Genomic DNA, 144,179 nt, shown 5'->3' with positions numbered 1-144,179 from the left:
TTATATTAAAAGGAGGTTTCAGAGTCAAGTAGATCTAAATTCAAACACTAATTTACACACTGTTAGCAGTAGGATCTCAGTTGTTGCCTAGGGAAACAACAATAAAAGCAAATCTTTTATTTTAAGAGCTTTCCATGTGCCCTTTTATGTATTGGAGCTTCAAATGAATGCTTGTAATTTATTTGAAATTTCTGTGAGATGGATGTCATATATTTTTCAGATAAAAATATGGATTTGAAATAGTCTGTCACTTATGTAAGTCACACAGTTAGAATATCATTTCATAAGAAGTTTTAACTAATAAAAGTGTCCTATATACCTCGATGCATTTCATTGAGAATATAGAGAGCCCTAACTTGCTGCATCCAAACTGTAGAAAGTGTGTGTAATAGTATATTCTCTAGACAATGACAAGCTCTAGTAAGACACCAAAGGATAAAGAAGTCACAGAGAGTCTATATCATTGACAATCTAGGACCATATTTACCAAAAGCAACCTTAAAAATGCATTTCTTTTCTTTTAGACATTATAATATGATATTAATTGACTTTTGTTAAATATGCTGACCTAAAAGATCCTAAGTGATATACAATACCAGCAAATAGATCATGTTTCTGTGTCAGAGCTTCATGCAAGGGCAAAATTGAAAAGAAGTTGATTAAATAGTTTTTAACTGAAGCCATAGAATGCAAGAATCCACCTAGAAGTCAAGAATTGCTGGAAATTGTTAAGTAATAGATTGTGGTAAAATTGATGACCGACTTAATAAAAATAAACAAACAAATACATAAAATAAATGCATGAACAGACATATACAGAAGATGTTTTGAAAGTTCTGAGGAAATGCATGTTTTTCTATTGAGGAATGGGAACAACAGGTGTCTTTCATACTGAAAAAAATGCAGAAATAATCTAGGCACAAAAATAATAGGAAAATTTAACAAAATATGCAAGATGTTCAAATGTACAGATATGAAAGCATGAGGCATTGGGGCTGTCACAAACACAAAAGGAAAGCATACAGTAAATGTATACTAAACAGACAGCCAAAGAGTCTAATAAAGGAGATAATGTCTATTCTCAAAACTTTTTCTTGACCCCTAAAATAATCAACTATGTTTTCAAAGAGCAGTCTGATGACAGTATATAGATGAATTACAGTATAGATTTAAGATGAAAGACACTTTTGGATTACTAAGAAAAAATGGGAAAAATCTATCAATATTGACAACCTAGAGATGACCTATGTGAAAATATAATAAAAATGTCCAGACTGTACAAAAAAGTAGAATGGAATAAGCAACGAGGTAAAACTAAGTCTGGACACTGCAGTTCATTTTCTGTTAAAAAAAAAAAAAAAGGCTGATTAAATTAGGACTGTTTATGGGAAAGTATATGCGAGATAAGAGAATAAAAGAAGTGTTGCTGGTTTTTAAAACTAGAAAGAACTCAGAAGGTCTCTCTTCTTGGGGATAAGAGAGGGATAAGACTAATGACTGAGAAATCAAGAGCCGCATGAAATACATATTAATATGACCTAGGGGCTTAGGGATTCAGAGAAAAGAACACCTGTGCAAGAAGCAGTGCTCAGGTGGAAAGAAAGTAAAAATATCTTTCCCAGTTTGCATGGCCAACACAAGAACAACACCAACAATAGAAAATAAATGATCAAACAAACACAACATAATCTTTGAGCAGCACACTATGAAGTGTTTTGTATGTAAGCCAAAAGGTGTGTATTGTTTTTGTCAAGCATCTATCTTTAAGTCTTTATGTTCATTCTTCCCTTGATGAACAGAGACTAAGAAGAAATTAATGACGTTTTATTTATCCATAGATGAATTAAGTGAAATAAAAACATATCCGGTGTTGAATTTTTACAATTAACAGCAAAGTGCAATGAGTTGCTTTTTTACCTCATCTCTGTCTTGTGCTGTCTCTGGTCATTTGAACCATACAACATCCTCTGTGGACTAAGGCAATGTCCAATTATATATTTGATTCTCATTTGCCTGACACACAGTGAAGCTGAACTTTTTTTATTTCTATATTCATATATCCTCTTTTGAGAAATCTCTATTTAATTATATTGTCAACTTTTACTGATTTCCTTATTTATTTTCCTACTGAGTCATTTAGATTTCTTATATGTTCTGGTTATTATCTTGGTGGCAGGTGCCTTGACCCTCAGAGCTTTTGAGTAGTTCTATATGTACTCTAATGCTGATGATTTTTATCTGTTGATATTTCTATGTATGTTGGTTTATACTGTCAACTGATTGATTTATTGACTAACAGGTTTTTCTTGAATCTTCCAAGCATTTCTGAGTTAATTTTTTTCTATACATGAGAACACTGTAAATTCTTTATTTTCAATTTATGTGCTTCTGGTTTCTATGTCCTAAGTGCTTTCACTAAGATTTTCAGTACTACACTGACTAGAGAATATGAGAGTGAACATTTTCATCCTCCTGCTCTTGATCAACTTTCCATCATAAACCTTTATGTTTTCTGCATGTTTGTTACATACAGTCTTTAACAGAATGAGATATATTTCTTTTACTTTTTTTTTTTGAGACAGAATATCATGTAGCTCGTGTTTGCCACTGAACTCACTATGTAGCTAAGAATAATTTGAACACAGTCTACAGTACAGAATGGTCTTGAATTAGTCATCTTTCCATGTCCACAATCTAAGGCCTGAGTCATAGGTAGTCATAATGACACTTGGCTGACGTACATTAACTTCATACCTACTTCATTGAGTATTATTATTGTGAAACAATGTTGAGTATGGTGAAATGTTGTTTGTGTATGTAGTTAGATGAGCATAAAGATTTGTCCTTCATTTTATAAACATGATGTTACATTTATAATTGGTATAATTTGAACCAATTTGGCATTCCCAGTCTAACTCATAGTATTACCTGTTAAATTTAGTTTGCTAATATTGGTATTATCCATGTTAATCAAAAATATTGTCTTTACTTCCTTGTCTTATAGTGACATTCTCTGGCATTGGTATAAAGATAGGAACCACATTGTAAAATGAAGATGGACTAAGTATTGGTAATACCCCTTTAAAAGTTCAGTGTAATGAACATGGACTAAGTATTGGTAATACCCCTTTAAAAGTTCAGTGTAATGAACATTGTCTAAGTATTGGTAATACCCCTTTAAAAGTTCAGTGTAATGAACATGGACTAAGTATTGGTAATACCCCTTTAAAAGTTCAGTGTAATGAACATGGACTAAGTATTGGTAATAACCCTTTAAAAGTTCAGTGTAATGAACATGGACTAAGTATTGGTAATACCCCTTTAAAAGTTCAGTGTAATGAACATGGTCTAAGTATTGGTAATACCCCTTTAAAAGTTCAGTGTAATGAACATGGACTAAGTATTGGTAATACCCTTTTACAAGTTCAGTGTAATTCAATAGTTACAGCATCATATTTCAGAGTTCTTTTATATTTATTTAATATTTTTACCCTCTACTGATTTGTTTATATTCTACCTCTTAGTAATTCAATAATTATAGGTTGTATATGTCTAAGAATTTATTCCACTCTAGAGATCCTGTAAGACTGAGACCTCTAGAGAGATCTCTAGTCTATCTTCGGAGTCTCTACTAAGAGACGGAGTCCATTGTTGATGTAAATGCATAGGAATAGGAATTTATTGAGCCATTGCGATGGGGTCTGTTCAGATCTTTTAAGCTGCAGACCCCGAGAAGCAGAGGCACAGGCCTTTTATAGGTTTTAGACAAAGAAATGAGTTTTACAGTATGTGATTGGTTGGCATTTGGGCAGAAAAGCTGCAAGCAGGGAGTTACAAGCCTTGACATTTGGTGGTTGGATAATGGGTAGGGGGGTAAGCTGACCTATGGGAAAGATTGGTTGAAGCAGTCACAGAGGGAGTCTAGGAACTTTTTTAGTTGGGGAGGGGTAGTGGAAATTTTAAACATACCTGGTTGTCCTTGAGTCCAGCTGGGCTCTGAGCACAGACTGAGGCCTTGAGTCAAGTTGGACTCTTCAAAGTTTTTCCTGTCCCTGCCACACACATGCAGTGATCCGATATCTGTCTGTCCTTGGTTCAAGCTGGACCCCCTAGAAATTTACATGCTTTGGCCCTAATGGGAGTCTTTAAGGGAGGACTGAGTAGGCTGACTTTTACATCTTCCCAGACTTTGGCTTTAATGGGGGTCCTTAAGGGAGCTGGTTCCTTCATTTCCCCCTTCTTCTTGTAACTGCTTTAATCTTGAAGCAGGTCTAGAGATTGTTTACATGATCTGAGAGTCTTTTATATTTTGCACCATAGAATGTAGGGACCAAAATTCAGTAGACATTAGGGTAGCCAGTCAAGGAGAACAATTGAACGAACATAACATAAAGTCTATTATATAAGGGGTACAAGCCTGACTTGGAGAAACAGAACTAAAGGCTCAAGTTTGTCTCTTATGTCAGAGAGTTGCCCTTGACTTAGCATTTCAGCCTATAAAGTGGGAAACTGGGTGGAGTCACTTTTTTTGTAGCTTTTTTTTTTCTGACATAGGGGCACTGTTATTAGGTCCTAGAAAGGCTGAAAAGCTACTTATCAAGAGCATCTATTTAGCTGATCTAGTTGAAGAGACAAGGAGCAGTCATCTCTGTGGGACTGGTTTATATCAGCTTTTGTAGGTCTAGATCTCAGCAGGTTGTAATTTACAGGTGATCTCTGGATGGAGTCTGTTAGTCAGGTAAAAATCTGTTGAGACAAACATAAACTTGAAACAGGATTGAAATTTTTTAGTAAGTGGGGAAGCAGAAGACTCTCAAGACCAGGGAAAGTTTTATTTTACTTATCTGGAGTTTATTTGATCTGTGGCAGGTGGATCCAGTTTTTATAACCTTTTGATTTTTTTGAAGCTTATAAAAAGTATATTAATTTTATAATTGTAGATGACAGTAACAGCAGACTCATACCTTTGAGACCCAGTACAAGCATGAACAATTTTTAGTCCAGAAGACTTGATATACAGATTGGACAGACTCATTTTAGCATGATGAGAAGCATCCTTAAATTTATATTCAGAATACAACAAAAGAAAATTAAACTCTTGATCTTGGGACTGATTTATAAGCAGCCAGTACTTTACCAGTTTATTATAACCATTGATCTTACTTTAAATCTGCAACTTGCATTTACCAACATTTAAGCACTTTTTTAGACCCTCAAATATTAAACATTTTTTCAGACCTTTAAACACTTGCATTTATCAACTTGAAACACTTTTTTATACACAACCTTAAAACACTTTTTTGCATCAGGTTTTTTTATCTTGCATGTATCAAACTTTAAATGCTTTTTCAAACCCTCAAATATTTTAGACTTGCCTAACTCAAGCTTTTAGATATTCAGAACTTATATAAACTATATCTTTTTTATCTAGTTATATACCAAGAAACACAGGCAGTTGAGTTACACTAAAAACTGCTTATCATTTAATATGAAGCCTGTGAGTAAGGCAAGCCTGTTTGTCTTTTTAAATAAGAGATCTAGTACCTAGTAGTTTTAACTAGCTAATGAACTGACTAGTGTATTAACAGTAGATTTAATTGTCTTTTAGCTATTAAGCTACCATTAGCTCAGCCATCAATATAATCAGAGATCTGAGAAGGAAAGAATGTAACCTAGATGAATCTATATATTAATTAAAATGACAGAGATGACTAGCAAGTCTACTACCTAGACAGTTGTTTCACCCAGGCTCCTGTTGTTTCCTGGTATCATGGGCAAAAGCAGTCTGGACATCAGGCACAGAAGACGAGAGGCTGTTTCTGTGGAAGATGAACATGAGAGACCAGCCTCACCTCGTTTTCAGCAACGTGAGACAATAACTCTCCAGATGTCCAGCTTGTTGTCTACAGTCCATGTTGGCCTTGCACCAGGTGAAGCATTGGGGCAGTTTTTCCCAGTGGTAGTCATCTGTCATGCCAAAACTCACTGGTAATTAATATCTCTCAAAATCAATGGTCTCAATTCTCCAATAAAAAGACACAGACTAACTGAATGGGTGCATAAACAAGATCCAACAATCTTCTGCATTCAAGAAATGCATCTCACCCATAATGATAGGCAATACCTCTGGGTAAAAGGTTGGAAAAAAATATTCCAAGCAAATGGTCACAAAAAGCAAGCAGGCATAGCCATTTTAATATCGAACAAAATAGACTTTCAACCAAAATTAATCAAAAGAGATGCAGAAGGACACTTCATACTCATCAAAGATAAAGTCAACCAAGATGACATCACAATTCTGAACATCTATGCTCGCAAGACAAGGGCACCGACATTTGTAAAAGATCTGCTAAAAAAGCTTAAACCACACATATATCCCCACACAACAATAGTGGGAGACTTCAGCACCCCACTCTCACTGAAGGATAAGTCACTGAAACAGAAACTAAGCAGAGAAATAACATCATTAACCAATGCCTTGGGTCAAATGGATCTAACAGATATCTATAGAATCTTTCACCCAAACAAGAAAGAATATACCTTCTTCTCTGCACCCCATGGAACCTTCTCCAAAATTGATCACATCGTAGGTCACAAAGCAAGCCTCAACAGATACAAGAGGATTGAAATAATACCTTGTATCCTATCAGATCACCATGGACTTAGGCTGCAATACAACAACAACAGAAATAACAAAAAGCCTACACATACATGGAAACCAAACAACTCTCTGCTAAATGACACCTGGGTCAGGGAAGAAATAAAGAAAGAAATCAAGGAGTTTCTGAAATTCAATGAAAACGAAGGAACAACATACCCAAATTTGTGGGATACATTGAAAGCAGTGCTAAGAGGAAAATTCATAGCACTAAGTGCCTTTAAAAAGAAATTGGAAACATCGCACATAAGAATCTTAACGACACAACTGGAAGCCCTAGAAAAAAAAGAAGCAGAAACACCCAAGAGGAGTAAACATCTGGAAATAATCTAACTCAGGGCTGAAATTAACAAATTAGAAACTAAGAAAACAGTCCAAAGAATCAACAAAACCAAGAGCTGGTTTTTTGAGAAAATCAACAAGATAGACAGACCCATTTCCCCTACAAAATTGAACAAATCATTGGTAGTCTCCCAACCAAAAAAAGCTCAGGGCCAGATGGTTTCAGTGCAGAATTCTACCAGACCTTCAAAGGTGACCTAATACCGATACTATTCAAGCTACTCCAAAAGATAGAAATGGATGGAACATTACCAAATTCATTCTATGAGGCCATAGTCTCATTGATACCTAAACCTCACAGAGACTCAACAAAGAAAGAGAATTTCAGACCAATTTCTCTTATGAACATAGATGCAAAAATACTAAATAAAATACTTGAAAAACGAATACAAGAACACATCAAAGATATCATTCTTCATGACCAAGTAGGCTTCATTCCAGGCATGCAAGGATGGTTTAATATACGGAAATCCATGAATGTAATCCACCATATAAACAAACTGAAAATAAAAAAAACCACATGATCATCTCTTTAGATGCAGAGAAAGCATTTGATAAAATCCAACACCCATCCATGTTTAAAATTTTAGAGAGATCGGGGATACAAGGCATTTTCCTCAACATAATAAAGGCTATATACAGCAAGCCAATAGCCAAAATCAAAGTAAATGGTGAGATACGCAAGGAGATTCCTCTAAAATTGGGAACAAGGCAAGGCTGCCCACTCTCTCCATATCTCTTCAATATAGTACTCGAAGTTCTAGCCAGAGCAATAAGACAACAAAAGGAGATCAAGGGTATGCAAATGGGAAAGGAGGAAGTCAAATTATCCCTATTTGCAGATGATATGATAGTATACCTAAGTGACCCTCAAAATTCCACCAGAGAACTCCTAAAGCTGATAAACACCTTCAGCAAATTGGCTGGATACAAAATTAACTCAAAAAAGTCTGTAACCTTCCTATACACAAATGACAAGTTTGCAGAGGAAGAAATTAGGAAAATCACACCCTTCACCTTAGCCACAAGCAATATAAAATATCTAGGAGTTACCCTAACTAAGCAAGTGAAGGATTTGTTTAAAAAAATTTCAAAACTCTGAAGAAAGAGATTGAAGATGACCTGAGAAGATGGAATGATCTTCCTTGCTCATGGATTAACATAGTAAAAATGGCCATCCTACCAAAAGCAATCTATATATTCAATGCAATCCCTATCAAAATACCTACACAATATTTTAAAAACATTGAAAGTTCAATTCTGAAATTCATATGGAAAAACAAAAAACCCAGAATAGCTAAAACAATCTTGTACAATAAAATATGCTCTGGAGGAAACTCCATACCTGATCTCAAACTGTACTATAAACCAATAGTAATTAAAACAGCATGGTACTGGCACAGCAACAGGCTGGTTGATCAGTGGAATCGAATCGAAGACCCAGCTATGAATCCACACACATATGGTCACTTGATTTTTGACAAAGAAGCCAAATCCATTCAATGGAAAAAGGATAGCATCTTCAACAAATGGTGCTGGTCTAACTGGAGGTCTATGTGTAAAAAAAAAATGCAACTGGACCCATATTTGTCACCTTGCACAAAACTCAAATCCAAGTGGATTAAAGACCTCAACATAAAACCAGAGACACTTAGAAGAAAAAGTGGGGAAGAGCCTGGAACATATTGGAATAGGAGACAACTTCCTGACACCAACGGCCCAGGCCTTAATGTCAACTATTAATAAATGGGACCTCATGAGGCTGAGAAGCTTCTGTAAGGCAGGAGACACTGTCAAGAGAACAAAGCGACAGCCTACAACTGGGAAAAGATCTTCACCAACCCTACATCTTAAAAACATCTAATATCCAAAAAATATAAAGAACTCAAGAAATTAAACACCACCAAACCAAATAACCCAATTGAGAAATGGGGCTTGGAACTAAACAGAGAATTCTCAACAGAGGAATATCAAATGGCTGAGAAACACTTAAAGAAATGCTCAACCTCCTTAGTCATCAGGGAAATGCAAATCAAAACAACTCTGAGATTCCATCTTACACCCATCAGAATGGCTAAGACCAAAAATTCAAGCAACACCACATGCTGGCGAGGATGTGGGGAGAGAGGAACACTCCTTCATTGCCGGTGGGAATGCAAACTATTACAGCCACTTTGGAAATCTATCTGGTGCTATCTCAGAAAACTGGGAATAGGGCTTCCTCAAGACCCAGCTATTCCACTCCTTGGAATATACCCAGAAGATGCTCCAGCACACAACAAGAAAATTTGCTCAACCATGTTCATAGCAGCCTTATTCATAATAGCCAGATCATGGAAACAGTCTAAATGTCCCTCAGTAGAGGAATGGATAAAGAAACTGTGGTACATTTACACTATGGAATACTACTCAGCTATTAAAAACAAGGAAATTCAGAAATTTGTGGATAAATGGATTGAGCTAGAAATTATCATAATGAGTGAGTTAACCCAGAAACAGAAAGAATCAAATGGTATATACTCACTTATATCTGGACACTAACCCAAGGGGCATGTCCCACAAAAGCCTTCACTTACTAGGAAACTGAGACAGAGTGGAGGACATCCTATTGGGACTCTAGATGAGAGAAGCATGGGAGAATAGCAAAGTAGAAGGATCCAGAGAGTCCGAGAAACCTACAAGTAGAACATTATGAAAGGCAGATTTGGGCCCAGGGGTCCTGATCAAACTAAGGCACCAGCCAAGGACAATACAGGCAGTAAACTTCAAACCCCTACCCAGATCTAGCCAATGGACAGGATATTCTCCACAGTTGAGTGGAGAGTGGAGTATGACTTTCACACGAACTCTGGTGCCTCATATTTGACCATGTCCCCTGGAGGGGGAGACCTGGTGGCACTCAGAGGAAGGATACCAGGTTACCAAGAAGAGACTCGATACCCTATGAGCATATACAGGGGCAGGAAATCCCCCTCAGGAACCGTCATAGGGGAAGTGAGTAAGGGGAAAATGGGAGGAAGGGAGGAATGGGAGGATACAAGGGATGGGATAACCATTGAGATGTAACAAGAATTAATTAATAAAAAATTTTAAAAAAAGAATTTATTCAACTCTAAATAATACAGTGTGATCATCATTTTTTTCAAAATATCCTCATGATCTTTTGTACTTCTGTGTTTTCTGAGCATGTCATCGATAAACAGAACACTTCTCCAAGAAAATCACATCTATCCACTAATCCATTCATTCACTAAAGAGTCGTTTGACGATCTCTACCATATATTAGAAATAATTTTTTAAAAAAGAAAGAATTTCTAGTTGGAAATGTAAAATGCCATCAAGATGTAATGGTGAATGTCTTTCTAGAACCTTTCTGAGAGGACTATACCGGCTGTGACTCAGAAGCATGAAACAATTTCTCTGAAGTGCCAGCAATCAAGGGGATTCTCAAATAATAACTTCTTCACAGCGGGTTTAAAAATGTCAACCTGTATATTCTTAAACAGTTTCTTATAATTTTGACTGATTCGGCAGGTGTAGGAGGGTTTCTGATTCTTCATTTTAAACTCACTCCTGGATGACTCTGATTCCTCTACTTTATGAACCATATTTTGAGCATCAAGAATTCATGGGGATTTAATGTAGATGATGTGAACTGTGTTGAATATCTGAAGTTAATTTCTAAAACATTTACTATATTCAACCTTTGTGTTATATTTGTTTTTAATGTTATATGTTTTCTGTTGCAACGGCTACATGCTGTCTCACAACAGTTAGACTTTGTGATATTCTTTCAACCAAAGTATAACACAGATCGCTGATCAGTATAAACACGTTTTTCTTCCTTCCTTCCTTCCTTCCTTCCTTCCTTCCTTCCTTCCTTCCTTCCTTCCTCTCTCCCTCCGTCCCTCCCTCTGTTCCCCTCTCTCTCTCTCTCTCTCTCTCTCTCTCTCTCTCTCTCTCTCTCTCTCTCTCTTTCTCTCTCTCTCTCTCTCTGTCTCTTTCTTCTTTTTATTTTAGCTGGACAGGATCTATGCACTGTCTGCCTTAGTTTCTTCAAGAATTCTTAACAATTCATTTTCTGCCATGATTAAGGCCTCATTTCACTAGGATTTTTAAGAGCACATAAATGCTTCTTATTTCCTCTGACAAATAAATTGTTCTACATTTTTCAATAGCTAATTTCAATGATCTCAATAATCACTGGAATAACAAATTAGCTACTGGCATTCTGTAAAAATTACGAGAAAAAAATTTATATGTGAGTACAATTTGAAAAAATAAAAATAAGAAAACTATGAAGGATTCCTCTGAGACTCGGCCTTCTGGGAGTTGGCATGTTTTTTAAAATGAAAGCAAAACAAAAATTTAGACTCCACCATTGCTCAATCACAGATAACCAAAATGACATGACCTTTATTCTTTACATAATGGCATAATCATCTTCTAAATTCCCTCTACTTTTCAAGCTATACTAGATTTCTCACTCCCCACAAATTGTTTTATTCCCATCTATTAAAATATAGTATGTATTATAATTCCCAAGTTGATATAAATAGCACATCCTCTTGATAGCTAGAATATCTCAATATACATTACAGCTTTCTGTTTGCCAGGTGTCTTAGTCATTGTATGTTATTCTAAAACACTAGAATTTTGTTTTCTAAGCTTACATTCAAATATCCATTGGACCTTATTCATAACACCTATTCTTAGATAAATATCAAACTTAAACAGATCTTGGATCAAAGTTCAGCACATTCTACTCTCAACTACTAAGGCACTCTTTATTTGAACTTGAATGAGAGTATTCCAACAGTTCTCAGATCCTGCATATATTTTCCACCATTTGACTTAGCTTATTAATTTGAATTCAACTTTAATAAATACCAGTGTCTTAAATGTGCATATTGGTGGCACAAATTATTTCTTTGATATAACAAGTATTCAGTGTTTATGGTGGTTTTCTTGCTTATTGACTTCTCATAATTATGTTTATGGAGTTCCTGTTACTTCACACTTGAGTTGTACTATAAGATGATACTTCGTTCAGAGAATGAAATATATTAGGAATCTACTGTGCCCTAGGAACCATCCTATATTCAGAGATACAAAGAACAATCTCTATCAGTAAACAAGATCATCAGCTGGCTATGTAAAGAGCATCTCACATTCCTCCGACACAGATTGTCCAAATGTTCAGTCTTGAGTTCAGAATAAGCTCATAGGAACAGTCTTAGTGACATAGCCTTTAAGCTGGTTACCTTTACTTGGAACTAAATTGACCAGTTGTTTTTGCCTAAATGAAAAGAATTATGCTAATGTTTGTCTTTTTCTGATGTTAGTTTCACACAAATATATTACTTCTGGTGAGACTGACATTTGACTCAATCAGCTATGTTATTAACTATCCCTCCCAACTTTTTCTCAGCCTGAACTATGATAAGCTTGTCATAAATGACTTCACCCAAGTAATTGATAACATATTTCAAAAGTACGAAGGCAGAAGACAGGGCCTTGTGGCACTCCCATATGGCAGCAAGCCATTAATCTTTTTTTTTTCCCCAAATTTTACTGTTAGAATTCTTTTAGAAAACATAAGCCTCCTGCCTAACACTTAAAGAATACAGACAATGATAATATGGAAACATAAATGTATGTAACACCATCACTCTATGCTTGGTTAACAACTCTTGATATTTAAATAGAGTTATATACCTCAGTAGATGAGTATAGCTAATATTCCTGTCTCTGGCTTATATGTTTTATAAAAGAGATAATTTTTTCATTTTTTCAATTAAATTGTTCTATTTTCCTTCAAAATACCGTAAGCAACATTTTTTTTGTATGAGACACATGGCCTAATATTTATTATTCAGTCACAGCAAGCACTGAAATCATAGCAATTCTCCTGCCTCAGACTCTGGTGCTAGAATAAAAAGTGTACACTACAGCACCAGTCTAAACTTATTATTTTAAAGTATCACACTATGAATGTCTTTATTCACTTGGTCTTTTAAAAATAAATATACTTTATTTAAAATTCCTGCCTATAAAAGTATAATACAATATATGTTCCCTATAAAATATGTTTATCGAACAGTAATATTACATCTTAGTAAAATTCATTACTTAAGGTAAAATTAGTAAGAAGACTCATGGACATTTTTGGATTAAATTTATAGCTTCAAAGTAAACTATAAAAAATAAATTATACAAATATATGAATTATAAATAAACATTAAGTATGTCCACTTGCTCTCAAATTTACATTGTTAAATAAACATTATTTTAGTCTTCACTAACCAGGAAACTGGGACAGAGGGGAGGACATCCTATTGGGACTCTAAATAAGAGAAGCATGGAAAAATAGCAAAGTAGAAGGATCCAGAGGGTCCTAGAAACCTACAAGAAGAACATTATGATAGGCAGATTTGGGCCCAAGAGTCCCGCTCAAACTAAGGCACCAGCCAAGAACAATACAGGCTGTAAACTTCAAACCCCTACCCAGATCTAGCCAATGGTCAGAACATTCTCCACAGTTGAGTGGAGACTGGGATATGACTTTCTCACTTACTCTGGTGCCTCACATTTGACCATGTCCCCTGCAGGCTTCCAAGAAGAGACTTGATACCCTATGAGCATATAAAGGGGGAGGAAGTCCCCCTCAGGCACAGTCATAGGGGAAGGGAGTAAGGGGATAATGGGAGGGAGAGAAGAATGGGGAGATACAAGGGATGGGATAACCATTGAGACATAATAAGAATAAATTTTTAAAAATGTGTTCATACCTCCAAAGTTATAAAATACAAAACAATGAAAAATAAATAAATAAATAAATAAATAAATAAATAAATAAAATATTATTTTAATATTTTTTAAATCTTATCTTGTTGTTAAAAATAATTGTGTTCAATTTGGTGAAAATTTGTTTTTATGCTTGACAGTGATTTAAGTTTCTTCTATTGTCAGTTTCTGATTTTTTCATGACTTTTTATAGGGACTTAAAACTAATTTTTGCAGATCTTTGAATTATACATGTTTTGTTCATATTATAGATTATCTCAAGTCTCAATATCTGTTCTTTTATGTGTTTTCCTTGCATATAAATTTTAATGTTAAACATTTACTTTTAAATTTTTTTAAAGAATAACTTCTGAATTTTCAATTACATTATGTTGTATGAGAATTGGGAAATAATTTCTTACAGCATTTTGCTAGATACAAATAAGAGCTACCTGAAAGACATTTGCATTAAGAACTTAGGTGTTCATGCTTTTTACTCTCAAGAAATAGTCAACTATTCCACCTTCATTTATTGTGTTGATTTCACATTAATTTAAGGAAAAACCTATTTTCCTGCAAATTCACATATTCACTTCCATATAAAGATTTCATTAATTTGACTTGGATGAGGCAACATGCTGTTTTAAATGCAGAATGGAGCAATTGATATGTTTCTCATTTCTCAGGTGACTCTGAATTTATGTCAGATTGACAACACAAAGTAACTACAACATCCCATCTCTTTTAAACTTTAACACAAACATTATTTTAAGCGATAGCTATTCTTTTCTTGTTGGTCCCCAAGAGATCATGCTAGTTTATTAATGCTGAATAGTGGATTACAGGTAAAACAAAAGTAGAGAGGAAGAATGGGCACACAGGAGGACTGTAAGGAAGGGTATGGGAAATGGGTTTGAAGTGGAGTTAACACTAAGAAGGCGCATATGGAACTCATATGAAACTAGTTATATCATAACTTAATTTAAAAATCAGTTCAAGAGTAGTATAACCCATGTGCAATTAAAACAGAGATTAAGTAGGAGGGGTATGTATGGGGTAGGGGATATAGTTAAAACTTTAAAAGTCCCAGTCTGAAAACTCCAACAGTTTAAAATTCAATGCCTCTTTACAAGTTCAAAATCATTAATTTATAGCACCGTGAAATAGAATACAAACAAACAAAAACAAATTATGTACTTTTTTATCCCAAGAAAGAAGAACTGGGCCACAGTTAACAATCAGATCCAAGGAAACCCCAAATCCAAAAGTCTATGAGTCCAATGTCCAACATCTGGGATGCACTCATGACCTTTCTAATCCAAAGTGCTCTGGCATTGTCAACACACACAGCTTGTCTAGTAGGTTCAGGCCATCCTCACCTCATATTTGCTGCTGTCTTAGTTTTATAAGCCTGGAATATTCAATATACTGTAATCTTCACTACAGCTGAGGCTGAACCTTTCCCAATGGTCTCTTTTGGTCTCTCCAAAGAGATCAACCCTACCACAGGTGCCTTGCCTCAGCTTCTTTCTTTCTTTTGCTTTCTTTTTTGTTTCTTTTAAAAATTCTTCTTTCATTCATTACATCAGGACCATGGTTTCCCTTTCTTCTCCTCCAAGTTCCTCCTACCTGTTCTCCCCTGCAGACCTACCCTTCTTCAGTTTTTCTCAGAAAAGAATGGGTCTCTCAGGGATATCAACCAAATACAGCTGAACACATTACAATAAGACTAGGCACAAACTCTTATATCAAGGCTGTACTAGAACACACAGTAGGAGAAAAAGTGTCCCAAGCATTGGCAGAAGAGTCAGAGACTCCCTCATTCCCACTATTAGGAGTCCCACAAGGACACTAAGCAATCAAACAACCACAACCTATATGCAGAGGACCTTCTTTAGACTTATGCAGGCTCTGTGATTTTTGCTTCAGTCTCTGTGAGGCCCTGTGAGCTGTGCTTAGTTGATTCTGTGGGCTGTGTTCTCATGGTGTCTTCGACCCCGCTGGCTTCTACAATCCTTCCTTCTCCTCTTCGGAAGAGTTCCCTGAGTTCTGCCCACTGTTTGATTGGGCGTCTTCATCTGCTTCCATCAGTTACTGCATGAATCCAGCAATTGGGTGAGGCACAAATCTAGGAGTATGGCAGAATATCAATAGGAATCATTTCATTGACTTTTTCCAGTCCTGTTTCATTCTATCCTAGGACTTTGAGCTATCCAGCCTCTGTTTCTTGACCATCCAGGCAATGTCAGATGTGGAATCCCTCTCATGGCATGGATCTCAAGTTGGACAACTCATTGGTTTGTTATTCCCACAAGTTCTATACCACTACTTACCCAGCACAAATTACAGGTAGAACAAATTGTAGGTCAAAGTTTTTGTAGCTGGGATGCTGTCCCAGTCCCACCACTAGAAAGTTTGCCTAAATAGGGGAGAAGGCCAGTTCAGCCTCCAATTTTCCCATTACTAAGAGTCTTCACTAGGGTAGCATTAATAGATTCCAGGGAGTTTCCACTGCAATAAGTTTCTACATTGCCCTTCAAATGCTCCCAATTTCAGCCACCTCTTCCTCTACTCTACCTGTCACCTGATTCTTCCTTTTGCCATTTCCACCTTACCTAGTCCATATACAAAATTTATTCTATTTTTTCCTTCCCAGGGAGATCCATGAGTTCCTCTACTCCTGATACCTCATTGTTACTGAGTCTGTCTGTGGGTTCTACCATGAGTATCAGACAACTTAACAACTACTAACAACTTATAAGTGAGTACATTCCATATTTGTCTTTCTGAGTCTGAGTATCTCACTCAGGATGATTTTTTTCAAGTTACACCCATTTGCCTGCAAATTTCATAATGTCATTTTTTAAATAGCTGAGTAATAATTTATTGTGTAAATCTACAACATTTTCTTTGTGGTGTGCTACAACATCCTTTGACTATATGTCCAGCAGTGGTCTTGGCATAGACCAATTCCCGTTTTTTTATTTCATGTTTCATAATGATTTTCATAGTGGCTTTAAAAGTTTGCACTCCTACCAAAAATGGAGAAGTGCTCCCCTTGCTCCACATCCTCATGTGCATAAGCTATCACTTCTGATTTTGATCTAAGCCATTTTGACAGGTGTAAGTTGGAATCTCAAAGTTTTAATTTTCATTTAAATCTAATATTTCTTTAAGTGCTTCTCAGCCATTTGAGAAATAAATCCATATCAATCACCCTGCACAAAACTCAAGTCCAAGTGCATTGTACACCTAAACATAAAACCAGAGACATTAAATTTATTAGATGGAAAAGTGGGGAAGAATCATGACCTCATTGTGACAGGAGACCACTTCCTGAGCAGAAAGAACATCAACAGCTCAGGTACTAACATCAACAGTCAATAAATCTAACCTCATAAAATTGAAAAGCTTCTGTAATGCAAAGGATACCTTCAATAGGACAAAATGGCAGCCTACAGAATAAGAAAAGATTTTCACCATCTCCACTTCTGACAGAGGGCTAATATCCAAAATGGATAAAGAACTCAAGAAACTAGACATAAACAAGCCAAACAATCCAATTAAAATTGGATAAAGATATGAACAGTTTCTTTCATTAACACCTTTAATCCTGTGGACTAGTCAGTCTCTACAACATTGGATCAATCTCTACAACAATGGAAACTCCATTTCCACCAATGACCACTTCAAGATGTTCTGAGAGAGTCTAATCCTGCCACACAGTGCTAAATCTCAGCTTCTGTCTTTGACCACTTCATGCCTTCAAAGCCTGTATCAAGTTGAAGAATGTTACACATTACTAAATTTAGATTCTAGCTTGAGATTTACCTTTGAGTTCCATGGACCATAGCCTTGACTATGAGGAAATACTTCCCAGAAGACCTCTTCTCTATTATATTGATCTCTTACTACTCACAGCTGAATTTTCAGCCCCAGCAAACAGACAGAGATTGTCTCAGTAAAGCAAAACCTCTCCTTCCAGTGATTCTTAGTTAAAAATATCACACAAACAGTACTGATGGAGTCTTTATTTCCCCTGAAACTTCAGTCAGGCCTTCTTTATTCATTATCTTCATTTCCTTCAGAATTCTTATCTCTCAAATTTCCATACAATACCCGATTAAGCTCTAAGAATTCAAGGATTTTCAGCCCAAATTCCAAAATCCTTCCTGAAATTAGCATAGTCACGTTCGTCAGAGTAATACCAGATTTTCTGTCCAGGTTGTCACAGCTTACTTTAGGTTTATGTCAAGTTGATACCTGAAACAAAGTATGACAGCCCCTTGAATTACCAATTTTACAATTACCAATTTTTAGCTATTAGCATCACTATTAACAGTAGAAGATATATATTTCAGGAAAACTATGCAGTAAAGAAAAAAGAACTTCGAAAAGAAAAAAATTTACTATTTTGTGACTACTCTTAGTTTCAATAACCAAACACAGAGTCATTACCATAACTTAGTAATAACTAAAGGCACTTCACATATCTAGCCAAATGCAGCTGAACTTCCAGGAAAAAAACTTTAATGAAGAATATTTAACTTGAATTTATGAGATATTTGCAACCAATAATTGAAAGTAAAATCCAAATCTTAGAAGGCATACAGACTAGTGATGTATAAAAGTTTAATGTAGCAAAGAACTGATTAATTTGTTGGACTGAGGTGTCGAGCATCGATTCCATTTTATCCTGAATAACTACATACACCTGAAGTGTAGAATAACAATTAAAAGATATAAGCAAAAGAAATCTGTTTGTCCTTAATGCTCCCAAGATTTGTAGTCTGAACATTTAATATATATAATGAGATATGGAAAAATATATTTTGCAAAGTATAAAAACAGTATTTTCCATGATTTTGATGTGATTTAATTTATTCCCATGTACAGCCATAATATGGTTTCTATTTAAATAAGTAAATATATGATAAGCTGCTTTTATATAACAGATCAAGTTTGTCTGTTAAACTAGTATTATGTAACATTCCCACTTAATATGTAATGAAAATATTTGGCTACTCAAATATCCACAGTGATCTCAAGCAACAATTTTCACTGCCTACTACCTGGCAAATTCATAAATGAACTGAAGAGAATAGAAACTACTCATTCTCAAGTCCCATTGAAGCCAGCACCTTTTGAAGAAGTTCAAAACAGCACGTATTAGAGGAAGGTCAGCAATGGAGATTCTGATGAGGTAGAACTGGCAAGTGGCATTGATTCAATATTTTAAAGGAATATTTTCAGGTTATCAGGTGTGTGTGTGTGTGTGTGTGTGTGTGTGTTTGTGTTTGTGTGTGTGTGTGTGTGTGTGTGTGTGTGTGTTTTCTATTCCATTAGAATATAAACTATAGTCTTAATAGACTATATGTCTTAATGGACAACATTAAATTAATTGAAGTATTTGTGAGGTGAACTTTAAATGCACACGACTAAATTATAGTGCAAATATAATGACTCAGAGCATTTAACAAGGACCTGCAAATTCTAGGCTTGATTACCAACCCACTAAATGTCAGAAATACTCTGCTATATCAAGCAATCTCTAAAATAGCATCTCTAAAGAAAGGTGAAGAAATGGAACTTATATTTCCCGGCACTACAGTGTAAAATTGATTGAGCTAACAGTTCTGGAGACTGGGAAGCCCAGAGTTGAGAGGTCAACTTGGTGAGGACATCTGTGCTGAGTCATTGCACTAAAGAAGAGGCAAAAGCAAGCAACTTTCAGAAAGCCAAGAAACAGAAGAGAGAAGGTGTGCTTGATGGCAACCTGTTCTCACTTCTGAGTAACTAGCCATCCCACACACTCCATCCCTAGTACCATGTCCTGACCCTGGTGCTTCATCTCAATAGGTGTCAATTTTAAGCTTCAGCATGCACTCTAAAAAAGAAGGACATGGCAGAAATACCAAATTTTAAGACTATTTGTCATACAGGAAACTAAGTCAAAAAGAGAATGTAAAAAAGAATATAAAAAGGAAAATAAAATTCAAGATAAATCCTAGGAACTAAAAACATAGATGGCATGCTCTTCTGGCACAAAATTTCATATATCTTTATTGCCTTTGTCTCATGATCACTTTTTATTTAGTATTTAGCTTACTTATGATTTGTCACTGGCATGAGGACAAGACATAGAGGATTTGCTTGACAAAGTTCCAAAGACCTCCATCTGCCCAGCATGATCATTAGACATCCAGAACAGCTGTTGAAGCTTTGCTTTACAAAGTTTCAAAGATGTCTGGCTGATCACCACTGCCCTTAAATATTGTTTATGATGGAGTTGTAATTTTGCCTTAAAACTACTTTGAAATCTGCTTTTTCTCCTAAAACTGATTTTCTCTTTATATCTCATCCCTAAAGAAAATTCACTGGAAAGCTTTTTCCCACAGAGAATGTTGAATGAAAGCATCTGGACAAAGGCTCTAAACAATCAAAGAGTGTTGTCTCTGACTATTGTGAGCAGAAACTGCTTAAAAAGGAAGTTAGGACTTTGACATAATAGTATCTTAGTTAGATATTGTTAGCTGTAGAAAAGTAAAATTTGTTTTTGTTTTATTTGTTGTTGTTGTTTTGTTTTGTTTTTAGAATCTGATTTGAAATTAATTGAAAGTGGGCTTGAAAGGTCATGCTTTACAGATATTTTACAATAGAGGACCCCTTGACAGTTAGCCCAGGCTTGGATGTCACAAGTGTTTGTTTGAGACTGGGAGTAAGTCATGTGTTTTTTCTGTGCTAAGTACATTTAGTTTCAAGCATTACTGCTATAATAATCACATAAACACAATGGCTTAAAGGTTGGGGAAATTTATGATTAAACTTTCATGTGTATTGTTTAAGAGATAATAATCAGGTCATGCATACCATTGCTTGAAATTGGATTTATTTTTGTTATAAGCCTTATTTTAGGTTATGTGGAACTGTTTATATTTCTTTTTAAATTTTAATTTATTATAATTTATTCAGATTATATCCTGAATCTTTGTTGGGGACAGGCTATATGGCCAATGTTCAGCCATCTTGTCAGAGCCTAGGTTCCTATTTCTTCAGCAGTTTGTCATTTACCAGAAACCAGCTGACCTTGCCATGGTTCGGCAGTTAGACTAAAGATAAGGTTTAAATGGAGCCACCCTGTTGTAGTTTAGCAGTCAGATTAGATAAATATAGCAAAATATTCAGTGTGGCAGAACGTTGTAACCTGTTTGGAATTCCTCACATCTTGAGATAGCCTACAGCTGGGTTGCCATAGCAATATGCTTCCCTGCCCCTTGCCTTATAACACCTTCTACCTGAACAATAAAGTTTGAGAGCTTGATCAAAGACTTGCTCTTCTTCTTCATGTCTTGTGTTCTGTCCCTATACAGGAGAATTCTCCTCCAGAGCATTAGTCGAACCCCAGCAGGCCAGAATAAATCTTATCCCCTTGCTTCTATCTTCCAATTCCCACCCTCCTTTCCTTTTCTGCCCTTCCCCTAGACCTCTGACAGAAGAGGACCTCTTCACCTAACATATGGCCACAACATATCAGGTCTCATCTGGATAGCCTGGTTCTTTTTCTTCTATACACCACCTGGCCTCTTCACCAAGGAGAAGTGATCAAATTGGGGTCACCAGAGTTCATGTTGGAGGCAGTCCTCGCTTTCCTCACAACCATGGAGAACAACCTGTCCATTGGCTAGATCTGGACAGATAGTCAGGGTTCATTCCACGTATTGTTCTTGGTTGGTGGAACAATTTGTGCATGCCCCTCTTGATCCAGATCCACCAGCCTTGATGGTCTCCTTGTGGGGATCCTGAACTCATTGGGTCCTTCCATCACCCCATCCTTCCATACCTCTTTGGGCACTCCAGCCAGACTCCAGCAGCAAGACCCAGCATCGGTCCTGGTCTCTTGCTTTGTGGAGTCTCTAAGAGGACATCTATGTTGAGCTAATGTCCACTTATAAGTGAGTATATACCATCTGTGTCTTTCTGGATCTAGGTTACTTCATTTAGAATATTTGTATTTTCTTTGTTAGATTGTTTTCTTGCTCTCTTGATATTTAAATGTTCTATTGACTGTAAAAGATCAAAACTATCATAATGTAATCCATAATGAAAAAACTAAACTTCACTTAATAAAGTACTAGGGTTGGCCCAAAAGAGATAGAAGAAAAATGAAATTCTCATAGGCTAGAAGATCTTTCAATGCGCACCTCAATTTATGCCTAGGCCTCAATATTTCTTTTCTCCTTAATCTCTCCTCAACAATTAGTTATTCTAGCTAATTGTTCACCAACAGTTGCTCTCTTTGAACAGCTGTTCCCTGCCAGCTCAACTCTTTGTACTCTGGAACCACCAAGACTTTCTCTCCTCTGGTCCCAAAGCTGGTCTGCAGGAATGATTCATTGCTATGAACAGTTGTGCAACATGTATCCTTTCACATAGATTCTCCCACTCTTATTTGACTTTTTAATTAATTCCTAGAAAGATTCAAAGCTCTATTAAAAATCATTCCATGGTCAGTCATTTGCATATATTTGCAGGCTTTTCTCTAAGAAGTTTTCACTACTCAATGGCATTGGATATTGTTCATCATTTTAATAATTCCCATTACAATCAGAAAGATGTAAAGATCCTGTGTGTGTTTGTGTGTGTGTGTGTGTGTGTGTGTGTGAGAGAGAGAGAGAGAGAGAGAGAGAGAGAGAGAGAGAGAGAGAGAGAGAGAGAATATCAGGTAAATGGATCAACCATTTTTCACATGTTTAATTGGCATTTTCACTTTTATTTGAATAGCGTCCATTTTCTTGAAAATTTTGAATTGGGATAAGTTCATTAATATTTTGTTGGTCATATTTGATGCAGATGATTGAGATTTTCATCTAACTTTGATTTGCTTTTTGCAAGATGAAGTATTGAGGAAAATGGTGGACTTGTATATCGCTTATTTGTGTTTGTTCTTATTTTGCAGTTTTATTTGATGGGCTAATTTAATAAAATTACAAAAGGAGTCAAAGAAGATGATAATCCAGTGACAGTGGCAGATTCTGGGTTGTCTTTTCTTTTTGATACACACAAATCCAGTAGGGCAGGCAATGTCCCCCATCACCTCAGTATGGGAAAAATGCCTGTCTAAATAACATTCAGCATATCTAGGTATGTGATCCAAGATAGCCAACATATGCCTACTTTCCAGGGAAATGAGCAATGTGAGATTTATATAAAGATAGTGGGTCAGTTAGGCAATATGTAAAATATCTACTAGCAGTGCATAGCCTCCATCTATGACCTAAGGCAGATATATACCTTTTATGGAGTCCAACGGTTTGTCAACTTATTGTTTATTGGTATCAGGAGCAAAGTGGCACATGCTCAATGACATCTTTTCAGCAGTGATGCCCTAATCAAATACTTCCCATGGTATAATCTTTCCCATATAGACTTCCTTGGATCCCTACTCTGTCCTGGTTCTCATTACTCTCCTTTTTAATGGTAAGCATTAATATTCAATCCCAGATCCTCAAATGAAATGAAATGAAAGTGGTTCTCATTGTTATTGACCACATGACCAGATAATTCAATGGAAATATTTTCATAGTAATAAAAACATACTCTTCATCCTCTTTAATAATTGAAGTAAAATTTCAAATATTCTTTTCAAAAATTATGTCAAATTTTGTCGGCAAAATTCCATTTAAATAAACAGTGAGTGAAATGAAGATTTATATAACTAACAGATTTGTAATATGCATAGAACCTTTTCACCTTAAATGAAAAATATGGTAAGCTAAGTATGGAAATTTTATGTGTTTCACCTTTTGATAAGCTGTGTGAAAGTTTCCTATGACTTAGGCATAATACACCATGATGCAAGTGACAAGATCATGATCACACAACAATGACAAATTTATACATTTATTATAATAATTTTAACTGCATCAGAGTGTCAACTACCAAGTGTTAGAAAGAAAATGAGTGGTCCATCAACAGAAATACCCACAAGAAACAAAATAACTTGCAAGATGAAATGGTGCTCTCCTACATCTACAGCAGCCAAGTTTCATTGACAGAATTTTCAAGGAATGTTCCAGAGCTCCTAGCTGCATTTCTCATTAAAATTGGAAGCCAGACATTATTTAAAATGACATCATTCTCCTTTGAGTAACTAAAACTAAAATTCAATTATTAATAACCTCTTCCTGTACTTCACTTTTAAAATGGTCATTTTCTCGTAGTACGTACAAAACCCAGAAAGTTACTGCATCTTTAAATGAAAATTAACCTAGCCATTAGCACCATAATCACATGGACCAGTTAATCTTGGGTTTAGTTGTGTTATTTGTGATTGTTGTTGTTGTTATTGTTGTTAAGGAATGATAAGAAGATACAAAGCTTGTTGTGACAGAGCTTGGAGTACAATTAGGTGGTCCAGACACAGTCTGCTTCTTCTGCTAGGATCTCTGAATGAAAAAACACATATGGGCAAAGAGCAAAGCTATCCCTGACCAGCAACGGCTTCTATCTGACATGAAATGAGAAAGAAACATGTATTTGTTGCCATAAGCAATTGAGATTTGAAAGATGCATGTTTTATGTCATAGTTCGAGTGCTAGGAGTTGCCACTGTGGCCTTGTGAATCTTCAGGTCAGATAACTCAGGAAGTTCTGCATTACATGTTGTGAAAGACTAAAAATCTCAGGAGAGCATTTCAATAGAATTCCTATTTCTTATGCAAATAAAAATAGCTTAAATTACATGCTGCATTTGATTTAAGCCACAAGTATAAAATGATAGGCTTATTTTAGCCTGTATATGCCACTAGTGTCTAGGATGCAGGCAGTAAGTGTAAAACTGGAAAAAATTACTGAATAAAAATTGACAAGTTTGGGAAACTTAAAGACAAAGTAAGTGAAAAGAAAAGAGTGAAATAATATGTGTTTTTGCTGCCCTCATAGACATGATTAAAACCTTGCTGGAAACTCTATGCCTAATTTGTATTTTCAAAATCATTTAGAGAATGGATAGAATTGTAACTTAAACTGTTGATTATTACATAATACACTTGTCCATTTTCATATGACTGTAGTAGATCAACAAAATATAAAGAAGCTCCCTGTTCAGGCAGTACCAAAATTTTAAGGAATACTGGACAAACAAAAATGCTAACAATTTTGAAAACTGGATTTATTTCTTCTGTATATTTGCCACTACTACATTATACATGTTAAATAGTCAGTTTAAGATAGAAGTTATTGAAATAATTATTGAACAGTAAGAGGTTACATAGGAAATCTAAATGTGTGTGTGTGTGTGTGTGTGTGTGTGTTTGAATTTCTGGTGTATATTAGAGTAATTAGTCAGTTAGCAGAGGGTATTCCATCACTTTCATCATTAAATGATATGTTGACTTATCCAGAATTCAATTTCTACATCATACAGCATGTCTTTTTACTTTATTTGCCAATATTAGACTGAAATAGAGTGAGGGTGCTTTTTCTCTCTTTATTTTTCCTAAGAGTTAAATGCAATTTTAGCTATACTGAGCTATTCAAACAATACATGGAAAAGCATAGGATTAGAAGAGGAGGGTTGAAAATGTGATCTATAAGAATGGAAGGAATGTAAGAAGTCTTAAGAACAGATAAGTGATTGATAAGATGGAATACCATTAAACACAGAGTATAGACATAGATGTAACGCTGTGACCAGTAGAAAGGGGAAGCCTCAGACCCCTGAAAGTGTGGAAAGCTAAGAACAATAACTGGTTGGAAGAGTTTGAAGATTACTTCTTACTTATAAAAAATAATATTAAATTATTTCTCAAGCTTGAGTTGTAGCTTCTTAATAGAGTATTTGTACAGCACATGCAAGGTTATGGGCTCATTCCTCAATATACATTCTCTTCTCTGTCTCTCTGTTTCTGTCTCTGTCTCTCCTGTATTTTTTTTTTAAAGATTACTTATTTTTATTTATGTGTATCTCTCTTTGTGTGTCTATGTGCTCATGTATATGGATACTTATGTGAGCTAGAAGAGGGTGTAATATCCCCATGGAACTGGAGTTGCAGGGAGTTGTTAGCCACCAATATGGGTTCTGGAAAGCAAACTTCAATCATATGTAACAACAGCAAGCCCTCTTCATGGCTGATCAATCTCTCTAGCCAGCCTTGCCCTCTTATCATAGAGATAGTGTCTTTTTTTTAAAAGGATACATGCACTTTATATGGCCTATATATTTCCACAAGTCCACAGTCGTGAAATCTGTGTGTAGAAAGATGGTGACATTAAGATAGCCCTTCAGGATGTCTGTTATCCTACTGGGACCAGAATTAAAACACAATTTGATTGTGAACTATCTGTGCATCATGCACTGATGACACAGCTATACCAATACTGATCTTTAGGCAATAGGTTGAAGGAGTGAGGCAAATAACTTAGTATTATTTTCTCCCTTTGAGAATTTGTCTGGTGCACTTTAAAAATCGAAATCCAAATGCAGCACATAGTATCTGACCAGTGTTCTGGATGATACTATAATGATTTCAAAGGTTTACTATGCTACCTAGCTAAATCTGTACATTAAGATTCTCTTGTTCCCTTTCAGAACATGAAATAAAATTGGGAGTCAGGTCTTTTCGGGCTCTTTCATGCTGCCCGATTTTTATTCTTTGTACCCTGTAAATTTTGTTTCTTTAGGGCTCTGTGGCAACCCCTGATGATCAGACAGCCACAGACAGATCATGCAGTGCAGTTCTTCCACTGAGGTATCACAGGGAAGACTGAACTAAATGCTTTTGAATATATTAGGTGCCTGGTCAATAGAGTTCCTTTAAAACCTTACAAAGTGGGCACTCTCAACATCAGAGAGACTTTCTTTGGTCTCCACTCCACATTACACAGGTTCCAGGAAAATTCTACTCTAATTCTAATTGTTCTTTAAACAGTTTCAGATTTTTTTTAACCTGTATATTAAAGCTACAGAATAAAATATTTTTGTTTGTTTTTCTTTTTCTTTTTATTATTAATTTATTTATTAAATTGACTTTACATTCTGATTGTATGCCTCTCCCTCCTAACCTCTCAGTCCCACCCTTCCTTCCTCTTTCTCCATTGCCCCCGCTTTACTCCTTAGAAAAAAGGAATTACCCCAGCTCATCAAGTTGCATCAGGGCTTAGCATGCTCTTTTCCCCTGTGGCCTGGCAAAGCAGTCCTGCCAGAAGGGAGTGGTCAACAAGCAGGTAACATAGCCCATGTCATGGACAGCCCCTGATACCCTTACTAGAGGAGCAGTGTGAAGTCTGAGCTGCCTATCTAAAGCATCTGTGTAGGGTGCCTAGGTCCAGTCCATGTGTGGCCCTTGGTTGGTCCTTCAGTCTACACAAGTCTCTTTGCATCCTGGATAATTGGCATTGTTCTTTTATGGAGCCCCTGTCACCTGCAAATCCTCTTCTCCTCCCTCTCCCTTTCCCACGAGACCCCTTACACATAGCCCCTCTTCCATGAGGTGGGTCTTGGGTTGGGGCGTGCATTGGTTGGACACTCCCTCAATTTCTGTCCTATCTTTATTACTGCACATCTTGTAGGCAGGGTAATTTGGGGGTCAAAGGTTTTGTTTGTGGGTTGGTGTTCCCTTCCCTCCATTAGGAGTCTTGTGTAGTTAGACAGTGTCCTCTTCAGTCTCATTGGCCCCTGCTATTAGTAGTCTCAACCAAGTTCCCCTCATATCTTCCCAGAAACCAACCCTGGCTGAGATCTCCAGCTTGTTGAAGAGAACACACACGCACACGCACACGCACACACACACGCACACACACACACACACAAGATTTCTTTTTTCTCTGCAGGACTTCTGTCCTCCAGCCCCCACACTCCCCAGGGCTAATCTCTACCTTCATTTCTCTCTGTGCACCCTCTCCTACCTTGTTCCCTCTCTTCATCCACTACCACTGTCTATTTTATTTCACCTTCTGAATGAGACTAAAGCTTCCTTCTTTGATCCCTCCTTGTTACTTATCATCTGAGTTTGTGTGTTATAGTATGCTTCTCCTGGACTATATGACTAAACTGCACTTATAAGTCAATACATCTCTTGTGTGTCTGTCTGAGTCTCTGTTACTTCACACAGGATGATCTTTTCTAGTTCCATCCATTTGCCTGCAAATTTCATGATTTCTTTGCTTTTCATAACTGAGTAGCATTCCATTGTGTAAATGTACCACAATTTCTTTATCAAATGGTCTAACTGCATGTCTACATGTAGAAAAATGAAAATAGAGCTATATTTATCACCCTGCACAAAACTCAAGTCCAAGTGGTCAAAATTCTCAAAAAAAAAAAAAAAAATGAGATACACTAAGTCTAATTAGAAGAGAAAGTGGTGAAAAGCTTTGAACTCATTGGCACAGGAGGCAGCTTTTAGAATAGAACACCAACAGCTCAGACTCTAAGAACAGCAACTAATGATTAGGATGTGTTGAAAGAGAAAACCTTCTATAAGGCAAAGAAATTGTCGATACAATGAAATACCAGTCTATAGACTGGGAAAAGATCTTCACCAACCATATATCTCACAAAGAGCTAATATCTAAAATATATAAAGAACTCAAGAAATTAAAGACCTCTGAACCAAATAATGCAATTAAAAATGGGAAAAAAACTAAACAGAGAATTCTCAGCAGTGGAATATTGAATGCCTGAAAAACACTTAAATAAATGCTTAACATCCTTAGTCATCACAGAAAGGAATATCAAAATGACTCTGAGATTCCATCTTTCACCTGTCAGAATGGCTAATATCAAAAACTCAAGTGACAGCACATGCTGGGGAGGATGTGGAGAACACTCCTACATTGCTGGTGGGACTGCAAGCTTGCACAACCACTTTTGAAATCAATCTGGTGCTTTCTTAGAAAACTGGCAATAGCTCTACCTAAAGACCCAGCTATACCACTTCTGGGCATATATGCAAAATATAATCTCCCACACAAGAACATTTGCTCAACTATATTCATAGCAGTTTTACTCATAGTAGCCAGAATCTGGAAACAACCTAGATGTCCAGAAAATAATATTTTAATCTACAATGCTGTAGTGACTTCACTAATTATCTATTATATCTTCATTCTGTTCATTTGCATACTACTGTCATTATCCATAAGAATAAAAACTGGATGCTTTTTAAATATTCTTCACTTAGAGGTCCTTTATCACTGTTATTCCCAGAGCAATACTCATAAGGAAATAGAACAACAATAAAAAAAATTGTCATATTAAGCGTGAAAGAATACGGGCTAATTCTCCAATACACAGTCTCTCCTCTGACTGTCTTCTAACTCTGCCTCTGTCACTGTCAGTTTCTCTGTCTCCTGTACTTTTTAAGATTACTTCTCTTTATTTATGTTTATCTGTGTGTGTATGCAATCATGTGTGTGGATACCCATGGAAGCTAAAAGAGGATGTAAGATCCCATGGAACAGACGTTACAGACAGTTGTTAGCCACCATTATTGTATTTGGGAAGAGTAACCATGTGAGGTTTCTCCATTGATATTATTATGTATCCCAGATTATTGGTACATTTAGAAAAGAGGTAAAAATGAAGTAAGTGTAACACTCTTATATTTCACTGGGACCCAACATTTTGAAGGACTTCTACAGCATTTCACAAACAGTTAAAGTATGGCCCTTATGAAGAGCCTTCATGCATTTTTCTATGTGGATATTATAGTAGGTCCAGGACTCAAATCCACATATTAGATTTTGCTATAGTTTTAATTATCATCACTGAATATGTAATATATTAGAAAACAGAAAATTCTTCCCCAAGGAGAAATCCTTACAAAATATTTTCTCTTTTGGAGAAGCAATACAGTCTTTGTCAATGATAAATGACAAATCAGATATTTCTAAGCCACTCTCCATCAAATTTAATTCAAGACCAAGACTGCATAGCTTGGTATCAGTGAAGACTCTGTCTCTAAGTTAAGCATTATGTCGTATGCTTCTAATGTGTCACATGCTTCTCAGCTTCTCAGAACACAGAAGGATGAGGATGAAATGTTTTAAGCTACCATGTTGAACTCAGCCAAGTTCTGTATGTGTTTATCTGTATTTTTCAGATGTAGCAATATCTTGCTAATAGCCAAAGTGTTATGCTGGTGTATTCCAAGCCTCTTTATGGTCGTGGGGGTGACGTCTTGCTCCTGGTGTCCCTGTGTTTTAGTGGCTAAGAATCACAAGTATAGCTACCGACATAAAACCATCAGCAATTGTTCTTATTTACTAGGAGGCATGCAGCCCCTTGACCTATGTAATCAGTGATAAATCTGACTTTGTAAAAGAATCCATTATCATGGCCCATAACAACACTGCCACCTTGAAGACAGTAGATAGCTCTTCCAGGAAAGGTACATAAAGGCCATAGGGCTAGCAATGATATACAGTCTATACAACTATCACCAGGGTATGAGCCATGTGATCCTTCAGTTTAATAGAAAGAAAGAACCTTAATATGCCCACCTGCAGTTTGTTGTTGTTGTTGTTGCTGTTATTTTTGCCTCTATAATTATTTTGTTTGTTTGTTTATTGTTAATTATTCATCTTACATCTCAATTGTTATCCACTAGCTTGAATCTTCTCGTTCCCAACCTCTGTCCCTTTTCCAACCTATTCCTCTCCCATAGACCTCTAAAAGGGGTGGGGTTGCTTCTCCCCCACTGTCTGATCGCAGCCAGTCAGGTCTCACTTGGATAGCCTGCATCCCCTTCCTTTGTGTACCTACAGGGCCTCCCCACCAAGGTGAAGTGATCAAATCCCAGGAACCACAGTTCACGACAGAGGCATTCCCTTTCCCTACTCTCCCCACAACTGTAGAGAATGAGCTGTCCATTGGCTACATCTGATCAGGGAGTCTAAGTTCTCTACATGCATTGTCCTTGGTTGGTGCAACAGTTGAGCAGACCCGCCTGGGTCCATATCTACTGGCCTTGATGGTCTCCATGTGGGGCTGCTGAACTTTCTGGGTCCTTCCGTACTCCAATTCTTCCACACCACTCTCAGTGCTCCCAGTTTTGAATCCCCCAAATAGGTAAGAAACCCATAGCAGAAAGAGAAATTCTAGAGGCATCACCACACCTCAATTCAAATTCTACAACACAGCCATAGTAACTGAAACAAGACATTAACAAAAACCAGCACACAAACCAATGTTATAGAACTAAAGACTTGTAAGGAAACCCATGACACTGCAGAACCTTATTTTTAATCACAGATTTCAAAAAACATCTATTGGATAAATACCAGAAATTTCAAAAATGATGCTGGGAAAAAAGGAATGTCCATACATGGATGACTTAAATTAGATCCCTTTCACTTAAAGTAAACACACAGCCAATAACTTTGTGAAAATCCTCAAACAGTTCAGCAGAGAATACTGAGAATTGTCAAATTGGTTTCTGTGTAATTTAAAAGCTTCTAAACAGCAAAAACAACCAAGTGTATTGGCAACCTATAGAGGAGATAAATGCTTCTAGCTACATAAATAAAAAGGAACTGATATATAGATTATAATATATAAAGAAATCAAAGAGTAAAAATGAAACACAAAAAAATGTGACCCATGAAGTATAGAACCAGTTCTCTAGAGATGAAATAAATGTAAATGAATATATAAAATAATCTTCAACATCCTTAATCATCAAGGAAATGCAAATCAAAACTCCACTGAGATTTCATTGACTCACTCAGAGAGTTTATTACTAAGAAAATAAACAACAGTTTTGGCAAAGATTCAGAAGAAAATAAGTTTATTCAGCTTCTGTGGAAATAAGTGTGGTCAGTCACCCAAAACTAAACGTACCACTACCATATGACCCTGCAAACGGAAAAGGGAATGGAACGAAATGGTCTTTTGTGTTTCTAAATGTGATGTTATGAGCTTATATGGCTACTTGATCAATCTGTTGCACTATCCACTTGTGACCTTGATGTGATCATACAACCTTTATCCAGTGACCACACCTATTCTACTTTCATTTGTTCTGTATGGATAAAAAAAAGTCCTTACAAAAGTTAACTTAGAGAGGAATGGTCTATTTGGCCTTTTGTCCCAGGTTATAATCTGTCACATAGGGCAGTCACAATGACAGAAGCTTGAGGCAGCTGATGACAGAACATCCACAATCAAGCGCACAGGAAAAACAAATTTACTCATGCACCCTGCTTCTGCTTACCCTCAGCAGGCTTTCTTCACTCTTATGTGATTCAGTGTCCCACTCATGGACTAGTGTCACTTCCAGTAAGCTGGCCTTCCTCTCTTCATGAATTTATAAAGCAATTAACAAACATGACAGTTCCGTAAGACAGGCCCACAGACCAACCCAAAATATAGATATAGATAACTGCTCATTAAGATTCTCTTCCCAGGTGACTTTAGGTTGTGCTAAGTTGACAATTTAAACAAACGACCACAGCACAATTTCCCCTTCTTGTACCCTGAAAGTGTAGTTAGACCACCTCTCTCACATTTAACATTAGTGTTACTATATAAAGTAACACCAAGCCAGATTTATCACAAATGCATGTTGCATTTTTATTTCTGTCATATTTTTAAAATAACCAATGGCCCCCTTTACGTGTTTCATCATTCTTCATTACTTTTTAATGTTGCACAAAAGGGATTTTTTTATTAGAATTTAAATAAGGAGATGAGTAAATTTAATACTAAATATTTAATAGCTGTAGTAGTTACTTTTCCTGTTGCTATGAAAAAGTTCCTTCACAAAACAACTTAAGGTATAAAAGGTTTATTTTGACTTACAGTTCAAGATTATCACCCATAGTAGTGTAGAGGTCACATCAGCAAGAGTTTGAAGAATCTGGCCGTATCACATCTGCAGTCATGAAATCTGCAGATAAATGCTTGTTCTCAGGTCATATTTTCCGGTTTAGACATTCCAGAATCCTATCCCCAGGGATAGTGCCACCTACAGTGGGCAGGTCTTCCTCCCTCTATTTACTTAATCAATATACTACTTCACATGTATATCCAGATCCATACCTGATGTGATTCTAAATTACAACAAATTGACAACTGAATTTCAGAAAAAAATTAGTCAATAACATATATCCTGTAGTCATTGCCAACAAACAACCTGTATAGTCATCCCAGGGCAACTCCACTGAATATCAGCCTTAGGAAATCTGATTACAAAGAAAAATCATGATGGGAGTCTGTTACTTCTCCTTGTTTCTTAGTCTTTTGGCTAAGGTCACATGTAGGGAACTGTTCTTTTATAAGTGTGATCAAATCCATTCAACATTAAATTGGGTCAATTCTGAAAACTCATAATAAGGACTTATTTAAGAGCACATGTATTTTGTTAGGATTAGCCCCATAACCTTAATAGTATATGTGATATTAAGTAACTCACATATGAAAATTCATACAAAATTCTAAGCTATGTGTTTGAAGCAAAAGTCTATAAGAGGAATATATTTCTGCCGTGTAAAGATTTTCCAAGCAACCAAGGTTCTTATTCTCTAATGAATAAATATTTTTACCTCTGTTTAGAGCTAGACACTGAATATACATCAAAGACCTTGCAGCAAAGTGAATTGCATTAAAGAGATAAGGCAGAGCTCCTTTTGAGTAAACTGCTAAGTAATTGCACCCATTAGCTGTGAATTTTCAACAGGTGCTGCTTAAATGTTATGTAGTGTCCAGCTTGTGTTTAATAATGTATCTTGGTTGTGAGTCACTGTGGCAAATTGTGTACCAATCATTTACATTGGGTGAAATTACTGCACCTCTCTCCAAACAAATAGAGATAAGCATGTCATTTGCTAAGTGTTAAGGGGGACTGCATTAGTTATCATCGGAAATTTGCCTCCAGAAATCACTTTTGTCAATAATCCTATTTGGACTGAGAGGAACAGGAGGTGAGGGCATTCAATTTAGGTGGCAAGTTGCTGAAAACGAGTTTTGGAGATGACAGAGACTAGATCCAGAAGCTACCAAATTGCCTTCTTCACTGTGGTGTACACAAATCAGCAGGTAAGGAAGGCCAGCTCTGTGTCCTCACACTGAATCTTTTTAAAGTGTCAAGTGTGCATGGATATCAAGACATTTGTAATCACCTAGGAAAGTAATTTAAAATATGTTTTCAGTGGACACTGAATACTTCACGGGGAAAAATATTTGAACACCTTTTTAACAGCTGCAATGCAATAAAGTAATTAGCAAAATGTGTGCATTACACAGTAATTCAAATCATTAAATATGAACATTTTATCCTGAAAACATTTAAAGATTTAGAAATATAAAGTGATGTGTAGTCTTGGATTGCTGTATACTATGATATAAAAGAGAAAATAAGCATAAGAAAATCATTGTATAATGAACAACAGTGATAGCTTTGTGGTTAATTTTTGCCTGAGGCTGGATAGGACATGACTTTGTTTAAAATACATGTAATTAACGTCTAAACTAAGAAAGATGGAAGATCAAGAAAAAAAAAAAAAAAAAAAACACAAAGCACACCGAAGACAAGATAAATAGTGTGATGTGTTCAGAGTTCAGACAGCCTGTTGTGAGTGGTAATGATCACACATTATATGAATATATATATATATATGTATGTATATGCATATATTTATATTTTCTTAGTATTTAATTAAGCACTTAAACAGATAGCTTGTCTTATCAAAGTTATGGTTTAAGTTCATGTTGTTCTGAGCTCTCTGATGACAGGTCATCATTATTTGTAGCCAAATAAAAACTTCACTATTAGATACATGGTGTCACATTCATTGATGACCAGGATTAGACACACCAATGTGAGATAGAGCACCACCAGAAGTCTTTATTGTGTTGGGCACATATTGTCTTTCTGTTTATGTCTCTATCCACTTTATCATATTATCAAATTATGGTCATGAACCAAACACAAATCTGAAACATTTTTTCACCACTTCAGCTGAGAAACTATTATTGTCTACAGCATAGTGAATCATTTTTTCAAAGAGCTGTAGATAGTTAATGCATTATAATTATTTGTGAGAAGGTTCAAGACGCTCATCAGAAGAAATAAAATAAAACTCATGTTCTCCATAATTCTCATTCCCTTACAATTTTTTACAAGTGAATGAAAATACATAACTATTTTGTAGACTAACTGTTTACCTTTATGGTCAATGACATCTTGTCACTACCAAGACACTTCAGCCTATACAGAATAGCAAATGTTTGCCTCTTCACACATTAATTATTTCATACTTTATTTACATTGCCAATAAATGAAATGCTAATAAAAACTTAAAGTAGCTTCTTCAGGTTATATAATATAACTATTTTCTAAGTAGAGAGGATGTATTTGACACACATTTTATAGTTGAATTTTAATTCTTTTGAGTTTCTTCTGAGAAATATGGCCGTATGTGTGTATGTATGTTTGTGTGTCTGTGTGTGTGTGTGTGTGTGTGTGCTTTTATATAATTACATCATAAAAGTCAAATTTGGTTAAGTTGGGGTTGTGATTTTTGTCCTGTAGAAATTATTGCTCCCTCAGAATTTACAATTCTACATTTTTCTTTTTGTAATGTGTTATAATTTATTCACAGCATATCCCAATTGTTTTCCTCTCACTTGTATCTTCCCTTTCCCACCCTCCCTCCCTCTTCTGCCCTATTTCCTTCTGACAGGGTCGGGCACTTCCTCCCCAACTGATCCCACAGCCTATCAGGTCTTATCAGGATAGCCAGCATCCTCTTCTTCTGTGTGTCAGCAGGGCCTCCCTGCCAAGGGAAAATGATCAAATCCCTGGCACCAGAGTTCATTTAAGAAACAATACCGCTCCCTCCTACTGCCACCATGTAGAGTGAGCTGTCCATTGACTCTATCTGAACAGAGGGGTCTATGTTCTCTGCATGCATTGCCCTTGGTTGGTAGGTCAATTTATTCAGTTCACCCAAGTCCAGAACTGCAGGCCTTGATGGTTTCCCTGTGGGGCTCCCTACCTCTTCCTGACACCTCAGGTCCTTTCCATCTCCCAAATCTTCCATGCAACTCTCAGTGCTCAGCCCAGAGTACAGCTGTCCTGATCCCCTACTGGTTGGAGTCTCTCAGAGGATATCTATGATGGGTTAATGTCCACTTGTAAGTGAGACTATACCATGCCTGTCTTTCTGAGTTACCTCATTCAGAATAATCTTTTTGGCTGGCAAGTTTCAAGATTTCCTTTTTTTCAATAGCCCAGTAGTATTCTATTGTGTAAATGTACCACAGTTTCTTTATACATTCTTCTGTTGAGGGACGTATAGGTTGTTTTCAGATTCTGGCTGTTATGACTAAAGCTGCTATGAACATAGCTGAGTAAATGTCCTTGTTGTATGGAGGAGTAGCTTAGGGTATATGCCCAGGAGTGGTATAGCTGGGTCTTAAGGTAGAACTATTCTCGATTATCTGAGAAAATGCCAGTTTGATTTCCAAAGTGGTTGTACAAGTTTGCACTTCAACAGCAATAGAGGAGTGTTCCCTTTTCTTCCCACCTTCCCCAGCATGTGCTGCCACTTGGGTTTTTCATCATAGCCATTCTGATAGGAGGAAGGTAGAATCTCAGAGTCACTTTTATTTGCATTTCCTTGATAACTAAGGATATTGAGGATTTCTTGAAATGTTTTCAGGCCACTCAATGTTCCTCTGTTGAGAAGTCCCTGTTTAGCTCTGTACCCCATACTTAACTAGATAATTTGATTGGGTGGTGTTTAATTTATTGAGTTCTTTATATATTTGTATATTTTGGAATAGTAACTTAGAATTGTAAGCGAAATAAACTCATTCTTCTTCAAGGTGGTTTTAATCAACTTCTCATAGCTCAACAGCAACAACAAAGAAACTAGAATAGTACCTAATTAGATCACAAGATTCTAAAGGCATGAAGGAACTTTGCTTCTTTCAACAATTATGTACCAATTGTTTTCTATTTAAAACTGAAATATTGTCAAGTATCAATAAATGATGTGAAAATAGCAAGTTTTATTTTATAAGTTATGGTAAAGCATCAAAAGGACATTATGTGTGATAGAGATTTTCCAATTTTACAGTAATTTACTTCATTATTTTACTTCAACATTTTTCTGACAAACTTCTATTGTATAGAAACCATTTTTCTTTTTTTCTTTTTTATAAAACTTAGTTCAAAAATGTTAACTTAATACCACATTATAGCAAGAAGTTTGCAATTGTTTGAGAGAAGAAGGCTGATGGTAGAGAGGTTCTCTGTTTTCAGGGAGCTTGCTGTAAGCCAGGACAGATTTATATAGAAAGACATTTCAAAACAGCTAGAGTAGTCTGAAGTCAATATCAGAATCTTGGAAAGAACATGAAAGGGTGAGTATATTACCTCAGTTTGGTATAACATAAATCACTCCCTAGGGAAATAATGCCTGTGATAATAAGATTAGATTGAGTAGAATTGTAGACAGCTGGAAAAGACGTTGTTCTGTGCTGGGAGGAGAGTGTGTAGGATGAAAAGGATAACAGCCTCTAGAAAGTACTGAACCACACCTGTAGGCAAGATATGTGTTGTATTGTGCATAGTTCTACTTAGTGGAATTGGATTGTATGATCATAAGTGTAAATTTTATGATCTTTGAGTTTTCGGCATTTCTCTAGATGAGTTACAACATTTGAGGCCAGAGCTTCAGAAATTTAAAAAAAAAAAAATGTCAATGTTGGGTTTGACATTCTGTACATGGTATATTAGAAACCTTGGCATTTGGCCAGCGTTCTTTGAGTTTTTCAAATAGGGTAGTATATCAAAAATGAATATACTGCATTCAGTGTCTTCCTTATCCATTGAGTCAAACATAAAATCCCATTATTGAACAGGTCAGTCCAGATTAACCTGCTTTTCATTAAGTAAATATTCAATAGGAGAGGGAAGACACAAAAAAGAAATTAAAATGTGCATATGAATGTTCAAGAATTTTATATACAAAACTACTTTAATACTAGTGAGGAAGGTGGAATCATGGATATTGTACTGAGGAAGACACCGAAGACTGAGAAGTTTAAATTACTTGCTTAATTAAATGTAAAATTTTTGTGTATACTACATTAAAATTTTACTACATTGGAATATGAATGACATTTTCTGTAGCCATGTTGAACTATCTGTCATCAAACCTTCACAATAGACTGTGTATTTCAAGATTTTATGATAAAGTCATTGGTTAGTTGGGATGAGGTATGCATTTGCATATTTTATACACATTATAATTTGTATACAATTCACACATACATTGAATAGTAAGGCTTTTATAAGCAACACATAATATATGTCCACACAGTGACATCCTTCATCCTTTGTGTTTCACCACCAAGTGCTTCAGTTGCTGTTCTTCATCAGATCAGGACAGCTCCCAAAACAGCTTCGAAGAAAGCTTCCAATCCCAATTGTCCAGCATTTTAGACTGTTTCAGACAGAACTCTAATTAAGCCTGGAATTTCTCAACATTTAGACACTAGAACACAAATGCTTGTTTAACTATTTTCCCAAATTTTATTCGGACCCCTACCAAGGTATTTTTCATCCTAAATCAGCCAGTGAAACCTTAAAAGAATGATACCCTATTTCCCTTAACAGGGGGTTGGGTTGGGTAGGTTTTTGGTCACTCTCTTGAGTGATAGATGTTTATTTTCATCGGGAGTTGGTTATAAGTATTGTTGGTCTTATCTAGAGTGAAAACAAGGTTGGACTCAGGCGTGTCTCTCTTTTCCTTTATCTTTCATTCTTAGATTTGGAGATAAAGGTTGAAAAGAAAGAAGAAGAAATATAGAAATATATAGGGATAACAGGACAAAAAGTAGATTATTGAATCTACTCAGATTAATGCCTTAATTGTTAATCACAAGGTTCCTTTTAATTCACTGGTATAGAATTTTGTATATAGAGGCAATAATTTTGGATATATTGGTATATAATTCAAATTTAAGATTATTCTTCACACATTATATGTCTTTCTACTCTACTATGAGGTATTGTATCCATACAACTCAATTATAATACAAGGTTTACTATTGTTATTGCAGGGTGTTTAGGATAAGTATGTCATACAAGTTAATTGTTAGTTGATCAAATCATGGTTATATCAATTAATAGTCTATTTTTATCACAAAAATATACATCCTAAATTTAACAGATAGATAGAATTCTATAGAAAGATAAGGTAAAATAATTTGATAAGGTCTTCAAACACCTCAGAGACATACAGAATATGGCATTTAAAGATGTTTTTATGGCTGGGCATGGTGGCACATGCCTTTAATCCCAGCACTCAGGAGGCAGAGGTAGGCAGATTACTGTGAGTTCGAGACCACCCTGGTCTACAGAGTGAGTTCAGGAGGCCATGTGTACAGAGACACTCTGTCTCAAAAACAAACACAAAAATATTTTTATTATTTTTAACAGCTCATTGCAATGAGACAGACTAAATCCTGGCAACACCCAGCCTAGCTCAAAGATGAAGAACATCAAAAAGCCTCTTTATGGAGACAGCTTCAAATGTGGCAAACCAGCCATTGGGAAAAAATGTCCTCTTTTCAGCCACTGGCATAATTCTGCCTAAAAATAGGTAAACTTGGATAAAGACAGTTGACAGCCAAACTCTGCCAGGACAGTGTAAGCAAGTCCTCACAAAAAATATCAGGTATATATTTATGGCCTCAGATATACTGGGCGAGAAGGCTGAAGATGATGCCCCAATGTTATAGAGAAATTTGACTGACTGTTCAGGCAACAAACTCTCTCTGTCATCTTCTCATTTAGAAAGCTACCAACAGGCACTCCCTGTATACTCAGGTACCTAATTTTAGTCCTTCTCAAGTCTCTGATGGGACTGAAGACCAAATAGTTTAGTTTTACAACTAAACTTAGTTGTGTAGAGGTTAAGATGTTTTTAGGTTTAGATAGATATTTTAAGTTGATAGAGATAAAATACAATAGATATTGATTTACATTCAGAATTTTAGACTCACCAAGATAGGAAAATGTTTTCTTCAAAGCTGCCAAATACAAAAAGCCAAAACACTATAAATGTAACATTTATATAATTCCTGATTGTTTGTGGTTCTTCTTGGTGGCCTATTCTATAAATGTCTAATATTATAAATGCATGTAAAAAATAGAAAAATTTTAAAAATTAAAAAAGTCCACACAATGAACATGTGTGTGCATTTCTATGATACAGGCTCTTCATAAAACAAACTATCAAATGTAGAATAAATAAACATATAGCCCGTGAACCCATGAGAAAATCTTACCAGGACATAGACTATGATATGCTTCTATGAAAATTCATTTCACTTGTAGATTTTATTGTCATGACAAAGACGCCAAGCATTCTAAGATGCTTCTTTCCTTTCTTAAAATAGCTTGTAAGTGGATATGAAAACAATGTTGAAAATGTCATCCTTTTAGACATGACTTGAGAGGTCAATAAATTTATATACCATTGTAAGTTTTCATAAAGATGATTCCATTATATAGACTACTATGTCAGTTAAATGTTTGCCCTGTTTGTTTATCTTTAATAATTTAGTATCTTTCATCATCAGTTTCATTATTCTTTAAAATATATGTTATCATTATTTTTTCTATTTGACTTACAACAATTGTATTTAAATTTTTATAAAATTCATGAGAAATGTTTGTTAATTCACTTTTTGAAAATATAAACTGATAGAGCAGGAATACTCCTAGTAGTTATAGAACTCATTCTGAAATGTTATATAGCTTTTTTTCCCCTTTAGAGAAATGAAAATTCTTATTACTTGTGAAAATCACTGGGTGTTGCAACATACCTAAGAAAAAATGTTCTGAATTATTGAAATATGGTCTCAAGAAAGGAAGAAGACTTGGCTGAATAATCAGAGCCCCGCTTCTCAAAATGAATGTGCTGAATTTTTCCTTTCACATTTAAGAATGTTCTGGAATGTTGGCCTTACTTGGATGAGCATCTTTACAAACAAAGATTAGGCCCAGAACAAAAAGGCTCCCACTAGGATTCCACAAGTGTATTGCCCATCAAATTACTTCATTCAATAAGGTTCAGTTTTGGTGTGTTTTTTTAGTATTTTAAAATAAAATTTTCCGTTGCATTTTCTTTATTTTCATAAAACACACCTGAAAGATTAGCTCTGAAGAGTAATTCATGACCATCATGAATGTGATATGTTTATCCATTTTTCTAATCACTATTATTGGGGTATAAAAATGATACTGCATTTCCTATTCCTGTGGGTCATCTTCCTTCTGACATACCTCAAACCTTTGCCTCTTTCCTGCCCTTCCCCCATAGACTCATAAGAAAAGGATATTGGATTTTATCCTCAGAGACAACTGTTTTAGGAGTTTTGTTTCTTATCCCCACTCCCACCCCCCTACAACTGGTGCTAGTGTAGAATCCAGGGCTAAGCAAGCATTCTAATTTGAAAGTATATTTCCCACCAGTCAGCACTTCTTGACCAAACCTGTATGATAAGTTAACTATATGCCCAATTCCACCTTGTCAATGTGACCACAAAACTTCACACGAGTCCCTTGTTTAGAGCAATTGTTCATGTAACAATGAAGTATATGGAAGATGTTGCTTCAATCACCTGTTTCCAAGGTAGGAGGTACTATTGTGAAATAAGACATACCACAGCAGTAGTCACAAGCCTCAAGTGACATTTCCAATATGCCACTTAGGATCCACTATGTCAGAAACAAAAGTTATGCTCCATTTAAATTGCCAAAATTCAACCACTCTTACAATAAGATGAAGCAAGTTTCAAAATAAAAACAGCAGTCTATACAACCAGCCACACCTAACATTTTTAATGTAATAATGTATTTGTCTAAAGTTAAATTCAAGCAGGTATGAAAGGTCATTTCAAACTCTAGGTCTTCTGTGGAGACAATGTAAGGAAGATAGTCTTTGTCCACTGTTTCTTCTCAAGCCCAGCTGCGCACTCCTCCTCTGTCTGCTATTCATTAGACAACAACAGCCAAACTAGTATTGTGCTGCCTTTTTCATTAAGTCAAATCATACTTTAATCTATCGAAAAAAACATAAGAAAATAACATTTTTTAAAATGATGGAAATGTCTTCTAATGGCAAATTTACCTAGTGAAACAAAATCTGTGATTATTACAATAATTATTACTCAAAAAAGATATCTATGCCACTGTTATTGTCACTTTTGCATTAAAGCATCACTATCTCTCCCAATAGCAGCACAGTAACACTAAATAGTGTCAGTGCTGGCAATCATTTAACATGTGTAAGATCATAAATACTTATGCAAATTCTGGAACTTAAATCTCATCCCAGAATGTGATTTTACATGCTTTCGTTATTAAAATAAAACCACAAATTTAACATTTCTAAACGTTAATCATTGACTGAGGTTTCATGTTCAAACCATGGTCTAAGGAACACCGACCTGCACTCTGGTGAGGACAAAGGGGGTGAGCTGCACAGATGGTCTGCTCTGAGAATGGGCTAGGTATAGACATGCTGTAGCTGAGATACCAGTAAAGCAGATACTGTTTAAATGTCTCATTTTTTTTGAGTGCCATCAGGCCTCCCCACCAAGGGGAGATGCTCAAGTATGGAGCACCAGAGTTCATGTCAGACTCAAAGAAAGAATAAGCACCCTACCAAGATGAGACTTGATAGCCTATGACCATAGTTGGGGAGGAGGTCCCCCTTTTCTTAGACCTAGGGGAGGGGAATAGGGTGAAAGTGGGAGGGAGTGCGGGATGGTAGGATACAAGTGATGGAATAACAATTTAATTGTAATCTGAATAAATCAATTAAATAAAAAATATATTAAAAAAAAAAAAAGAAGTCTCATTTTCCTGAAAGCCGCATACTGACGATCACGGATGCAGCAATGACGGAAGCTGCTTTTCTGGATTTAACTTTGTCCGTAAAGAATCAGTTCATGAAATTCATGTGACAGGAACCTTGAGAGAAAGTCAGCTTGTCATCTCACTGCTTGATATTGCCAAGAAAGGAAACACTCAGCACAATCTGACAGGTTCCACAGACATTAAAGAGCAGATTTCAAAAATCTTGGAGAGCAGATCTGAGTAATTTCAAAACATCTGTCTTTTAAGAGGGTCGGAGGTCTTGAACACAAACCTGGCAAGAAAATTACAAATGTGCCCAATGTGGGAGAAGCCAAGTGAAAATGTGTATAAAAGAAGCTCGCATGCAACATGTATTTTCTTGAACAGTCCTGGTAGAAAACAAGGAAGGATACTTATATTTTGAACATATTTTATGTAAAAATAAGATGCTAGGTTGTTCAACAGGTGCTGTTGAGAAAAGTACTTCTTAATCTGTTTGTCCATGGGGGAACTGAGATTTAAAGACTTAAAGAAAATTCAAAACCAAAATCCAAGACATACGGAATAGCATATCTAAAGACAACTTAAGTATCTGTCAGCTATGTAAGGCATCTTTGCTAAAAGTAACATAGCAGTGGTACTTGAGACTATGCGTTCCATAATCACCAATAAGAGTAAATGGGCACACTTACTCTTTTCTTTCTCTATGCTTAAAACATTTCAAATAAAAGATTACTAGATGAAGGTAGCTATAATAGGAGATAATGGATGTTTTATATAGAATGTTCTTCATAAGTGAAACTATCCATCAGTGTGCTCATCTTGTCTTGTCCAAATGTGGGAATTTAACACAAACTCCGGTCTGTCTGGTTAACTAGGAGCTAATGAGATTGTATTTCTCTACAAACTAAATGAAGAGAGGGACAGCTACAAAGATGTGATAACAAACAGAAGTGCAGAGGCAAGTCTTTCCAAGAGAGAACCTGCGTTGAAAGTGATATGATGGAAGCCCAAGAATCATGATAGCCAAAGAACGCAAACAGGAAAGCCATGTTAGTATAACATCATTTTACATTCTGATGATTTTGGTTATCCCAGTCATCGAAATCTTAACCAAGTGAAACAGATGTCTTTCATCCTTGAATGTAGATTTGGAGGTTTTAACCTAAATCTAGGCCCCTTCTGAAATTAAAAAAAAAAAAAAAAAAAAGAATATACTTTTATGAGTTTCTGATATTAGCCGTTATCTTTTTGAGGAGAAAATACAGGTATATTCTGCAAAAAGAAAAAAAGAATAAATAAATAATGCAAAAAGCTGAAGAGGAAAGGAGAGATCCCAGGAAGCAATCTTCCTCCCTTCCCCTCAGGTGGACTAATAATAGAGTTGATTTCTGAAAGAGTCCTATCTCTGCCTTTGTGTTCCAACAGGCAGCTCCTCATATAATTACCACACTGATCTGAACAGTATCTAGATAATCACAGAGACTAGGGAGAGCTGTGGAAAATGATATAAAGGTCAAATTTTTCTGATTTCCATGTAAAATTAGGATGCATGTAGAAAATTACACATCATGAAGCATCCCATCAATTCTCAGCAAAATCCCAAGACCTATAATTAGGCAGATGGCTCAGAAACACCTAGAACAGGAAGAGGCAATCACCAAGAGCCACTTAAGTTTACTAAGAATAAATTATGCCAGATTAATTAAATTATATAAACAGTGAATCTGCATCTCAATGAGGCATTTAATGCAGAGTTTTGCTAATGCCTTTCTGGACAAGATAGATGTGGAGGGAATTTTTGCAAGTTATGTAGATATGTGTTAAACAATCATTCACAAACTGGGATAACTATATGGCTCACTGCTGAATCTATTACAAGCTTTCCTCACAAATTTAGATTAAAAGGTAGCAGTAGAAAAGGTGTGTGCCAATACAGATAGATAGTCAAACATTTAATGACAAAACTGTGATTAAAGAGTCAACATTATTTTAATTATGAGGGTTGGCACAATGGATCAAACTGAGCAAAAAGGAGTTTTAGAAGATCAACACAAAATGTAATACTTCAGTTGAAAAAGCCAGACTCACATCTAGAGAATGGAGGAGAGACTGACTAGAAATAATAGTCACACACATTGATGAAGTTGTAATTGTACATTACGCTTTGATAGTGATAGTTTCTAACACAAAACATACAAGGTACAAAATATTTTATGAAAATAATTTAATGGCTCAATAAATATGGTGCAAATATACAGTACATTTCCTTAGGGCCGGGCGTGGTGGCACACGCCTTTAATCCCAGCACTCGGGAGGCAGAGGCAGGTGGATCACTGTGAGTTCGAGGCCAGCCTGCTCTACAAGGTGAGTCCAGGATGGCCAAGGCTACACAGAGAAACCCTGTCTCAAAAAAACCAAAAAAAAAAAAAAAGTCATACTTTAGAAAGGGAGTTAACAAGTGAATATACTGTGCATTAATAAAACCATATTTGGTTAGGCTTCTCCAAAGAAAGATCTCCTCTCTCTCTCTCTCTCTCTCTCTCTCTCTCTCTCTCTCTCTCTCTCTCTCTCTCTCTCTCTCTCTCTCTCTCTCTCTCTCTCTCTCTTCCTCTCTCTCTCTCCCTCTGTGTGTGTGTCTGTGTGTCTGTGAAGAGACAAAGAAGAGTTGAAGACATTGACTGGAGTGACTGGAAAATAGCACGCAGAAATTCTGCAGAGCTCACTGGCAGACTATAAATACAGGTCAGAGCTGAAGTTGAAGTTCAAATCTGCTGAGATCTGCTGAAGACAAAAAGCTGAAGAAGAAAGTCAAATCTACAATCAGTCAAAAGAAAGTCAAATCTACAATCAGTCAAACTTTATAATGCCTTTTTGCCTTCTTCCTGGAGGAGACAGTGCTTTCCTCTAGACCTTCACATGATAGGATAAGACCAAACCTGTTAAGAAGAGCAAGGTGAGGCATTTGAAATGTACTGGTTATGTGGTTATTGTTTCTTAAAAGATTCATCCTCAGAGGAATCTATAATAATATTTGACCAATTATCTTGCTACAGTGACCTAAGCAAGTTAACAAACAAAATTTATCACAACTCCACTGTTATAAAAACAATTGAGGAGGAGACAGGAAGAAGGAAACAGGAAGATAGGAAGACAGAAGACAGGAAACAGGAAGATCTAGTGAAATATATGGCAATTTTGATTTCAAAATTCAAATTTTAAACTAAGGAAGTTTCAAAACCATTTAAACATATTATGAAAATGCACTACAGCTTTTCATTATCTTTTTAACTCATTAAAATCTTGTATTTATGGAAATATTTGTGTCATGTGTGTTTTATAGCAGAATTTGTGTTAAGAGCTGTGAATATCAAATAAAGTCCAGTTCCCATTGTATCAAAGTATATAACTGTCTAGTTTCTAGTTACGGTCTCTCCCATTCTGTATGTGTGAGGTTGACTTTTGAAACTGAAATATTAGATTTTGTACTTACCTTCTAAAATTCCTTTTTGTTCAGTTTGAGTCACTGTGTCAGCAAATGTTTTTGTTTTAAAATCATTAGATTTAACCACTACTTTCTAAAATATCCAAATGATACAAGGTAAAAATTACAAATAAGTCTGAGGAAGTTTTTTAACCATTGAATTATGCTAACTCAAAAAATAGGATAGACACAGAAAGAATTATGTCACAAGATCAATACTCAAAGAAGTTTATCCTTCAAATGCAAAGTCATTCAGAATTTTAGACACACTTAGATAGGAAAAGATTGCCAAATACAAATAGTCAAAACACTAAGCATATAATATTTATATAATTCCTCAGTGTTTCATGGTTCTTCTTGCTGTAGGTAGTTTAGTATGTATATGCATAATAAAAGTATATGTAAAAAATAAAAAATATTTAATAAAACAAAATTAGCAATTTTGAAAAATGCAAAGATGAGAGTGTATATGCAAAAAACAGGCAGTGGAAATGGCCAGGTAATTGGGGCAGGGACCTCAAAAACAACAGTTCTAAGTCTTGTTTTGGGTCAGAATCTAAAACTGACCTTGGTAACTCTGTGTCTTCACTAGCTTCTTGGTTTCTTTCTTCCCTTTTCCCTCAATCTAAGAGAGTATGCTTCCCTAAAACTGTGAAAATGGAGATATGACCAAAGTTGGAAGCCACCAGACATCTCATTGGTGGGCTGACTGCACTGACCAGCTCATTTCCCAGGCCTCATCACAGTCTGCCCTTTAGTCCTATAAAGGGCTTGAAGCTTTAACAATGTCTTATTGATGGGACCTGTTCCTGATTTATAAAGGCAAACATGTCCCCTCCTTTTGACCTCCTAGCAATAATCCTATGATAAAATCCCTTTCTATGCCTCCCCTTCTCTTGTCCATGGACTTAAGGTGACAAGGATCCAGAGCCAGAGTCAGTAGAAGTAACTAGAAAGTTTCTGTTGCAGATCCAGCTATTGCTCTCCTTGGAATATACCCAGAAGATGGTCCAGCACACAACAAGAAAATTTGTTCAACCATGTTCATAGCAGCCTTATTCATAATAGCCAGAACATGGAAACAGCCTAAGTGTCCATCAGTAGAAGAATGGATAAAGAAACTGTGGTACATATACACTATGGAATACTACTCAGCTATTAAAAACAAGGAATTCCCGAAATTTGTGGACAAATGGATTGAACTAGAAATGATCATAATGAGTGAGCTAACCCAGAAGCAGAAAGACTCAAATGGTATATACTCACTTATAACTGGACACTAGCCCAAGGGGCAGGTCCCATCAAAATCTGCACCTACCAGGAAAGTGGGATAGAGGTGAGAACATCCTATTGAGACTCTAGGTGAGAAAAATATAGGGGATAGGGAAGTAAGTGGATCCAGAGGGTCCTAGAAACCTACAAGAGGAACATTATGATGGGTGGATCTGAGCCCAGGGGTTCTGCTTGATCAAAGGCACCAACCAAGGACAAAACATGCAACCATCATCAAACCCCTACCCAGATCTAACCAAGGGACAGAACATTCTCCACAGTTAAGAGGAGACTGGGGACTGACTTTCACAGGATCTCTGGTGCCCCGTATTTGGCCATGTCCCTTTGTTGGGGAGGCCCAGTGGCACTCGGAGGAAGGATAGCAGACTACCAAGAAGAGACTTGATACCCTAGCACCATATTCAGGGGGAGGAGGTCCCCCTTGGTCACAGTCATAGGGAAGGGGGGTTGGGGTGAAAGTGGGAGGGAGGGAGGAATGGGAGGATGTATGGGATGGGATAGAAAATGAGATGTAATATGAATTATTTTATCTTTCAATAAAAATGTGTTAATAAAATAAAATAAAATAAAATATGAAAAAAAAGAAAGTTTCTGTTGCATTCAAGGAATCCCTTTTTTCTCATTGCAGTACACAATAACACTCAAAAAATGAAATAAAAATGTTGATTGCCTACTTGTTTTTGCACCAGCCATAATTTTATGCCTTAGTGATAAAACAACAAACTTCCCTGCCATTTCAAAACACATTTCTGGTAAAAAACAAAAACAAAAAACAAAAAACAAATAATAATTGTAACAAATGGTATGTGAAACTGATAACTGTAAAGGAGATTGGGGATCCTGAGTTCTAGACAAAAACCCATGTGGAATTTCTCTGGTTCAGCCATAAGCAGTTATAAAGGTCTTACTTCCTCAACACCATATGTAGTTTGGCCAGTGTTCTGCAGAGTGAGGAGAGTTAGCAAAGATCTCGCATCCTTCCTTGGCCAGACATGCTTCATGGACATCCTAACCTAACCTAGCAAGCCTAGTAATAATTTTATTCTTTAATTTCCTCTTTACATAGTCTCCAGATGCATACAACTTATTGAGTGTTCTCTCTACAGTGAGACAATTCACACATCAACACTGACACTCAATTCACATAAGCTTCCATAGAGGAAAATGAGATGAGATGGAGGAGGCAAGACTTGGAAATACAAGCCATGGCTTTCTCAGCCTCTAGCTTATCTTAGGCATTAACAGATTAAATGTTCAACATTTTCTTTTTCTCTTTTGCTTTGTATAAGCTCATTTCAAAACTGATATCTCAGTTGTTTGCAGCTAGCATGAGCTAGAACAGAGTAAAAATAAAACAGGATACGAAGTCAGGTATAGAATGGAGGTTCAGTACTAAAAAGTGCAGGAAATAAAAATGTAGTGCTTGAGTCAGTGTCCAAAGAACATGAAGGAGGGAGCCTTGTGAGTATTTGGGAAACAATCTTGTGGAATAGAGGAACAGCAGATATAATGGCCTATAGGATAAAGGTCCTGCTAGACACTGGGCTTAACAAATGAGAAAGAAAAGATTTCTTTTCACAATGCTTAAAGTCCATTGAAGTAAACGAAATAAAAAACTGAGATATGTTATGACAAAATTTGCTTGGAGAGCATTAAGTATAAGTACTTAAAAGCTATGGAGGGGTTATATACCTTCAAACCAGAAACAAAGAATAAATGAGAATAAAGAGAAATGCTGAAGGATATTTGATCACACTGTAAACCCCTGAGATCCTGTAATAGGAAAAAAAAACTCTTTCTAGTTGTGGTTTACATCTTTAACCCAAGAGCTTTCTGTAACCAGGGTTAAATAAAGTAAATCATAGGTCAAGAAGTAAAGCAAGCAACCAGTTGACAGAAGTGAACCTGGGGGGGGGGGAAACATTGAGAGTGAGAGGAAGTCTGGAGGGCAGAAAGAGAGATACACAGGAAGTAGAAAGGAGGGACATTCAGTTTGAGGGTTTTTAAATACAGTGTGGAGAAAGGGCTTTTTTCCTTCTGGGACATCCAATGAGCAGGATGGTCACCTGGGTGCTTTCTCTGCCTCTTTGAGCTAGCAGGCTTTCACCCCAATATCTGGCTCTAAAATCTTTATTGGTGAAATCTAATGTTTGGCATTTTATTTAAAAAAAAAAACAGAGTCAGGAAGTCTTCTATGATGGAAAATTTTAAGAGAAATGAGTGAGGCAATGGAGGTGTTGTATCTGCATAACTCCATGGGACACTGTTCACATCACAGGCTTGGAGCCATGCTGCTCTCAGTAAAGAGGGCCTGAATGCTAGCCTTGAAATCAGACCAAGGCCATGATGACTTGGGGAAACCAAAGAGTGACTCTGGAAATGCAACAGTGAAATGAAAGCTAAGGAGAGATCTACCTGAATATCTTAAAGTCCAAATTTTAAATAAGAAATAACACTGTTAAATAGGAAAGTTGAGGTTCCCTTTTAGAGTTCTTAATCTTTGTAATAAAATAATTTAAAACTGACTCAAAACAAAAGCAATTTTATTATATAAATTTTTTATTAATTTATTCATATTATATCTCATTTGTTATCCCATCCCTTGTATCTTCCCATTCCTCCCTCCCTCTCACTTTCCTTCTACCCCTCTCCCCTATGACTGTGACTGAGGGGGATCTCTTCCCCCTGTATATGCTTATAGGGTATCAAGTCTCTTCATGGTAGCCTGTTATCCTTCCTCTGAGTGCCACCAGGCCTTCCCATCCAGGGGTGTGGTCAAATATGGGGCACCAAAATTTGTGAGGAAGTCAGACACCACTCTCCACTCAACTATGGAGAATATCCTGTCCATTGGATAGATCTGGGTAGAAGTTCGAAGTTTACTGCACATACTGTCCTTGACTGGTGCCACAGTTTGAGCAAGACCCCTGGGCCCAGATCTGCCCATCATAATGTTCTTCTTGTAGGTTTCTAGGACCCTCTGGATCCTTCTATTTCCCCATTCTCCCATGCTTCTCTCACCTAGAATCCCAAAAGGATGTCCTCTCCTCTGTCTCACTTTCCTGGTAAGTGAAGACTTTCATGGGACATGCCCCTTAGGCTAGTGTCCAGATATAAGTGAGTATATACCATTTGAGTCTTTCTGCTTCTGGGTTAGCTCACTCATTATGATCATTTCTAGTTCAATCCATTTGTCTACAATTTTCAGGAATTCCTTGTTTTTAATAGCTGAGTAGTATTCCATAGTGTAAATGTACCACAGTTTCTTTATCCATTCTTCTACCAAGGGACACTTAGGCTGTTTCCATGTTCTGGTTATTATGAATAAGGCTGCTATAAACATGGGTTTATAGCAGCCTTATTGCTGCTATATGTCCTTGTGTGCTGGAGCAACTTATGGGTATGTTCTAAGGAGTGGAATGGCTGGGTCTTGAGAAAGCTTTATTCCCAGTTTTCTGAGATAGCACCAGATGGATTTCCAAGGTGGCTGTTCTAGTTTGCATTCCCACCAGCAATGAAGGAGCATTCCTCTACCTCCACATCCTTGCCAGCATGGGTGTCACTTGAATTTTTGATCTTAGCCTTTCTGATGGATGTAAGATGGAATCTCAGAGTTGTTTTGATTTGCATTTTCCTGATGATTAAGGAGATTGAGCATTTCTTTAAGTGTTTCTCAGCCACTTGATATTCCTCTGTTGAGAATTCTCTGTTTAGTTCTGAGCACCATTTCTTGATTGGGTTATTTGGTTTGGTGGTGTTTAATTTCTAGAGTTCCTTATATATTTTGCGTATTAGGCTTTTGTCCGCTGTAGGGTTGGTGAAGATCTTTTCCAATCTGTAAGTTGTTGAAGACTGATAAATGAGTCCACACACATATGGTCACTTGATTTTTGACAAAGAAACCAAATCTATGCAATAAAAAAGGGATAACATCTTCAACAAATGGTGCTGGTCTAATTGGATGTCTAAGTGTAAAAAAATGCAGTTAGACCCATATTTGTCAGCATGTGCAAAACTCAAGTCCTAGTGAATCAAAGACCTCAACATAAAACCAGAGTTACTAAATTGGTTGGAAGAAATATTGGGGAAGAACCTGGAACATATTGGCACAGGAGACAATTCCCTGAACAGAATACCAACAGCCCAGGCTTTAAGGACAACAATTAATAAATGGCACCTCATGAGGCTGAGAAGCTTCTGTAAGGCAGGAAACACTGTCAACAGAAGGACAGTTTTATTAAACATGAGATCACATAAACTATACATTTTTACAGCTTCTAGGAAGAAGGTAGTAGAGAAAACAGAAAGAAAGCTACACATTTTTTAAGTGGGCAGGGGCTGGAGATAGCAGTCGTACTCCATTATTTTAATAGGAGGAAGTAGATTCACCTAAATGGGCCTCAATGGAGCTAGATATCATTGCCTTTACACATATATCCTGGCAAGGTGGTACACACCTGTAATCCCAGCACTCAAGAGGCAGAGGCAGGCAGATCTCTGTGAGTTCAAGGCCAGCCTTGTCTACAAATTGAGTCTAGGATGGCAAAGGCTGCACAAAGGAATCATGCCTCAACTCCTCCCTGCTGCCCAAAATATCATAAGGAGGTACTTTTCTTTCTAGAGTGCCTAGAAACAGGGGAAGTAGAAGCCAAATTCTATGAGAGAAGGGTCATGCCCAAAACTCTCTCAACTTGCTGATGTCTGTCTCATTATCTAACAATATGACCCAACTTCCAATGTGCTAAGTGATTCTGTACCAGGAAGGTAAAGCAGAAAAGAGAATATTGTATGAGATATATCTTTGAACTCTGATCTTGAAAGGCATGAAAAGAACAGCCCATCAAAGGAAGTAGATGTAAAAAGGGGTGAAAATAAGGGCATTTAAGGGTAACCCCTAAATTTTTATTTTTGCAGTATCACCAGCACACTCTGCCAGAAACACAGACAGACACACTTGTCTCTTTCCACAGTGGAAGCATTTACCGAATAACAATAAATTCACAAAGTATAGCAGTTTTAATAATTCACTTACTTTGGTAGCTTAGCCAAGGCAAAGATAGCTTCTTTAATTCCGACCTTAAATTTTGTATCACATAACACCCAGCATAAAGTGTGTGTGTGTGTGTGTGTGTGTGTGTGTGTCTGTGTGTGTGTGTGTGTGTGTGTGTTATAGTGTGCATATATCTGGTTTTACAGTTTTAGAGGATAGATATGAACTAAAGGGCTATGGCAGAATTCAAACCAATTCAGAAGTGTGTTGAGAAAAAATCTATGGAGCTCCCGAGGTCATGTTGGAGAGTAAATCTGCTAAGTTCAGCTACAAGGTGAATGATCAAGCCGGGTCCACAGCAGGAAACAAGTCAGAAGCAAGAAATAACTTGTCAGACCCAATCCCAGACAGGCTAACTGGTGGTTAGGCAGGCAGGGATCTGAGCCAAAGCTCCAGAAAATGTAGTGGATCCCTTACTCATTGATGCTCACATCAGGTATCCAATGATAGCTTGATGTCTGGCCATGCAATTGCAGGGTTAGTTGTCCATCATTCTATGGAACCCAGGTAAGAGACTTATATAATATTCTTAGTCTATCATATCTGATAAGCCCTTAGGCTGTGTTCTCTTGATATGAGTTGATGGTTCTAGCTCATTTCCACTGTGCAACTCTCTTATATCCCTGGTATGATTATGATGAGACTGAGTCCTCCCATAGTTGAATTTCATCTCAATAAACTTATAAAAATGACTCCTTTGCTATTCCAGGGAATGTCATCATCAGTCTGTGCTGGGTGGGTAATGCCTGACAAGGATGGTTTCTGTGTCCATCCAGAGCTGCAATAGCACTTCTACCTTGAAATCAAGTCAAGTGTTGCTTGTACAATGGAGTCTCCTAGGGCAGTGAACAGCCTAAAAAAAATAACACTGCTTTATACAATACAAAGTCCTTAGAGTAGGTCATACACTGAATACATTGTGCACCTACTGATCACATTCAAAAAAATATATAGGGAACGAACATAAACATGAGATGATTTGCTGGGATAAAAATAATATAATTAATTTTGTCTTCACTTACTTGAAGTACTTGCTGTAGATCCAAGTAAACAATAAGAATGATGATTATTAGCAGATATGCACTACACATTATCCTTTCCTGCTTATGACATCCACTCTATTATTTATTCATGCAAAGCATTATTTTTCTCATAAACTGTGTTTCACTCTGGAATACATAAGTTAATAAACAAAACTTAATTCCTGCCCTCAGGGAGCATAAACTTTATTATGATATATAAGCAAGTGATTACGTTGATATTGCCAGTGATTGGACAAAGCACCAAGTAGGACAAAACACCAAGGATAAGCCCTTGTTCTCCTCATATTAGTGTTTGAATTCTAATAAAACTTCCTAAGTGTTGCCAGAGGTTTTAACATGTTTTAAGTGTGAATGTCTTTCTTATATCCAGCACATGCAAGAAACAAACCTCCAAATGTGGTTTTCAAAGCCACCAGGAAAAGACATAAACATTGACCAAATTTTGTGTGCAGGTCTTCACCATCTGCAAAAAAGAAGATAGCCAGACAAGAGAGGAAGCAGACCAAGACAAAGCAATTCTGATAAATTGGGTGTCCAAAGAGAAACTGCAGAAATTCCTTGGATTGAAATATTGGGCCACTCACATTTCCTCCATTTCTTACTGCACAGACTGGAAAATTTACTCATTTTTCTCCTTCCTTTCTATCCTAGTGACAGAGCATGGCTGTCATATCTGTGTTTAATTAATGAGATAATTAATGAACTCTGATCTCTTCGGCATGTGCAATTAATAAAATATTATTTGTATTAATAATGAAATACAGTTATTTAACATTTAAATGGCACAGATTGAGATTTCATTTCTGATGTCTGGAACTATGCTTTGAGTCATCAAAAGAGTTTAAATCAGTTGGAGGTTCAGGCTGAATACATATGTTTTTTTTTTTTTTCTTTTAGTATTATAACTGTGAGTCAGGAATTCTGGAACTAGAAAAATGTTCTGGGAGGACACGGAACTTTCATGCCCACTCAAATCATCCTGTCCCCCTATGCTTTCATCCTCCCAAGAACATTCTATTAAATACTTTTTCAAATAAAGTCTAAGACAATTTATATGGAAGTGAATTTTAATACTGAACACTTATGGATTAATTAAACTAGAATAAATCACTGCATTTAGATAATGTGCCATGACTAGAAATATTGCCTTTAATAGCACAGAAAGTGATCCCAGTATATTATAGCTAAAAAAACAAATTAGATTTACCATCCTAGTTTTCACTAAAATAGAACACACATTTGTTGGCTCTGTTTCTTAACAATTAAACTTTATTATAAAACCCAACTAGCTTACACAAGAAGGAAAAAAGGTTAATGGGACAAAAGAGTGAACCTTCCGGTATCCGTTCCATGGGACGGGTCCTTAGGTGTCTCTCTGGCCCGCGTGCTGGTCCAGCCTGTTCGCTGCTCCACATGCGCCCAAGCCCGGGATGAACCTGTTGTTCTCTCCTCCCCACCTGCCTGAGTCACATGGGAAGGGCGGTCTCCTTCTCCCATTGAGGGTCAATTAGAAAAACAATAGCCCAATTGGGGTTCCCAGGTCTGCTTCCTGAATTCCAGGCCCAGGATGGCTCCACTCAGTCTGTCACAAGGTATTTATGGGGTGCCCCAAGGGTAAAGCTCACCAAGACTGCCTCCACCTGTGACAAAGCTTAATTTTTCCCACACATGAACACTTATGGATTAATTAAATTAGAATAAATCACTGCATTTAGATAATGTGCCATGACTAGAAATATTGCATTTGATAGCATAGAAAATGATCCCAATATATTATAGCAAAAAGAACAAATTAGGTTTACCATCCTAGTTTTTATTAAAATAGAACACACATTTTTTGACATAAAGATTGTTGCTTTTCCTTCACTTACCAGGAAACTGGGACAGAGGGGAAGGCATCCTATTGGGACTCTAAATGAGAGACGCATGGGAGAATAGCAAAATAAAAGGATACATAGGGTCCTAGAAATCTACAAGTAGAACAATATGATAGGCAGATTTGGGCCCAGGGGTCCTGCTCAAACTAAGGCACCAGCCAAGGACAATACAGGAGGTAAACTTTAAACCCCTTCCCAGATCTAGCCAATGGTCAGAATATTCTCCACAGTTGAGTGGAGAGTGGGATACGACTTTCTCATGTACTCTGGTGCCTCACATTTGACCATGTCCCCTGGAGGGGGAGACCTGGTGGCACTCAGAGGAAGGACAGCAAGTAGCCAAGAAGAGACTTGATACCCTATGAGAATATATAGGGGGACGTAATCCCCCTCAGGAACAGTCATAGGGGAGGGGAATAATGGGAAAATGGGAGGATACAAGGGATGGGATAAACATTGAGATGTAACAAGAATAAATTAATAAAAAAAAAGATGTTACATAAAAAAAAAAATAGAAAAAAAAGATTGTTGCTTTCTGAATGGTTTAAAATAATGTTAACTGAAATATCTTTGTTATTGTTTACTACTAATTACTTGAATTAAATGATTGAATATTAAGCCCAAAATTTTAAAGGTAATATTTATGAGTTTCTGTTAATATGTTGAATTTACGAGCAAGTTTAAGTTTTGTTCATTAGGGGATACACACACACACACGCACACACACTCACACACATACACACATGCATATATATATGTATATATATATATATACACATATATATACACATACATATATACATAAACATATTTGTGTGTGTTTGTGTGTGTTAAATATTCTGTTGACTAATCTTTCCATGATTATTTTTCTATACATAAAATTAAAAGCATTTCAAGGACTACATGAGTTTCAATAGTTCATGTAAGTAATATTTCAGGAGGAATTATGGGTTATAGCTATTGATTACGAAAGAAATAGAATTTGTGAAGGATCTGGGTAAAGAAGTGAGGGGCAAAGGTAAGTGAAGACACTTTCTATGGGAGTTCCATTCATTTTATACAAGGTCTTAAAGAGAAGACTGGTCAATATAATATTATTAATGACACTTACTTCATAACTAAATTCTGTTTTGTATAAAAATAATTTCTTTATGAGAAAAATGACAATCTTGCTTTCATGGATTTATGAAGTCTTAAAACTTTATAATAATATTCCAAAAAAATCTTAACTCCCTGTGGTCTCTGCAATGTAGAGAGAGGTCTGAACAGGGATGTTAGAGATGAAGTAAAGATAACAATTAAAATAAACTGATTTCTTTATTAGAATTATCTATGACGTAGAAAGTGCTTACATTCCATGAGTTACATTCAAGGAAGTATAAATAACTTTAAGGTGTTAAGGATCAATGAGTTTTAATTTAATCATTTCCCCTTGCCGGGGAGGCCCTGTGGCACACAGAAGAAGGGGAAGCAGGCTATCTGGATGGGACCTGATTGGCTGTGACCATATGGTAGGGGAGGAGGTCTACTTCTATCACAGGTCTAGGGGAGAGAAATAGGGTGAAAGAAGGAAGGAGGCAAGAACAGAAAGACACAAGTGAGGGGATAACAGTCAGGATGTAATCTGAATAAATTATAATGAAAAAATGTTAAGACCAATGTGCTTATATGAACAGAGAGAAAGTTTGTAAAAGATTCATCAGAACACAAATAAGAAAGCAAGAAAATATATTAAGCATTGAATAAAATGGCTAAAATATTAGAATTTACAATGAGAGGCAGTCTGAATATGAAGAATGAAATCAGTTTATCAGTTTTAATAATCTATAATTTTGTGCTTGGATATTTGGACTTCACTTTACAGGCCTTGGGCAATTATTTTAGCTCTTAAAGTCATAGGCATTATGATTCACACTTTAAAAAGCTAAATATGAAGACAATGTGGAAGGCAAAACAGTGTACTAGCAAGCTGGTAACAGTGTCTCTAATTAGAAACCACTTATGATTGTGTGGGTGAAGCAACGGTGTCATTTAGTACCTACTCATTTTGAGATACAACACAGATAAATGAGAAAATGATAAAGGACTACTAGGCAGGTAGAATTAATAGCACTTAATGGCTCAGCAGTGGAGGAAGTGAAGGCTAGTGTAGACTGAAAAGTAAATGAAGTATGTTTTATGAGTAAATAGAAAGATTAAACTAATGATATACTCATCTCTACTGGATAAAGTTTTGGGAGCTTGAGATATCATAAAAATGATTGGGAATTGGGATTAAAATGTTAGAGAAGGGAAAAGGCATGTAAATTAACCAGTCAGTGCTCAGAAGACAAGCTAGACTGTTTCCTAGGAAAAAGGGAAAAGGATGGTCAATTGAAACTAAAAGTATAATAATAAATGATCTATTTGAAAGGCACATGAAGAAAGCTAAAAACAGTGATAAAAATTAAGCAATGAGATGAAGAATACAAATTAAAATCCCACCATATATATGCCAAGAATGATGCATGATTTTTATACTTTTTATCAAAACAGAAGAAAAATGGAAGAATTAACTAAGGAACAATATCAAGAAACTGGTATAAGAGAAAAATTAAACAATGAAGAATGAGCAGTGAGGCTTACATTTGGGGGAGATAATGACTAACTAGGAACAGCAAAGAGTACAAGTGTTAGTTATCAGGCAGCAATACAGGCATCCAGAAAAGGCCCTGATGATGGTGGGAAAATAGGCACACCAAAGCCACTCCAGAAGCATGTCAGCAGAAAAACATCACCACGTGCCTGCTGGACTCAGGCCAAGCCATGTGTGCACCTGCTGTGCATGCGTATATACTTCCTGCACATATACTTCCTGCACATGTACTAGGTAGCTTATAAAGGGAACTCCTCCCATTCCTCTGTCTTCCCTCATATGTCTCCAGAGAATGTCTCTGTAATCTCTAATAAGACTCTTAAGTGGGTCAGCTGCTTGGCATGATTTCCATTCTTCCATACAGCTTTGCCATTTATATCCTAACAGTGAGCCCTGAATAGCAGTTTCAGTGACCTGAGAAAGACAGAAAACATGAAGATGTGACCTGTTGCCTGCTAAAGAAACTGAGGCAGGAGTCAATGTATCCTCTAAAAAAAAAATAATTAACTTAAAGGAGATATATGAGAAGCATCTTCAACGTCTACAGGGTATAGAGACAGAGCTAAAAGACAGCTACAGCCCAGAAGATCTGATCTGTCTGAGGTCCTGGCTACATAGCGAGAGGTTGGATAGGCAGATCGGATCACCTTATACAACAAGAGCGCTTGTGTGCTGACCTTATTCTAGGTCCCAAAACTGCTGATCTGAATTACAGCAGTAAGGTGAAAGAGTCCAAACAGAAACCTACTTTGGCTAACTCAGCCTGGAGCCTAAGGTATAGAGAAAAATCTCCAGGAGTGGAAACAGGATCACCTGCCTGTTCCAGGGAAATACTTCCTGATCCCCACAGGCAAGAGCACCTGACTATAATCAGTCATCAACTATCCACCCTCAACCAGCGAAGGTCACTACAAACTACCTTCACACATCAGAGTCACCAAAATGACAAGAGGACAGCGAAAGAATGCTAACAAAAACCAAAACAGTTTGGCATCTCCAGATCACAGCAATCCCAATGAAAACAACCTGGAGAACCTAACAGCAATTGATAGTCAAGAAAATTACCTCAAGTCCTTAGTAAAGAGGATGATAATGGAAGAAACAAATACAATCTGCAAACAAATGCAGGAGGAGGCAAAAAGAGGGCTGAAGATTTAAGAGTCATATAAAGAGGCACTTGAAAAATTTCAGAAAAATATAAATAACCAGATGAAGGAAATAATTAAAACAGTTCAAGACCTGATGATAAAAATGGAAACTGTGGCAAAAGAACACACAGAAGAAAAACATGATCGAGAGGCATTAGAGAAGAAAGCAAGCATCTCAGAGGTGGCCTTATCTAACAGATTGCAAGAAATGGAAGAATGAATACCGGGACTTGAAGATACAATCGCAGAACTGAAAACAACTATCAAGGGAAATGCTAAATCTGAAAAATTCCTGACACAGAATATTCAAGATATAAAAGACACCATGAAAGATGAAATTTGAGAATAATAGGGATTGAGGAAAGAGAAGGCAACCAACTCCACAGCGCAGAAAATATCTTTAATAAAATAATAGAAGAAAATTTTCCCAATTTGAAGAAGGAGATGCATATGAGCATACAAGAGGCCTACAGAACACCAAATAAAATAGACCTAAAGAGAAAATTCTCCCACCACATAATAATAACTACACAAAATATACAGAACAAAGAAAAAATATTAAAAGCTGCAAGAGAAAAAGGCCAAGTAACATATGAAGACAAACCTATCAGAATTACTCCTGACTTCTTAGCAGAGACCATGAAAGCTAGAAGGGCCTGCAAACCCTAAGAGAACACAGATACCAGGCAAGATTACTTTATCCAGCAAAATTATCAATAACCATTGACGGAGAAAACAAGATATTCCATGACAAAAACAAACTCAAACAGTACCTTGCCACAAATCCGGCTTTACAGAAGTTACTAGAAGGAAAACTCCACCCCAAAGGGTCAAACTACAACCAAAACTACATAGGAAATAGATAACTATACCATTGCAAAATCACAACCTCACAAAATCTAGACTGTTACAAATACCAAAAATGAAGGGACTTAGCAATCACTGGTCATTAATATCTCTCAATGTCAATGGCCTCAATTTTCCAATAAAAAGACACAGACTAACTGAGTGGATGCATAAACATGACCCAACATTCTTCTGCATTCAAGAAACACACCTCAACCACAAGGACAGACATTGCCTCAGAGTAAAAGTTCGGGGAAAAATATTCCAAGCAAATGGTCACAAGAAACAAGCTGGGATAGCCATTCTAATATCTAATAAAATAGACTTTCAACCAAAATTAATCAAAAGGGATGAGGATGGACACTTCATACTCGTCAAAGGTAAAGTCAACCAAGAACACATCATGATTTTGAACATCTATGCTCCTAATACAAGGCTCCCACATTTGTAAAAAAGTTATTAACAAAGCTTGAACGGCTCATCAATACCCACACATTAATAGTGGGAGACTTCAACACCCCACTTTCACTCAAGGATAGGTCTTTGAAACAAAAACTAAGCTGGGAAATAACTTCATTAACCAATGTCATGAATCAAATGGATCTAACAAATATCTACAGAACTTTCCACCCAAACACAAAGGATTATACCTTTTTCTCAGCACCCCATGGAACGTTCTCTAAAATTGATCACATAGTTGGTCACAAAGCAAACATCAACAGATACAAGAAGATTGAAACAACACCTTGTATCTTATCAGATCATCATGGTCTAAGGCTGGACTTCAACAACAACAGAAATAACAAAAAGCATACTAACACGTGGAAACTAAACAACTTTCTATTTAATGACACATGGGTCATGGAAGAAATAAAGAAAGAAATAAAAGACTTCCTGAAATTCAATGAAAAGGATGGAACAACATACCCACATTTGTGGGATACATTGAAAGCACTGCTAAGAGGAAAATTCACAGCACTAAGTGCCTTTAAAAAGAAAATGGAAACATCCCACATAAACAACTTAACAACACATCTGGAAGCTCTAGAAAAAAAAGAAGCAGAAACACCCAAAGGGAGTAGACACCTAGAAATAATCAAATTCGGGGCTGAAATCAATGAATTAGAAACAAAGAAAACAGTCCAAAGAATCAACAACACCAGAGCTGGTTCTTTGAGAAAATCAACAAGATAGACAGACCATTAGCCAAACTAACTAAAAGGCAGAGAGACAGTATTGAAATCAACAAAATCAGAAATAAAAAGGGAGACATAACAACAGACACTGAAGAAATACAAAGAATCATAAGAACTTACTTTAAAGGCATTTATACCACAAAATTTGAAAACCTAAGGGAAATGGACAATTTTCTCGACCGATTCCATTTGCCAAAATTGAATCAAGACCAGATAAACAAATTAAATAACCCTGTTTTGCCTATAGAAATGGAAGCAACCATTGATAGTCTCCCAACTAAAAAAAGCCAGGGCCAGATGGCTTCAGCACAGAATTCTACCAGTCCTTGAAAGAGGAGCTAATACCAATACTATTCAAGCTACTCCAAAAGATAGAAATGGACGGAATATTACCAAATTCCATCTATGAGGCATAGTCACATTGATACCTAAACCCCACCAAGACCCAACAAAAAAAGAGAATTTCAGACCAATTTCTCTTATGAACATTAATGCAAAAATACTCAATAAAATACTCGCAAAACGAATACAACAGCATATCAAAGACATCATTCACCATGACCAGGTAGGCTTCATTCCAGGCATCCAGGGATGGTTTAACATATGGAAATCCATCAACGTAATCCACCATATAAACAAACTGAAAGAGAAAAACCACATGATCATCTCCTTAGATATAGAAAAAGCATTTGACAAAATCCAACACCCATTCATGTTTAAAGTTCTGGAGAGATCAGGAATACAAGGCACTCATCTAAACATAATAAAAGCTATATACAGCAAACCAATAGCCAACATTAAATTAAATGGAGAGATACTCAAGGAAATCCCTCTAAAATCGGGGACCAGACAAGGCTGCCCTCTGTCCCCATATCCCTTCAATATAGTTCTTGAAGTTCTAGCCAGAGCAATAAGGCACCAAAAGGAGATCGAGGGGATCCAAATGGGAAAGGAAGAAGTCAAATTATCCCTATTTGCAGATGATATGATAGTGTATATAAGTGACCCCCAAAATTCCACCAGAGAACTCCTACAGCTGATAAACACCTTCAGCAAATTGGCAGGATACAAAATTTACTCAAAAAAGTCAGTAGCTTTCCTATATACAAATGACAAACAGGCAGAGGAATAAATTAGGAAAACTACTCCCTTCACGATAGCCACAAACAATATAAAATATCTAGGAGTAACTCTAACCAAGCAAGTGAAGGACTTATTTCAAAAAACTTTAAACCTCTGAAGAAAGAGATTGAAGATGACATCAGAAGATGGAGGGATTTACCTTGTTCATGGATCGGAAGAATTAACATAGTAAAAATGGCCATCTTACCAAAAGCAATTTACAGATTCAATGCAATCCCTATCTAAATACCTACAAAATATTTTGAAGATATTGAAAGATCAATTCTCAAATTCATATGGAGAAATAAAAAGCCCAGAATAGCAAAATCAATCTTATACAATAAAAGATCCTCCAGAGGAATCTCCATACCTGATCTCAAGCTGTACTACAGAGCAACAGTAATTAAAACAGCATGGTACTGGCAAAGCAATAGGCTGGTGGATCAATGGAATCGAATTGAAGACCCAGAGATGAATCCACACACATTTGCTCACTTGATTTTTGACAAAGAAGCCAAACCTATTCAATGGAAAAATGATAGTATCTTCAACAAATGGTGCTGGTCTAACTGGATGTCTGCATGTAGAAAAATGCAATTAGACCCCTATTTGTCACCATGCACAAAACTCAAGTCCAAGTGGATTAAAGACCTCAACTTAAAACCAGAGACATTAATTCAGTTAGAGGAAAAAGTGGGGAAGAGCCTGGGACACATAGGCACAGGAGACAACTTCCTGAACAGTATACCAATAGCCCAGGCCTTAATGCCAACAATTATTAAATGGGACCTCATGAGGCTGAGAAGCTTCTGTAAGGCAGGAGACACTGTCAGTAGAATAAAACGACAGCCTACAAACTGGGAAAAGATCTTCACCAACCCCTCATATGACAAAGGTCTAATATTCAAAATATATAAAGAACTCAAGAAATTAAACACCACAAAACCAAACAACCCAATTTTGAAATGGGGCTTGGAACTTAACAGAGAATTCTCAATAGAGGAATATCAAATGGCCGAGAAACACTTAAAGAAATGCTCGTCCTCATTAGTCATCAGAGAAATGCAAATCAAAACGACACTGATATTCCATCTTATGCCCATCAGAATGGCTAAGATCAAAAACTCAAATGACACCACATGTTGGCGGGGATGGGGAGAGAGAGGAACACTCCTTCATTGCTGGTGGGAATGCAAACTAATACAACCACTTTGGAAAGCTATCTGGTGCTTTCTCAGAAAAATGGAAATAGGGCTTTCTCAAGACCCAGCTGTCCCACTCCTTGGGATATACCCAGAAAATGCCCTACCATACAACAGGGACATATGCTCAACCATGTTCATAGCTGCTTTATACATAATAGCCAGAACATGGAAATAACCTAAGTGTCCCTTAGTAGAAGAATGGACTAAGAAACTGTGGTACATTTACACTATGGAATACTACTCAGCTATTAAAAACAAGAAATTCCTGTAATTTGTGTACAAATGGATTGACCTAGAAATTATCATAATGAGTGAGTTCACCCAGAAGCAAAAAGAGACAAATGGTATATACTCACTTATATCAAGACACTAGTCCAAGGATACATACCATGAAAAAATTTACTTAGCAGGAAAATGGGTCAAAGAAGAGGACATCGTATTGAGACTTTAGGTGAGACTAGCATGGAAGAATGGGGAAATAGTAGGATCCACAGGGTCCTGGAAACCTACAAGAAGAACTTTATGACAGGCAGATCTGGGGCCTGGGGTTCTCAAACTAAGGCACCATCCAAGGAGAATATGGGCAGTAAACTTCAAACCCCTACCAAGACCTAGCCGATGGAGAGTGAGATCCGACTCTCACATGAACTCTGGTGTCCCTTTTCTGGCCACATCCCCTGGATGGGGAGGCCTCGCAGCATTCAGAGGAAGGATAGCAAGTTACCAAGTAGAAACTCAGTACTCTAAGAGCATATATAAGGGGAGGAGGTCTCCCTCAATCACAGACATAGGGGAGGGGAGAAGGAGGGAAGTGGGAGGGAGGGAGGAATAGGAGGAAACAAGGGAAGGGCTAACAATCGATATGTAATATGAATACATTAATTTAAAAAATAAATAAAGACAAAAAATAAGCTTCCTAGAAGAGAAAGATGTTGATGTTGTTTACCTGTGACTTGACTTCTACAGCTTGAGGACACCATAAACCTAAGGCAATGTATGGATCTTATCAGTGATAAACAAAAGCTTAAGGGGTCCTTGAATAGAATGTAGCTGCCAACCCTGAGCAGTGCAGATACAACCCAGGGGCAGAAGAATGATGCACCCCCAAGGAAAGCAATCCTTGACTTTGCAACTAGGTTTCCTGAAGAAATAACTTTCCATAAAACAACAAAGTTATACATGTATTTCCTTAAGAACCCAGTTTCTTCCAGTGACTTAGTGAACTGAGTATCAATGAATTTTTGTAAGCTGACTTTTATAAACCCTGATTACCTTAGAAAATGATGTCATCAATAAAGTTAACAGTTTGGAAAACCATCATAACCTTTCAACTCACAACAAAGCACAGCAGCAGTTTGAAGGAATACTGTCAGCTTTCAGGTTTCAGATCTACCATTTAGACTCAATAATAAACAAATTGTGTGTGCTTTTCTTTCCTGTAGGACCTATTTAGGAGGTTTGTGAAGGCCACAAACCCAGCACAAGGCTGAAAAGATAGAGTAATCTATAAAGTGCTTGTTGTGCTAACAAGAGGACCTAAGTTCAATTCCCAGAAGCTACATAAATATCCTGCATGGTAATTTCATACAATCCAAGCTCTGTGGACCTGGAGACAGGCAGATTTCCAGGGCTTGCTCACCAACTGGTCTGTCCTACTTTGGTAAACACTTAGGATGCTCAGAGACACCATCTCAAATGCAGATCAAAATAAAGCTAAAAAAAAAAAAAATCAAGGTAGACGGACTGTGATTGCAAAGGGTGAAATTTGTAGTTGAAGTTGATGTCCTCTGGTCTTAAACACTCACAAACATGTACACACACACACACACACACACACACACACACACACACATAAAGCAAGCACATAAGAATACACAAAAAAGCCATCCCTACTCTTCTCCTCTTCCCCTGTCAGTTCATCTTATTCTTCATCCTTATTCACTACAATTATTAATTCTTTAAACATAATTAAACACTCACTAGACGCCTGGTAGTACACTACTCTACTTGTTCATGATTAACACTGATGAACAAAATACCAAATCTTTCTGAGTTGTCCAATAAGTTCCAAAACAAATACTAAATGAATAAAGTTACATTTAAATAAGTGTGATTAAAAATTATGATAATTTCATTGGAAAAAAATGAAAAGCAAGAAGAGTGAGCAACAATATAAAAAAATTATATTGTGGGGTTAAATGAAACTCTTTCTGTAGAACTGAGAGGTAAAATATAAAAACTTTAACCCATAAGTATTACTGGATGTTTCAAAACTGTCAACCAAAATTCATTTACTGCCAGTCAAATAACCATATTTAAATGCCCATCAAACATCGTAACTAAAAACAATATGTTTTGTTTGAAATTTACTATTATTTATATGAGAAAACAAATCAATAAATAAAAGGAAGTAGATTCTACTTAAAATGCCAGCAAAATAATTAGTTCTTTATTAATTTTGTTTCAGTTATATTTATTTTTAATATTTTTATTACTTCTTTGAGATTTTATATACCATATTTTTATTATATTCATCTCTTCCCTCAATTCCCCTCACACACACCCCTATTCAGTAAACACCCAAATTTGTGTTCTCATTTTTTTTAAAAAATCCACTCAGTTCAATTTATACTGCCTATATACTCTTGAGTATGTAGCCATCCACTGGGGGCAAGTTAACTGACCAATGGTCAACACAATTAAATAAAACTATCTTTCCTATAATCTACCAATCACCAATAGCTCCTCAGGTAGGGATTTGAGTTAGTGTTCACTGCTCTATGGAGGTATTTTGTGTGGCTTGATTTTGCACAGCTATTATTGTGCTAAAATAGCCACTGTGGGTCCATATATGCATTAGCTCTGTTGTATGAAGAATACCCTGCTATGTTGTAGTCATCCATTGTCTCTGGCACTAACCTTCTTTCCACCTTTTCTTTCTCAACTAACCATAGGCTTTGGGAAAAGGAAAGTGAGCTAGATGTTCTATTTAGAGCTAAGTACTTTATAATCTCTCTTTTTTTAAGCACACTTGTTTAATTTATTTAAGTTATTCATATTACATCCCAATTCTAATCCTCTTGCTCTTATCTTCCAGTTCCCAACATCCTCGCTCTTCTACCCTGTTCCGCTCCCCTAATCCTCTGATAAGTAGGTTCCTTCCCCTCTGCCTTCTGACCACAGCCTATCAAGACTCATCAGGATAGTCTCCATCCCCTTATTCTGTGTTCCCATAGGGCCTCTCTCCCAAAGGCAGTTACCCATTCTCCCCTACCCTATTCCCATGTGGAGACTGAGCAGTACATCAGCTACAGCTGAACAGAAGTCTAAGTTCTCTGCTTGCAAAGTCCTTGGTTGGTGCTTCAGTTTGTGACTCCCCTGCTGCGTCCAGATCCACCAGTCTTGATAGTCTCCTTTTGGAGTTCCTGACATCCACCCTCAACCATGGTTCTTCCATCCCCCAACTCTTTCTTACAACTCTTAGTGCTCAGCCCAGATTTCAGCTGTGATTCTGAGTATCTGTCACAATCCTCCACTGGATGGAGTCTCTCAGAAGACATCTATGTTGGCCTATTATCCACTTATAAGTGAGATTATACCATGACTGTCTTTCTGGGTCTTGGTTATCTCACTCAGGATGATCTTTCTTACTTCCAACCATTTGCCTGCAAGTTTCAAATTTTTCTTGTTTTTGATAGCTGAATAGTATTCAATTGTGTAAATGTACCATACTTTCTTTATCTATTCTTCAGTTGAGGGATGGCTAGGTTGTTTCCAGATTCTGACTACTACAAATAAGGCTGCTGTGAACATAATTAAGCAAATGTCCTCGTTGCATGCTGAAGCATCATTTGGGTATATGCCCAGGAGTGGAATAGCTGGGTGTTGAGGTAGCACTATTCCTAATTTTCTGAGAAAGCTAAAGATTGATTTCCAAAGTTGTTGTATAAGTTTGCACTCATGCCAGCAATTGAGGAGTGTTAACCTTTCTCCACATCCTTACCAGCTTGTGCTGTCACTTGAGTTTTTTATCTTATCTATTCTGATAGGTATAAGATGGAATCTCAGAGTCATTTCAATTTGCACTTCCTTGATTACAAAGGGCATTGAGCATTTCTTTAATTGTTTCTAAGCCATTCTGTGTTCCCCTGTTGAGTAATCTCTGTTTAGCTCTGTATTCCATTTTTTAAATAGTTTATTTGGTTTGGTGGTATTTAATTTATTGAGTTTTTTATTTTTGATATTAGCCTTTTGTTGGATGTAGGGTTGGTAAAGATCATATCCTAGTCTATAGGCTGTCATCTTGTTCTGTTGACATTATCCTTTGCCTTACAGAGGATCTTCAGTTTCATGGTGTCTGATTTATTAATTGTTGACCTTAGAGCTGGAGCTGTTGGTGTTCTGTTCAGGAAGTTGTCTCCAGTGACAATGAGTTCAAGACTCTTCTCTACTTTTTCTCCTAAGAGATTTAATATGTCTGATCTTATACTGAGGGCTTTAATCCACTTGCATTTTAGTTTTGTACGGAGTGTTAAATACTAATCTATTTGCATTTTTCTACATGTAAACCTCCAGTTAGACCAGCACCATTTTGAAAGCTCCAGAACAAATAAAAACAGAAGCATCTAAGAGGAGTAGAAAGCTGGAAATCATCAAACTCATGCCAGAAATCAATAAATTAGAAACAAAGAGAACAATTAAAAGAAAAAATGAAACCATGAGCTGGTTCTTTGAGAAAATCAACAAGATAGACAAAAACCTTAACCAAACTAACTAAAAGGCAGAGCAAGAATATCCAAATCAACAAAATTGCAAATGAAAAAGAAGACATAATGACAGACACTAAGTAGATCCAAAGACTCATTAAGGCTTACTTCAAAAGACTATATACCACAATTTTTGAAAATTTAAGCAAAATAGACAATTTTCTTGATAGCTACCAGTTACAGAAATTGAATCAAGGTCAGGCAAACAAATTAAATAGTCTTATATATCATAAGGGAATAAAGGCAATTATCAAAAGTCTCCTCACCAAATCAGTACAAGGCCACTTGGAGTCAGCACAGAATTCTGCCAGACTTTCAAAGAAGAGCTGATATCAATTCTTTTCAAAGTATTCCACAAAATAGAATAAGAAAGAACATTACCAAAATCATTCTGAGGCCAGTCACCTTAATACCTAAACCACAGAAAGATTCAAGAGATAAAGAGAATTTCAGACCAATTTTAATTATGAACAATGATGCAAAAATACTCAATAAAATACTTGCAAACTAAATCTAAGAACACATCAGAAATATCATTGATTATGACCAAGTAGGCTTCATCCCAGGCATTCAGGAGTGGCCCAATGTAAATAAATCCATCAATGTAATCCATCCTATAAACAAACTAAAAGAAAAAACCCACATGATCATTTCTCTACATGCTGAAAAAGCATTTGACAAAATTTAACACCCATTCATGTTTAAAGTATTAGATCAAGGACATAAGGCACATACCTAAACATAATAAAGGTAATACACAGCAAGTCTATAGCTAACATCGAATTAAATGGAGAGTAGATTAAATCAATTCCACTGAAATCAAGGATAAGACAAGGCTGTCCACTCTCTCCATATCTCTTCAATATAGGACTTAATAGGACACAATAGGACTTGAAGTTCTAGCTAGAGCAATAAGATAATGAAAGGTTATCAAGGGGATACAAATTAGAAAAGAAGAAATCAAATTATCACTATTTGTGGGTGATATGATAATATACATAAGGGACCCCAAGAATTCTACCAAAAACAATCCTACAGCTGATAAACACCTTTAGCAAAGTGGCTGGATACAAAATCAACTCAAATGAGTCAGTATCTCTCCTATTTACAAATGACAAAGGGGCTGAAAAAGAAATTAGAGAGAGAGATCCAAGATGGCAGTGCACGCACAGTATCTGACCTGCAAGGCAGAGACTAGGGACCTAGCTGAGAGCTACAGACTGCAAGACCTGAAGAGCCCTAGGTGAGAGGGATCCACACAGCTGGGCACAGGTTATCCAACTGGCCCATAGAGGATGGGTGCCCAGTCCCTAGAGTCTGGACCCATACCTGCCTGTGAGCTGCAGCCCTGCTCTATATCACAGACTCGATATCTGGGGCTGAAGTGTGGGCAGTGAGCACCAGAACATGGATCTGCTGGCCTGGGAATAACCCAGGGAAATGAGTGGATCTTACCTCAGACTGCCCTGCCAGTCCCCAGAAAGACCCAGGGGCCAGCGGCCACTCGGGCACAGTATTCAAAACCCATTCAGCCTATCCTGCCCTGCAGTACCTGCATTCTTTCTCTTTTCCTCTCTGACTGATTGGTGGGCTACAAAGAAACAGCTTCAGTGTTGGCTGGCCCATGGGGAGCAGAGAGTATGGAACTGGGATAGATCTGAGCTCAGATCATCCTGGCAGTCCATGGAGAGACCCAGACCCCACACTGGTGCCCAGACAGCTGTGGACACATTCTCTAGCTACAGCTCCATAGGCATACTCTCAGGTTGACTGATCTAAGGTAGCATGGCCTGAACCTAGCCAGCCACCCCAGGGACTGTGATTGCACACTTGGGTGGGAATGAACTGGGCCTAAGCAGATTGGCAGGCAGAAGTATAGCCAGATGCCACAACCCAGGGAGTCATTCAGCACCTTTTGGGCAGGACTGAACCAGCCTGAACCCATTGGGCAGAAACCTAGCCAACTGCTTCATGCCAGAGGGCAGTACCTACATTCTCAGGCAGGACTGAACCTAGGCCCCAGGGCCTCAGTGGATCAGGTGGAAGCCTAGCTAACCACCACAAGTTAGCAGGGGTTCCAGGACTCTTTGGTAGACTGAGCCTAGGGCCCCAAAACCCCAGTACCCAAGGGCAGGGTTTCTAAAGCCCAGCCAAAGGCAGGATAATCAACTATACCTACACTGCCTAAAACTGATCCTTGGACTGCAGAGCACCAGAATTGGCCTCTGCTGACCCAGTGGGGAACCCAGGGTTTGGAGCAAGGACTCCGGGAGCTGAAACCAGACCAACTGCCTCATCCAAGGAAGGGTTCCATGATATACATATGTGATACTCATGTGTACTATACACCTATAGATACTCCTAATTGAACTGCTCTCAATGACCAGTGAAGGACACCAGAAACTACCTCCCAACATCAGAGACAGCAAGATGACTAAGGCCATTGTAAAAACCACAAACAACAAAAACAAAAACAATATGGCATCTCCAGAACACAGCTATGCCAAAGAATTCAACCCTGGAAAGTCAAACACACTGAAGCACAAGAAAATGACCTCAAATCCATAGTAATGAAGAAGATAATGGAGGAAATAAATAATATCTGTAACAAATGCAGGAAGATGCACCCAAACAGATTGAGGACATTAAAAAGGCCTATAGAGAGGAAGACTCACTGGAAGAAATTCAGGAAAATACAAACAATCAAATAAAGCAAATCAATAAAACACTTCAAGATCTGAAGATGAAAATGGAAAACAATGATAAAAGCACAGACAAAAGAAAGCTAGAATGAGAGAACTTAGAGAAGAAACCAGGAAATGCAGAGGTAAATTTCTCTACCAAAATTCAAGAAATGAGGGAAAGAATCTCAGGCGTAGAAGATACAATTGAAGAACTTGATGCAACCAACAAAGAAAATGTTAAATCTGAAAAAATCCTGACACAAAACATCCAAGAAATCAAGGACACCATGGAAACATAAAACCTGAAAATAACAGGAATTTAGGAAAGAAAAGATGCCTGGCTCCGAGGCCCAGAAAATGTTTTCAACTAAATCATAAAAGAAAATTTCGTCTTAAAGAAGGAGGTACATATAAACATATAAGAGGCCTACAGAACACCAAATAGAATAGATGAGAAAAGAAACTCTTCCTGCTACATAATAATCAAAACACAAAATATACAGAACAAAGAAAAAATATTAAAAGCAACAAAGAAAAGGGGCCAACTAACATATAATGGCAAACTATCAGAATTACACGTGACTTCTCAGCATAGACCATAAAACCCAGAAGGGTCTCAGCAGAGGTCCTGCAAACCCTAGGAGACCACAAATGCCAGTCCACAATACTATATGCAGTGAAACTTTCAATAACCATTGATGGAGAAAACAAGATATTTCATGACAAAAACAAATTCAAACAGTACCTATCCACAAATCTGGCCCTACAGAAGTTGCCAGAAGGAAAACTCTAATCCAAAGTGGCAAACTACAGCCAAAATAACAAAAGAAATAGATAACTTCACTGTTGCAGAACATAACCACACAAACACTCTACTGCAACAAACATCAAAATCAAGGGACTTAACAGTCACAGGTCATTAATATCCCTCAACATCAGTAGTATCAATTGTCCAATAAAAGGAACAGACTAACTGAATGGATACATAAACAATACCCAATATTCTTCTGCATTTAAGAAACATATCTCAGCCACAATGATAGATATTACCTCAGGGTAAAAGGCTGGAAAAAGATATTCCAAGCAAACAGACACAAAAGCAAGCTGGTGTAGCCATTTTAATATCTAATCATATAAACTTTCAACCAAAATTAATTGAAATAAATGAGGAAGGACACTTTATACTCATCAAAGGCAAATTCAACCAAGATGACATCACAATTCTGAACAACTATGCCACAATATTAGGACACGCACATTTGTAAAAGGAATATTAACAAAGATTAAACCACACATCGATCCCCACATATTAATAGTGGGAGACATCAACATCCCACTTTCACCAAAGGATAGGTCAATGAAACAGAAACTAAGCCAAGAAGTAATGACACTAACCAATGTCAAGAATCAAATGGATCTAACAGATATCTACAGAACTTTCCAGCCAAACACAAAAGATTATACTTTCTTTTCAGCACCTTATGGAACCTTCTCCAAAATTGATCATTTAGTAGGTCAAAGAGCAAGCCTCAACAGACACAAGAGGATTAAAGCAATACGTTGTATCCTATCAGATCACCACGGACTAAAGCTGGACTTCAACAACAACAGAAGTCACAAAAAGCCTACATATACATGGAAACTAAACAACTTTCTACTTCCAAAAATTGGATAAAAATGAAGGAACTATATACCAAAATTTATAGGACATATTGAAGCAGTGCTAAGAGGAAAACATAAAATACCTTGGTGTAACTCTAACCAAGCAGGTGAAAGACTTATATGAAAAAAACTTCAAGTCTCTAAAGAAAGAAAATATCAGAAGATGGAAAGATTTCCCATGCTAATGGATCAGGAAAATCAACATAGTAAAAATGTCTATCTTATCAAAAGCAATCTACAGAGTCAATGCAATTCTCATCAAAATACCTACAAAATTATTTACAGACATTGAAAGATCAATTCTGAACTTCATATAAAAAACCAGAATAGCTAAAATTATACTGTATAATAAAAGATCTTTCAGAGGAATCGCCATCCTGAATCTTAAGTGGTACTATCGGTACTATAGAACTACAGTAATAAAAACAGCATGGTATGGGCATAGAAATAGGCTGGTTGATCAATGGAATAGAATCAAAGATCCACAAATAAACACACATACATATGGACACTTGATTTTCAACAAAGAAGCTAAAATTCATAATCTTTTATTCTCTGTACCTTAATCAATTTTGGGTCTATGTGTTATTCTCTATCTGTGGCAGCCGTTATCTAGTAAGGGTTGAGAAATATATTAATCTATGAGTATAGGGACAAATCATTAGGAGTCAGTTTAAAATGCCCATTTATCATAGTAATAGTAATAGATTCCCTTTTAAGACCCATATGACCTGTTTAGCCACAGGTCCTGAGTTCTGATAATGTTACAAGATGTGGGTTCTATTTCATGGATCATGACTTATATCCAATTAGAAAATGGTTGGTTACTCTCATAATGTTCATATCACTATTGCATCAGTGAGCATGTCTTCCCAGTATATTCATTACTGCAGCTCACAGAGTTCATAGTCAATAAGGTTGATGACTACTTTTCTCTTCCAGTGCTATACATAGCACCTTCTCATTCCATAAACTCTAGTCAAAAGGGATGAAGCTTCCATCTGAGTACCAGGTTGGTTTCTCCATCTTTTATGACTAAGAATGATCTGTTTTCACCTATAGATTCTTACTTTCACATATAGAAGAGTAACCAGGATCATTGTACTAATTCAGATAGAAAATGCAATTTAAAAAAAACTGATTAAAAATGAGCAACATAATTTTTACAGACATTGCTGTCACAACTGAGATGATAAAACATAAATCCTATACTTCCTATAGATATATTATATGAATGCTAATCTTAACTAGAAAACAGGAGCAATGAGATCACATGAAAAGAAATTATTATAAAATTAGTAGGTGTTATTATAGTTTCAGGAGCTTCAGAGAAACATAAACAAAAAAAAAATGTAAGCCAAATTAGTGGCCAAAACCAATAAATAAGAGCAATATGAATTAAGTGTATGTCAAAAGGATTGATTGCCTTTTCATTTGTTTCTATAATATTGCCACCAAGCAAGAGATATGAGGAGGCTGAAGCTATACATTAATTAGAGAAGAGCAAAGATGACAAACTCGAGCAGCTTACTCTACAGGGATGTATACACTTAATATGATATGAAATCTTCAGGCAAAAACAAAAGCTGTTAGACATGTCTAAAGGTTGTGTGATGTTTGTGAGCAATAGAATAGCAAGATATTTTAACAGCAAGTTAACCTTTATTAATCTCTATTTTAATTTCTAGCAATTGAAACTGTTCAACATAGAAGAATAGAATGATTAAATTTTGGAGGTATGTTACATTTAATAATTGATAGAATACACTATTCCCAGAATGATTTAAACATGATTGTGATAGTCATGTATTAACTATCATAAATGCATTCAACACATATCTAATTCTGAAGAAAAATGTATTAAAACATTCACCAAACTTGGATCTCTCTTCCATAAAGAAAAGTCCACAAAACTTAAGTATACTAGAGAAAATAAAGTAAATATATTTGAAGACATGCACAAATTTTGTAAAGAAGGGAGGTATGTGTTCTAAGGAGGTACAGTTAGTCCCACAGCAGAACTATGAAATGGATGAACTCCTGATTTTCTTTCTTTTGTTAGATTGTGACAATAATTTGAATTCTAGATTCAAATGTGATGTATCCTTTTCAATATTTTTTCAATTAATTAGCTGATGACTACAACAAAGTAAAATTTTAGGAACTTTTATATCTAGTGACCACAGTTCTTAGCATGTGCTGGTTTAAAAATCATAGTGCCATTTTGATGAGATTAAATCTATAATTTCAATTCATAGCAATAAATGTTTTCTATGTACCTTACCAAAAGTTAAGTATGAGAAATTATGGAGACTATAGTGTTAGCTTGTTTTAGACCTTGTCCATTTTATACCATGTGGAAATTTTGTTTTTTCAATTGCTATGTTGTATTTTAAAAAACCAACTATCTAAAATATCCAAGTGATTTCAATTACTTTCTATTGGTCCCGCTTTGCATTATTTAAAATCAAGAGGGATAAATTACTTTTCTCTGGGAAGCAAAACTGATGTCTTGATTAAAAAGTTTCAGTGTTGAAATTCTGTTCATAGTGTTATTATACACACACACACTGAACTCTCATTGAGATGAATATCAATAAATTGATTGACCTGAGAGATACATATTGATTTTAGCAAGCCCAAGGTCTGCATTCACATTAAACAATTCTTCTTGATATTTTCTAAGATGCAAAGTCAATAAATGAATTGTTATATTTATATTCTGAGTAATTTTGGCAGTTGGTATGCAAGTTAGATTTCTCAGTCCATTATAAAGAACCATTTATATTCCATGTATGCTCCCTAAAAATGTCCAAATGAAGCACCATTTTTACACTTTAATTGTTAGAGTGTAATTTGTTTTACTTGCTATAAAAATTATATTTGTGATATATATAAAGTTATATTTGTTTCACTAATAATTGAAATTTTGATAACATTGAATAATATTACACTTCACCATTAAGTTGATGTTCAACATCTTTCCATTTGGAGGATTTCCTTTTATATGTTACCATTTTAGTATTTTATGCTATATAAAGCTAGCATATATGGTTACTGTGGACAATCAACAAAAACAAAGTTTAATTATTTATAAAATGTTCTCTTTTGATTCTTCACTAGTAATCAAAATGATATGTAGATATTTCCATAAACTGCCCTGTTCTGACTGAGAGAGGACTCTTGTATTCCACCCAGAAACACTAGTCTCCTCTCTCCAATCATAACATGTTAATATGTCCCTAATAATTTACAGTTCTTGGCTTCAGTCTCATCTATAGAGGCAGAAAACTACCATTGATTCATGCTCCTGAGCTTGAAGCAGGCATCAAGGCATTGGTTTGGGACTGATTCAGAGTCCTGGGGGTGATAGCTCTGGTTTCTAAAAAAATTTCTTTTACATCTATTGCTGTGAAAAAATATTCTAGCAAGAAGCAAGTTAGTGGTATCAGAGTTTATTTGAGCTGATATTTCCATGCAACAATCCAGAACTCTGAGGAAATCAAACAATAAGTTCAAATAACTAATTACCTTCTTATTACAGGAAAAAGCTGAGAGAAGAGGGTGCAAACATGGTCACTTGTTCACTTATTTATACCCAGCTCAGTCTCTCTACTTATTTAATTTAAGAACCCCTGCCTACAGTATACCAACAGTAGATTGGGTCTTCCAACGTGAATTAATATAATCAAATCAATTCCTTACAGGCAACCCAATGTAGATAATCCTTCATCAAGATTCTCTTTCAAGGTGATCTTAAGCTATGCTGAGTTGACAATTAATGGTAATCATTCCAAGAATTAATGGGCATCTTCAGCAGTGTCTCAAAATACCACTGGTAATTTTACAATGAGAACTGGATATAATAAAAGCTGCAGGCACAATAAACTCCACTTTTCAAGAATATAGTGTTATACTGAGAATATATGATGCCAGGAAACATATAGCACTTCTTTCTTGACTGTCATCCTCACCGGGTAGATAGAATTCTCAGCATGCTAAGACTGTCAAAACTAAATACCGTAACTAAATGCCATAGCTAACTATTGCCATAACTAAACAACATTATGCCACACAACTTTATTTTCAAGGGTCTGGAAGTTCTACAGAGCTCACCAAAGCTGGTGTCTTTGAGGGCCTCCTTCCCTAGCTCAGAGCAGGTAAACTTCAGTATTGCTTTGTCTTCTCTATGGCTATGGATACATCTTACAATTCCTCTTAAAGGTATATCATGCACACTGAACAATGCCCTACCCTAATGATCTCATTTTCCCTCAGTTCTCATTTTCAATACCCTATTTTCTTTCTTTTTTTTTCTTGAATCCCTATTTTTATTTTTATTTTTTTGAACACATTTTTATTGAAAAATAAAATAATTCATATTACATCTCATTTTCTATCGCATCCCCTACATCCTCCCATTCCTCCCTCCCTCCCACTTTCACTCCAATCCCCTTCCCTATGACTGTGACCAAGTGGGACCTCCTACCCCTGAATATGGTGCTAGGGTATCAAATCTCTTCTTGGTAGTCCGCTATCCTTCCTCCGAGTGCCATTGGGCCTCCCTCACAAAGGGACATTCAATACCATATTTTCAAATATGCTCACATTCTAAGATCCTGATGTAGAAGCCTACTGTATTATCATAGAATTAGGGATCGAGTCCTAGTGAATCCCTACAAGAATGTGAAAACAGCCACATTAACATGGAAATACTACAGGTGGAATGAAAATTTTACATAATTTAAAGCTATATAAAACAAATATCTACATAGTAAAACAGCCTAGCCAAGAAAAAAAAAGACAAGGGTACATCAGAGGTACTACAAAAGTTCTGTCCCCTACCTACTTCTTCAGAGTGTTCTCCTCCAACCTCAAGGTACTACTCCACTTAGGAAAGTTTTGAGTAGATCTGTAGGTGCAAAAAATTTTAAAACCTACTTTATTTAGGATTCTTTAAAGCTTCTACCTCCTTTCCCACATACAGGCCAGAGGTAGAGAAAAAAGAAGGTTAGTAGGAAAAGGGGGTTGTTGGCCTTTTTAGATGTAGTTCCTCAGGGGCAATTCCATTCTTCATTGTCAGGATACCAGCAGTCTAGTCAAATAGCAAACACAAAACAGCAAGAGAAACCAGTAGCAGTGGCAAAATCCAGCAGAAACAGCATGAGTCAGCAGAAGTGGCAAGTTCTCTGGAGTGTTTCTCTCTGCAAAGTGAAGTGAAGAAAAATGAAGACCAGGGAAGATGTGACCTGTTACAAAGTGCAGCAATGCAAAAGCTTTGCCTCACTGCCTGTGGGCTTCTCTTTATCCTTTCTCAGAATCCACCCAAGAATGTTTTGTAGCTGGCAAAAACCACACCCCTCACACAAGACAGCTTCCAGCAAAACATCACATGCCCTTTCAGCAGTGAAAAAACACTCCCACATTCCACACTTAGGACCAAAACAAAAACACATCATTCACCTGACACAAATGGGCCAAGAAGAAGAAGAAGAAGAAGAAGAAGAAGAAGAAGAAAGAAGAAGAAGAAGAAGAAGAAGAAGAAGAAGAAGAAGAAGAAGAAGAAGAAGAAGAAGCTTTCATTTCATAGATCACTGAGAGAAAAATCACAACATTGTCCAGGTGTTGTCCAGGTGTTTCTGACTGTTATCCCAAGCCTCCATAAGAGAGGCAGGAAATTGCCATGAGTTAGAAGTTAGCTTGGTCTACATTCAGAGTAAAGACCTACTCAGCGAAGACTACTCAGTGAGCCCCTTTAAAAACTAATAGTAAAAGTAACCAAAATAATGACATTTAAATTTTGATGTAACTATTTACCTAATTTGATATAAAAACCAAATTTTTGTGATATGTAAATTTTGGCTTTGTCTTCTTAAGAATATGAATAATAAAATTACTCAGTTTATAAAAGTGATAGGATTAAAGATGATGACCAAAAATAATTTACACAGTATTTCTACAAATTTTAGAACTGCTTCCAAGAGCACTTCTCTCTTCATTTCAAAGTGAAATCATGAAATATAATTTTAACCCAAAAAAAAATCAAGAATGCATTGATAATATAGTAACAAGTATATCTAAATGATAGTTGTCAATCTGTATTATTATATAGATATTTAATACTACAAAAAGTCATTAAGTAGAGATGAATACACTAAGGAATATATACAGGATAATCTTCATGTTGGAACTTCTGCTCCTCCTTGTTTTTACTTTTCTGTCAATATACACATAGGTACATGCATACATGTACTTATATGTTTGATTAACATACACATTTTATTGCATATGTGTGTATATATTTCATGTGTGTATACATATGGTGGTCTGGAAAGATATGTAATAAATGTTATTTTGACATGGATAAGCATTAGAAGACCAACCTCAAATGAGGTATAAGTATGTGGAAAGGCTGGCATAGCTAAGTGAGCAGAGACTGGACAATTTGGTGTTTGTAATGTTGGTTACAAGGCTAAGCATTTGACATATGTGGATTTGCAATTAACCTTGTGAAATATGAAATGGGCACTGGTTTTGTCCTCAGCTGCAGGTGAAGATGCTGATGTTCAGAAAGGTCAGCTCACCTACAAATGGGTGAGCCATGTTTCCAAACAAGTTCTTTCCAAATTCAGAAGGAAAACTCTTTAAGTATTTATTCCCTCTGTACTTCCTTCCTGCACTTCATCACCAGTGCTGACATGATCAGAAAACCTGCCTCAACTTTGGTTTCAAATCATTTCAGCCTTATTCCCTGCTCCCATTTCACTTTCTTAGTTGATTATCATGATTTCAAAAGATTTGAGATGTCCAGAACACATTAATTAGTGGCAGCATAAACAAAGAGGATCCTGCATCTATCCATCATCTCATTGCTATTCTCTTTTGCTTCAAATTTAATATGACTTGTTAGTCACTGGAAGACATGTGATTATATATGCAAATTTAACTGACAAGTGTGATTGCCTTCTCTTATCAAAATGGTACAACCCCAATTAAAAGGACAGGGAAGTACCAGAGAGAGGATGATGAGTATCACAGAGTGTCAGTTCTGCAAGACACAATGTGGATGAACAATGAGTTGCAGTATCTTCCTGCCACTCAGTTGACTATCTTCCATAGTAGCAAGGTGCTTAGAGAATCTGAATAAACAATTTTGCAGGTGAGAATGTCAGTGTTCCTCACCTGTAAGCTTTGTTATGCCACAGAGAATTCTGAAGTAGCACCTGTAAAGATGCTTAACTCTTGCTCTTGAAGTCAATATTTAGCACCATGAGTTCTATCCAATGGTCTTTTGAGCCTTTCCTGTGTTGTTCTTGACTATGCCACTTGTTTCAGTAGGTATATGTGAATATTTCTGAACTTTAAAGACCATATAAAAGATTTCTGGAAAATCTTGAGAATGTCAAGGTTTGTAGAGAAGACATTAATGAAATATAGAATGTTATTTTAATATAATTTGTCACTATTTACTCCAAATCCTCCCTGATAGATTCTAATGAATCTGTCTTGGCACATTTACACAAGTTTTGTTTAATCTGATCACCTAACCTTTCAAGAACTTAATTAAGTACTTCCAAAAATACTAGCATACACTTCATAGAAATTGAACTTTCCATTTCCAAAACAAATGGATAATAGCTTGCATGGTTATAAACAAAGACAAAGTGAAAATGTAAAGTAAAGATAGATAAAAGATGGAAAGAAAATTGCTGTGCCATTAAAAAGATAATAAAGCTTAAAAGAAATAAAAAATGATAAGACATTTTCTAGGTGTATAAAACAACTTGACTAAAGCCAATGAAAAAGATATAACTTTCATTGAAGGACATGTCACTAATTGGATATTGTTTAAAACTGAAAGCAACATTTTATCTTTGCCTTGATAGTAACAGAAAAGGAGATCATCTTAAACAAGCAATATCTGTTTTCCCCCCACCATAGATCATGGTACAAACTGTATGACATTATCTCAATAGGTTGTAGCCTAACAATATGACACTGTGACACCATGAAATAATATTGAAAATATATTTTGGAAAATACATTGTAATTTGGTGCTATGTGAAGAAGTAAACAAAGGCAATTTTGAGTTGCTAGAAAGCATGCAGCTGCATGGACATTATTAGTGTCCTATAAAGTCATATATAAATAAGTCTATAATTATAACACAGCCATGGGAGTCTCAGATTAGTCTCAGTAATAGTGGTAAATATAAATTGTCAGTTTTATCTTATAGTTTCAAAATGTTATTGTATGAAATATTCACACATCAAACTTATGCAGTAACCACTAATAATGAAATACTATCAGATTGACAATGTTGAAATTATTTACAGTACCAATTATAGACAAAAGGATGAAGAATCAGGTATCCTAAGTCATACTTGATATTAACCAAACTATTAATAGCTGTAAGTATTATTTAAACAGCAAATTCCATGCCTAGGAGTTTATCTACATAGAGGGTTACAATAAGATACAGTGGAAGCAGCAATTAAGGCATTTATTGTTTTCTGTTACTGTTACCAAATATATGACAAAAAGCAACTCAGAGAAGAAAGAAAGCCTTACATAAGAGCACACAGAAACATTCTCAGTTTAAACAGAAAGAATCAGGTTATAGGAAGGAAATATTGGACCTAAATCAGACCAAAACCCAGTAGGGTAAACAAGAAATTAACTCACAATTTGGATATGTATCCCATCATGGTGGGAAAGCCATAAAGTATGAGCAGGAGGCAGCTGCAGCGCCTCGTCTGTAGTTGGGAAGCAAAAAGAAATTAATACTGACACTCAGCTCATGTTTTCTATTACTTGTAGTTTGGTTTGTTGGTTAGTGGACTGGGTGGATTTTGAGGTGTTTTGTTTTAATTCAGTCTGAGAGTCCAACCCATGAGATAGTGCCATTTACAGGCACAAACAAGGTGAGTCATCCCTCATCAGTTAAACTTCTCTGGGAAAGCCCTCACAGACATAAAAAAAAAAAAAATAGCTGTAACTTCCAGATGATTCTAAATTCAGTCATGTTAATGAAGACTTGCTATGACAAGTCTAGCTTTTAACTTGATACCTTTACACATCACTGTTAAATCAAAACATTCCACCCTAGTTCCTTAAAGACTCATGGACATCTCATAATGAAAAAAAAAAAAAAAGCACTTAGTTCAACAGTAAGGATTTCCCAAATCTTAATTCTATCATAGTTTATAAGCTCAATTTTTAAAGGTTTTTCTATGGCTCTATACAAGTCATTAACAGTGAATCCTTTCAATATACAGCAACACAGAGTAAACATTCTCATTTCAAGTGAGAGAAATAAGGTTATAGCAAGGAAAGATTGGCCCTAAACCATACCAAAAGTCAGTAGGACAAACAGCAAAAGCTGCAGGTCCATGTCTAGCATCCATCTAGCTTGGCTCTATACATGCAGCTATTCTTACTAGACAGCCCATCATCTTTGCATCACTAATATCCTGGGGTTTCCAGTCCAACTTTACTGTCAAAGTTACATACAATGTCAGGGCCTCCTTTTAGGGAATCTGACTCTATGACCCTTAATAGTTGAACCTGAGAAGACGGTTACAGATTTGTTTTCAGCCCAAGATTAACAAACATTCTCATAGTTTGGAGCTTTCCATGAGTAGACTCTTACCCTTGAGGCACCTTGTCTATTGCCATAACTAAAAGTATATGAGGCTCTGCTTTGATTATACTACTATCTTTTATAAGTATCTCTTGCATGTACCCTGAAACTTGCTGGGGCTTCTTTCCTTGGTAAAGTGCACATTCTGTTCATATCTTCTCTCTCTGTCTCTCTCTGTCTCTCTCTCTCTCTCTCTTTCTCTCAGTCTCTGTCTCTCTCTGTGTGACTCTGTGTGTGTCTCTCTCTGTGTGTCTCTCTCTCCCCCACCACTCTCTCTCTCTCTGTCTCTCTCTGTCTCTCTCTCTCTCTCTGTGTGTGTGTCTTTCTTTGTTTCTCTCTGTCTCTCTCTGTCTCTGTCTCTCTCTGTCTGTCTCTGTCTCTCTCTCTCTGCCTCTCTCTCTGTCTCTCTCTGTCTCTCTCTCTCTCTGTGTGTCTTTCTCTGTTTCTCTCTGTGTCTCTGTGTCTCTGTCTCTCTCTGTCTCTCTCTGTCTCTCTCTGTCTCTCTCTCTCTCTGTCTCTCTGTCTCTGTCTCTGTCTCTCTCTCTCTCTCTCTCTCTCTCTCTCTCTCTCTCTCTCTCTTTGTCTTTCTCCCACTCCTTCCCTTCCGACCTCCCTCCCTCTTGCTGACCAAAAGCATAAATAGCAACCATACCACCATACCTCAGCCTGGATGTTATGTTATCTTTAAATTTCCTCTACAAAAGAATTAGTCCATTTTATCTAACTGTAGTCAAAGTACATAGGAGAATGCAACAAGATGATTTGGCAAAATGTACCATAAAAGTCTATAGTCCAGTTTTTAAGAATTTTTTCTACTTTGAACCTGATGAGAACAGTCTATTGTCCTCATTTCTCTAAGCATTCTGATCTTTCAAATTCCTTCCAGCTTGATCTTTTGAGCTTTCCTTGAACCATTTTCGGTTTTCTCTGTCCTGCAGGCATGTTTTATACTCTTCCTACACCAGTTCCAAAGTCCTACCATAGGTTTTTTTTTTTTCAGCACAATAACCTTATCCATGGTTCCTATTAATTTGTTAGCTCCTTTTTTGTTGCTATAACCAAATATCTGGCAAGAATCAACCAAGAGAGGAAGGTTTTACTTGGATTCAAGGTGAAGATAAAGCCTTTTATACTAGAGAACATTTAGCAGCAGGTGAGTGAAGCAGCTGCCTTGTGGTATCTTTGGCTGGGAAGTAGAAGGAGACAAACGCTAGTTCTCAGCTCAGGTTCCCTCTTTTCACTGTTTTTTAAAATCTGGAATTACAGACCGCTGAATGTCCACATTCTGTGTGAATCTTCCTAATGCTCACAGCCACATCCAAAAGCATGCTCATTTTCTAGTAGAGTCCCACTATAGTCAAAGTGATAATGCCAAAGATTTGTATGTGTAGAAGATGAAATTGGTTTATTTTTATGATTCATTGCACTTATAAATTTTTTAAGCTAAGTAGATGTTTATATTCTTGTCTTTCTAAAAGTTTTTACATCCAGTACACAAAATTAAGGGAGGAGACGAGAAGGCTGACACTAAGCCTGTGACATAACAGCAGAACTACTATTAACACTCATGTCACCATGTTGCCATAGCCAGCATCTAAGGGACAGTGGACAGGATTAGGCTAATCGCATTCTTCTACTTGAGACATGGCTATAAAAAGGCAGGTGAAAGGGGCTGTGAAGAATAGCAACGCAGACGTTGAAGACCTTACTTAATCTGAACCTGCACTTTCTATCATGATGAGAGTCCATTTGTGGTGGTTTACATTCGCAAAACCCCACATGGTCCACAGAGGGAATTTTTTTTTTTAATTTAAACCACAAGTTTATTTATTTATTTATTTATTTATTTATTTGGGGGAGGGTGGAATTTTTTTTTTAAGTGATACTGTAAGGACCAGACAAACTCCATTTTGAAAAAGAAATTCCATTTTATGTTAAACCTAGCCAAAGGCTGAAACCAGAGTCCAGAAAAACTACAAACTAGTCTAAACAGAAAAATATTCCCTAGCAACATATTCAGCTCACCTTGGGAAAGTCCAAATATACTCTCTGCTGGGCAAGCTGACCAACAGGTGGTCTGGGACATAGCAACAACCAATTAGGAGAAGCCAGGCCAAAGTTCCTAATGCCCCCATGACTGTTTCAACCAATCTTTTCTGTAGACCTATTACCCAACCAAAAAATTCTAAGGCTTTTAACTCCCTGCTTGCAGCCTAATGCCCAAATGACATCCAGTCATGTACTTTAAAACCCATTTCATTGTCTAAAACCCATTAAAAAAAACTTCTCTATTGAGACTTGAGGCGTCTTCCCTGCATCTGTTGTATCAGTGCATTGGAGGTGTGTTCCCAGTTCCAACCTGCAATAAAGACTTCCTTGCCATTACATTTGGACTCAGCTCTTGGGGAGTCTCTCAAAATTTGGGCATAACAATACCCTGTATAAGTTTTCAATAAACAGAAAAGCAGTGTGTAACATAGAAAATTTGTATCTCAAAGAAAACCTTGTTCCATCTCTTCATATTTAAATGAGACGTCCAGGGCCAAAAACAAATTTCGAAAGATTACAATAAAATATAGCATCATGTAAATTAATAATTGAAATGTTCTACCAGTAAAGACATATAGAAATCATTACATCTTACAACTATGCATCATGTTTAAAAATTATTTTTTGTTGTTTGTTAAGTTGCTAAACCAGGAGCCCAACTTATTCAAGCTGAGTGTATCATTCTTGCTTTTAGAGTCCCTTCTTATCTAAAACCTTTTCTCCCTTCTCATCAGTATTAGAGGATTGAGAAAGTAGCTAAATTGGTAGAGTGCTTGCCTAGTACTCGTGGAGTGTGCCCTGGCTTTGATGCCTGGAATCACAGTGGTGCATACCTGAAATCCCAGTACTTCAGAGGTAGTGGCAGGAGGATCAGTTCATGATCATCCTTTGCTTCATGGTGGGTTAGTGGTTACACTGATATAAAAAACTATGTCTCAATCAACAACAACCTCAAAAACACAAAAGACCTATCTAACTTCAGAAAAAATCATGCAAGTTACAAACACACAAGGTAGGTTTTTAAAAGTACATGGCAGAGTATCCTAATATGTTCCCATCATGATTTTATCTGTGAGAAAAGTTACATGAACATGACATAAGCCAAATAATATGATAGTTATCATAGTATTAATCTGATTTATAGGTAAATACAATAAACTCAATTGAATATAGTGAATAATTAGCAGTATTACTTAATACTTAGGCATAATTTTGGGAAAGCAGAATGCTAAAGGCATTCTAACTTACTGTTTCTCTCCTGCAGGCTTAGTCAGATATCTGTGTATAATGCTTTGACCTAATAGTTTCATGGAGGTAGGAAGTAGAGGTCTCAAAGAGCTCTCACTATTGTTTCTCATTGTTCTCCACCAATAATCCCAGGAAGCAAAGTCAGACTAATGGTCAATTCATTACAGGAAAAGTACAGGAGAAAAATGAACAATAAATTGTGTGGCTTACCTGGAGAATAGATAAACCGTGAACTCACCCAAGAGTTAGCCTGGAGAATAGATAAACCATGAAATCACCCAAGAGTTAGCCAGATCCACAAACATGTGAGCTCTTATAATACAGTCTTCCACTTTCTCCAGGCATTCTGTGATGTAAATAAACCAATCATTATTTGTATATTAGCTAAATTAAGCTGTTATAATAAAATTCATCACCTGGGTGGCTTAACAAGGCAACCTATGCTCCCTTACATAACTAATGCTATCTGTAGCCAACAGAATCAAACAATGAAATTTGAGTGACAACAGGGAAGTTTCCTGCCTTCAATATTTCCCCCACACTAATTTAAATAATCATTAAGTTGAAATAAACATCCCAAGAAAAGCTAAGGAGGTTGTGATTGGGGTGATTACTGAAGACTGCAACTTAGGTTAATTATAATTACTCAGATTCCTTCCTGATATTTAAATAAATTCTACTGAAAGAATTCTGAACAAAGAGACAGTAAAAGAAAAGGTAATTTAGTGTTATGGGCACTGTAGTGGAAAGAAGGCATATTTATGGACTCAGGACAGCAAATATACTGCATATAAAATACTTTTAATATAGAAAGAAAAAGGCTGAGCTCATGTTCACTACAGCGAATACTTATCTTTCTTCTTATTTTCCTGCCTTCCCTAGACTCTCTTTTCTGGTCATCTGCATTTATTTCTTCACTTCACAAGAATGTTTTCCTAAATCTTTTGCCTTCCTCATCTCCTCCCAGATACTCCCCACCTTCACATCTACTAAACCTCACTTTTCTTTCTCTGTTGTTAGAAAACAAACAGGAAAACAAGAATGAAAATTTTAAAAAAGAAAAATCACAAGAAAAGCATACACACAGACAAATGTACACACACACACACACACACACACACACACATACACACAAATGAAATCCATAAAAACACAAAGTTGGAAAGCATAATATACAAGCAAAAGATGAGAAAGGTTAAAAAAAAAGTTCAACAAAGCAATATGAAATTTAATAAATAAGAATATCCAAAATCACCTTGAAGAGTTGAACTCTTAAGTGTGGCTTATAAATATGGCGAGACTCCACTGGAAAAAGCTAATGTTTCCTTTGCATGCAGTGGTTAATTGGATTTCAATTCTTGGTTAGGGTTGGGCACTTGTGTCTGAATATTTTTCTGTTGTGGGTCACTGTTTTATTTCCCATCTACTGCAGGAAGAAGGTTGTCCAATGATGTCAGCTTTCTTCTTACAATAAAAAGACAGGCAGGCAGACAGACAGACATACAGACGGACAGAGAATGCAATTGGCGCTTGACAAAAAGCCAGGATCTGGTAATCCTGAAGTGTATAATAAAATGTTGAATAGATAAGAAGGATCTGGCCTAGAAACCTGAACTCAAGATTATTTTCCTCCCGGAAACTTACAGCCAGTGTCTCTCTACTGATACATTACTTACATTTTAGGTCCTGAAAGTCTTTATTGCTGACCTGCTTATCAGTAGACATACAATAAACAGGCTGTAGTGAAACAGAATGATGCAGCATACTGATAATACATAAGTACTATACTCGAATTCCAAAATCTTAAAATATATACCCTAACTACTTATAAGATAGAGAAATAGTATATTTTAAAAAACAATACCCATTTTTCCAAGAAGTATTACTCTAAAATAAGTAGCTATTAAAAAAATAAAACAAAACACTATAGCCATGTGTCTAACAACAGTAAGGAGTCAATACAAAGAACCAATACGTGTCTGTATCTGTTCCACTCTCCCCCAGAGACACTGCATGCTTAAGCTTTAACAAAATTATTTAATTTTCTCTCCTTGCCCTCTTCCCCTGCTTTTACTCCCCCTACTCTCTCCTACCATCCCTAAAGAGTTCAATAAAGGAAAATACACAAGTTCCTCTGTATTATAATTCTGCCAGCAATAAGGATTTTATTGTCAATCTAAAAACAGCTGACATCGCCTAAAAGTAGGACCATAAAAATAAAATACAGCTCACATATTCCACTTGCCACACTTGAAAGAAATGAGATGTTCTCCCAATTGTTATGGCAGCTGACAATACTACATTTGGGAGTTTGCAACAAAGGAGCGAGGAAAGCAGATCTCCAGGGCCTTAAAGCAGCACCTCACTTTTCAGATGAAATGTTTCCCTTTGTAAGGGTATGTGTCAGGGTCAGATTGTCATGATGAAAACATCCTATCTTTTTTATTTGACTATTTTTCTCTGATAATCTCATAAAACCAAACCCTGCCTTAAGATTGTTGGAGTTCATTTCATTTTCTACTTTCAAAACTAAAATTTCTCAGAGCCAGTGTTGCTTTCCTCTCCTATTAGTTTTCTCAGACACTCAAAACCTTAACTATCCTTTCCATGACTTCTAATCTCTCTGGAGAATACCCTAACCCCCCTTCGCTTTCTTGACAAAAAAAAAAAAAATGGAATAATTGCTTTGTTTCCACTGGGCCTGTATGTCAGGCCTCAGATCAACTATCTCTTGCACCATCTCCAGCAAGGGACTAACCCACTCACTCTTCTTTATCTTACTTAGTCTGTCTCCTTGGGGTTCTGATTGACTCATCCTCAGAACATGCACTCAAATTGTTCCAAGTATAGAATATTCTTCCTCCTGTTCATCTCTTCAGTTTTCCTCTGGAAGTTTTCTCTTCCCATATTATTCATCAGGCATTTTTATTTTAAAACAGTTAATATGTTCTTGGTTGTGGGAGTCAGGGTTGTTTGGGTTTTTTGTTTGTTTGTTTGTTTTTCAGTCTGAAGATAAAGTCTTAAATAGACCAGGCTAACATCAAACTTTCTGTGTAGCCAAATCAGCACTTGAACTACTACTGATCTTTTCCTGTCAACCTCTGAGGGCTGAGACTACCATATACCACAGAAAGAGTAACATTGGCCCTAATTCTCATTCCCTCACCTCTAACGTGTCTATCCACCCCACATGCTAAAGGCACTTCAGGGCAACTCAATAATAAACATTTTATCTAAAATTCCACGTCCCTTATGTAACACACTCAAACTAGTCAGCTTTACTAGTCTTGTCCCCTCAGTCATCAGCATTTACCACTGAGTTCCAGGCTCCCTGATTAGATCTTATGAGTTGAGTCAGGAAGAAAGAAGTGGTAGTTTGGGGAGAAAGGCAAAAAGCTAAAGATGGTAGAGGAGAGGTGAGAAACATTAGAGAAGAGCAAAGCAACAAGCACAAAGAGAAGAAAGTGAGACAAGAGTTATGACACTAAGGAATTGGATTGTGACTTTACACATATTACTAGCCAAGTTAACAGGAAACCAGGTTGTTTTGAAATTCCTTTTGTGCCTCTTGCAGGAGGTGTGCTTTTAATTATGAAATTTCTGTAAGAGAAAACACGTGTTACACTTCAGCTGACTTCGTCATTGTACATAACTATTTAAACCCTTCCTTTTAGAGTGGTGCTTTTCTACACTTCCACAACTTGTTAAAGTCACGATTTCTACATCTCTGGTATGCTGGCTGTCATAAGAAAGCCCTCTTCTTTACTTACTGTCTAAGGAAGTCCATGATATTTGGCTGACCTTACACTTTCCCTTCCTACCAAAGCCACCCCTGTTTTACCACAAGGTTATTGCATGTTGTGGCCTGGAATGCTTCTCCAACTCATACACATACGCATTATATGTTGACGTCAGTGCTGGTTGATTTTTGTGCTGGTCAATTTGACATGAGCTAAATATATCTTAATTTTAAAAATTTCTCCATAAAATTGTCCATTCAGTGAGGATGTGGAGTATTTTCTCAATTAGTGTGTGAGGTGAAAGGGCCCATCTCATTATGAATATGGCCTTCCCTGGGCGGGTGATCTTAGGATTTACAAGAAAGTAGCTCTCCTGGCCTGTGCACAGCTTCTGTGACCCCAGGTTCTTACCATGAGTTTCTTCCCTGACTTCCCTAGGTGAAGAACTGTAATATGAAACTATACCATAAAACAAGTGAACTCTTTCCCTTCCAGGTTGTTTTCGGTGATAGTGTTTTAACACAATAATAGAAAGCTAACAAACTCATCTTAAGGCCAAGTATGTCAACTCTGTTTGGAGACAATTACTTTGAAGTGATGATTATGCTAAGGTAAGTTCTTCTGGGTGCATATTAGTACATTTGGTCTGGGATTCTTTTTTTTTTTTTTTAATTTTTTAATTTTATTTTATTAATTTATTCTTATTACATCACAATGGTTATCCCATCCCTTGTATTCTCCCATTCTTCTCTCCCTCCCATTTTCCCCTTACACCCCTCCCCTATGACAGTGACTGAGGGGGACTTCCTCCCCCTTTATATGCTCATAGGGTATCAAGTCTCTTCTTGGTACCTGCTGTCTTTCCTCTAAGTGCCACCAGGTCTTCTCATCCAAAGGATGTGGTCAAATATGAGGCACCAGAGTGCATGTGAAAGTCATACCCCACTCTCCACTCATCTGTGGAGAATGCCCTGTCCATTGGCTAGATCTGGGTAGGGGTTTGAAGTTTACAGCTTGTATTGTCCTTGGCTGGAGCCATAGTTTGAGCGGGACCCCTGGGCCCAAATCTGCCTATCATAATGTTCTACTTGTAGGTTTCTAGGACCCTCTGGACCCTTCTACTTTGCTATTCTCCCATGTTTCTCTCATCTAGAGTCCCAATAGGATGTCCTCCCCTCTGTCCCAGTTTCCTGGTAAGTGAAGATTTTCATGGGACATGCCCCTTGAGCTAGTATGCAGATATAAGTGAGTATATACCATTTGATTCTTTCTGCTTCTGGGTTAACTCACTCATTATGATCATTTCTAGTTCAATCCATTTGTCCACAAATTTCGGATTCTTATAGGAGGAGGAAATGTGACACAGGATGCACCAGGAGTATGGTCACAGCTGAAAGAGAGTGCCATCAGAAAGGTACCATCTGAGTCCACAATGAATGAACTCAGAACCGAAAGCTTGGAAGACCTGATCTGAGACACTGGCTGCCCTAAGAAACTAATGCAGTGCTTAAATATTTGTTTCAATGGTAAACAAAGGCCAAGCTCTTGTTGATGTATGGTTCTGATTCTACTTTCTAAAGCAGAATCATAGGCTAAAAAGGGTGGACACTTCCAAGACACCCTTCAATAACAGAGTTTAAAGTGTTTTCTATGGTACAACTAGATTTCTTTCAAAACTAAAGAAAACTGAGCACTTTGTCACTTTCTCAGTCTTTTCTTTGAAAATGTCAATTTAGCTGTGTATACAAATACTTTTGCAGATATCCAAATTACTACATGATAAACTGGTTTCTTCATAATGAATGATGATTTTAAAAATTATTTGTTGGTTAATATTTCTGGCTCTCATTTTTCAGGCAAAATGTTGAAATCATTCTGGAATAAAATAGAAGTAAATTGTATTAAGTAAATTTAAAAGTATTCTCAGTAGTAAAAATCAAGGAAACTGATTTAAAGGTTTTCATTTTCTTTTGGTATAGTTTTTTTAAAAGGCAACTAGCTTTGTATAGTTGTGACTGTCATTCATTATGAGGAATCTCCTAACTCACTGTAAGAAAGATATGTTCTTGTTATACCAAATTAGAACAAGCAATATTCTTTTTGTGAGCTAAGGGTAGAATCATGTAGAGAAAAAGAAAGATATTTCCCAGAGACCTTTGGATATATTATAATCACATCATTTCCTCAAGTAAATAAAATCATGGTTGGCAAAAACCTGTACTATCCCTTGTCTATTTCAGCTCCAAAATACAATAAATGTATATTTCAGTATAAGATCATCAGTACAATGGGAATATTCACAAGTAATTGTTAGTACTCTGGTATGTATAAAACTGCTGCTAACATGAAAGTGGGCCATTCTCAAATGAAGGCTCTGGGAGGTATTGCTCTAGAATCAGAGTCATGTAATGTTTCAAGTCTACTTATTACAGAATTGAAAGCAGTCTTGGTTTTAATGAGTTTGGAGGTGATGACAGGGCCTGAGATCATATTGCTTCTTCACTAAACCAAAGGACCTACCAAGTTGGCTGTTCTGGTGTCATTCCTGTTGCTGTGACAAAATATCCAAACAAAAGTAACTTTAACAGAGAAAAGCTTGGGGTTCCAGAAGATCCAGTGCATTGTGGCAGGGAAATAATGAAGCAAAGCCCAAAACTGTCCTGTGCCACTGCATCAGCACCCTGGGAGAAAGTGAACAGGGCCTGGGGCCATGCTAAAAAACTGTAACATATATTCCTAATGACCCACCTCCTCCAGCAAGGATCCACCTATAACAACATTGCCCACTGTTCATACCCTTGAGCCCATGGAAGACAGTTCATTTTCAAACCACAGCATAAGCCAATCTATAATCACTTCCCTTTGTCATCTGCCCCATAAATTTTCTTTTTAAATCTCTTTTAAAAATAGAAACTACTGGTTAAGTGTTAAGCAAATACTTCAATCTTTATTGGACTCAAACAAGCAATAAACAAAACCTTCATGTTGTGATTAAGTTCATGACAAAATTCCCTTGAAAATTACAATTTGAAAAATGTGCACAGAAAAAAACATGGTGACATATCCCTTTCACCCAACTCCTGGAGAGGTATGAGAATGAGGAGCTCAAGGCCAGCCCTAACTACAGAGGAAGTTCAATGCAAACCTGCACTACATGTGACCCTATCTCAAAACAGCAAAGTAAATAAATAAATTCAATGTAAAAATATTCACTCTGAAAAAAAATGCACTCCTTCCCTAACAAGAACCAAACCAAGCAATTACCAAGGTCCAACACTGAGGTAGCAGTCAATCCTACTTGTGCTTCACTGAGGCTCAGTAAAGCCAGAATTTTGCTGTTGGTTTCTGTGTGTATATGTGTGTGTTTGTTTGTTTGTTTGTTTGTTTTTGCTTTGTTTCATGATCATTTGATGTGGACTATTTCTTTATTCTCTAGCCAAAGGTTTGTTCAGTGAAAAAAATTCTCAGGGTGTGGAAGTGATCAGTGATCAGTGACATTTCTACGTGATTCACAAATTAGAACAGAACTTTTACAGTTTGAGTGTGCATATCAATCAAGAGAGTCAGGGTTTGCCAGCACAGAAAAACGAAGAGTTCCCTCTGGTTCTTCAGCCTCTCTCCTCCTTTGTGTCATTAGACTAGATCATCTCCAAGAACTATCTTCAGTTATTTGGCCCTCTCTTCTTTTATTTTTGAAAAAGTCATCTCTTGGACCCAACTGCGTACATTAGCCTCTGTCTCTTCTCATATCCATGAGAAGAGATCATCTTGTTCCTTGGGTGGTCTCTCAAATCTTTTATTCATCTTTTTTCATCATTCTTGCTTTCATCAGTACCTCTTTAGACATTTCAATATCCAGTTAGATGCCCTTCTTCCTCTCATCATATTCTTTCTACTTTGTTTCCATAAAATTTCTAAACCCAGAAACTTCAGTTTTTCTTTTATTTTAACCTTATTCATCTTGTTGCTTCTATCTTGAATAACACCTGGTATGTAACACCACAAGAACTGTTATCCAATAAGTAAATAAATTATTCAAAAACAAGATCTCACCTAATGCCCATACTTTCCTGAATAAATTTTCAATTCATGAGACTTCAGTAGACATCTCACTCTCTACCCATCAACAGCCTTGAGATACTGAGTTGCAAAGTCAGAAATTGCTTCTCATTTCTCTATTAAGTGAAAATATTTCAAATGTAAATAGAGGCTTCTAGTTTGTAAATCCAATGTTGTGAGAGGCCGCACTCACATTCGCCATTACAAGATGGCGCTGACATCCTGTGTCCCAAACTGGTAAACAAGTAATCTGCGCATGTGCGAAGGAACTTTCCACTTGTTGTGCTCTGCCTCTCCCGTGGCGTCATATCGCCTGATGAGTAACAGCCAATCAGGAACTGACACATCCTAAGCGGAGAACAGTTTCCTATATAAGGGATGGGTTTCTGCTGTTTAGGGTCTCCATTTTACTTGTCGTAAGCTTATGCTCTCCCTCTTAAAACACATTAAAGCTTTACTGCAGAAGGATCCTGTGTGTGCAGCGTCGTTCTTGCTGGCGAGACAGTAACGCGAGTCACACAATAAGTGAAAGCTTGCATGTAGAGAGAAAACTAGGAAGTCTGATGTGCTCTGAGATGACAAAGGCACCTGCAGAATAGTTGTCATGAGTCACTAAAATATGGACAAGTGTAGTGCCATGAAGCAGCTGGCATAAAGAATGTAGAGCTTCCCTTCATCAGTAGTAATGATAAGTATGGCTGTACCACAAGCCTCAGAGAGATGAGAGAGGAACTTTGTGTACTCACCAGTTTTCTCTGATGACTACTGTTGGACTATAATCCTGAAAGGGAATAGAGAAAACCTTGCCTTCCCGATCACTTTTGGGGCCATCCCAGTTTCTCTAGGGAAGATAGTATCATTTTCAACTTGAGTACTATCAAACAAGATGTGGAAAATATTTTATGAGAAGCTCATCACCTTAGATTAGCTGCGATTGCATGACTAGAAACTAGACAACATGTGTTTTCTTCATTGATAGTTTGAGGGGGGATACCCACAAAAGGTCCATGTATTGTGAACTTGGTTTACTGTATGTAGAACGTGAAGTAGCAAAACCTTTAATAGATGGCACTTAGAGTGGTGTGATTAGGTCCATTGGATCTGTCTTCAAAAGAGAGTTATGAATTATCATGGTCCCATACTTACTGAATGAGCAATCTGTAATAATTATAATCTGGCTCCCAGTTTTGTGACTTTCCGTCTTGTTTGCTTGTTGTTCTAAGGGATAGCTTTTTCCATGTATTCATACCATGATATATGAAATAACCAGAAGGTACACGTAAGAATTGAATTGATGCTGGCACTCATGCGATAAACTTTTTTTAAAATTTTTTTATTAATTTATTCTTATATCTCAATGGTTATCCCACCCGTTGTATCCTCCCATTCTTCCCTCCCTCCCAATTTCTCCTTATTCCCCTCCCCTATGACTGTTCCTGAGGGGGATTACCTCCCCCTGTATATGCTCATAGAGTATCAAGTCACTTCTTGGTAACCTGCTGTCCTTCCTCTGAGTGCCACCAGGTCTTACGCTCCAGGAGACATGGTCAAATGTGAGGCACCAGAGTTCGTGAGAAAGTCATATCCCACTCTCCACTCAACTGTGGAGAAAGTTCTGACCATTGGCTAGATCTGGGTAGGGGTTTAAAGTTTACCGCCTGTATTGTTCTTGGCTGGTGCCTTAGTTTGACTGGGACCCCTGGGCCCAAATCTGCCTATCATAATGTTCTACTTGTAGGTTTCTAGGATCCTCTGGATCCTTCTACTTTGCTATTCTCCCATGCTTCTCTCATTTAGAGTACCAATAGGATGTCCTCCCCTCTGTCCCAGTTTCCTGGTAAGTGAAGGCTTTCGTGGGACATGCCCCTTGGGCTAGTATGCAGATATAAGTGAGTATATACCATTTGAGTCTTTCTGCTTCTGGGTTAACTCATTCATTATGATAATTTCTAGCTCAATCCATTTATCCACAAATTTCGGTAATTCCTTGTTTTTAATAGCTGAGTAGTATTCCATAGTGTAAATGTACCACACTTTCTTTATCCATTCTTTTACTGATGGGCACTTAGGCTGTTTCCATGTTCTGGCGATTATGAATAAGGCTGCTATGAACATAGTTGAGCAAATTTTCTTGTTGTGTGCTGGAGCATCTTCTGGGTATATTCCAAGGAGTGGAATAGCTAGGCCTTGAGGAAGTCCTATTCCCATTTTTCTGAGAAGTCACCAGATAGATTTCCAAAGTGGCTGTAATAGTTTGCATTCCCACCAACAATGAAGGAGTGTTCCTCTCTCCCCACATCCTCGCCAGCAGGTGGTGTCATTTGAATTTTTAATCTTAGCCATTCTGATGGGTATAAGATGGAATCTCAGAGTTGTTTTGATTTGCATTTCCCTGATGACTAAGGAGGATGAGCATTTCTTTAAGTGTTTCTCAGCCATTTGATATTCCTCTGTTGAGAATTATCTGTTTAGTTCCAAGCCCCATTTCTCAATTGGGTTATTTGGTTTGGTGGTGTTTAATTTCTAGAGTTCTTTATATATTTTGGATATTAGACATTTGTCAGATGTAGGGTTGGTGAAGATCTTTTCCCACTCTGTAGGCTGTCGCTTTGTTCTCTTGACAGTGTTCTCGTGCCTTACAGAAGCTTCTCAGCCTCATGAGGTCCCATTTATTAATGGTTGACATTAAGGCCTGGGCCGTTGGTGTTCTGTTCAGGAAGTTGTCTCCTCTGCCAATATGTTCCAGGCTCTTCTCCACTTTTTCTTCTAAGTGACTTAGTGTCTCTGGTTTTATGTTGAGGTCTTTAATCCACTAGGATTTGAGTTTTGTGCAAGGTGACAAATATGGGTGCAGTTGCATTTTTTTACACATAGACCTCCAGTTAGACCAGTACCATGTGTTGAAGATGCTATCCTTTTTCCATTGAATGGATTTGGCTTCTTTCTCAAAAATCAAGTTCAAACAAGTCCTTCACTTGCTTAGTTAGAGTAACTCCTAAATATTTTATATTGCTTGTGGCTAATGTGAAGGGTGTGGCTTTCCAAATTTCTTCCTCTGCAAGCTTGTCATTTGTGTATAGGAAGGCTACAGACTTTTTTGAGTTAATTTTGTATCCAGCCAATTTGCTGAAGGTGTTTATCAGCTTTAAGAGTTCTCTGGTGGAATTTTGAGGGTCACTTAAGTACACTATCATATCATCTGCAAATAGGGATAATTTGACTTCCTTTTCCCATTTGGATACCCTTGATCTCTTTTTGTTGTCTTATTGCTCTGGGTAGAACTTCGAGTACTATATTGAAAAGAGATGGAGAGAGTGGGCAGCCTTGCCTTGTTCCCAATTTTAGAGGAATTTCTTTGAGTATCTCACCATTTACTTGATTTTACCTATTGGCTTGCTGTATATAGCCTTTTTTATGTTGAGAAAAGTGCCTTGTATCCCTGATCTCTCTAAAACTTTAAACATGAATGGGTGTTGGATTTTATCAAATGTTTTCTCTGCATCTAAAGAGATGATCATGTGGTTATTTATTTTCAGTTTTTTTAATATGATGTATTACATTGATGGATTTCCGTATATTAAACCATCCCTGCATGCCTGGAATGAAGCCTACTTGGTCATGATGAATGATATCTTTGAGTTGTTCTTGTATTCATTTTGCAAGTATTTTATTTAGTATTTTTGCATTGATGTTCATAAGAGAAATTGGTCTGAAATTCTCTTTCTTTGTTGAGTCTTTGTGAGGTTTAGGTATCAATGAGACTATGGCCTCATAGAATGAATTTGGTAATGTTCCATCCATTTCTATCTTTTGTAGCAGCTTGAATAGTATCGGTATTAGCTTGCCCTTGAAGGTCTGCTAGAATTCTGCACTGAAACCATCGGACCCTGGGCTTTTTTTGATTGGGAGACTATCGATGATTGCTTCTATTTCTGTAGGGGAAATAGGACTATTTAGCTTGTTTATCTGTTCTTCATTCAACTTTGGCAAGTGAAATTGATCAAGAAAATTGTCCATTTCCCTTAGATTTTCAAATTTTGTGGCATTTATGCCTTCAAAGTGGGATCTTATGATTCTTTGTATTTCTTCAGTGTCTGTTGTTATGTCTCCCTTTTCATTTTTGATTTTGTTGATTTCAATACTGTCTCTCTGCCTTTTACTTAGTTTGGCTAATGGTCTATCTTGTTGATTTTCTTAAAGAACCAGCTCTTGGTTTTGTTGATTCTTTGGACTGTTTTCTTAGTTTCTAATTAGTTCATTTCAGCCCTGAGTTTGATTATTTCCAGACATTTAACCTTTTGGGTGTTTCTGCTTCTTTTTTTTTCTAGGGCTTCCAGTTGTGTCATTAACATGCTTCTGTGCGATGTTTCCAATTTCTTTTTAAAGGCACTTAGTTCTATGAATTTTCCTCTTAGCACCGCTTTCAATGTATCCCACAAATTTGGGTATGTTGTTCCTTCGTTTTCATTGAATTTCAGAAACTCCTTGATTTCTTTCTTTATTTCTTCTCTGACCCAGGTGTCATTTAGCAAGAGTTGTTTAGTTTCCATGTACGTGTAGGCTTTTTGTTAATTCTGTTGTTGTTGTATTGCAGCCTAAGACCATGGTGATCTGATAGGATACAAGGTATTATTTTAATCCTCTTGTATCTGTTGAGGCCTGCTTTGTGACCTACGATGTGATCAATTTGGAGAAGGTTCCATGGGGTGCAGAGAAGAAGGTATATTCTTTCTTGTTTGGGTGAAAGGTTCTATATATATAGATATCTGTTAGATCCATTTGACCCATGGCATTGGTTAATGATGTTATTTCTCGGCTTCGTTTCTGTTTCAATGACTTATCTTTCAGTGAGAGTGGGGTGTTGAAGTCTCCCACTATTATTGTGTGGGGATTGATGTGTGGTTTAAGCTTTCTTAGCAGATCTTTTACAATTGTGGATGCCCTTGTATTGGGAGCATAGATGTTCAGAATTGTGATGTCATCTTGGTTGACTTTACCTTTGATGAATATTCAAAGTTTTTCTTTTCTGGTCAATTCTATTTGGTGTTCTGTAGGCCTCTTCTATGTTTATAGGCATCTCTTTCTTTAGTTTGGGGAAATTTTCTTCTATGATTTTGTTGAGAATAGTTTCTGGGCCTTGGAGTCTGATATCTTCTTTTTCTTCAATGCCTATTATCCTCAGATTTCTTCTTTTCATGGTGTCCTTAATTTCTTGGATGTTTTGTGTCAGGAGTTTTCCAGATTTGGCATTTTCTTTAATGGATGCGCCAAGATCTGTTATTGTATCTTCTAGACCTGAGATTCGTTCTTCCACCTCTTGGATTCTGTTAGAAAAGCTCACCTCTGTGTTGCTTGCCTTCTTCTCTGAGGTCTCACATTCTCGTTTTTCTTCTGTCTGTGTGTTTATCATTGACTCCATTTTCATTTTCAGATCTTGAACTGATTTTTTCATTTCTTTCATCTCATTGTATGTTCCTGAGTTTCTTCCATTGTCTCTTTATAGGTCTTCAGAGCTTGAACCGTTTTATTTATTTCTTTCATCTGGTTGTTTGCATTTTCCTGAAATAGTTCCAGTTCCACTCTATGTGCTTCTTTTATGTCTCTCACCTGTTTGGCTGTGTCTTCCTGCATTTGATTACAAATTTTATTTGTTTCTGCCATTATCATCCTCATTACTAAGGATTTGAGGTCATTTTCTTGTATTTCTGTTGTATTTGAGTTCTCTGGGTTGTTTTCTTTGGGATATCTGGAAACTGGAGATGCCATGTTGTTTTGGGTTTTTTTTTGCGTATGCTTTTCCGCTGTCCTTTAGACATCTTGCCGTCTTTGTTTTTGTTGGGTAGCCTCCAGAGATGGATGGAGGGAGTCTGATGATAGATTCACTTGTTTTCTCATGATTTGCATAGTCTAGAAGCTCTAATGCTTCACTGGTGTGGATGGTAAAAGGTTAGCCCTGTTGTTTTGGACTCTCACAGCCAGTGATCCTCAGCTCCCCTGTGCTATGGGTCCTGCAATCGTTCTGGGTCTCTGAAAGAGCGTTGGGTCAGGCCCAGGTATCCACAGCCCTCTGTGTCCCCTGGCAAGTCCAGCCAGGAACACTGGGCCCGAACCACGGGCCGAACTCAGCTAGATTCTCAGGGCCTGAACCATCTGCCAAGTTCATCTATGGATTCTGGGCCCAAAATGCACACAGCGTCCAGCCAGAATTTTTGGGCTGCCCAGCCTGCGTCACAGCAGGAGAACTGTGGCTGAGCTGAGCTGGTGCCTAGGGTGGAACTGAGCACTCTGCCCAGCCTGCGTCACAGCAGGGGAGCTGTGACTCCGCTGAGCTAGTGCCTCGGGCAGAATTGCTTGCTGAGCTGAGCCAGGATCTCCACGGCACTGCGCACTGAGCTGAACCTGGGACTCTTGCGCCAAACTGTCCGCCGAGTCCAGTCTGGGTCCCAAGGCACCATGCGACCCAATTTCTGCCCAGAGTCCCCTCTCCCGCAGCAACTCCCACTGGCCACCACACCAATCACCTCCACCGAAAGGCTCTGAGCTGCAAACCTCAGCCACCGCCGCTGCTGATGCTGGTGCCACTGGTGTCGCTGCTGCTGCTGCTGCCTCTGCCGCTGCTGCTCTGATCCAAGAAAATCTGCACTCCTCCCGTGTGCAGGGGCACACAAGTCCTCCGCACCCTGGTCCCTCCGAACCGTGGAGCACTCCCGCTGCCGTGGTGTGGGGACCTTGGTGTTCCTGGCTCAGAAATCTGTGCAATTCCCTGAGTTGTTCACTGGAGCATCCAAACACAGTCCACACTGCTCGCCGCCATCTTGGATCTCCTCGAGATAAACTTTTAAAAAATATATTGTATGGCATTGGGCATCTTTATATAATAGAAAATGGACAATAATATTAAATGAAGAATTTGAAGTTCCTATTTTAAATAATATATGCTACCAGTTGCTAGCATTCTTGAGTCCACTGACAGTCACACTAGTTTGTTCTTTTTAATTTTTTTAATTTTGGGTTTTTTAGACAGAGTTTCTCTGTTTAACAGCCCTGGCTGTCCTGAACTTGCTTTGTAGACCAGGCTGGCCTCAACTTCATAGTGGTCCACATGCCTCTGCCTCCCAAGTGCTGGGATGAAAGGCATGCACCATCATGTCTTGCTAGTTTTTATTTTATATCTAGAGTTACAGCATTTGAGAAGATAGATAGATGATATAAGAGCAACCCTTGCTCTATTATGTGATTATTTCAGAGTTTCAGAAGGCTAGAAAGCTGTCTCAGTAAAGTGTTTGCCATAAAGGTGTGAGGACATGAAGGTTAGTTGAATCTCTGCCACCCAGGTACAGGCTTGCATGGCATTATGCATTTGTAACACTAGCATTTGGGGTAGTGCAGAGAAACCTAGAAGGTCCTTAGCATATATTAACCAACCAAAGAAGTCAACTGGTATTATCAAAGTCAGTAAGAGGCTCTGGTGAGATCAAAGTTCAATAAGAGGCTTTATCTCAAAAAGGAAGATAGAGATAAAACAAAATCAACACTCAAGATTGACTTTTGGCCTTCACATGCATACCCATCCATATATCCCTATGGAAACACACATATGTGCAGACACACATACTAATAATTGCTATAGACAAAATTAACTGAGGTAGTCACTGAGAACAGCTTCACATTTTAGGCTTCTATGGACACATGTGATAAGATGGGACACAGAGTAAGTAAAGCAACCATTTCTTATGCTTCACCTAGAAGAATGAGTTTCTCTAGTATCCCACAGATTGGAAAGTGAGAAGCAAGTGAAACAGTAACATTGGACTTACATTAGTACATTCATGATGGCTGTGACTCTCAGTGAAGCCTCTCTAAGATCTTTTGGAAGCAGAAATTGACACATGAAATTTGGAACAGAAGAGCCAAGAAACCAGGATACTATACTACGAATTATTTTGACAACTGGTTTGGTGCCCAAAAAGGACTTCTAAGAAAATCTCAGAAATAACTGAAAGATATTATTAGGATGCCATTAGCAGGCAGGCGGTATAATAATAGTGCATCCCATTATGCTTTGTGCTTTAAAAGAGAGTGTTTCATTGCTTATAGACATAAGAAGTAAGGCCTGACATACTTGGATATTGATAGGGGACAATAAATGCTCTTGGTTTAGCAAAGAGGAACCATAGAATCTTAAGAATGCATTTAATTGGAATGATTCAGAAGATAGAAAGGACATTGTATACAAGCTCTACATTCTCCTCAAAAAAACAATTTATCCTTGGATTGTTCTTATGTAAAGGATAATAATATAAAAAAAGTAATGAACTAGTGCCAATCAGTAATACAATCCAGTCTTCCTGAAACTAAACTAATGCAAAGTAACCAAAAGATGACTTGAAACCTGTTAACAAAAGTGCAGTTTTATTCCTTAGTTCCTTGCTATACTGTTACTCTTTGTAAGCATATATATTGCTTGCATGCTGGATACAAGTTATATAGAGATAATAGCATATAAAATGAATAATTCTTTAAAGAAGTCATACCATTAACATTAGAATTGAAGATAAAGAAAGTATTATGTTCAAAAGTATTAAACCTGGGTGAATCATTGTATAATCAAAATATCCTATTTCCCTCCCAATGAACAGTAACTCTCTCCTGAACAATAACTATTACAGGCTACATATCATTTTTGAGCTGTGCAGTAGATTTCAGTACACAAAGAGATACAGACATCAACAGGCAAAGACAGGAGTCAAGATGAGGCTCGATGATGTCTATCAATAATCTTCTCTTACAAACCTACAATGCCTCTACACACACACACACACACGCGCGCGCGCGCGCGCGTGCACAGATCTCCTCATGCAGCACCATTGCCTCTTCACTAAAATATGCCTCATGGAGGTCTCCTCTGCAAGGTACCTGCCCAAACGTTCGGAAAGTTCACCATAGGGCTCCATGGATCTCAGAGGTCACTTTAGGAGAAACTGCAAGATGTGTGCCAATAACCTAAAATGACTCTCGGAATAGGAACAAGTAGTGTTCACGAGCTTCTGCCTCCTGCCAGTTACTTGATTCAAGCTTTGGCAACATCCCCTAAAGGCTTAGAGACCTCTAAGAAAAGCTTCCCTGGCATTTGCCAGATTTCTCACTGCATGTCACCAAGCTCCTGGATGTCAACTCACTTTGTTGTGGAAAGCATGTGTCCATTTTTTTTCTAGATGGTCATTGTTTATGCCTTCACTTTAGTTAAAAAAAAAAAAAAAAAAAGGAAAAGCGTTGACTTCCAAGTCCTGACCTGAATAAATTATTGGCATCATTACACTGTTATGTAAAACACATAGTTGTATCTCTACAACATTAACATGTTTTCAAGACTAAATTCAAGATTAAATTCTTGTTCACTGAGAACAAGCAGACACTGTTCATTGTTGTTTGTGATAGGATGACATATTACAAGAAGGAATTCAAAGAATGGCCATCATTTAACTCTGAGTGGTTATCAGATCTAATACTATGCAAAAGGCGTGAATAGTTTTATATTTCTCAGTGAGTTTAATTTCTCTGTTTTCTTTCACTTTTAGTATTTTTTAAACTCATAACAAATGTAAATTTGCAGAAATTTTTAAGAATTGCCATGTATATTCTTCCCCAAGACCCTATTTTGGTTTTCTTGCTCATCCTCTGGAAAATAGGCCCAAAGAAAGAGCCCGTGTTTCGAATATTGCTGTGTCTCTCCAGGCTCCTTCACTCTAGCAATGTTGGAGTGGCCATCTTTTCTCTTCTCAGTCATGCTTACTCATGAAGACTCCAGCCCTGCTGTGCTACTTACTACTACACTGCCTCCATTCAAGCTGAAGCTTCATGCATGATCATTTCGTCAGTTAGCCCTGACCTTACCCAGCTCTCCACCTCATTCAGACCTGACTCAGACTAGAACTGAATTCTTTGAATCACAGCATCTTCTTTAAAAGTGTGCTGAGTTCTGAACTGGAGCACAGACTGCAGGGGGCTCTCGTTGATGCTATATTTCTTTCTTTTATTCTGGATAAAAGAATGTCTTTTTGGCTTTGGCTTTCATCCTGTAGGATGGCTATTTTCTAGCTGTTATTTCTAACCATGGCTTCTCTAGTCTCAGAAAAAATTCCCAAGGTGCTCTTCAAGACTTCATCAAACTGACTCGTCCTAAGTGTGACCTTCCCCTGCCTACATGACCTCTGTTGTCATCCCTTGGTTTTCATTCCTGCCTGAAGCACTCTTTTCTAGGCCTCAAGGACTTACCTGTACAAATGCAGAGCTGCCTCTTCTGCAAACCAAAATGAACTTCGTGCAGACTTTTGGCCCCCACTGCTCCACACAGTTTATTGTAGATTAATGTAGTCCAGCCATTCAAGCAGTTCCATCCGCCAAGGTCAGGGAGACTTGAGCCATAGTTGGGCTTTCTGCTCATCTTCTGTTATAATGAGTTTTCTCCAGGAAGGGAGTCACAGCAAATCTGGTGCATATTTTACTTCCAAGAGCCTGCATGGCTTACTGTTCAGTTCTACCAGATATGCACCACATGATTTTGTTGGCTCTGTTTCTTAACAATTAAACTTTATTATACAACTCAACTAGCTTACACAAAAAGGAAAAAAGGTTAAAAGGACAAAAGAGTGAACCTTCCAGTATCTGGTCCACGGGATGGGTCCTTAGGTGTCTCTCTGGCCAGCCTGCTGGTCTGGCCTGTTCGCTGCTCCCCATGTGCTCTAGCCCAGGCTGAACCTGTTGTTCTCTCCTCCCCACCTGCCTGAGTCACGTGGGAAGGGCGGTCTCCTTCTCCCTTTGAGGGTCCATTAGAAAACCAATAGCCCAGGAGGAGTTCCCAGGTCTGCTTTCTGAATTCCAGGCCCAGGATGGCTCCACTCAGTCTGTCACAAGGTGTTCATGGGGTGCCCCAGGGGTAAAGCCTGCCAAGATTGCTTCCACCTGTGACAAAGCTTAATCTTTCCCACATGTTTTATACAGCTTTATAGTTATATAAAGTGGAAGATTATTTTTCTACCAGTTACTCTCTCCTGGTTCCAAATGAAATTAAGAATATATTAAATATAAAATTAATTTAACATGTGAAAATGGAGTCATGTTCACTAAACAAATTGAATTGCACATGTTCCAAGTTTTAAAAGTACGTAAATGGGAAAATATTCTTGAAAACACTAAATAAATTCAGGCGACTACAGTAATACTTTACTTGGTACAGCTACATAGTTATGCCTATTCTGAGGCCTCACTAGCAAGTATGTCAGAAGTTGCACCCATACAAATAAATGCTTAGCCTTTTTACTGCACTTTTCTCCATTTCCATAGCACTTTCTAATCCTTTTATTTTGTTTACTCTACAAAAGTCCATTTTAGTGCTATTATATCCTATTATCCCCAGACACTTTGATTCTTTTGCAAAGAATAAGCAATCATGGGTGCATCATGGGTTGCATTAAAATGCCAGCTTTTCTATAGTCTAGTAAGTGAGTTTTCAAATTGAGGTAAATCACATGCCATTCCCAGAAAATCTCTTCCATTAAAATGTGTCTAAATATATAGAAACAAAAAGTCATTAACCAGTAAACACTAATTGTTTGATTTCAATGAATGAATAATGTTGCTGCTGTAAATCGTCAAAGGCTGTGTATGTTAACTGTGGGAGCCCTGATTCATTTAGCGTCTACACTATACCAGCAGTACTGCATCCACAATACTATGCTCAACAAAAGTGCATCTTGCTCTGAAAAAAAAAAATCTTTTGGAACATCTGCCAAGCAACATGCAAGACTTTCTAGAGAAGAAGGAAGATATCTGATTTAGCAAGGGCATTAAACAGTAGTTAGTGAATTGCTTTCCTCATGTAAGCACAGAACTTAAAAGTTAAACCCAAATTTGATTGGATTGCTCAAGAAATGCTTCACACTCTTGTGTGATTTTTGCCATGTGAAAAGATGAATACCCCATCTCTTGAAGGTTGTAAGCAGGAAGACAAAAAGCAAATAGGTCTGTTGCTTTTTAAAAGCCACTTTTTTAATACAAAACCTATAAGCCCATCTCATTGACCAGAATTGTTTGAAGGAAAGAAAGACAAAATTTGAAATATTTGGCTATCTACGGTTCTAAACCTAGTAAAATTATAGCTGTGTGAGGTGCAATAATAACGGGGCTGTAAGAGCTCAGCATTCCTATTTCAGAAATTAAAATCTCCATGACCAAAAGAGTAATGAGATGGCTCTGAAGAGGAGCTCTTGGCCAGGACTTTATATGAAGCAATCAGCCCTGGCTCAGTCCTTTGAGGAACTTTTGATGCACGTCAGCAAATCATTTTTGGAAACAGTTCCTGCAGGTGAAACAGATGAGAAATGTCAGTCCTAGAGTCCATGGAAGAATCCCACGCAAGGAAGCACAGCTACAGGCCCTAAACCACTATGTTCTGGAGGCACCAAGAGGTTTTTGTTTTATTTTGTTTTCACTTCTTGAAAAATGGATATTTGTTTATAGTCATTTCCAGAAAAAACAAATCAATATATACTTGATAACCATAAAATTAAAATTAGAAATAATAGTTTGAGATGTTATAGGAAATGATTAAAAAATAGTATTCTAAATGACAGTCATGTAGCTCCATAAATCTATCAACATTTTTTAGACTTTATCTCACTTTCTAGATTACACTGGCTTTGACCTTGCTATACGATTCCCTTTATTCTTAAACTCACAATTATTCTTCTGCCTGACAAGAGCTAAGATTGAAATCATGCATGATAACACCTGCCATCTATCAACATTGTTTAAATAAATATTTTTCTGTATTAGGCATGTTAGGAATTCTAAAGAAAAGTATGTAAAACTAGAGATAGAAAATTATATATGTATTTCACTAACATAGCATTGAGTTTGAACATAATTCACAAAAATAGATCTGGAGGTATTATAATAAGATAGATGGTAAATAAAACAGTATACACACTTTTTAAAATAATTTATTTTCAGAATAAATTAATAAAAAATATATAATTTTAAAAAAGGAAAATATAATTTTATTTTCAAGGACATCTCTGATAAGGAAAAATGCTTAATTTATTATTCACATACAAACAGTGTTATATTAAATATGAAAGGCAAACTATCCACAGAAAGTTAATGAGAGTCAAGTTGTTTTCCATAGTATGATCCTGGACAAGTTCAGGGTTTGACACACAAGATCTATCTGAAAGCTAGGGTGAGGTATGGTAGACAGTTAACTCTAGGTGAGAGACGAGGCAAAGGGCATTCTTCCATCTTTCTCTGTTTCTTCTCCACCTTAAAAGACTAACTCAGTTCAATTACTAGTCTTGTGATAAAAGATACATGGACCTAAAAGCATCAGGCATTTATAGGCCACCACATTGCTATAATCAGAACATAGAAACATATAAAAAAAAAAAAACCACACAACTTGAACAAAGAGACCCTCACCTGGGATATAAAGTCACCAAAAGCAAGACAATTTCCTAGAAGAAAAAAGATTTTTGAATCTGTAAAACCAAACACAAAGTAAGCATCTGTAGTTGCTAGCATTAAGGATTTCCCAATGAGAAAATCTGCTTGTGACCCAACCATACTATACTGGAGTTACCTAGTGGAAACTGCTGCCAGATACAAATTTCCTAGCAGATATTTTCCTGTAAAGATGGTCTGTATAGGATCATTAGAAACTCTGAGAAGATTTCTAACATAAATGATATACTAAGGAATAAAAACAAGAATAACTATAAAGAAATAAGCTTTAAATATAACCAATTAATACAAACTTTAAATCAATAAAATAATATTAGGAATATGTGAAAACACACCAAAGATAATTATTATAAACTGATACTATATATTAGAAGCTTTATTTTAATTTGCCAGGAGGGATAGAAGGTAACATTAAACTAATACCCCAGAAGACTAAAAAAAAAAAAAAGATATGAAAAATAAGAGAAATTTTGTTGTCTCATTCACAGAATAACTTGTGACTAAACAGGATATTCTGGCATGGACCAGGCCCTAAATTTCACCCCCTACCACTGCAATTTTTTCATTTCATTTTTAAATTTTAATGTTAGCAAAAGATTTAAACATGCACATTACCAAAGATATATAAAGGGAAAGGAAATACATAAAAATAAGTTTTTGATGTTAGTAGGATTAATTAAGAAAACAAAAATGAATTAACACTATGTACAAATGAGAGCAGTTGGTCCAAAACTTGCAACAGCAAATGTTGTTAAGGACGGGAACGGAACAGCAGGAGCCATCACACAGTGCTTCTGGGGATACAGAACCAGGCAACTTGAGAAGCCATTTCCATGATATTTGAAAGGAAGCACACTCTTACTATATCATCCAGGAATTGCGAGCACTGGGACAAACCAAGATGAAGTGATAACTACATCTTCACAGGAGCTTGCACATGACTGTCTATAACAGTTTTACTCATAGTTTCCAAAGCAGGAAGCAAACAAGGTCTCCTTTAGCAAGTAAATAGATAAATCCAACTGTGGCCTTTCCAGATACTGTAATACCATTCAAGGCTAACTAGAAATGATCTATTAAATCATGAAAAGAAATGGAAACTCTTAAGTGCACACTACTCAATGAAGGAAGCCAATCTAAAAACATATAACGGTGTGACTCCAACAATATTTCATTTTAGCAAAGGCAGGATTTCTAGAGATCACAGAATGTCAGTAGCCCAAAGAAATGTGGTGGAAGATGAAAAGACAAAGCATCTAGGTTATTTCTAGCAAGGACACTGTTCTGGGTGTCATTAGGATGGCATCACACACTTGACAAAAGTCACAGAATGAACAGCATGAAGTGAGCACGTCTGTGAACTGTGACAATAATGTGGCAGTGTGAGTCCTGTGAATCATGCTGCATGTTTTCTAGTCCCTATGTCTGTGAACCCTGAACTTCTCTAAAATGGTTAACTTTAGAATCTTCTTTTGGCATAAGATTTTATATTCTGTAGTAGCCTAGAAGAAGCACATTTCAGTAATTGACATTAACACTGAGCTTTAACCTGCAGTATAGTTTGGCTTTTTGAGGTAGACTTTTGGGGAAATATCACAATATTAATTATATGTTTTGATTATATTTTGAATATTATATTAGAAGAAATATAATTGTTTTTATAATTGTATATTTTGATTTTAATTTTCTTTGTAATGTTCAGTGTTGTAGCAAACCATGCTTAAATAAATGAACAATGGAGACCATGAAATTTTGTGAATGAAAACAATCACTTTAATGTATCCTTTGGATTAGTTTGATTCTAAAAGTTCCATAATCATGACCTTGAAGATGCTAAAATTGGTGTATCATCAGCACAATTTGTTTCAATAAATTCATAAAAGCACGTATCTTAAAGTTAAGCCAACTCAATCACTTAGGAGTTTTCAAATTAAATGTCCTAAACTTTGAAGTTAGGAAGAAATGTATACATATACAAAATTAATAACATAAGATACATGCTGTTATTGTTGTTGATATTATTATTATTATATTATTATTATTATTATTATTATTATTATTATTATTATTATTAATTGGGACACTTTCTACTTCAAGTGACAGAATCCAAACTCAAACTAATGTAGGGAAAATATACATAGGATCTGTAGAGTTTAATTGGCCAAATAGTACCATTTATGTATTGCATCTGGTTGCTTTTTTTGCACTGTGTAGCCTTGGCTGTCCTGGACTCACTTTGTAGATTAGACTGGCCTCAAACTAACAGAGAGTTGCCTGCCCCTCCCTCCAGAGTGCTGGGATAACAGGTGTGCTCCACCATACCCAGCTTCTTTCTTTGTTTAGATACCTGTCTTATTGTTTGCCTGTTTTCTACCTCTTCTTCTTCTTCTTCTTCTTCTTCTTCTTCTTCTTCTTCTTCTTCTTCTTCTTCTTCTTCTTCTTCTTCTTTTTTCTTCTTCTTCTTCTTCTTCTTCTTCTTCTTTTTTCTTTCTCTCCAAGCTTTTAAATTATTTTCTTCTTGCTGAACTGATTATTGCAACTAGTAGGAGATTTACCTGCACAAAAGTGAACTCAGATTACAAACACAATAAAGGAAAGAGAAAGCTTTTATTTCCCAAGTATTCACTATAGAAGACCAGAGTCAGGCAACAGCATTCATAACTTTCTTCTTTCTGTGGCAAGTGAATATACATCAGATTGCAGATAATTAATTTTATAGTAAAAAAACGTTTCCAGGGGATGTAGAAATGTTTCAGTGGTTTCTCAGAGAACCATAGTTCAGTTCCCAGCACCCTAAATGGCTCACAGTCACCTGTAAACAATGATAACTCTAGGTAAATGTGACATGCTCTTCTGGTTTCCATGCCCACCTGCATTTATGTGCGCATACCCACACATGGGCACACACACACAAGTGCACAATTAAGAAACCAAAACTATATCTTTATGAAATGTTTCTAATATAACATAAAAATGCTTTTCCCATTTCTGAAATGAAACCTAAAGCAAACTGTTAAATATTTACACTCCATTCTTGAATAATTTTCTCCCATAATTAGATATCATGAAGATGTGACAACCTCAAATTAATAATTTCTTTTGTTCTGCATTAACAATTCAAGTGTCAACACTATAGAAAATCCTATGATTTTTAAAACCAAAATCTTAGTCTTTAGAGTAGCTATTTCCAAGTGTTCCCTGGAGCCTCTTCGTTCATAGAAATATTGATCACATCATCCTCTTCCTGATAGTGTCTGCTCTGTTAAATTAGGTCCCACTCAACAAAGCAAGAAGAGCTGTTAGATATAATTAGTGCAAAATGTAACGATTTCCCAGAGACTCGAAGGGCAGCTTTCTTCGTGTGTATCTCCCACAACTTGGTTGATGACACAGGAAATCAGCCCTGGTGGGCCTCACTGCCAGTTCTTATTCCTGTATTAGCAGTCAATAAGATAGGCCATCTCTACAGCATCTCATCCTCTAGCTATGCCTTCTGCTTGCAGATACCAATCTTATCCTGGTTTGCTTTCTGATGATAATAATAATAATAATAATAATAATAATAATAATAATAAGGATCAAAAACTATTTGGAAAGAAAGGGTTAATTTGGCTGACAGGACTATTAAATCCATCATTAATGGAAGCTAGGGAAGGAGCTTGAGGCAGAAACTTGAAGCAGGAACTAAACCTGGGGCCACAGAGATTTGCTACCTATCAGCTTACCCTTCTCACCTGGGCATGGTCCATCTGCCCAGGGATGGAACATTCAGAATAGGATGGGCCTTCTTACATCAACTAGCAATCAAGAAAGTGTCCCCAGGATACATGACCACTGACCAATCAGATTTACTACCTACTGACTAATTTACACTTAATTTTATAACTAGCTTTCTCATAGGAGGAACTTTTAAAAAGCTAATATCCCTCTTGTATACTGTATTTTGCAGAGGTTGAACCACCAAAAAGTTATGAGAAAACTGATTGTAAACCAGAAATCCATAGAGAGAGAGACTGCCTTAACACATTCTGGCCATTCATAACTTGAATCAAATTAGCAGCTCTTGGGTCTGAAATCATGAACATAACTGAAACAGGAATGTTGTAATATGATTAAATTTTCTTCTAAGAACTTTGCTCCATATGGCCCCTATAAGTTTAATTTCTACAGACTCAATTTCCACCACTAAATACATTCTATGTTCATGTGCCCTCATTTTACTAGATGCAGCTTGTAGGTTCTAGCCAGTACTTATCTTTTTGTTTGTTCACCCAGTCTAGCTTGTACAACAATTTCAACCTAAAGCCTTTCCAAAAGCCGTTGTTTATCTGTCCTCATTCAATCCATTTTGGACGTCTAAGAATTTCTATCCCCTACACATACTTGCTCTGGTTGTTTTCTCACCAAATAAATGAATAGTAACACTAAGTGTCATTTGCTTCTTTTAAGAATACAGCGACTTACTGTAAAACAAAGAATATGAGGCGTGAGGTTTCTGCACTCCTTGTAAAGAGCTTACAAATGGTATAAAAAGAAATAGACACTCAGCAGCTGCCTTTATAGAGGGCTTGCTTAATTATATTTAATTATTAGCTGTTGATTGTCCAAGATGTTTTTATTTTTCTATCTTCTTACAATGTATGGTTTTCTATTCTCTAAATGCTGCATTCACAGTGATGGACGTTAGTATCTCTTAAAAAGGATGCCAAACATGAGTTTAGAGTTTGTGACTGTTAGTGAAACTCCATCACTATCAATCAAAAAATATCACTACTTGAAAAAGTACTCAACATATACTTAATTTCATTAAATACTCTGTTGTCCTAAAACCTGGATTCTCAAAGGAGAGGTAAGGGGAAAGTTTTATTGACAACATTTTCTCAAAAGTGTAATGGATGAATTCAATTTGTTATTGCTGGTAGCAAAACTATTTCCTTGAACATAGAATGTTTTCCTTTAGATAATTTACAAACTACATTATCCAATCACTCAACTTCATCCATTATATATGTTATTGCTTTTGGTTGATATTATATGAAGTACTTGTTTCAGTGACCATTTAATATTCAATAGAATTTTCACTCCCAAATTCATTCTTTGCCATTTTAGCATCTCAGTACACTGATAGGTATATGCTGCATTGCAAATAATCAAGGATATCATTCATACATATGCATAATCTTATATATTAAATCTATTCTTGTATCTTGAATCAGTTTCTTTCTTAGAGTTTAAGCTATTTGAGTATGGCTGCTTTGTTAGGCAGGATTTTTTCCCAAGCTTTCCTTTTCAGTTGCTTTCCAAAGGTGTAAAAATAATCCTGTCACAACACAGAAGAGGAGCTTATAAAGATGCTTTAAAAGCCTTATCACCAGGAAACAGTGCACAGTGCATTGTATAATATAGTGTCTTAAAATACTTCTGCTTACCTCCTCATTGATGCTGCTTCAATATTTACATAACAGTGTTAACTAATTCTTCATTATGTGGGTTATTTATCCTTTCTCGTGGAGTCTGTCTTCCTACCACATTTAATATTGTTGAATTGAGCCAATGTTTTTATTCCTACTCAGTGTTGGCTGCAGCAATTCTCTTCTTGGTTCTGTGGGTGCACATTTCTGTTTTACTGCACCTCAGGGTAGGAAGTGGGGAGAAGGAGGAGACATGTGGCAGGGCAGCCTTGGCTAGCCATCAAGGCAGGTTGTTTATGTCTTCAGGATGGGTTATTTCAGAACCATGAAGAAAAATAAGAAGAAGAAAAAAATAAATAAATAAAGGAGCTGTTTTGGTTCAGGGAAATCGTTGTCCTGGGAGCAAAAAAGGGAAGGTGGAAACTAATATTTTAGAAACTACTTCAGCAGAAAGACATTTTTAGTGCAAGATTTCTCAGAGGCTTGGGAAAATTATTTGAAGCATTAAATATTTCCAAGACTTTTTGTATTGAATACATTTTTAAAGCCTAGGCTAGAGACTTCTGCTAATACTTCATGTCTAAAAGTTGATTTAAAACAGAACAACAACAAATCGTATCTCCTTGTGGATGGGGAAACAAGGAGGCAACACACTCGGCCTAGCATCAATCTGAAGGTCAACACAGATGGACAGGATCTTTGAGTTCTCTCTTTAACACTTCAACACTCTGCCCAGGCCAGTTTCCCATTAATCTCCTATGTGTCTACCATTATAGCACAGAGCCTCCGGCCACATCACCTGCATCGCAGCACAGCTGTCCTCCCTATCCACAAGTGAGTCACCTCATCAAGCAGTAACTAACAATGTCTTGGATCACACCTTCACCCCAGTCTGCAGGAGCTTAAATGCACTGCTTCTCAAGTACATTTCTTTTTTGGGATCTAGGGAAACAAGACACAAGAGGTCATTTCTGTGCTAGATATTTTCATATGGCTTCAAGGTAGATACTCACAGTTACGGAGTCCCTGAACTGCTTGAGAATGGCAAGGAAAAAAATACTGGTTGAGGTTGTTTTTTCCCTCAGATGGAACAGAAGGTTCTAAAACTTTAGAGGTCCCATAAAGCTGTAGGCTTTTCTTTATGTACTCAAGCTGGTTGTGTATATATAAAGTAGCCACATGCTTTTTTTTTTTTTTTCTCACCAAGTGAAACCATAAAATCAAGCTCATTCTGCCAAGTAAATGCAGCAATCCTTTACAAATGAAACTCATACTATCATTTAATGAGAAATTTTGATTTTTAAATGTGTCAAAATAGCTAAGTACAAGTTGTGCTATAGTTAAAACTTGCAGCCCTAGAGGACAAAACCTTTCATGTTTCTTATATATTTACTCACTAAATATGTTGAAATTTGAACTTGAACTATGGCTTTTGCCAAGCATCTTTAAAATGACCATGTGAGTTGAGTTTTAGTGTGCCCTAGTATGCGGGAGGGAACATCTGCACAAACAGCAGGCCCAAGACAACCCAGCCCATAAATGAGTCCAGAGTCGGCGCCACCCCCAGTTTCAATAGCTTTCCATTGTTTTCTGCTGCAAGTCTACATCTGAAACTTGAATTACAGAGAGTACCCACCATTAATCTACAGATAGGTTTGTGTTTAACATTGCCAAAATTAACGCATGCAAAACATTGTCTCTGCTAAATCGCATGACTTGGACAGGGTTAGGGTAAGGTTTGAACTCAGGAATTGGAGCTCGTTGATAATTGAAATCAAAATAGAGGAGTGAAAGCACAACAAACAAAAAAAGAATATATTTCAAACTGCTTCCAGGAGAAATTTTTTCAGATGGTTTATGACAACTATTTCTCAAATTACTTATTATAATAAAAATGCTAGCTAGTACTTAGTAACCATACATAAGGATATTTTAAAGCATTTTGAGGCAATGAACTTGATTTAAAGTCTTTGAACTAATTTCTGCCTGGTGTAGAAGACAGATGCATTAAAGAGAATTAATGAATTCCAAGTATAAAACAATAAAACAGTACTTTCTTTAATGCTGAATTTTAACTCCCCTACAATACAAATGTGAGTAGAGTAATGTGATATTTTCTTTAAAATCTAAATAGAGTTAATGTATTGGGGATTAACTTCTGTCTATCCACAATGCCAAGAATACATTATGAAGTTCAGCTAAACTGTAAAGAGGCCGTGTGCAAAGATCTATGAATACTAGTACCTATTGTGCTGTGTCTGGTAGTTGGTAAATAGTAATGTGAGTTCAACTCCACAACCTATATATAATGGTAGATTTCCTTTAGAGACAGAATAGAATGCCATAGTGCCTTCTGACAATAGAATAACTGGTGTTCTAGGAGAACAAAATTAATGACAAGAATTCCTCTGGGCTTGAACCATAACCTACCCGATAAATTCACCTCCACAACATCCTGGTTTTACATGATTCATTTTACTTAAGTGCAGAATATTTTATTCTTTCTCTTCCAGGGTGGTCATAGGTTGTTATTTTCTCTGTTTTTAAGAATATTACAATTATTTACAAAGAAATATTTAAGTAGGAAAAATAGTAGGGAAAAATATGGAAACTACTGGTGGATTTTTAAAAAATGAACACAGTGGTAATTGCTTCATATGCCTACCAAATACTCTAAATTGCCCATAGGCTATCCATTCCTCCTTTAGTTTTCATATTCTCATGACTTATTTATTGGATATATAAGAAAATCCAAGTTTCATTCCTGAGTGCATTGGTTTCCCACTTAATTTTAGGTTACAAATCCTCTTCAGCATTTTTGTATGCCAGCACCTTGGTTCTGATATTGCCTCTCTCCCACTCCTCCATATTCCAAATAAAAACTGTCACTGTAGGTGTAAACTGTTTGACACATCTCTATATTCTGACAAATACATGAGCTCATTTGACCCTCCAACTAAAGAAAAATATTTAGAAGTTTATGAGACTTCATAGAAGTGCCATTCCCTTAGACACAGTTGTTACTTTAGGGTCTATATCTTCCAGTAGAGAGGAATCAACAAATGCTCTGATATTTGAAAAACAAACAAACAAATAGGTATGCAAATTCCATTGGAACATGGGACAAAAAAAACAACAAACAAAATATCAGGAATGACAATGTCTGTAGCTTAGAACTAGGAAGGATTCCAAAGCGTCGTTGATTACTTCGGAGAAAAAACGAAAACCTACAGCCATTTCAAAATTGCAGTGCTCTTGCCATTACATACTCTGAGTCTCCATTTCTTACCTGTAGAATGGACCAGTACGCATGAGGTTGGATCCTGCCTCTTCACCCTGACTTCTTTTTTCCTGATATCCCTGATATTCCTGGGAGAATTTTATCAAGCATTCCTAATATAGACTTATATCTGTTTGTTAATTTTATGACTATTATATAAGTAATATCTCTGATCTCTCGGGAAGTTATAGGTTTATTTCATCAGATAATGACTAGAATCCAGTTCTCTTTAGTAACTAGAACCCAAATCTTCATTACTGTAAAAAAATAAACTATTAAAAAACACCAAATAGTGTTTCAAAATATAGTGTTTCTAATCATTACAATACCAAAAATTCTGATTATTTAATGGAGAATATGAGGGCTTTGTTTGTAAAAACAACAACTCCAGTAAAAAATGATGTGCTGAGCTTTGTGAAGTGACAGTATCACTGTCAGTGATGGGTACCTAAAACATGATTGTTACTAATTGAAAATTTAACTTCTATAATAATTTTTAATTGAACTTGCTGCTTGTAGTGACAAACATCTGTCTGTCTATCGTCTCATACTATCACTCCCTCTCTCACATCATCTATCTCAGACTCTAATTGTTTCTGCATAAAATTACATATAGGAATAAGAGGCGATGGTAATACGTATTTCATAGCCACAGTATCATTGAACTATAAAAGAAACAAAAATACGGATTTAATCTTTAAAAGAGAGCATGAACAAAAGAGACAAAAATGCACATCTAAGATGAATGGGAAACAATACATGTATTTTTAAGTCAATATCAAAATTTCTCTGAGGCTCACTAGAAATGCTAAAGATAAGAGAACACAATTTTGAAGTTCTATTCACAGAAGAAAAAATATGAGTCTTCAAAGTAACATTTTCAAAACAAAAGAAAAAGACAAATTCATACCATTCAACTATTATTTCATTTCTTACTTCTCTGTCAAAGGCAGGAATAATAATGTTGGTGAAAAGAAATTGTAGCCCAAGAAATGTGATGTGGTGAAGAAAGCAGTTCTTACTTTAAGCCATTTTGCATGTTTTCCTGATGAATTATGTTCCATGTTATAAAAGTAACTTTTAAATAAAATTTCAGTATCAATGACCAATTTCTTGAGGAACTGTATATAATTAGAAAGATACTAAGGTACTGGAAAGGTGGAAAATACTACATTTAACTAAATATACTATATAACTCCTAAATACTACATAACTAAAATACCATATTTAACTAAAAGTCAAACAATTCTGTAATAGACCACATGGAAGTAAATTCTATTTACAAATTTAATATGACATTTAATTACATAATTAATTTTACTGAAAGTTCAAAAACTTATAAAAGTGTGAACTACTGAAAACAAATTATCATTTTTAATTAAATGGATTCACTATACAAAATTTATCTTTTTTTTTCAACTCATTGTTGACCAATGGTTTAGCTTTTTGTTGAGAAAGATAATTTTGGGTCACATACTTCAAATTAGGAAAATAATTTCATATACTATTTGATAATATATGTATGGAAATAAAGCTTTGATTAAATCCTGTAGTTTGTAAATTATTTGAATTATCATTCTAAAAATGTATGTCACATTACAATTCAGAAAGCTAGTTCTGACAAAACAGAATTTTATTCTGGGACTAAATCCAATGAAATTTATCTAGGAAAAAAAAATACTGCGTAAGATTTTATTGGTTTGAGAAAGACAAATAGATTACTGAAGGTCTGAGAGATTATGTCATAGACCAACTACAGTGTCAGTAATTAAACAAATGCTCCAGAAGTTTTTGCAAAGTAAGCCTGCGTGTTTGTTCTGAGGCCACACCAAGGCTCCCTCATCACTGCTGAAGACTGTCAGAAAACCATATAAGCTTGTTTTTGGAAAATGCAAGTCCCTACTGCCAAGTGGCTCTGGCTCAAAGACCTTCTAATGGCTCTACTGAAGCTTCCTTTTCTTCTGTGAAGGCACTGCACACTCTCCAGTAAAGCATGAGCTTCCTATTCAGGGAATCCTTCTGAACCAGACTCAAGGTCTGAGAGATGTGAGGAGTAGCAAGCTTGAGGCTTCAGAATTTGGATCTGTGAATTTCATATCATCACAGGCTCTTTTCAGTTGGAAATGGATATAATAATTATCTATACAATTTCTTCAGGACTGAAGGGCATCAGCAGGTTCAAATTGGAAAGACAAGCCTTGAGGACTGGCATGTATTTTAACACACCAACACTTAGTGCTAATCAAAATATTTGATGTGCCTCCAAAGAACAACACTTTATAGGAAAATCTAGCGGGCATAACCTACGAATCATAGATACATGCTGCTTTCATGGAAACACAAGCTTATCAACAGTCATCTGCAACACATGAAGTCAAAAAATACTTTGCTTCCTTGTTTAAACAACCTATTCATTCTTCTTACTTCATTCTACTCTGGCTTTAAAGAAGAAGGTTTGAACACTAGTTACAGTACTCAACAGAAGCTCATCACCTCGTCCCTAGAGCTCTTCCTCACGTTCTATTACAAGTCGGCTTTGTCGAGTTTGGATCACTACTTACTTATACTATGGAAGAGACTAAAGCATGTCTCATTTGCATAATTTTCTCTATCAAGCTTGACCTGTTAACTCTCCAGATACATGGGGATAGTCTTGAATCTAATTTGGACTCTCAGGCCAGCTGCCAGAAAACATAATGAAAGAGATATAAAAAGATGTGCTCAGCAAGTATTTGAAGATGATAGATTAGAACTCAAAGGAACTATGTTTGTGAACATGGATATAACAACTACCTGTGCCAAAATGATGACTGAAGAAACAAAAGAGATACATTTAATGAGGAAGTGACTTCAGGGGGAAAGCAACAGTTCAGGATAAACCTTAGAAAATGTCTGTTCCTGGATTTGGAAACCTGTATGACCTTCCTATAACTCAGCTCTCAGATCTTCCCACAGAGCTCAGTCAGCATCCCTGGATCTTCATTATTTTCTGACTCGACGACAGCTCCTACACACTAGGCTTTCTTACTTGGATCATTTCCACCACTGTTCCAGACTTTGGGCCTTTGTTCTCATTTTCTTTGTTTCTTTAGAGGGAGGAAGGTAAAGTACCAGTAAGGCTATCTGAAAGAGATATAGCGATCATGCTGTTATCTATCTACCTAAAATTACTTGTAATATATATTAAATACATAATTACTTGTGATAGATATGTGTGCACACATATGCATATTTCATTTAAATACAATTTTCACAAAACCTCAACACCAGACATGAGGAACTCCCTTTTGATTTACTGGTCAAAGTTGTCAAAAGACTCGCAAAATTACTGGTGGTGGTAGCACATGCTGGTAGGATTTGCCGAAGGAAGTAGGGGTGATCAAGAGTTTGAGACCAGCCTGCAGGAGAAGACTCAAAATATTGTTGACTTTTGCTTTTGCCTTTCTTTTCCTCCCAGAAATGATAAGTAAGTTTTGATTGCTGAAAATTCACTTTGGACACAGGACCCAGAAGACCTGAGCTGGACCTGACCTGAAAGCCTCTACCCTGAGCACTAGTTTCTTCAAATGGAGGGAAGAAACCAATTTCCTTATCCAACTATTATAGCCGTAAACTACAACAAGCTAGGTGGTCTATAACACTAAGGGTACAATAGTGGCATGCATACCTTCACAGGAACTAACAGCTCTCTCATTGGACTTACGTCCCAGCAAGAATGAAACCATGCTTGGTACCTGAAACATAGCCAACTGAACAAGGACAGAGAAGTCGTGTATCTTCGAGCAGAATCTACACCCACTACTTTACTAAGCCAGCATAATCCTTATCCTAGTCTAAATACTTGTCCTCATATCCACAGGCAAGTTGAGTCCTCACTGCTTTTCCAGGAAACTTCTTTTTGCAATGTATAAAAATCATTGCAGAAACTCACAATTTTTAAAAATATAGAGATCAAGAGCTCATGTTGTACCTAGCCCCAGCTGGTAGACTCTTTAACCTAAGACACAAGGATAATTGCGAAAGGGTAGCTGGAAAAATTTTAAAAGTCAGAGGGATAGGAAGTTAGCTCTGAGATTGTGTATTCCACCCTGTTCAGCTTGCTCAAAGTGTTCAGTTGAGCTCCAGGTTTTCAGATTTCATAAGCTATCATCCATGATAAGGTTGGTTTTTGATGGTGTGGTTGTCTTTGTATCATTTCTGCTCCTGGAAATTTCCCCTCACCCACACTCATGTAACTAACTCCAATAAAACCCAGTGATTGACCAAGTTGGAATTTGGCATGGCCCTTTTTTGTTCTATTGCTGGTTCCCTATCTGGTAGGTAGATATTTTGTGTGCATTTTTTCAGGAATTATGTCATGCAACCATATCTTACTCATTGTCTGTGTCTTCACTGGAATGTAAACCCTATGAGAACTGATGGTAAAAGTGAGAACGTTTCATCCAGCTGATGACTAGCATGACAAATATTTTCTCCAATCTCGTATAGTCAGTGAGCTATGAGTCGGCCAGGTGTAGTTGACATGTCATAGACATACAGTTGAGGAATTCACTACAAGCTGTAGAAGAAAATAAATGCATATAAATATAAAGTCAAGACCTGAGACTTGTAGCTTTCTCTTAGAATCTAGAAGAAGTCAGTTATAATTTTAGGGAAAAAGATGCTAACAGTCATGGTGTTTCATATATAGGATTCTACAGCTCTGGTGGCTGAGGCATGAAGATGGCCATACATTTGAGATCGTACTGGCCTCTGTTAACAGTTTCAATCTAGACTAATCTAGATTAAGACTCTATCTTAAGAAACAAATAAAAAAGGCTATAGCAGGTATAAGGCTTGCCTTGGCATTGAAAACAATGCTTTGTCAGAGTGGGGAGTTGGTCAGACAGGCTAATGCTAACTGTCCCACTTGTCACTCTCTGTTTCTGCAGAATCAAATTCTGCCCTTTGTAGACCAAGTAATTTGACTGATCAAGACCTCAATAAATCCCACTAGCTGTGAGAAGGGTACACGAGTGTTATCTCAAACTGGCATTGTATAAGAAACTGTGAGAGCACACATTACAATATGGTTATTCTCTTATACAATTACTAAAACCATAATGGTCAAACAGGTTTTTTAACCATATGGCATGAAGGAATTTAAAGGACATTTGTTAACTGTCATGATTTGCTTTGTACAAAAAAATGTACTAAAAGTCCTTTTAAGACTTTTACCTGATATCAACTTTTCCCTTCCCTATATGTTAGAACTTTTATTTTAAAATTTTTTGATTGATTAAATTTAAACTTTTGTAGATAAGAGTTATTCATGGTTTATATAATAATGCCATTTCAGTAGCTAGTCATTATAACCTTATTGAATGAGATATTTGTAGGTAATGACATATCTTTAAAACGAATATTCTATACTTACAGCACATTCAGTTCAAAGGAGGGACAGACATCTCAAGTCACCAATGCCATCATCAGAATTGTGCTCTTACACTGAGTATCTCCCTCTCAGAAATTTTGAGAGACAACAATGGTGAATCAAGGACATGAGATGATGTTCACCAAGTACATCTTCCTGTAGGACAGCATTATAAATATGTATTTACTAACAATGAAATGCTTATGTGAAGTAATGCTTTAAAATCCTTATATTATGTATGAGTAAATAGAATTTAGAGGTCTAAGACCCTTGTTAAAACTCAGCCAGCCAATAAGTCTACTTGGCAGCATGGAATCTCAAGTGTACCTTTTTCTTCCTCAGAGCAGATGCCTTAATACTTATTAATAAGTACTTCAGTCACAGTAAATATTTCCCACTGGCTAAATTACTAGGAAAATATGTAAATGTTCTTACATTATGCTATAGCACTCACATGCATGTTTGGATCGGATGACTTATAACTTTAAAGACTTTTTCACACAGACAGTAAGTTAAGAATCTAAAATCACATCTGAAGCTGGTACTTGTCAGTTTCTGTCATTTATCAACTCAGGGTTTTTGGAGGTTTTTTTCTTCAGCAACTGTAAATTTCTCAGTCTTGGAGGTGAAGGGCATTGGAATATGACAGTGTCAGGATCTGACATGTTTGTTCTGATTTGCTGCACATGAAAACATTAATTCCACAACACGTAGACCTGTGTTTACAAGCCATTGCAAATTGATGCTCTGCATATTCTGGTCACAGATAATTCTGAGATAGTTAAATGCGAAATTGGCCATGCAGGAACATTAGAAAAAATTGTTTTCTGATGTTGTTTGAATTTTGTACAACCTCCTGAAGACCTTTATTTTGATAAGGTGCTACTGAGAAAAGGACAGATTTTGAGAATTTGTAGATGTTTTATTTTTCTACTCTATGTAATTGAAAGACAAGAAAATGATTGTCCCCAACACTAAGAAAAAAGTATAAGAATCATCATATCCTTATTGCAAAAGACTGAACTGAAAAAAATGAGTTGTTTTTGGAATACAGATTGATTGGCTCTGCATTAAGAGGGTGATGCATGCATCATGATAAGGATGAAAATAAGTCATGAACATGAGCAAAATATTTAAAAGTTAGGTCTCTCCATGATTTCTGTAAAACATCAACCTGAATCAGAAACTGAAATTATAAAAACAAAACAATGGTTTCTGATACTTTATAACATCACCACCCAACAAACGATTCAAGCCTTCACCATCGCTTTTGCCTTCATACAGTAAAATGAAGCATCTGCTTTCTCATAAAAAGGCTCATTCTTATTTAATCTTTTAAATTTATTTAGTTGTTCACTTCACATTCCAATCCTAGTCCCCATCCTCCTCTCCTCTTGGTCCCACACTTTTTCCCTCTTCCCCTCTCCCCTACCCCTTAGAAAACACACACACACACACACACACACACACACACAAACACATCCCAGCACTTCAAGTCACATCACGCCTGAGCATATCCTCTTCCATGGTGGGATAGCAAGGCAATCTTATTTTTTTAATTTCAAAACTGTAATTATTTAAATATTTTTAAGGTACTGAGATAACAATTTTGTTGAGACTACCAGTTATTAATAAGACTGAGTCTAAAGACTTAGGTTCCAGATGACTTCCGGTTACTTATCAGTTACTATGAAAATAACATAAAACAGACATTGTTCTAATTAAATGTTGGCTTTTTATAAATTCTGCTCTTCTTAAATTTAGTCTTAAATTGATTTAAAAGAGGATGTGAAAGTGTTAACTTAGTACAACCATAATTTGTAAATTTACATTTAAGACAATCCCTTAGCAGAAAGCACTTAAATAAGAACAATGACAATGTTTCTATAAATTTTTAAATTGTCATTATGGATGAGTCATCCTACCTCAAACTCCACATTCAACAATCTCTATATTTTATTTTGGTTGACATTTATAAGAAACTCTCAATTCACATAGAAAATTAGGTTCTAAATATAATAGGTTTGAATGGCATGCCTGGCAATCTCTTGACACACTTTAACTGATCCATTCATAAGCATGAAAGAGGATTCAAAGAAAATTATGATTTCAAAGTTGGGATATAATATAATGGTGGATAACACCATAGGCTTGAAGTCTGAATGACAGTGAATGTAGTTTGATCTCACTGATTTAATTGCTATTTGACTGTGGCCTCTTTAGATCTTTATTTTTAGATGTCAATGAGGAAGAGATGACCTTTGGATTATACGAAATAATATTTACAAATGACCTAATTTAAATCATGACAGGAAATATGGCAAGTCCCAATGATCATATGTGTCCTGAAATTTAAGGCTTTGTATTGTCATTTTTTCTTTGAAAATGTTCTATAGATTGCCCTGATTTAAAAAAATTTTTTCCCTCAAATTCTCAAAACAAATTTCTTCTTTTCTGTTCAAGTCAAGTTATAATTTATAAAATGATAAATGCCCAAATATTCACAAGTAGTATAAAAGCAAGCAAATAACTACTGTAAAATACATGTCAGCCTATAAGCATCAGTGCACACATCCTCATATGCTTCTTCTCTTAGTTTTCTTTTGAGACAGTGCACTAATTGTATTTTCATAACTTTCCGCTTATCTAATAAAGTTTTATATGTAGTAAATGTCTTCTGATGTGCCCATCCCAGCACCAATTCAAATTGCATATGATTTTTATAAATTTCTGAGTGAATGTGAGTGGCTTATTTTATGCACATTTTGTTTTCTCTCATGGTATTGTTACTCAGCAAAAATTGTGGACATCTTCAAATTGCTTGTTTGTCACAAAATCATCCTAACAAAAATAGTTTCTTACTTTCTTGGCATATTTTCCTGTCTATAAATGTTATAAAACTGTTGATAGCTTAATGTTTTATTCTTTCTTAGTGGGAATGGCACCAACTTAACAACCTTAATAATGTGACATAACATATTATTTCAAATTATATTAGATCAAACCCATCAATAGAATCTTGTCAGAAATTTTTAGCCAACTGTTTTAGCAGTTTAAATTTAAGAATTTAAAAGTAAGTTCTAAATGTTTCTATTAAAATCAGAAATTCAACTGTTTGGGCAAAATCACCCCAACCTTGAGTGGACAATTTACTGTACTACATCTAATCATCCACTTATTCAGAAAACAACCTTAGAGAAGAATCTAGAATAAAATTTTGACCAAATAATTGGATGGCATTTGACCCAATTGAGTTTATCCGTAAAGATCGCCATCCCAACATATTATAAACACAATTTTATATTATTACATACAAATTCCCAAAAAAAACTACCATAAGAATGTAGCCTTCTTCAGTATACATGCCTGAATTTTGCCTAGTATTAACTGAGTACAAAACATTTGCACATGCTGGAATAATATTTTCCATTTCACAGTTCATAATTCTTGGCATGAAGGGCTCTGAATATATTTGGTACCAATACACCATGAAATTACATTACAGTGATTTAATAAAAGGTTTAAGTATATGTATGCAGATTAAAAAGATAAAACATTTATATTTAAAAAAAAATAAGTTAACGCACCAAAGTGGCATAACTGACGGTCTCTGATCTTTTAAATTCAATGTATGACACCCTTGATTTTTTTGTGATGTTTTATATTAGTTGAAAGCTACTTTACAAAATTTTACTAAACTGCTAAAATACCTGAGTCTTCTTTGTACTAAATACCAACAGTCATTTTTCATGCATGTTCATGGCACATATATCAATACTTGAAAATTAACTCTACAATTCACTGTAAAATGTCCATGAAAATCATCTAGAAAGAAATAATTCTACATACAATAGTGAAAACAATGAATAGCCATACTCTATATTCTAAGTGAAATTTAGACAATCCTCCATTTATAGTTGGGGATTAAAATCAACAGCCATCTGTCCTGAACTCATTTCTATTTGTTTCCCATTTTCTTTCTAGAGCCAGTTTTGTGGGTATGTTGGGTAAAGTTGTGCAAATAGTACTGTCACATGAGAGCCTTTTCTGCCCATTAACTTTCTGGATGCATATCCTATGCTTGTGAACAAAGTGCCTTGGGATACATATGCATTTTGAAATGTTAGCATCTTTCAAACACATATCAACAGAAGAACAGTAGCAGTTTTTAAAATGCACTTTGGAGCATAAATAATATTCTTCTCTGCCCACTACGCTTTTGGCCTTTGATTCATACCTGAAATCTGAGTAGCAGTTAATGAGACTGCCAAGCAAGTAGGTCACATTACATTTTATTTAGAGACAAGTCTATTTGACATCTAAACCCAGAACAAAGGTTCTTAATCCCAGGGCACCTTGCATAAATATAAATGCAAAATGTTCTATGTATGTACATGTATACTGATTTTCCAGGCCAGAGATTCTATCTTTAGCTTTCATCTCACTCTTCAAAGTCATTCTCATTCCAAACAGGCTAAGGCAATCAGACCATTAATAGGGATAACTGTTGTGTGGCATTTTTCCTGAGAAGAAATGAAGGAATGTCTACTAACTGTAGATAAAGAACCAATGGTAAATGAAAATAAGGATACTACCAAACTTGGTAAGCCAATGACCTTTTTTAAAACTTATTTACAAAATGCAGCTGAGTAGCTACTTACAGGAACAAAACTGGCTCAAAGAGAATTGCATCATCAACGTCCACTCCAACATAGGTGACAACTCACTCTGGAAACTGAGAGAAACATGTACAACCTGAAAGTTCCTAGGTTGAAGAGAGTCCTTTGCATGTAGCTCTGTTGGCCTGAGCCCCTTCGAAGGAGCTCAACTGGTCTGAGAGTATTTTCTATAGACATACTGCTCACAAGTGCTTCAAAAACAAGGGGGCCAGTAAGTCTGCTCAGCTTTAGGGACTTCCTGAATAAAATTACTCAATTTCTGAGCTTAAGGAACTTCATGTCAGGTTGAATTGTTTGACCTCCTCTTGAGACCCCCTGTGTTTTAATGAGCTTCCTTCCAAAATGCAAGGTTTTAATCTCAGAGATGATTGCTACTCAACAAACATGTGTTGCCAGTTGCCTTCTACATCTGATTTCTCACATGTATCCAGGGAAGGGAGACACTTTTCAAGCATCCATTCATGTGATTATAAATACTAGTGAGCTCAGAATCACAAGGCAAACCAGTGGGGCCCAAGTTTAGCTGATAAAGCTGTCTTCAGACCATGGACCAATTCTAGGGTGACATTTGCTTCTGAAAATCATTGTCTCTTCTCTTAGGGTCCTCATGTGATTGAGTAGGGTCAGTAGGCATTATGCAGGACAATCTGCCTGACTTATTGACTATACCACAAAATGCAGTAACCAAAAACTGCCTCCAGTGCAATGTTTCCAGAGTGGGATTCTAATACAAACTTGTGTTATTACCTAGGCAAGTTGAAGTGTGAAAGTTTTCAGCTATCCTTTATACATAGGGGTGTTCTCTTTTGTTTGTTCCATGGTAGCTCACTTGAAACTTGCGTACTTTCCTTCTCAGAGCCTGTACACTGGATCAAGATTATGCTGATCTTCCTATTTGATAGGGCAGAACTATTGATCTGTATTATTAGACACTATGAACTTCTTTCATTTTTAGTCCTGTCAAATAAGAAAGCTGAAGCATTAGCAAAGCATCTGATGAAAAAGACCAAATTCTAGGAACAGAAGTTTTATAGATGCAATTGTAGAGAACTATAGGAGATGAAAAGAAGAAGGGTAAAACAGAGGGCACTACAGGAAACTTCTTTCCACCAGTTTAGTATTTCAGGCACTTTTACTCTCATAACAGCTATCCACTATTTGACTGAACTTTAATAGTAACTTTTACAATTTATGATATGTTCTGACTTTTATTCGAAAAAGCACACACATTTCTATGTTTGAAAATGTCAGAGAATCACTGTGAAATTAGTTCTAATCGGATCCTTGCCATTAGTGAAGTGTGAATTCAGCAGCATTCAGAGGAAATGGCTTTAGGAACATAAAAGTTAATCTATCATACTAAAAGATCATTGAAAACACTATTTTATAAGCCAAATTGATGGCAGCTATATTAACCAAAATACATTTGCAAAGGAAATTTTAAAGAAGTATATCTTTATTTCCATTAGATGAAAGTGTGTTCATGCCTCCACTCATATATATGCAGTTAAAATTATAGAATATTTTATGGCTTGAAAGAACTTAATTATGAAGTCCAGCACTTTCATTTTATGCATAAAGATACCAATGCTTAGCAAAGTCAGAATAAATAACATGTCTAACATCTAGTTAATAGCACTCCCAAAGCTCAGGCTCTTTTCTGATGTTACTTCTTGTCTGGTGCTATTTCATTTCTACAACAAAAATCTATTGAACAATTTTTCTGTATGCTGAGGCAATGACAGATGAAAGAAACCAGTTCCCCACAATCCCAAAATAGCAAGATAAATTGATTACACAAGTGACAACTCCCTGAGCCTTAGGTTATCATACTCTCCTCAGTATTTAAATGGGTTCCGTGCACACTTTTGACACCTCTAGATATTCATATTTACGCTGCTGAGCTTTTCACCCAATATCCCGATTTTTTTATATCTATGTATCTATTTGCTTTATTGCTGCTGTGGTGAAAATACTCTGACAAAAGCAACTTACAGGAGAGAGGGCTTGTTTTGCCTTACAAATCCAGAGGTATATATACTCCATCATAATGGGAAACACAGGGCAGGAGGCAGAAGGGAGGGCTGCAGATAGGAGTCAGATCCAGGAAGTGGAGAGTGAGCTGTAAGTTGAGTCAGTCTATAAACCCTCAACATCTGCCTACAGTGGTCCACTACCGCAATAAAAGTGCCACACCCAAAGGTCCAACATCCTTTCAAACTACAAAAAAGCAAGTGCTCAAAAGCATGAGCCTCAGGGGGACATTTCACATTCAAAGCATAGCACTGCCATTCATGTTAGTTATCAAATCACCCTGAAAATGGAAAACATAAACATTATCTCACATTCTCCACAGCACTCATACATTTATATCTTTCATATCTAACTGTGTTTCTGTTTTTAAAAACTGAATAAAATGGGTAAATACTAAATCAGACTAGTAGGCCCTAGGAATTTTCTTTGACTATTGTAAACAATATTCTCAGACTGCCTCAGTAATTCACTCAATACAACATTGTTGCACCAGAACTGGAATTTTGTGTTGAAAATAGTAGTAATTTTCTACTTTCGTGGAAATGAATTCTTTGCAGAACAAGATGACAAGGAAGTAAAATCAAACAAACAAATAAATAAGGGAAATGAATTCATGGAGTGATAAGAGAAGTGCAAATGTACAATATATTTTTATGTAGAAAGTCAGAGAAAACCTGAAGGACAAGCCTTACTTGCAGAAAAAAACTGAGGAATTGAGGAAGTACATACTGTAAGCATAAAACATGAAATCTCTAGGCAGAAAGAACAAGTTCCTCAAGAAGTCTTGGTAAATATGTTAGAAGAATTTCTAACAGCTGTTATTAGATGATGTAACTAGTTAAGCTAATATCATATCACTGTTCAAAGAAGGGTAAGAATGGATAAGGTTAAGAAAACTGGCTTTTTTTTCATAATCAAGGAAATGTGGAAGGGTATGGCAAAGGTACCACATTGACTTAAAATGATATACCGAATATAACTATTTTTATTATTTCTTTGGCAGTTCCTATGCCAGGGAAATCTCATTGACTGAACTTTCTATAAAATTTCTCTAGCATAAAGGAGTGTGTTTGTGGCATGGCATCCTTTGCTCCATATCTTTCTCAAATTTCTTCTTCATCCTTAGTCACAGGTTTCTTAAGTCCCTATCTCCAATACTGGAAGTAAAAATTCAAAATCACTATTACTTTTCACTGTTTTGCAAGCAGAAGCCAGTCAGCTTTGAGTTAGTTTGCATATATAAGACTCATCATCGTGCCTGGTTGAGGGAAGAAGTCCTCATTCCTATTATGAGCAGAAGAACTCACTGAGTTTGAAAGTTTGAGAGTTTTCCCATTTAACATTTAAACTTTTGGTTAATCTTCTCTAGAATGCTATTCAAGAGGGAAGTATGGAGTTGTATTTATAGTAATGGGTTGTAGATAACAGAAGAATTAAACAGCAAGAATTACTCACTTATCTGAGCATTTTTTTAAAAATAGTTTTTCTTCTACTATAGTTATTAATTGAATCCAGAACTCTAAGCAAATTTTGAATGAAGTAGTAGAAGTAGAATGGGGATCTATTTCTGATTAGATTGGTAATTGGGAATTATCTATCTATAGATAATGATGATGCCATTATCATCTGAAGCTGATGCAACCAAAATTTCATGTATGCAATATTTTAATATGGAGAAAAATGAATAAAAGTAGATATTATATTGTCAGTTAGTAAGTGTCTTTATTTACAAAGGCATTTTTGTTATTATAAAATGTCCTAATGAAAGCAACTTAAAAGAAAAAGAGGTTTACTTGAACTCACAATTTTAGGTTACAGTTCCCCTTGACCATGAAGCTATGCAAGGAGGAACTTGAGGTAGCCAGTCACATTGCATACATATTAGAAAGCAGAAAAGTGTAATTCCTGTGATCATCTCACTTTCAACTTGTAATATAGTTCAGGATCCTAGCCTAAGGAATGATGACACCAACAGTGTATATGTTTTCCAATTCAGTTATCTTGATAAATAGAATCCCCACATATACTTAAAGGCCAATTGCTCTGGTGCTTTTAGATCTCAGGATAACACTTTAAATTAATTGCACTCATAGGGAAGCTACAGTAACAGGATACTATAGAAAAGATGATGACCTTGTCCCAGGCAGTTATAGATGATTTAAAAGAAGTCCTAATATAACTCAATAATGAAACCTAATCATTATGGTTTCTTTCGGAGATTTTATATGAAAGTCACTCTGACAATATGAGAAATTCTCTTTTTAACCATAAAGACTAGATAAGTAGATTGTTATGTTTGTCACCTTTTCGCATTTTGTTGTTTTGATGAGAGGGAGGGAGAAAGAGGGAGAGAGAAAGAGAGTGAGAGAGAGAGAGAGAGAGAGAGAGAGAGAGAGAGAGAGAGAGAGAGAGAGAACCACCACAAGCAACAACAACAAAATAACAGGAATTACCAATCACTATTCATTGATATCTCTCAATATTATTGGCCTAAATTTCTGAATAAAAAGATATCAATTAATGGAATTGATTGACAAATTAAAAACAAAAAGGAGCCATCGTTCTGCTGCATACAAGAAACACACCTCAACATCAAGGATAGACATTAACTCATGGTATAGGGCTGGAAAAAATATATTCCAAGCAACTGGATCTAAGAAACAAGCTGGTGTAGCCATTTAAATATCTAACAAAATAGACTTCAACCCAAAATTTATCAAAAAAGATGGGTAAAGACCCTCTGTATTCAACAAAGAAAAAATCCACCAAGATGGCATTTCAATTCTTAGTATCTATGTCCCAAACACAGGACCATTCTAGTTTGTAAAAGAAACTCTACTACAGCTTAAACCAACCATTGCTCTTCACAAACTAAGAGTAGAAGACTTCAGTATCCCACTCTCACTAATGATTAGATCATCCAGACAAAAAACTAAGCAGAGAAATGATGGGGCTAACTGATGTTATAAACCAAATAGACCTAACAGATATTTATAGAACATTCCACTCAAACAAAAGAGAATATAGTTTATTCTCAGCACCTCATGGAACTTTCTCCTAAATTGACCACATATATAAAAAACAAGCTTCAATAGACTTTTAAAAACTTTTTTATTAATTTATTCTTGTTACATCTCAATGTTTATCCCATTCCTTGTATCCTCCCATTCTTCCCCCCCCCCCATTTTCCCATTATTCCCCTCCCCTGTGACTGTTCCTGAGGGGGATTACCTCCTCCTGCATATGCTCATAGGGTATCAAGTCTCTTCTTGGCAACCTGCTGTCCTTCCTCTGAGTGCCACCAGGTCTCCCCCTCCAGGGGACATGGTCAAATGTGAGGCACCAGAGTATGTGAGAAAGTCATATCACACTCTCCACTCAACTGTGGAGAATATTCTGACCATTGGCTAGATCTGGGCAAGGGCTTAAAGTTTACTGCCTGTATTGTCCTTGGCTGGTGCCTTAGTTGCTTCAATAGATTTTTAAAAAGTAAAATAACCTTCTGTATCCTATCAGAACATCATGGGCTAAAGCTGGGCATTAGAAACAACAAAAAGTTAACAAAGTAATGAAAACTGAACAAATCTACTAAATTAAAACACACCAAGACAGAAATAAAAACAGAAAGCAAAAACTATCTAGAATTCAATGAAACTGAATACATGACATCCCAAACTTGTGAGACACAATGATTGTGATACTAAGAGGAAAGCTCATAGCAGTAAGCACCTACATAAAGAAATTGGAGAGAGGCAACTTAACATCACACCTGAAAGCTCTAGAGAAAAACGGAGTAAGCACACCAAGAAGAGTAGATGGGAACAAATTATGATAGGACTGAAATCAATGAAACAGCACCAAAGAAAAACGTAACATGTTAATAAAGGTAAGAGTTGGTTATTTCAGAAAATTGACAAGATAGACAATGCCTTATTTAAATGAACTAAAAGACATAGAGAGAGAATATTCAAATTAATAAAATAAGGAACAAAAGAGGAACATAACAACAGATACTGAGGAAATCCAAAGAATCACAAGGACATACTTTAAAAACCTGTATTCTACTATATTGAAAAATCTAAAAGGAATGGATAGTTTTCTCAATGGGTATCACTTTAAGAAGTTAAATGAAGATCCGTATGAACAATTTCAACAGAAATCTAAGCAATAGTGAATAGAAGCAGTCATTAAAAGTCTCCTAACAACAACAACAACAAAAACCCAGGGCCCAATGGTTTTAGTGCAGAATTCTTCCAGACTTTCGAAGAAAACTTGATGCCACAAGGCCGAACCTGAAAAAACACTATCCAATTCATTTTATGAGGCCACAGTTACCCTGATACCAAAATCACATAAAGACTCAACCATGAAAGAAAATTTCAGACCAATTTTCCTTATAAACATAGATGCAATAATACTCAATAAAATACTTACAATTTGAATCCAAGAGCACACACATAGGCAAAAATCATCCACTATAATCAAGTATGCTTCATACCAGAAATGCAGGGACAGTTCATCATAAGAAAATCAGTAAATGGAAATCACCATATAAATAAACTGAAAACTAAATAAATAAACAGATCTCCTGACTCAAAACAAAAAACAAAACAAACAAAAAACAAAGAACTTTTCAAACGTAACTGTTACTAGGCGACCCTTGACTTGAAACTACAGCCAAGGTCATTCAGTCCAGCTTTCCACTAAGTTCCATTCCACTTGTTAATGTAAACATGGCTAGAATTAGTCACCAATAAATAGTTTATATTATAACTTACAAAAAAGTTTTAAGTATGACTCCAGATAATGGCAGATGAACTAAAAAAAAAAGTCTTGACTCACAGATGTTTAACATAATGAAAAAAAATTGACCTTTGATAAAGAGCACATACACTAATACCAGTCTAATAACTTATAAATGATTGTTCAAGATTGATGACAACATAATTACATAACATCCTATATTTTTAATTGTATGGAAAAATAATGTAACCATGTGTAAATGCCCCCATTTTAAAATGTGTATATAAACCTGGCTTGCTTTTCTCCAAAATATACTCAGAATCAAACAACACCTTTATGCTTGTTTTCTGTTGTGTCACTCACCTATCTTTGTCCACTGACACTTTGAAAACTCCCAACCCAAGGACCAATACCCGACTAAAACAGTCCATGACATGGACTGCTCTTCTAGAGGACTCAGGAATCAAATCCCAGCATGTAAATGGCAGCTCACAATTGTTTGCAACTCCAAAATGTGACATTCTAACATAGACATATGTGACAGCAGAACATTGATGCACATAAAATAAATGTAAATAACTTTTTTAAAAAAGAAAAATGTCAAAATCAACAACAACAAAGGAATTGTTATGTATTTAAACTGGTCGTTATTAATAACAAAACAACATAGTATATCAAAAAACAGTCAAGACATAAGAAGATGAATTCTGGGTTTCTTAATAGTATAGTGCCTTTTCTATCGTACTGTGCTCCCTTGAAAAATATTGATTATGAACAAATCTTCTTCAAATGGGATGTCCAGCAACTAATGGAAATATGATTTTTGCTACCAGAATAAAATGAAACAGGATATATTAATCAGCTTAGAGGTCATGAAACAGCCTACAGTAAACTAGGTGTTATACCTGTTGGGATTTTATGTCAGTAGAGTAGAGTGTATGAAAATGTTGAACAATTATAATAAAGTCCCAGGGCCAGGCAGTGATGGAACACAGGCCATCATCTTGAACCTCATCGTCAAAGTAATCTGGGAATGTTTTGTGGCTGGTATTACTGAAATTTCAATTGTGTGGTTTAGGAGTGGATTAAATAATCTTTAAGCTTGAAAATTTGAAGCTTTTGCCAATAATACAATGCCTATTGGATTAAAATTTAAACTATTTTTCTGAGTACACTGAGTGTGTACCAAACACTTTAATGGAACCAGCAAGCTCCTTTCTGCTACATTTGTTTGCCCCAAGTTTAAGTGACCAGCAGACTCCTCAAATCATACCTCGATTGTCTTGGTTGCAGGGAGGGATGAAGCATTCTATTTTATTTCTGCTAAGTGGGGATTATGACTCCCTCCTCTACAAAGATCAAGCTGTAATTTCTAGTACAAAAACTACTGCCAAGGGAGGAAGACGAGTGCAAAGACAGACAAGCAAAGCATCGTCTTCAGGAAGCTGACACGTAGCTGTACTGAAAACACTGGCCAATGGACAAGAAGCTACTCAAGTTGAGAAAAGCTAACTTTAGAATAAGGAGAGGCAAAGTTGGCGGGAATAAAAGGAGAATCCAAGAATGAATAAAATGGGGGAAGGGATCAGTTGATTTCAGGAGAAAATACTGACATAACCTTTGTTTTAATGAGGAAACTACAGAAAGATGAGAGCAAAATCTTTATGGTCAACAGGCTGAATAATTACTAAAAAATTGACAATCCATTGTGACTAAATAATTGCTGAAAATGAAATTCCATAACAAATCATCAAAACTTCACTTTTTATAGAAAGCTTTTTGATCTAACCAACAAGAGAACATAAGAATACTTTTTCTCCACAAATAAGTATATATTGTACTTTTGTCATGATCAAAGAAAGATATCTAGAAAACATGAACCACAATCTCCCACTGATCTATTCTCCAAGGCCCCATTGAGAGGTTGGACCAAGACACTAGTTCTCTTAACAAAACTACTTGTCACAATGCAGGATTGTAGGACAAGAGATCATTATGTCTATATGTGCTGCTTAAATATGTGATGACTTTAAATGAATCATTTTTTTAAGTTGAACTATACAATAAATAATATTTGAGAGGTAATTTGGAATTAATTTGAAACCCATTTGATAGGCATTCACCTTTAAAAGTGTTGGAATAATCTCACAGTATAAAAGACAGAGGTTGAAAAACTTTCTTGATAAATATGTGGGCAATATTTGGATTTGATATTTAAAATTTTCTAAAACTACATTCGTGTATTTTTAAATATATTCTGCTATGTGCTAAATAACACATGTGCCAGGCCATGCTTGTGGAAGGAAGGGGACAACTTGAAGGATTCATTGCTTTTCGTTCATTCCACCGTGAGGGCTCAAAGACTGAGCTCAGGTGGCCAGGCTTGTCTGATTGTACCTTCACCTGCTGAGCCATCTTGTTAACCCATCATTTTGTAATAACATAACTATTTTACTATCTATGCAAATGTACTTTAATAAACAATATAAATATAATATGCCTAATATATTAATTAATTTTAGGAACATAAAGTACACAAACTAAAGTAGGAATAGCTAAAATTATGAAGGTTATTCATAGAAGATTTAACAATTGTTAACTTGGAAATTCTTAAAATAACATTTATCATTTTAAAGTACTTCTCTCTTCCACAATAATTCCTAGAATTATTCTATTGTACATAGATCTAAATTCAATATTTAATAAATACCTCACCCAAATAAGCTAAAGACCACATCAGAAGAAATTGAATGACTAGAACTTACTATCATTACTAGTTATATCTTCTTTTCTATATTAAATTTCCATAATAAATTGGCAACTCATTGATCAAATATATCAAGACGATTATTGCAGAACATTAACTTTCTTTGCAACATTCTTTCTTGTCATTGTGAGGATAATGACAGTTGCTTAGAACATCATTGTTTTAAAACTAGGATTTATTTCTTTTTCTTCTTCTCTCGGCTTATGAATGCTTATTTATTTTTAATAAGGCATGGCATAGTAAGAATCATTTTTTAAATAATTTTTGGAATAGACCCTGTATTTCTTTGGTTAAAACATCAAAATGTATAAAAACACATAGAACAAAGACTCTCCCCCTGTCTTCGTTTGTTCTAATATGTGAAGTGTGTTAGCCCTTTCAGAAAAATGTTATGTTTGCATGATTTTATTTTATTTTTTATTTTTATAAAGAGGGAAAGATTTATTTTTTATAAAATATAGTAAGATAAAACAGAACCATAGTATTGGAATTGGACAAGACAGTTCAACAAAAAACTGAAAGAAACCCAAGAGAACACACAAGAGTCAGAGACCCACTTATTCACAGATTCAGGAGTCCCATAAGATGACTAAATTGAAAGATATAGAGAGAGAGTGCAGACTATTTAAATGACTAAATTATTTTTATTTAAATTAAAGTAACACATGATAAAACTTAATGAACTAGAAAAACCTCAAACCAGATAGTCCTTAATATGTTCATGTGTGAGCCATAAGAGCTTCCATTCAATCCTGACTCTATGGAAGAAGACACTCTTGTGTTAGGGAGCAATCCTGGTCTCCAGTCATTCCCAGCTGAACTTATCTTTTTTAAGTGTAAGCCTCTATCAGGAAAAAAATCTCTTACTATTTTTTTCTTTAATTCTAGTAATGAGCCCCACAGTGACTGAGTTGAAAAGTAGTTTTCAGAGGTCTAAGTAGAATGTGGAAATGTGACAAATGTGTATTTTTCCTGTGCTTAACTTTTCCCCTAAATTCACACCATTTTCTGCAAGTATGCAAATATGCTGCTGCATATTTTAAATATTTATGTGTGTGTATGTGTATGTGTGTGTGAGAGAGAGAGAGAGAGAGAGAGAGAGAGAGAGAGAGAGAGAGAGAGAGAGACAGAGACAGAGACACAGAGACAGAGACAGAGAGACACAGAGAGACACAGACAGATACAGAGACAGGGACAATTGAGAGTGAGTGGTACTGTAGTTACAGGTAGCTCTGAGCTACATGACCTGGATGCTAAGACCTCATGAAGAGTTGTTTTCTAAAGTAAGTCCTTACTAAATCACTTGTGGTTCTCAACTTCTCTTTTTAATGTGTTAATCTTACTCAAATTAAGTAGGATAGTTATCAGTGGGATACACAAACCCATGACCACCTTTAACACAGCAATACCTTTTAGGAAATATGATTAACTTTGACAACTGGGCTGCATATGGAATAAACAGACAGGTGCACTTCTGGGTTGCTGTGTAAGGGTATCTCCAGGAAGACTTATTTAGGAAGGAAAGAGACTCTCCAAGAGTGGATAGCAACCTTTCAAAAACATCTCAGATATAAAAGACTCGAGGGAAAAGTAGTACTTCTTTCTTGCCAGTGTTTATTTTATGCTAGTGAGAGCATTGGCCCCATTGTTGTTGTTATTGCTTCCATCTCTGCTCCCGTCAGAAGGAACAGAAGCAGCTTCCAAGGTGAGCTGAAGAACATTGGGTCTCCAAGAGTCATCCTGGTCGTCAAAGTCAGATTGGGATTGCTAAAGCATCTGCTATCTTGAATTGATTAACTATAGGGAGCTCATAACTAGATAACTTAAATTCAGTGTTTTTCACTGAATTCTGTAGGATCCCGAGCCATATAGCCACACTCAATCACAAAAGGCAAGGAGAGCACACATACCAATCATGGAATAGGCAAAGAAATGCATCTGATCTGACATGTGTAGAGACCTTTAGCACTAAATAATCACATTGTTTTCAGGACTACAATGGAAGGGAAGCTTACCCACTTCTTGTATACTGGAGAAAAGAAACAGTCTTTTCAGAGCTTACTAGGTAATGTCTCTGAATTGATAGTAATGCCAAAATATCTATGGTCCCTCTGTAAAAAACAGCAGTTATAAAACACAGGTAGTCACTATAAAGCAACAGTAATTAAAACAGCATGGTACTGGCACAGCTGGAATCGAATCGAAGACCCAGATAGGAATCCACACACATATGGTCACTTCATTTTTGACAAAGAAGCCAAATCTATTCAATGGAAAAAAAGATAGCATCTTCAACAAATGGTGTTGGTCTAACTGGATGTCTACGTGTTAAAAAAAAATTGTCACTATGCACAAAACTCAAATCCAAGTGGATCAAAGACTGCAACATAAAACCAGAGACACTAGGTCAGTTAGAAGAAAGAGTGGGGAAGAGCCTGGAACATATTGGCACAGGAGACAACTTTCTGAACAGAACACCAATAGCCCAAGCCTTAAGGTCAACAATTAATAAATGGGACCTCGTGAGGCTGAGAACCTTCTGTAAGGCAGGAGACACTGTCAAGAGAACAAAATGACAGCCTACAGACTGGAAAAGATCTTCACCAACCCTACATCTGACAAAGGTATAATATCCAAAATATATAAAGACCTCAAGAAACTAAACACCACCAAACCAAATAAAACAATTGAGAAGTAGGGCTCTGAACTAAACAGATAATTCTCAACAGAGGAATATCAAATGGCTGAGAAACACTTAAAGAAATGCTCAACCTCCTTAGTCATCAGGGAAATGCAAATCAAAACAACTCTGAGATTCCATCTTACACCCATCAGAATGGCAAAGATCAAAACTAAGGCACCAGCCAAGGACAATACAGGCGGTAAACTTTAAGCCCTTGCCCAGATCTAGCCAATGGTCAGAATATTCTCCACAGTTGAGTGGAGAGTGTGATACGACTTTCTCACGTACTCTGGTGCCTCACATTTGACCATGTCCCCTGGAGGGGGAGACCTGGTGGCACTCAGAGGAAGGACAGCAAGTAGCCAAGAAGAGACTTGATACCCTATGAGAATATATAGGGGGACGTAATCCCCCTCAGGAACAGTCATAGGGGAGAGGAATAATGGGAAAATGGGGGGGGGGAGGAATGGGAGGATACAAGGGATGGGATAAACATTGAGATGTAACAAGAATAAATTAATAAAAAAAAAAAAAAGAATTCAAGTGACACCACATGCTGGTGAGGATGTGGAGAGAGAGGAACACTCCTTCATTGCTGGTGGGAATGCAAACTAGTACAGTCACCTTGGAAATCTATCTGGTGCTATCTCAGAAAATTGGGAATAGGGCTTCCTCAAGACCCAGCTATTCCACTCCTTGGAATATACCCAGAAGATGCTCCAGCACACAACAAGAAAATTTGCTCAACCATGTTCATAGCAGCCTTATTCATAATAGCCAGAACATGGAAACAGCCTAAGTGTCCATCAGTAGAAGAATGCATAAAGAAACTGTGGTACATTTACACTATGGAATACTACTCAGCTATTAAAAACAAGGAATTTCTGAAATTTGTGGACAAATGGATTGAACTAGAAATGATCATAATGAGTGAGTTAACCCAGAAGCAGAAAGATTCAAATGGTATATACTCACTTATATCTGGACACTATCCCAAGAGGCATGTCCCATGAATGTCTTCACTTATCAGGAAAGTGGGACAGAGGGGAGGACATCCTATTGGGACTCTAGGTGAGAGAAGCGTGGGAGAATGGGAAAATAGAAGGATTCAGAGGGTCCTAGAAACCTACAAGAAGAACATTATGACAGGCAGATCTGGGTCCAGTGGTCCTGCTCAAACTACAGCACCAGCCAAGGACAATACATGCAGTAAACTTTGAACCCCTATCTAGATCTACCCAATGGACAGGACATTCTTCACAGTTGAGTGAAGAGTGGGGTCTGACTTTCACACGAACTCTGGTGCCCCATAATTGACCACGTCCCCTGGAGGGGGAGGCCTGGTGGCACTCAGAGGAAGAATAGCAGGCTACCAAGAAGAGACTTGATACCCTATGAGCATATTCAGGGGAAAGAGGTCCCCCTCAGTCACAGTCATAGGGGAAATGAATAAGGGGAAAATGGGAGGGAGGGAGGAATGGGAGGATACAAGGGATGGGATAACAATTGAGATGTAATATGAATAAATTAATAAAATATATTAAAAGATAAAAATATAAATAAATAAAAGACAGGTAGTCAGTTGAGTTTTAGCCAAAGATTGACTCACCTTGTGTTCAACGAGTATTTGCACTCAACCTGTGACTCCTCATTCCCACAAAGTGTATTTGGAATAGATACACTACAAGGTGAAACAATTGCCTCAGGAGCTCACTAACTTGTGGAGTGAGAGCTATTATGATTAGGAAGACCAAATTGAAGCCATTGGAACTGCCTTTAGTAGGGCAAATATTGAACCAAAACATGCAGAGATGATGGTTCTGACAACATTCCCCTTGTACTCTTTAATTTGGGCTTTGCAGAAGATGGACGTGTCATGGAAATCATATCATAATCATGACGGTTGAATATTTTCAATTTAAGTAATGGCTCTACCTTCAGCTGCTGTGCCAGACTTGGTTTCCTTATTTGAGCAAATTAACACATCTCCTCATACTGCATAAGCAGCTGTGTATTATATTGATTATATAAAGTTTTTTTATTGGTATCTACCCATAAGGATGACCAGAACCATTTTTTTAGCTCTAAGCTAGAATTCATACTTTACTATTCTACATCAAGAGAAATAATTCTCCAGACCTGTGTTATAGTGCAGTTTGCAGAAACCTTGAGGTATCATAAGGTAAAAGGTAAACTATTAGACTTGGACATTCTTACAATGAATAAAGATATATAATATTTAGTGTTTCTATTTGTTTTAGGGGGCAGTCCATCCTTTATGTTTATTGCTCTGATTGATATAGCAAGTGATTCAGAACACTAATAGTCTTAATTAGGATCTGGAAGAGGAGAAGGCTCTTCAAAAAAAAAAAAAATGCAGGTAGTTATGATGCTACTCTGATGTTTGGGCCATGTGATCGAATAGATCTTATGGTATTTGATGTGTGAAAGGCAGACAACAATATTATTTTGGATCCCTTAGTAGACCTCTACAGTTAAAACACAGCAGAGGTCGTTGAAACTACATGGCAAGGCTCTGATGACATCTGAGGAAAACTATCCTACCTTTGAGAGATAGCTCTTTATCTGCTATTGAGCTTTAGTGAAATTTGGATGCTTGATAATAGGTCACCAACTTAACCTGAGTTGCTTATCTTGAGCTAGTGTTATCTGACCCACCAGATAAAATTGCACATGCACAACAGAGATCTACCATTAAAAGGGAATGGTACATAAGTGATCAGGCCCCACTGAAGTGAAAGCTTCTAGTTTCTTCAAAAACTCAGTTGTGTCATGTGATATTTTTCTGGAAGCTGTCTTTTTAGAGGACATGTGATATTTTTCTGAAAACAGCCCTGAGAGGGCACATGATGTTCAGGAAGAATATAAATAGAACCCCAGGGACAATAAGACAACACTTTTGAATTGATACACCATGCAACACTTTGCTGGTCTTTGCTGGTCCTTACTGATCTTCCCTTCATAGAGAAAAAGGCACCAGGGAACTTCTTGTGGTATTCTGGTTGATTCTGACCAATTCTGCTGACTCCTGCTGATTCAGCAGGGCCTTGCTGTTTCTGCTGGATCACGCCACTACTACTGATCATTTTTCTGTTTGATGTTTGCTATCAGATGGGACTGCTGGTATCCTGACAAAGAATGGAATGACCCCAAGAAACTACTTCCAAACATGTCCACAACCTCCTTTTTCTATTAGCCTTCTTTCTCCCCTACCTCTGATCAGTGGGTTAGAAGGGAGGTAGAAACACTTGAGAACCCTAAAATCAAGAAGATTTTGAAAAATCTAAGCCTATACCTCACTAGTTCCTAAAGCAAGTGTAACTTACATTAAAACATTGTCAATTGCCTACAAGTTCTACTACTGCTATAATGTCTTCTGTCCCTAAGCATTTACCAATGGCCTCATAAGGTATGTCGTAAAATCATTTCACTGAGGACAAGAAGACATGAAGAGGTCTGAGAGAAAAAGCAGTGCTGCTTGCTTGTTTGCAATCACTTTTTACTGTCCAGTGCATCTATCCCATTATTGTTCTGCTCTTCTTCACAGTATCAGAACACAAAATTGACTGAAAACCAGTTGTTTTTCTAGACTCTTTCAGGCTTTTAATGCCACTCTTGGACAAATGAGGCAACCAGCTTAGTGAACTTAACTACTACCAGGTTCTTAGCCTCTCTAGGATACAGACAGCTGGTGTTGGCTTTACCTTCTAATATTCAGTAAGCCATTCTTTAAGTTTTGTTTCACTAATATGCCCTGAGTAGTAACAGAAGTAGCTTAGCTAATTGTATGCAATTAGCTAATTTTTACTTTTCTTTTTTTTACCATCTTATGTTTTATTTATTTTTTAATATATTTTATTAATTATTTATATTACATCTCAATTGTTATGCCATCACTTGTATCCTCCCATTCCTCTCTCTCTCTCATTTTCCCCTTACTCCCTCCCCTATGACTGTGACTGAGGGGGACCTCCTCCCCCTGAATATGCTCATAGGGTATCAAGTTTCTTCTTGGTAGCCTGCTATCCTTCCTCTGAGTGCCACCAGGCCTCCACTGAGTGCCACCAGGCCTTCCCTAATTTTTCATTTCAATGATTAACTTTACATATTAATGTAGTTCAGTGTGATAATTCCTCATAAGTTTACAGTATGTTCTTATAAAATGCAAACTCTTTGATCAGCTCATATACATGCTCCCTAACATTGCCTTATCACTATTATACATTCAAAAAACATTTCTGTGTATTTGTGGCATTTTTCTTTCTGCATACCTTATTTCATTCAACATTATGTCCACAATTTCCAATAATTTTGGTAAAATTCACATGTAACTATAAAAAATATTCCTTTCAGTATATTTACCACATTTTCTAAACTCATTGTCCAGTTATTTGTCATCTAGTTGATGAGGACACCTACACTTCCTAAACTCTTGTCATACCAGCAAGTCAATGAGCATCTCTTGTTGTCTATTCACAATTATATAACAATTAGCCAATATGTGCCTTTGGGTTATTTAAATTCATCATATTTTAGGTGTTTGAAAAAATACAGACTTTGAATGATTTGTGCACCTTTTCCTAACTTGTAATGACTATTAATCTACTATACACCAATCTCTGAAAGAAATTCTTTTCAAAATAGAATTCGATCGGACAGTTTTAAGTATACACCCATTTTGAGAAAACATATATCTTAGATGGTGTTTCTCCTATTATTAAAAGTATATGAATATATTTCATTACAAATGATGATCCATTATAATTAGAAAAAAGTTCCTTGTTCAATTTCCTCCTTAATTATTCATAGCTTTTTTTCTGTTCTATAATCATATGAAGGATGACACAATTTTTTCAGATCTCCAAAGGCTATTTTTAGGTGTGACAGTTTCTTAGGCCTTTCCCTGTTTTTGATGCGTTTGACAGCTTGATGAGTTCTGGTCAGGTCATTGTGTTAAATGTTCTGTGTTTTAGTATAGTGAAAACAATTCCTTTCCAAGTTACTTAGCTCAACATTATTTTCTCACACTTCCTTTATGAGGCATTTTTGTAGAGTTATATGTTTGATTACTCTCACTTTCTAATGCTTTCTTATCACCCTCCCATCCTTGTCAACTTCTCCTTACAAATAACTTTTCCTTACTTTCCTTCTCTTCCCTGAACTTCCCTTTTCATGTCTCCATTTTTGTTTGTTTGTTTATTTGTTTGTCTGTTTTTTTAATGACCCACTAGGTTTAAATAAGGATGTCAGTGTGACCATGTGTTTAGAACTATCAATTAGAATGTCATGGGGTCACCAGTGAGTACACAACTGAATACAGTAACTATAATTCCTGCTGAATTCCTCAGTAATCAATAAATTATCATAAAGGAGTGGGTACCATGAGTCTATCCTTAATCTCTGATTGACTGTTTGCAGGCTGTCTAAGTTACTTTTCTGTTGCTGTGACAAAACACCATGGACAAGGAAAGTTATAATAAAGTATTTAATGGGAGCTTATAGCTTCAACAGGTAAGTCCATGTTCACTGTGGCAGGAAAATGGCAACAGAAGGGCAGGCATGACACTAGGCAGTAGCTGAGAGCTTACATCTGATCCACAAAAGGCAGAGGGGGAAAGAACTAACCTGGAAGGCATGAGCTTTTGAAACCTCAAAGTCCAAGCCCCAGTGATATATCTTCTCCAGCAAAGTGATATCTCCTGAACAGTTTCACCAAATGGGGACAGAAATAGTGAAACATATGGTCCTATGGGATCATTCTCATTCAGACTAACACAAAGGCCCAGTACTGCGTAGGCTCATTGATGGCAGCCTTAGCTGCTGTGAGCTCATGATTGCAGTGGTATGTCGGACCCAGAAGACAGAGTTTCACAACCCTATTTTCTTGTCTTTAGGCCCTCGCATTCTCTCCATACTCTCTGCAATGATGCTCCTTGAATCTTAGAGGGTATGGTATAAATGTCCTATTAGTGCTTATCACTGGATTGTCACTAATTCTTAGCATATTGGCCATCCATGATTTTCTGCTTTTATGAGCACTTACTGCAACCAGAAGCTTCTCTGATTAAGGCCAAGAGTAGCATATGTCTAAGGGTATACACATAAATATTTAGAAGGCAGTTTGGCATCATGTCAATTTAGCTATACCATAGTAATAAGTCTCCACTACAGCCTAAACTGGTTAAGTTGACACAGTGCCAAACATCATCTTA

Source organism: Acomys russatus, chromosome 1, assembly GCF_903995435.1.
Source record: "Acomys russatus chromosome 1, mAcoRus1.1, whole genome shotgun sequence".
In the NCBI taxonomy this organism is placed as follows: domain Eukaryota; kingdom Metazoa; phylum Chordata; class Mammalia; order Rodentia; family Muridae; genus Acomys; species Acomys russatus.
Note: the sequence above shows the minus strand (reverse complement) of the source record.